General features: G+C 39.8%; 2 protein-coding genes across 4 annotated transcripts; one reads left to right on the forward strand and one right to left on the reverse strand.

Annotated features, from left to right (window-relative positions):
• Window positions 2,345-4,511, forward strand: MIXL1 (Mix paired-like homeobox). Of its 2 annotated transcripts, none has more exons than XM_018059981.1 (2): window positions 2,345-2,752; window positions 4,155-4,511. In XM_018059981.1, exons 1-2 carry the CDS (start codon window positions 2,345-2,347, stop codon window positions 4,482-4,484), a joined length of 738 nt encoding a protein of 245 aa, XP_017915470.1. In that variant the 3' UTR covers window positions 4,485-4,511. The 2 variants fall into 2 exon arrangements, with proteins under 2 accessions (XP_017915470.1, XP_017915471.1); XM_018059982.1 differs by having other exon boundaries at window positions 4,179-4,511.
• LIN9 (lin-9 DREAM MuvB core complex component) lies at window positions 8,431-97,339 on the reverse strand. 2 transcript variants are annotated; one of them, XM_005690531.2, is made up of 15 exons: window positions 97,246-97,339; window positions 90,706-90,738; window positions 89,179-89,273; window positions 87,611-87,715; window positions 77,300-77,433; window positions 75,751-75,876; window positions 66,643-66,800; window positions 45,271-45,404; window positions 43,435-43,554; window positions 42,844-42,945; window positions 39,593-39,673; window positions 18,093-18,218; window positions 10,674-10,853; window positions 10,405-10,502; window positions 8,431-9,909 (listed from the first exon to the last, which is right to left on the reverse strand). In XM_005690531.2, the coding sequence occupies exons 1-15, from the start codon at window positions 97,322-97,324 to the stop codon at window positions 9,804-9,806; spliced, it is 1,677 nt and encodes a 558-aa protein (XP_005690588.1). In that variant the 5' UTR covers window positions 97,325-97,339; the 3' UTR covers window positions 8,431-9,803. The 2 variants fall into 2 exon arrangements, with proteins under 2 accessions (XP_005690588.1, XP_017915715.1); XM_018060226.1 differs by lacking the exon at window positions 39,593-39,673 and having other exon boundaries at window positions 8,492-9,909.

Genomic DNA, 136,696 nt, shown 5'->3' on the forward strand with positions numbered 1-136,696 from the left:
TGTAAAGCAGGCAGGCTTGGGGGAAGGGGGAGGGCCCCTCATAGGTGAGCAGACAGCAGCAGAGGAACGAGGCCTGGGCACTGGACTAGTGGGGATTTTCACATAGGCTAGCGAATTCCGATGACTCGACCTCTGCGGAGAGTTTCTGGGTTGCTGGGCCATCTGGCTGTTAGACCTCAGCTGGCAGCCAGCAGCCAAGCCAAGCTCTGCTTTCCTCTCTTGGCTGGCCTAACGGTGCCAGAGCGAAGCAATGGAGGCAGTGGATCTGGCTCCATCACCTCCACTGCCTGTGCCTGGGAACCCTGCGGGCCCATCGTGCCTGGAAGAGAACACCCTGAGATGGGAGAGGGCCAGGGGCTTCACCTCCCTCTGAGGGAGGCTGGGAAGATCAGCAGGGGGCCCAGGGGTCATGTCTGGAGACTGGCTTAGCACAGTGGCTTTGGAGGCATCTGGGCCTCGTCTAGACTGTGGAGTACTTCTTGATCTGGAAAACTGGGATAGGAATATCGACTTCACAGGTACATATGCAAAGCACAGTCTAGTATAGTGACACTTTATAAGTGGTTTTTGAATTAATGAAAGAATGAAGGGACAGAGTAAAATAAAAGGGTCTGACCTCCCATCCCATACAGCCTATGTCTGAAAACCCCAATGACTCGGCTAAGGAATAAGAAGGAAGGAGGAGGGGGAAGAGAAAGAGGGGTGCTGTGGGGTCGATGGAGGAGCAAGCAGGCTGTGAGAATGGTCAGACTGCCTGCAAGAGCCTCTGGGACTGTGTCCTAGACCACATCTTCCACCCCCACACCCACAGGGAGAGAATCAAGCACAGGGCTCCTATTTGCAGCAGCCCCAATAATCCTTTCTGGGGACTTCCCTGGCAGACCAGTGGTTAAGACTCCATGCTTCCATTGCAGGGGGTGAGGGTTTGATCCCTGGTCGAGAAAGTAAGAAGCTGCGCAGGTGCAACCAAAAATTAAAAAAAAAAAAATCCTTTCTGCTTTGAAACCTGGAAGGTCCGCTCAGGACGAAAATATCCAGCTCTTCCTGAGCTTGTCTCCAAGCATTCTAGGATGGATAGAGACAGCCAGGGGCTGTGGCCTAAAAGATCCTTCTAGCTCAGAGCCCCCTTGGAGCCAATGACAGTACATGGTCCTGGTGAAATCAGGGCTCAGGTTCTGGCAACAGGAAGAGCCGAGTCTCTGAGCCAAGTCTCTCTCTCCTGAAGACTGCACTGTGGTGGAGCTGCTTCTGTTCTGGACTGTGAGTTTCGATAAATCAGTTCAGTGGCATCCACTTCTACAGACCTTCACTGAGAGCCTAGCATGGTGCCTTATACATACATAGCACTAGACATACAAAGCAGACACTCGTCAGACTTGATCAAGAGAAGTGGCTCCTGCTCCCTAAGCCTTTACAACTAGGAGGGGAGGCAGGTACAGGAACCATGACCACAGTACAAATAAGAATAAAATAGGAATCTTAAGTGAGGCCCTGAGGGCAGAGGCAAGAGGGAGTGAAAACTTCAGGGTGCCCCTTTCAACTTCTCCCTTCCAGCTAAGAGAAGCCTTGAGCATTGCAGGGTATCTCCAGAGAGGCCAGATCAGGGGTCAATACCTGAATCTAGAAAGGCACATTCCTAACTCTGCTGTGTCTAGGGTACCCTTATTCCTAGGCCCACTGGGACATTCCAGACAAAAGTTCTCCTCCCCTCCAAGGTGAGTTTACTGCCTCTCTTTGAGGTCCCTTTATCTGCACCCCCTCCTTCTGATTCAGGATTTGTTGCGGAGGTCTGAGGAGGACAGGGGCTGGGCTGTTTGACCAACCTGGTACTGGGTCTAGCACATAGCAGGGGGCGTAAATAAATACCTTTGATGACTACAGACAGGGCAGCGGGCAAGGCTCTCTGCCTGGCCATGGGAGAGATAGGCGGCTGGCCCCTCGCTGCCCTGCGTGCGGGACTTGGCCCTCGAGGAGGGCAGTTCTGCCCCACTCCGCCCACGCACTCGGGCTCCTAGGCACTCCCCTCCGGGACAGACCTGCTCTGGGGGTTGTTGATTGTGGTGGCGGTGGTGGTGGGGCTGGCCCAGCAGATGGACGGGGGAGGGGGCGGAGGGGGCCCAGGCCCAAGTTCACGCCTCCCTCCCTCCATCCCACGGGCAGCGGAAGCGATTATTCCCCACCGGCGTCTGGCGGGGTTGGGGGCGGGCTCGCACCCCAAGAGACACGGGCCTCCCCGCGTCCACCGCTTTGATCGCACCGCCACCCCGGGCCCCCGCCCTCGGCCCCGAGGCCAGTATAACTAAAAGCCGTTCCCCTCCCGGCGGTGCACTGGGGTCGGGCAGCGATGGCCGCAGCCGAGTCCAGCCAGCTCCAGTTCGAGGAGATCGCCGCGCCCCCCGCCTACCTGCCCGCCCACCCCGGCGGGGCGTTCCTGCCGCCCCCGAACCCCGCCGCTGGCCTGCTCCTCACGCGCCCCTCGGGCTCCACTCCGGAGCTCGGCGCCCCGGTAGCCTTCGCCGGCTTTCTCGGGAGGGGTCCCGGGCCCGCCGCGCCGCCCCCCGCCAGCCTGGGCCCGCCTGCTCCCCCTAAAGGCGCAGCCGTCTCGTCGGCATCGCAGCGCCGCAAGCGCACGTCGTTCAGACCCGAGCAGCTGCAGCTGCTGGAGCTCGTCTTCCGCCGGACCATGTACCCCGACATCCACCTGCGTGAGCGCCTGGCCGCGCTCACCTTGCTCCCCGAGTCCAGGATCCAGGTGAGCGGCCGGCGGCGGGCTGGCGAGTTCGCCGGTGCCACCTACTTGACGTTGGGCAAGTTATTTCCCTTGAGGCTCAGTGTTCTAGGCTGTAAAATCAGTGTCTATTGGCTACGGTGATCGTGAGGCTTGAATGAAATAATTCAGGCTCACGCTCAATGACTTCTGTCTCTCATTGCTGAGTATAAGGGCTTCTCCCCCGAGGCTAGCTGGTCTCTTAAAATGGTCAAAAAATAAGTCCTTAGCAGGAAGGTAATAGGGAGTATTTTCACACTTTTTTCCTTATCCAGGAAGGGGCAGATGAGGTGCAGTTGGTGTTTCCCCCTGCTGGCTCACCAAGTTGCCCCCCTGGGCCCCTAGGCCACTTCCTTGTCAGGTGTTGGATTTGGAATGTGGGTTGTAAAGGATGTGTCTTGGGGGGTAAAGCCTGAAGCATATGGAGTTTCATGTCACGGTTTGAAAAGTTTAGTGCAAGGTGTGTTTATTGCCTGAAGTAATTTAGATGAGAATCCTGGAGCTTGGTGGTCATAAGAAGGCTGCCTTTTTTGCCTGGTCTGTGGCACCATGGTCTGTACCTAAGAGCAGTTCTAAGTAGGAACCCTGATTTTCACACTGGGAGAGAGTGGACTTGTTTTTCTGCATCTTTGGTGGAATGCATCTGTCAGTTTCAACAGCTGGCACAGAAGCTTCCTGAGCAGGACAGGTCCTCTGGTATTTGTTGGGGAATAGTGAGCAAAAATTTTATTCACCTAAGTGAATGAATCCGCTGAGAAAAATGTCTCCTTAAATAATTTGACAAGGGAGTACACTTTTGAAAATTGATTCTCCAGATTCTTTTAAGGCCTAGTAGCATTTTTTCCCTGGGAGAAGGCAATGGCAACCCACTCCAGTACTCTTGCCTGGAAAATCCCATGGACAGAGGAGCCTGGTAGGCTGCAGTCCATGGGGTCGCCAAGAGTCAGACACGACTGAGCAACTTCACTTTCACTTTCATGCATTGGAGAAGGAAATGGCAACCCACTCCAGTGTTCTTGCCTGGAGAATCCCAGGGACGGGATCCTGATGGGCTGCCGTCTATGGGCTCACACAGAGTCGGACACGACTGAAGTGACTTAGCAGCAGCATTTTTTCCCCTTAAAATTCTAAGTGCTGCTGTTGCTGTGGCCTCATTTTTTCATTGCAGATGTCCCTATATAAAGTAATAAAGATGTCCCTATATAAAGAACTAGGTATTACTGCAGTTTTACACCTGGGAATGATGAGGTCGAGAAAGCCAGGTGCTCTGATTTTGTGGAGTGTTTTGTGAAAAGCATAAGGTTCCAGAGCAGGGAGCCAGGGCATGTTAACTGGAACTTACAGTGAACTATGAAGGTAAAAGTAGCACGAGGACTCCAACCAGAAGCAGTTTCTTTCTTCCCTATTCCAGGTGTGGTTCCAGAACAGGCGTGCCAAGTCACGTCGTCAGAGTGGGAAACCCTTTCAACCCTCAGCCAGGCCGGAGCTGTTCCTCCACCACTCTGCTTGTGAAACTGAAGCAAAATATTTGAAGGCCCAGCCGCCTCTGGAGGTAGATGTGAACTGCCTGCCCGATCCCAACAAGGTTGGAGGAGGCATCTCTGACCCTAACTCCCAGGGTCAGAACTTTGAAACCTGTTCTCCTCTCTCCGAAGACATTGGTTCAAAGCTGGACTCATGGGAGGAACACATCTTTTCTGCCTTTGGTAACTCTTGAGTCTGGGAGGATTCAGGGTGAGCTCAGAGGAACCATGACTGACAGTCAGGGACGCACATCGGAATACTGTCCTTTCTGGCTTCCATGTTAAGGACTCATCCGTGTTAACCTTGATAATGGTCTTGAGTCATCTCTCACCTGTGAAGCCTCCCCCCCTGTTGCCCATGGTCTGTTCCTTCTTCATAGTACACACCACCTAGGAGTTCTGGCATTTATTTTTACCAACACATCTCCAAATATGCACATTCATTTTGGTCTCCTTATCTGTTCCTTCTTACCAGCCCTGTTGTAATTTCTTTGAATTAGTTTCTCAGAACTCATTATTTTCACAAGAACTCCTCAGTTTGACTCAGTTTCCCCTTGTGCTTGACAGCTGCTGTCTTCATCTGGCTCCTCCAAAGGCTAATAACCTTAAACTTATGTTAACCCAGCTCCTTCAACCCTCCTCCTATCGTCAAGATTTACTCCTTTTAAAATCGGGCCTCACATTTTTACGCGCCTTCATAGTTCCAGTGATTCTGCATCCAGATTATTCAAGAGACCTCTGCCTCTATTTTCTCAACTTTTAAGAAACTACTCTCTAAAAGCTGTAGTAGCTTTCAGTTGCTACCAAATTATAAAGACCTTTTGGTTACTCTTCTAGGCAACTGACATAGATAGCCTATAGGAGAGTTGTGCACATCTTAATTTCACCCATCCACAATATATGCCTGTCTCAAAGCCATTTCTTTCAGTTTTGGAAGCAAATGCATAACCTCTCTTTCAAAACACTCTAGACCTCCCTCTTGCTGAAGGCTATAACTTTCTCTAATCCTGATTTTGTACCTGTTACTTCAGTCACTGCAGCATTACCCTTAGCACTTGTTAACTGTACTTCTGTGCAACTTTAGTTTATTAAATGTTTCCCACAAATGTTTCACTGTTAATTCTATTTAAATGAGTTCTGTTCTTTAGACAGCTTAGTACAGCACTTCACTCCATAACTGCTCAGCACACATTTTGTGGCCATGAAAAACATTTCTGCAAGAAGTTTCTGCAAATTTAGTTTCTAAAGCCAGTCATTGTTATATCCAGAGGCCACTGTATTGCTTAACTTGGTTAAAAGTCTGTCGAGCTTGTTCAAAGTTTAGTAACATGAATCTTTTGGTTCCAGGAGATTTCTTGTTCCCAATTTATATGATAAGGATGTATGCAAATTATTGTTTTCAAGTTATTCTGAGTTATTGTCTTAGTTTGAGGATTTTTAAACTTCTAAAGGCAAAAGGAAACTCTTTGTATATGAGGTAATCACAGGTGAGGTTTTTTTGTAAATTGTATTTTGGAGGCAGCTCATGAGAAACCAGGACTGGGGCCAGGACTCGGGTGTTTCTGTTTTTTTAATGGAATTTTTTAAAATTTGAATGTGCCTTGGCATGGGGCTTCCCAGGTGGCAGTGCAGGAGATAAGACACGTGGGTTAGATTCCTGGGTTGGGAAGATTTCCTGGAGGAGGGCATGGCAACCCACTCCAGTATTCTTGCCTGGAGAATCCCCATGGACAGAGCCTGGTGGGCTTAGAGTCCATAGGGTTGCCAAGAGTCAGACACAACTGAAGTGACTCAGCACACATGACTTGGCATGGATATTAGTTCCCAAACCAGGGATCAAACCTGGGCCATTGGCAGTGAAAGCGAGGGCCCACCAGGAAATTCCCCAGGACTGGACTACCAGGGAATTCCACAGGACTCAGGTCTTGATTACCAAAAGACTGTGAACTACGCTGAAAACCTCAGGGATTACACATGCCCGTTACCCTGATTTTCATAGAGGGGTTGAGTGGCCTGTACTTTTCCGAGTAGCAAATCCACTATTATAGGCAACCAGGATATAGTTCAGGCTTTAGTAGCAGATGACTTCTGAAAACTGTCTGAAATAAAAAATGGGATGATAAACATTAGGTCTTATTTTCAGTACTTGCTTTTTATTATACATCATGCTTGGGGCCTACTATGGGGTTGGCCAGGAGGTCTCACTATCACAGCTTCCTTCACATTTAGACTTGTGACAAGGCCAAATGAGATAATATAAATGCATTCACAACTGAGAGGCATATCATTTAAACTTAACAGTCCATTAAGGATCACATTTAAAGGAAATCTTGTAATAAGAGTATTAATTTTATTATTGTATTTATATTCTCTTTTCCCCAGTGAACAGTTAAAAAAATCTATAAATGTTCAAGTACTGTCACAATTTTTAATATACGATCCTCTAAGAGTGGTCTGTACTGCTCTGAAACTCTTAAGAGACCCTAACTGTTGAATGTATTACAGGCATTATAGGTTTAATCCTTACAACTGCCATGTAAGGTAGGGACTGTTATTATTTTAAAAATTACAAAATTTAAGCAGTGGTTGAAAGTCACATAGCTAATAAATAATGGCCAGGACTCAAATCTAGGACTCAGTCCACCATTTATTCACCACCATATAATGCCTGTTATATTGGCCTGACCTTTTAGTTAGGACTAATGATAATGTGATAGGTTTAAAGGCAACTCCTTAATCAGTATTTGTACATCCAAGTGCGTATGTCTTATCTTTCAAAGCAATCATCATGAAGGACCCTACTTTTATTCCAGGGACACAAATGTTGCTTAGAACTCCTTTGAAACTCTTGTTCATTTATTCCACAAATATTTGGTGCCTATGAAAGGCACTTTAGCAGGGCCTAGAAATAAAATGGTGAGCAAAACCAGCAACAGTTCCCCACCTAATGGACCCAAGAGCCCAGGATGGAGACAGAAGAAATACAAAATTGCAAATGTGACCAAGTGCTGGATGGAGGAGGCCTATGAGGACGTGTTGTGGTCAAAGATTATCTTCCTTTCTGAAGATACCTTCAGACAGGGATGCTGAAGGTGAAATCTGCAGGACCATCAGGAGTTACCAAAGTAAAGGGAGAGGGAGCACAGAGGGCACTGAGTGTGCAAAGACCCTGGAGACTTAAGGAGCAGGGTGGAGAAACGAGGGGAGGCCCAATCAGGCATGGCTGTGTAGGTCTTGAGGAAGAGTTCTGAATTTGTCCTGAGAGACGCAAGACTTTAGCTGGGGATAACCTGACCAGTTCTTCATTTTAAGAGCATCGCTTTGGCTGCTTCTGCGGAGAGCTGAATGGATGCTGGCAGACAAGTTAGGAACTGACTGCTGTGTTCCAGAATAGGGATGAGGGCACTGGGCGGACAGTATTGGTGATAGTGAAGATGGAGAAAGGGCTTGAATTCAAGGAAAAAAAAATTAACAGGCAAGTTTGTTTGTAGATTCTCAATGGTAGCAAGTGAATCTGATTTTTGGAACTAACAGAAATTCAGAACCAAATCTACATAAAGCATGATGTACTTGCTTGCTCGCTCAATCTGGCTTTGATAGTTTTCTTTAGGGTTCCATAAAGGTGTTAAGCAGTGGTAGCATCATTTAAATTAATGCACAGCCAATCCTAAATGTCTACTTTGAATTACATAGATTTCTTCTTCCTTAAAAATAAAATTCAAATATATTCTTAGGCACAGTTCTTGTCATCAACACATGATGGCACTGAAAGATACAGATGCTGCTTAATTACATAAGCACAAAACTAGGTATAATTTAAGTGTGACAAGTCAGCCTTAAATGCAGAAGAAAAAATATAAAAAATGCTTACCTGAGTCTAGACAGAATATATTAAAAATCAACCTTTCTCTAGGTCTATAGTAAGCCAAGTAACTTACATGCTCACAGTGTTTTCCATAGTGATTACTTAGCTATGGGGAAAAAAAAAATCCTAATGGTATTTTAATTCAAAATGATTTAGTAATAAATTTGTACTGTCCCTCCTAAAAATATAGTTTAGTGGAAAAGATAATTTTAAAAAACATTTTAAATAGAAGAAATATTTATCAACTTATATTAATTAAATGAAAATGAAGATCATTAATTTTCATAAATCAATTTATTTAGAATTACAAATATTAAGAATAAAAGATTTATGCATTTCTTAATTAAACGTAACAGTTTAGCTAAATATAAACTCTGCACTAAAGTTCTGCAGTGGCACAATACCAACAAAGAATATGGAAGCATTTTTAAACTATACAAAAATTTCAAATGGAAAATAATCTTCAGTTTTATTATACATTAACATATAAAAAGTCTCATTTTATGAGACATCTAAAAGAATCAAAGCCACTTCTACAGCTATATCTTAAACTCCAAATCTGAAAACAATTTATTATATTTTGACTTTATAATATTCTATATTAAAACAGAGAAAATTCCAAATACACACTTTTTACAAGATTAACATCTTAGGCAGGGTTTTCCTTAAAAAACCGAAAACCAAAAAAGCCCACAACCAAATACAAACCTTTTCTCTCCATTTTCTAGCACTGGCTATTATATTTGTTTTCCTTATAAAATTTTTTTACTTTAAAAATTGTGTAACTGTTGGATTTTAACCAGTAATCTGGTTCAAAAATTGTGCAAATAAACAAAAAAATATGAAAATAGTGTGTTATCAGTCTTTTGAAAATAAATCCCATAACAATAGCACTTTTTGCCCTGAATTGATGGGAAAAGACATGCCAAATCCATTTGCTGAAATTTAGCATCTTGCAGTAATGTTTCTTTCCTGCTCCTTCATTTTCTTTCAACAGACAAACAACAAAGGTTTCTTTTATAAATTATGATAAATTAAAATATTTATTATTATAAAATGATCTATAGAACCATGTCACATTGCAAGTATATATCATATATACTTGTAAAGTCCGTATTTCCCACCTATATTCCAGTGGCTTCCTAAAAGTGAGGACTTCCCACATCTCATGATGTCATCTTTTGAAGACTGAAGTGGTGACCAACTAAATGAACTGGAGGTGTGATTTTCTAGATGGAGTTTCCACACTGCCATGCACAATGCGCAAAAGACCATGTTTCCTCATGTTCTCCACTGCAGTAGTTGTCTGCCTGGGTTGAGCTGAATTCATGCACATTAAAAAAATGGTCAACATATTCTTCCATGAAATCAGGTTATGTTCAGACATTTTCAGTTTAAAAATACTTGCTAATAAACATATATAACATAAGCAGTGCTACTGCAGCTGAGTAATAAAAGAAAAATAAATATAATGCTGGTCAGCAATGCTGGTTCAAGAAGCAGTAGAGTATATTAAAATGCCTTATTTGGAGATTTAAATTTTCCTTGTTTTCCAGCAGATAGGTTATTTGGTGTTGGAAGCCTATATAAAGGAAGAGAACTTCACAAAAACAATGTCCTATGCAGTTGGGATAATTAAATCTTCTATTCAGTCTCTGTTGGTGTTATTTGCTGCAAAGGCATGTAAGTTTCCCATCTGGCTCAGGCCGCTCTGAATATGTGCAACATGAATTTCTACATTATTCTGAAAGCAACTAAAGAAAGAAGAAACATGGTTAACTACTTTATCTCACAAAATTAAGAAAAACAGTTTTTCTAAAAAGAAAAGGCTGAATTTCAGTTAGGAAATAGCTAAGATAACAACCCCACATAAGTAATACATCTTCCCTTTACATTAGCCATAATTCTACTCCAGTAGTAACTGAGAAGCTATGCTTGAGAGAAGCAAAGAAGCCACGGGAGTGCTGGAAAGAGAGGATAGGCAAATCTCTCTTTGGGGAAGACTTACTTCAAAGTTAAACCTCTATGCCAAACCCAAATCTAAATATTATATGTCTTTTGATTCCTTTATATAAAAAAATCCATCTGAAAATTCTGTCAATAGACTGCATATAAAATGAAAGCTCATTTACAATTTACTTAAAGGATAAAAATCATGACTAGTTCATAAATATGTACAATTCTTACAGTACTTATACTGGAAATCACTATGAATTTCATATAAAAATAGAGTACATCTAATGAATTACCTGATATTAGAAGCATCTATTGTACTCTTGATATCATTTAGTGAATCTGTAAGTGATTTAAATTCAAAGGAATTCAAGTCTCCTCCTTCTGCTAGACACTAAAGAAAAAAAAATTTTTTTTCAAAATTTAATTGTACTTCGAATACAGACAAAAACTCTGCTCTAATATACAGTTTAATTTTTTAGCACCAAATTAGCACAGTTTGTTTAGGTGTCAAAATGAAGAAAGTATTCTTAATATTTTCTCCAAAAGGTCCTCTGAAATTTACCTTAATTTGTAACAAAATAGCTGTAAGCCTGGAGATTAAGTCTGTCAGATTTTCATTTTCAACACAGGGCTGTCCTGTTGAAGAATTTGCATGCCGAACTATTTCCTGTGCTTCTTCCTCACACCTTCGTCTCATGTCTGTTGGCTGATCTGCAGGCTGGAGCCCTTGGTCTGGAGCAAGCTGAATACAGATGATTAAAACATAAGATATACATTCATAAGGCCATGATGATTTCTGTGTGTTTGTGCCCTGTTTTCAGATTAGGATTTTTATAAAAGTAGCATTTATATAACAAAAACAATCTCACTCTTACTTCAGAAATTTTTTTTCCCTCTAACAGTATTTATTTTTTGATTTGTTCTATATTTTGGATACCTTTTAATTTTTAGGTACTTCTAAAAAAAGAATAGAACAAAAATTTCTTGATAACCTTTTACCCCGATTCACTAATTGCTTATGTTTTACTGTGTTTGAGTTAACATTTGACCTTTCTTTGTATATAAATTTTTTTTCTCTTAACTATTTGAGAATAAGTTGCAAACACTGTGCCTCTTTACTCCTAAATACTTAATAACCACACAGCAATGATCTGATCACAATCAGGAAGTTTAGCACAGACATAATACCATTTTCTAACAGTCTATATTCAGATTTCATCAACTGTCCCAATACCTAGCTACTTTTCCCCCTGAATACATCTGGTTGTCCTGTCTCTCTAGACTCCTTTACTCTGGAACAGTTCCTCAGTCTTTCATAACCTTGATAGCTTTGAAGAATATCAGCCAAATATTTTGCATAGTATCCCTTAATGTGGGTTTGTCTGTTTCCTCTTGATTAAACTAAGGTAACAGGCCTTTGGCGGGAATACCACAAAAGTGATGTTGCTGTTCTCAGTTCATTGTGACTAGGAGGCGTATGATGTTTATCTGTCCCACTACTGCTTATGTTATCTTTGATCACTCGGTTAAGGAAGCTATGTGCCTACATTAGCACAGAGAGCTTCCTTGATCATTCTTATAGCAGCACACCGCTCCACTATGGGATGCGCCATAAGTTATTCAGCCAATTCCCTATGTATGGGCACTTAGGTTACTTTAATGTTTTGTGACTGTCAGTAACACTGCAATGAATAATCTTGTCTTCTAACACTTAACATTTTTTTAAACTGAAGTATACATAAATATATAATACTCCAAGGGTAGCCACCATCCTGACTTTTATATATATATATTATAACACAATACAGAGCTATATATTATTTATTCTATATATTAGTTTTTGCTGGCTTTTGAGCCTTACATAATATGAAATTATACATGATATATTCTTTTGTGTCTGACTTCATGTGTTCAATATTTGCATGTTCTCATATGAACAAATATGTCCACACATTCATTCTTATTGCTAAGAATTCCATTGTATATTATATGATAATTTACTGATTCATTTTAGTATTGATGTGTATTTGGGTAATTTCTAATTTTTGGCTATAATGCACAGTGATGCTAGGTATGTTCTAGTGTCTATCTTTTGGTAAACACATGTTCATATATCTTTGATATATACACAGAAGTGGAATTGCTTGTTCTTATTTTAAAACCAATATTGTACTTCCTAAGAGCTTTGTGAAAATTAAATTAAATTTATTCCGTTTGGAAATGAGTATCACATATGGCCTCGTGTACGCAATCAGATACAGAAGGAGATCCACTTCTGCATGTTTTATGCCACCTTGGGCTGCTTGGTTTGCACCTCTTGTGGATGGTTGCTAGTCCAGAGGGAGAACTCTATTTGCTAGGAGGACACATATTGCTATGTAGGTAAATGACAATTATCAGGAAAATAAAAATAATAATGGATGGCTAAAGGAATGAGCAAAACATACTCAGAATTTAGTTAAAGGTAATCGCAGTTCATTTCTGATATCAACAAAAATGGCAGATCTTTGGGACTCAATGAAGAGGCTAGTATCATAAAAAGCTGCTTATCTCACATCACAAACAGATGTGGTTGTAAATAACCAATGCTGTGCTTAGTTGCTAGGTCGTGTCTGACTCTGTGAGCCCATGGACTGTAGACCACCAGGCTCCTTTGTCCATGGAGATTCTCTAGGCAAGAATACTGGAGTAGGTTGCCATGCCCTCCTCCAGGGGTGCTTCCCAATCCAGGGATAGAACCTCTCACACTACAGGTGGACTCTTTACTGTCTGAGCCATCAGGGAAGTCCTAGACCCATGCACTTATGGTCAATCTACAACAAAGAGGCATAAATATACAATGGAAAAAAAGTAGTAGTCTCTTCAGTAAATGGTGCTGGGAAAACTGGACAGCTATATGTAAAATAATGAAATAGAACATTCTCTCAGTTCAGTCGCTCAGTCGTGTCCGACTCTTTGCAACCCCATAATAAGCAGCACGCCAGGCCTGCTTGTCCATCACCAACTCCCAGAGTTCACTCAGACTCATGTCCATCGAGTCAGTGATGCCATCCAGCCATCTCATCCTCTGTTGTCCCCTTCTCCTCCTGCCCCCAATCCCTCCCAGCATCCGAGTCTTTTCCAATGAGTTAACTCTTCACATGAGGTGGCCAAAGCACTGGAGTTTCAGCTTCAGCATCAGTCCTTCCAAAGAATACCCAGGACTGATCTCCTTTAGAATGGACTGGTTGGATCTCCTTGCAGTCCAAGGGACTCTCAAGAGTCTTCTCCAACACCACAGTTCAAAAGCATCAATTCTTTGGCACTCAGCTTTCTTCACAGTCCAACTCTCACATCCATACATGACCACTGGAAAAACCATAGCCTTGACTAGACAGACTTTGTTGGTAAAGTAATGTCTCTGCTTTTGAATATGCTATCTAGGTTGGTCATAACTTTCCTTCCAAGGAGTAAGCGTCTTTTAATTTCATGGCTGCAGTCACCATCTGCAGTGATTTTGGAGCCCCCCAAAATAAAGTCTGACACTGTTTCCACTGTTTTCCCATCTATCTGCCATGAAGTGATGGGACCAGATGCCATGATCTTCGTTTTCTGAATGTTGAGCTTTAAGCCAACTTTTTCACTCTCCTCTTTCTCTTTCATCAAGAGGCTTTTTAGTTCCTCTTCACTTTCTGCCATAAGGGTGGTGTCATCTGCGTATCTGAGGTGACTGAAATTTCTCCCGGCATTCCTGATTCCAGCTTGTGCTTCTTCCAGCCCAGCGTTTCTCATGATGTACTCTGCATAGAAGTTAAATAAGCAGGGTGACAATATACAGCCTTGACGTACTCCTTTTCCTATTTGGAACCAGTCTGTTGTTCCATGTCCAGTTCTAACTGTTGCTTCCTGACCTGCATCCAGATTTCTCAGGAGGCAGGTCAGATGGTCTGGTATTCCCATCTCTTTCGGAATTTTCCACAGTTTATTGTGATCCACACATTCAAAGGCTTTGGCATAGTCAATAAAGTAGAAATAGATGTTTTTCTGGAATTCTCTAGCTTTTTAGATGATCCAATGGATGTTGGCAATTTGATCTCTGGTTCCTCTACCTTTTCTAAAACCAGCTTGAACATCTGGAAGTTCACGGTTCACGTATTGCTGAAGCCTGGCTTGGAGAATTTTGAGCATTACTTTGCTAGTGTGTGAGATGAGTGCAGTTGTGCAGTACTTTGAGCATTCTTTGGCATTGCCTTTCTTTGGGATTGTAATGAAAGCTGACCTTTTCCAGTCCTGTGGCCACTGCTGAGTTTTCCAAATTTGCTGGCATATTGAGTGTAGCACTTTCACAGCATCATCTTTTCGGATTTGAAATAGCTCAACTGGAATTCCATCACCTCCACTAGTTTTGTTCATAGTGATGCTTCCTAAGGCCCACTCGACTTCACATTTCAGGATGTCTGGCTCTAGGTGACTGATCACACCATCATGATTATCTTGGTTGTGAAGATCTTTTTTGTACAGTTCTTCTGTATATTCTCGCTACCTCTTCTTAATATCTTCTGCTTCTGTTAGGTCCTTACCATTTCTAGTCAATCTAACTACACGAACCATAGCCTTGTCTAACTCAATGAAACTAAGCCATGCCACATAGTGCCGCCCAAGACGGGCGGGTCATGGTGGAGAGGTCTGACAGAATATGGTCCACTGGAGAAGGGAATGGCAAACCACTTCAGTATTCTTGCCTTGAGAACCCCATGAACAGTATGAAAAGGTAAAATGATAGGATACTGAAAGAGAAACTCCCCAGATCAGTAGGTGCCCAATATGCTACTGGAGATCAGTGGAGAAATAACTCCAGAAAGAATCAAGGGATGGAGCGAAAGCAAAAACAATACCCAGTTGTGGATGTGTCTGGTGATAGAAGCAAGGTCCAATGCTGTAAAGAGCAAAACTGCATAGGAACCTGGAAAGTTAGGTCCATGAATCAAGGCAAATTGGAAGTGGTCAAATAGGAGATGGCAAGAGTGAACGTCAACATTCTAGAAATCAGCAAACTAAAATGGACTGGAATGGGTGAATTTAACTCAGATGACCATTATATCTAATCCTGTGGGCAGGAATCCCTCAGAAGAAATGGAGTAGCCATCATGGTCAACAAAAGAGTCCGAAATGCAGTACTTGGATTCAATCTCAAAAACGACAGAATGATCTCTGTTCATTTCCAAGGCAAATCATTCAATATCACAGTAATCCAAGCCTATGCCTCAACCAGTAACGCTGAAGAAGCTGAAATTGAATGGTTCTATGAAGACCTACAAGACCTTTTAGAACTAACACCCCAAAAGATGTCCTTTCATTATAAGAGACTGGAATGCAAAAGTAGGAAGTCAAGAAACACCTACAGGCAAATTTGGCCTTGGAATATAGAATGAAGCAGGGCAAAGGCTAATAAGAATTTTGCCAAGAGAACACACTGGTCATAGCAAACACCCTCTTCCAACAACACAAGAGAAGACTCTACACATGGACATCATCAGATGGTCAACACCGCAATCAGACTGATTATATTCTTTGTAGCCAAAGATGGAGAAGCTCTACACAGTCAACAAAAACAAGACTGGGAGCTGACTGTGGCTCAGAGCATGAACTCCTTATTGCCAAATTCAGACTTAAATTGAAGTAAGTAGGGAAAACCAGTAGACCATTCAGGTATGACCTAAATCAAATTCCTTATGATTATACCGTGGAAGTGAGGAATAGATTTAAGGGCCTAGATCTGATAGATAGAGTGCCTGATGAACTATGGAATGAGGTTCGTGACATTGTACAGGAGACAGGGATCAAGAACACCCCCATGGAAAAGAAATGCAAAAAAGCAAAATGGCTGTCTCATGAGGCCTTAAAAATAGCTGTGAAAAGAAGAGACGCGAAAAGCAAAGGAGCAAAGGAAAGATATAAGCATCTGAATGCAGAGTTTCAAAGAATAGCAAGGAGAGATAAGAAAGCTTTCCTCAGTGATCAGTGCAAAGAAGTAGAGGAAAACAACAGAATGGGAAAGACTAGAGATCTCTTCAAGAAAATTAGAGATACCAAGGAACATTTCATGCAAAGAACATTCTCTAATACCATATAAAAAATAAATTCAAAATGGATTAAAGACCTAAATGTAAGACCAGATACTAGAACACTCTTTGACATAAATCACAGCAATATTTTTTTGGATCCATCTTCTACAGTAATGAAAGCAAGAGCAAGAAAAAACAAATGGGACCTAATTAAACTTAAAAGCCTTTGCACAGCAAAGGAAACCATAAATAAAAAGGCAACCTACAGAATGAGACAACATGTTTGCAAATGATGTGACTGCAAGGGATTAATTTCTGAAATAAACAATGAGTTTATAAGCCTAATATCAAAAAAACCTAAAGAACCCAATCGAAAAATGGGCAAAAGACCAAAAGAGACATTTCTCCAAAGAAGACATTCAGATGGCCAACAGGTATATGAAACGATGCTCCACACCTCTAGTTATAAGAGAAATGCAATCAAAACTACAAAAAGTTATCATCTCACATCAGTGAGAATGGCCATCATCAAAAAGTCTACAGATAATAAAGGCTAGAGAGGGTACGTAGGAAAGGAACCCTCCTACACTGATGGTAGGAGTGTAAATTGGTATAGCCAGTACAGAGAACAGTATGGAAGTTCCTTAAAAAGTAAAAACAGTTACCATTATGATGTAGTAATCGCACTCTTGGAAAAGATGAAAACTCTAATTAAGAAAGAAACATGCACCCCAAAGTTCATAGCAACACTATTTACAATAGCCAAGACCCAGAAGCAACCTAAATGTCCATCAGTACAAGAATGGATAAAGATGTGGTATAAGGGAAAAAAAAACAAAGCACAGGAATATGTGGTCCATATATACTATAGAATATTGCTCAGCGGGAAGAAAGAATGAAATAATGCCGTTTACAGCAACATGGATGAACCCAGAGATTATCATGCTAAGTGAAGGAAGTCAGACAGAGAAAGGCAAATGTCATTATGATAACACTTACTTGTAGAATCTAAAAACATGGTACCAAAAAAAAGATCAAAGAGTGACACAAATAAAATTTTTTACGAAACCAAAATGGGCTCTGAGACATAGAACAGAGGACATAGAGAGGATTATCAGTGGAAAAGGGATGGGGGAAGGATAAATTAGCAAGGCTGGATTAAAAGATATACACTACCATATATAAAACAGATAAACAAGGTCCTACTGCATAGCATAGGCAACTATATTCAGTAATAATCTATAATGGGAAAGAACGTGAAAAAGAATATATGTCTCTGAATTACTTTGTGTATACCTGAAACACTGTAAATCAACTGGTCTACAAATAATAAATGCTGGAGAAGGTATGGAAGGTAGGAACCCTCCTACACTGATGGTAGGAATGTAAACTGGTAGTCAGTATGGAGAACAGTATGGATGTTCCTTAAAAACTAAAAACAGAGTTACCATTATGATCAAGTAATCCCACTCACAGAAAAGATAAAAACTCTAATTCAAAAGGATACTTTTTGAATGCTAATTCAAAACACTCTACTTCAAAAAAAAAAAAAAAAAAAGAGTGGCTTTACTGGAAATATACAACCTCTAAGAATGCAAATGCTGGAGCATACTAAAGTCATCACAATCATTTCATTCTTCCTTGTAAGAAACTTAAATTTTTGGTGAAACTGGTGAACCACCTTCATACATATAATTTTATGTACATAACAATAATGATAATTCACAAATAATCCTACAATGTATGCGACTGCAGTTCAAGAATCCATAGTTCTAATGTAAAGTTTATTTTTAAAATTTCTATTTATTTTTTTGACTGTGCCTCACAGCCTGTGGGATAGAATTAAGAGTAATTATTTTTCTGGATGTCTCTAAATTATTTTAGAGAGCTATGATCCTTCAAGGTCACACCCCCACAACTTTATACAAACTACCTACCTCATAGCAGTACTGTTGAACTTTATGCAAAACTTTGTTTAGGTCCTTGTTCAGTTGTTCAAGCTCTAAAACAATCGTTGCATATCTCCGTTGAAATTCAATGCCAATGGGCATAGAATATGATTTCTGGGAAGGAAAAAAAGTCAGATTTTGATAAGGTTTTTTTTTAACAATACAATGTCAATGATCTACTAGGATACTGGACTTATTAAAAACAAACAGGTTATTAAAACAGACTATGCTCAATGTTATACTACTTATATGTGATCATCGTATTATTGTTATTTAGGTGATTGTCTTTGTTCTTAGGAGTGTCATGATGTCCGTCATTTACTTTTTAAAAAATGGAGATTGTACAGAGAGAGAGAAAGAGTGTGCGTGTGTACAAGACAGATTAAATGAAGCAAAACTGTTGAACCTATGTATGTTTCTTATAGAAATCCTTCAACTTTTTAGTAACTTTATCATTTTCAAAAATAAAAAGTTGGTAAAAAATTATATGTATTCATTTGAAGTGTTCTAGTTATTTAATTGATTCTCCATTTGGACTCAATTCAGTACAGCATAATGGATAACAGTTATGGGTGCTAGAATCAGATTACATGTTCAAAACCCAACACTATTACATACTAGCTGTGTGACTTTAAGCAAGTTCCTTAATTTCTCTGTGCCCGTTTTCTCATCTGCAAACTGGGGATAAAAGAACTTCTATCTAATGAGATTATGGCACAGATTAAATGAAATAATATATGGTGTAGCATATTGCCTTCCACATAGAAAATATTCAGTAAGTATTAACTGCTATCACCATTGCCATCATTTCGTATCTGCTTCCTACCAGTAAGTGTAAATGGACTTTGATTCCATTTCCTTTCCTGTCTTCATAACACCTCCAGTAAATTACACTATCCGTTCCACTCCAGCTACAAATGCTGCAATGAGACTTCTTTAGTCAAGCCAAACTGAACCACACTTCTGTTTTTCACAGGATTTCCGAGAAAGCAGATCATCACGCACTGGGGAAACAAGTACAATTAAGAAAGAAAAGTGTGCCTAGACCGGTAGGGATAAACTACTTACACTAGTAACCAATCACAGTGTTTTAGTCGTTTGAGCTAACAGAAACCTGGCGATCATCTTGTTCAGCCTTGTCATTTTACAGATGAGAAAACTGAGGCCCAGGAAAGTTAAATATTTTGCTCAACAGCACACACTATTAACAATGTACCAGGTACTGTTCTAAGTGTTTAAGAGAATCTCACAGAATCCTTACAACCATCCCAAGAAGGATACTATAATTATCCCCACATTACATATGGAGGAATCTGAGGTTCATGTACCACAGCCAGTAAGCGGTAAGCATGCAGGATCTGAAGGTGGACTGCATCAGAATTCCTCCACCATGGGATCTGATGCAGTGAAAGAGGAGAAAGGGAAACAACGTCACAGGGAGACAAGGGAAGGGATAAGTCATTTAAAGATTATTTATTTCATAATTAGTTTTTAAACGGAGGTAGACTGACATACAAAATTCTATTCGTTTCAGGTGTACAACACAATGATTCTATATTTGTCTATACTGCAAAACGATCACTACAAGTCTAATTAGCATCTGTCACCATACGTAATTTTCCTTGTGATGAGAACTTTTAAGATCTACTTGGCAACTTTCAAATATGCAATACAGTATTATTAACTATAGCCACCATACTGTATATTACATCCTTATTACAGTTATTTTATAACTGTAAGCTTGTACCTTTTGATCCCCTTTACCCATTTCACCCTACCTGCCCTTCTCCTCCACCAAGCTCTGGCAACCAGCAATCTGCTCTCTGTACTCATGAGCTTGGTTTCTTGTGTTTTTTGTTTTTAGATTTGATATCTAAGTGAGAGCATACATTATTTGTTGGAAAGGTAAGTTCTATAATGGGCTTCGCAGGTGGTGCAGTGATAAGGAATCTGCCTGCCAGTGCAGGAGATGTAAGAGAGGTGGGTTCAATCCCTGGGTGGGGAAGCTCCTCTAGAGGAGGAAATGGCAATCCGCTCCAGTATTCTTGCCTGGAAAATCCCATGGACAGAGGAGCCTGGTGGGCTATAGTTGATGGGAATGCAAAAAGTTGAACACGACTGAGCACACACACACAAGTTCTTATACTGGCCCAGAGTCACACCCAGTACATCCATTGGTGCTTCCTGAATTCCCATTCCTAAGCTTTAGTTTTTGTGGAGTTAAGCCCACTCTACTATCAAAAAAATTAGTATTTCCTATGCAAGGATAAACAGGACATGGTGAGTTTAACTCCATTTCCCTGTTGGGCTGGACTGGGAACACGGTGTTGAGTTTAATTTGGTCAAAATTTTTTTGAGTGTTAAGTGTGTATTGTGGCAGACTCAGAAGTAGTCAAAATTATTAGAGGGTGAGGATATCAAAAGTCTTGAGCCTCAATTTTTGTGTTCAACATATTAATGAGTTATTTAAATAAAGACATACAAGGACTTTATCTACAGTGAAATAACAAATGAATCATTTTCAAAAAGAATCCTAAAATGAAACAGATATCATCCTCTTCAAAATTATCATCTGCTTTTATCTCCAACTTCTCAAATACTGCTGGAGTCCCCTCTTTTGAAACTGCCCTCAAAGTCTTCAGCACTTCTTTCTGAATATCCTAAATGAAGACAAGCATTTCCCTTATGTTTTAAAATGGTCAAATAATAAAGTACTAACACAGAAAATAGAATAATAAATGTACAAGAATGACCAAGTCATTTTGAAAAAGGACAAACAGGGAACTTATACTGGCAGATGGCAGATTAAACTGTGGAACTGGCATGGGTAACAAATCTTCCAATGGAACAGAACAGTGGGCAGTCTTTAATATATGGTAATTCCTATATATATATGTATGCTTGTGTATTTATTCATACATGGGAATTTAGTATACAATAAAGTTGCCCTTTCAAATCAGTGGGGAAAAATAAACTATCATTAAATTGAGACTATGGCTATTTGTTTGGGGGGAATAAATAAAGGAAATCTCTCTGCAGAAGTTCCTAGAAGTGCAACCGCTAAATCAAAGGGCTTGTGCATTGTGCATTTTAAATTTCAATAGATATTGACAAAATGCCCTTCGCAGAAGATGTACTAATTCACTTTTAAGAACGCTTATTTCCCCATAGTCTCACCAATAATTAAAAAAAAATTTTTGGCTGTGTGGTGCTCGGTGGCTTCTCTCATTTTGGAGGCTGGGCTCTAGAATGTGCAGGCTCAGTATCACTGTAATGTTTTGTTACAACTTTTAATTTTTGCCAATTTCACTAAAAAGTAGAATCTTTTTAAACTGTTTCTTTGACCACCTTTTCAAATGTGGCTTCTCAGCTGGTGCTAATGGTAAAGAAGCTGCTTGTCAATACTGGAGATATAAGAGATGTTGGTTTGATCCCTGGGTCGGGAACATCCCCTGGAGGAGGAAATGGCAACCCACTCCAGTATTCTCGCCTGGGAAATCCCATGGACAGAGGAGCCTGGCAGACTACAGTCCACAGGTTCACAAAGAGTCAGACATGACTAAGCAACTGAACACACACACACATACACACACACCCCTTTTCACATATTTAAGAGTCATTTGTATTTTTTTTTCCTATGAACTATCTATTCACATTTATTTCATTAAAAAAATTCTTACCTCAAGATCTTAAAATTACTCTCCTAATCACCTCTTCAAATTCTTTTCTCATTTAGATTGTTATATAAATATTGAGCAGAATTCCCTCTGGTATATAGTAGGGCCTTGTTAGTTATGCATTTTAAATATAGCAGTGTGTATATATCAGTTCCAAATGGAGAAGGCAATGGCACCCCACTCCAGTACTCTTGCCTGGAAAATCCCATGGATGGGGGAGCCTGGTAGGCTGCAGTCCATGGGGTGGCTAAGAGTCAGACACAACTTAGAGACTTCACTTTCACTTTTCACTTTCATGCATTGGAGAAGGAAATGGCAACCCACTCCAGTGTTCTTGCCTGGAGAATCCCAGGGACGGCGGAGCCTGGTGGGCTGCACAGAGTCAGACATGACTGAAGTGACTTAGCAGCAGCAGCAGCAATCACCTCTAGAAGCTTTATAGTTTTGCCTTTCACATTTAGATCTAAAATGGCAGTCATCTGGCTATGTTTGAGATTTATCTCCCTCCCCACACGGATATCCAGTTAATCCAGCACCATTATTTCAAAGACCTTTCTTTCCTCACTGCTCTGCAGGACCACCTTTTCGTAGATCAAGAGTGTGCACACATGCAAATCTATTCCTGGGCTCTCTATCTGTTGCATGGTCTATTTCTCTATGTTGGGCCAGTAGCACACAGTCTTCAGAAACTCCAGCTTTGCAATAAGTCTTGATATACAAGAGTAAATCGTCCTACTTTATTGCAGTTCCATATAAATTTTAGAATCAGCTTGTCAGTTTGAATGCACTTAAGCATACATGTGCACACACATACACACACGCAAAGTTCACTTGAGATTTCATTTATGGATAAATTTGATGAAAATGACTCTATTCAAAAAATAATTTTTGAAATCATGACTATCTCTTTTTATTTAGGTCTTCTTTAATTTCACTCAACATTTAATAGTTTTCTATATAAAATTTTAATATACCTTATATTTATATCAAGGTATGCAGTTTTAAACGGTATTTTTTGAAATTTCATTTTTAACAGCTTATTGCTGATATATAGAAAAACAACTGCTTAAAAAACTGACCTTGAATCTTACAACTTTGCTAAACTCACATATTAATTCTAATAATTTAATTGCATATTCTTTTACATCTTCTAGGTACACAACCACATCAACTGTGAATAAACGTTTCATTTTTTCCTTTCCAATCTTTATAGCTCTTACTTCATTTTCTTGTTTTATTACATTGACTAGGCCCTCTAGTGTACTATTAAATAAAAGCTGTGATTGTAGGCTCCCTTATCTTATTTCCAGTCTTAAAGAGAAAGTTTTTAACACTTCACTAATAAGTATGATACATGCTATAAGTTTTCTTGGTAAATATTCTCTATCAGGTTTTTCATTCTATTCCTAGTTCGATAAGAATGTTTGCTTTTCCACCATGAAGAGACGTTTAATTTTATAAGATGGTTTTTATGCATCCATTGCGATGATCTTGTGGATTTTTTTAACTTTTTTTGCCGGGGGGGGGTGGGGCATGCTGCACAGCTTGTGAGGTCTCTGTTCCCTGACCAGGGATTGAACATGGGTCATAGCAGTGAAAGTCTGGAATCCTAACCACTAGGCAATCAGGGAAATCCCCTTCTTTACTTTCTTACATTGTAAATTACACTTAAAAATTTTTTTTTAAATTAGTAAGTGATTAGCTTTAACAGTCTTACCTGTTAGTCTTTTAAACAAGTATCTAAGGCAGTTTTATAGTTCATTTAAAGGTGAATAACACACACTTTTACAAGCTTGGATACTTTATAAAACACATAAAAGGAAAATTGCATCAGACCTGTCTTTTTTTTTTTTCTCTCGGATTAGGGACCTCATTTTGTTTCTTTTTTTAAATTTTATTTCATTTTACTGTACAATACTGTATTGGTTTGAAAATAGCCTGGTAGTTACATAAAAGATTAAGGAGAGGGTTAACATGACTCAGCAATTCCACTTTTAGATACATATTCATAGAAATGAAAATATACATCTACACAAAATCCATACATGAACATTCATAGTCGTCTTACTCGAAATAGCCAGAGTGGAAACAACTCAAATGTCCCTCTGATGAACAGATAAATAAAATGTGATATATCCATTCAATGGAATATTATTTGGCAATAAGAAGTACTGATACATGTTACAACATGAATGAACCTTCAAAACATTATGCTACTTGAAAGAATACAGTCACAAATGATTACATATCACAAGATTCCATTTACATTAAATGTCCAGAACAGCTGGAGAGAAATTAGATTATTGGTTGCCTAGGTTTGGGGTGGAAACGGATTTGGTGGAAATGAGGAGTAGCTGCTAAAAATATAGGTTTTCTTTTTGGGATAATGAAAACGTTCTAAAATCAACTCTGATGATGCCTGCACAATCTGTGAATTGAACCGTAAACTAAATACCACAAAACTGTCCACTTAAATGGGTGAATTGTATGGTATGTGACTAATATCTCAATACGGCTGTTATTTTAAAAACCTATCCCTTTAAATAAGTTATTATAATTAAGCATGGTTTCCTATCCCTCCTATATAATCAAGTAATGCGCTTTTAGGCTGTCGCATACAGGTTGAGTGTGGCACACAAAATGGACTCTTTTTTTTTTTAAATGTATTCTACTTTCAAATTAATAAGCAGATTTCTGCAGAGATTCATAATTTCAAAAATAAAAAGAGGACTAACAATCATGATAAGACAATGCTGAGAACATCTGTAAAACAACAACCTTCATAGTAGTGATGGAGAAAGGGAAGTACAGAGAAAACAGTATCTAGAGTTTTCCACGGAGAAGGCAATGGCAGCCCACTCCATACTCTTGCCTGGAAAATCCCATGGACGGAGGAGCCTGGTAGGCTGCAGTCCATGGGGTCGCAAAGAGTCTGACACGACTGAGTGACTTCACTTTCACTTTTCACTTTCATGCATTGGAGAAGGAAATGGCAACCCACTCCAGTACTCTTGCCTGGAGAATCCCAGGCACAGGGGAGCCTGGTCTATGGGGCTGCCGTCTGTGGGGTTGCACAGAGTCGGACACAACTGAAGCAACTTAGCAGCAGCAGCAGAGTTTTCCAAAGCCACTAATACACAGTTTTAAAACTGGTTAAAACAGAACTGTCTAGGATAAATCCCCTTTCCTACTCCTGAATTATTATTAATGTCCATGTATGACAAGACAAATTTTCAAAGTGGAAAAGCAATGATCAGAGACTGACTGAGACTACTAGTGTAGTATCTACTTTTATACAGTGTTGAGGCAATTCAAATCTATTTTAGTAAATTCTATACACTAATTAATTTGTATGTGGATGTTCTGTATATGTATTTTAAGAAGGTTTTGATAGTCCAAAATTGAAAAGGTATATTGAAGTTAATAAGCTAGGACAAACCTTCACTGACTTTAACATACTATATAATTAGGTCAAGAAAAGGTAGTTCAAAACTTTAAATCTAAAAGAACTAGACAAAAATTCCTCAGACGTATGACTGAAAACTTTTTCCTTGTTGTATCATAAAAGTGACTAAAGTATTTTAAAGTAATTTCCTCCCTTTGCTTTGCAAATTTCAAGTCTGAACATTTAATTTCATATTTTGACAAGTTTGCTTTTGCTGGGTAAAGTAAGAGTGAGATAAACATTTAAGTGTTCCAAAATTAAAGAAGTCTTTATCAGACCAATGTTCCAATTTTTAATAAATTCCATCAAGAAATAAATTTGTGTCTCCATAAAAAAAAAAATCCAAAAATAATAAATGCTGGAGAGGGTGTGGAGAGAACTTGGGAACACTTCTGTTGGTAGGAATGTAAATTGGTATGGCAGTACGAAGAACAGTATGGAGGTTCCTTAAAAAACTAAACTAAACCATATAATCCTATAATCCCACTCCTGTACACATATTCAGAGAAAAACACAGTCTGAAAGAATACTTGCACCCCAATATTTGGTGCAGCACTGTTTACTATAGCTAAGGCATGACAGCAACCTAAATACCAATGAACAAAAGAATGGAGAAAGAAAATATGGTATATACAATGGAATATCACTCAGCCATTAAAAAGGACAAAATAATGCCATTTGCAGCAACATGGATGGACCCAGAGATGATCATACAGAGAAACAGAAATATTGTATGATATAGCTTATATGAGGAATCTAAAAAAAAATGTTACAAATGAACTTATTTACAAAACAGAAACAGACTCACAGACTTAGAGAATTGAACTTATGGTTACCAGAGGAGAAGGGTGAGGGTAAGGGATAGTTAGGAAGTTTGCTGCTGCTAAGTCACTTCAGCCGTGTCCGACTCTGCAACCCCACAGACGGCAGCCCATCAGGCTCCGCCGTCCCTGGGATTCTCCAGGCAAGAACACTGGAGTGGGTTGCCATTTCCTTCTCCAATGAATGAAAGTGAAAAGGGAAAGTGAAGTGTTAGTCGTGTCCGACTCTTAGCCACCGCATGGACTGCAGCCTGCCAGGCTCCCACATCCATGGGATTTTACAGGCAAGAGTACTGGAGTGGGGTGCCACTGCCTTCTCCGTTTGGGAATGATATATACACACTGCTATATTTAAAATGCATAACTAACAAGGCCCTACTGTATACCAGAGGGTTGGTCATAACTTTTCTTCCAAGGAGTGGAAATCTTGGAAAATCTGCAGTGATTTCGGAGCCCAAGAAAATAAAATCTGTCACTGCTTCCATTGTTTCTCCATCTATTTGCCATGAAGTGATGGGACCAGATGCCATGATCTTAGTTTTCTGAATGTTGACTTTTAAACCAGCTTTTTCACTCTCCTCTTTCACTTTCACCAAGAGGCTCTTTAGTTCCTCTTTACTTTCTGCCATAAGGGTGGTGTCATCTGCATATCTGAGGTTATTGATACTTCTCCTGGCAATCTTGATTCCAGATTGTGCTTCATCCAGTCCAGCATTTCGCATGATGTACTCTGCATAGAAGTTAAATAGGCAGAGTGACAATATATAGCCTTGACAGACTCCTTTCCCAACTTGGAAGCGGCCTGTTGTTTCATGTCTGGTTGTAACTGTTGCTTCTTGACCTGCATACAGATTTCTCAGAAGGTAGGTAAGGTGGTCTGATATTTCCATCTCTTTCAGAATTTTCCAGTTTGTTTTGATCTACACAATCAAAGGCTTTGGCATAGTCAATAAAGCAGATGTTTTCCTGGAATTCTCTTGCTTTTTCTATGACCCAACGGATGTTGGCAATTTGATCTCTGGTTCCTCTGCCTTTTCTATATTTAACTTGAACATCTGGAAGTTGACGGTTCATGTACTATTGAAGCCTGGCTTGGAGAATTTTGAGTATTACTTTCCTAGCATGTGAGATGAATGCAATTGTGGAATAGTCTGAACATTATTTGGCATTGCCCTTCTTTGGGATTGGAATGAAAGCTGACCTTTTCCAGTCCTGTGGGCACTGCTGAATTTTCCAAATTTGCTGGCATACTGAGTGCAGCACTTTCACAGCATCATCTTTTAGGATTTGAAATAGCTCTACTGGAATTCTATCACCTCGACTAGTTTTGTTTGTAGTCATGCTTCCTATGGAGAAGGCAATGGCACCCCACCCCAGTACTCTTGCCTGGAAAATCCCATGGCTGGAGGAGCCTGGTAGGCTGCAGTCCATGGGGTGGCTAAGAGTCGATATGACTGAGCAACTTCATTTTCACTTTTCACTTTCATGCATTGGAGAAGGAAATGGCAACCCATTCCAGTGTTCTTGCCTGGAGAGTCCCAGGGATGGGGGCGGGGGGGGCCTGGTGGGCTGCCGTCTATGGCGTTGCACAGGGTCAGACAGGACTGAAGTGGCTTAGCAGCAGTAGCAGCAATGCTTCCTAAGGCCCACTTGACTTCACATTCCAGGATGTCTGGCTCTAGATGAGTGATTACACCATCGTGCTTATCTGGGTCATGAAGATCTTTTTTGTACAGTTCTCCTGTGTATTCTTGCCACCTCTTCTTAGTATCTTGTGCTTCTGTTAGGTCCATATCATTTCTGTCCTTTATTGTGCCCGTCTTTGCATGAAATGTTCCCTTGGTATCTCTAATTTTCTTGAAGAGGTCTCTAGTCTTCCCCATTCTACTGTTTTCCTCTATTTCTTTGCACTGATCACTGAGGAAGGCTTTTTTATCTCTCCTTGGTATTCTTTGGAACTCTGCATTCAAATAGGTATATCTTTCCTTTTCTCCATAAAATCACTCAGTGAGAAAATCATTCGAGTTTAACATAAACATTAAATTAGTTCAATGTCACTAACCTGATGTATCACAGAAAATTCGGAAAAAATGCATACCAAGAAAATCTGTAATCCATAAAAATGAAAGAACTGTTATACCTCTGAAGGTATTAAAAATAACAGTTCTGGATATATTAAAAATAAAATCTCCTTATAATACTTAGGATTCTTCCTTCTGTAAAGAAGGAATTAAACTAATTGAATAATTTGTATTTGTCCCTGAAATATTCTACAAAATTTCAACTCAGAAGTGATATATGAAAAAGAATAAATAATAGGTTGTTACGATTAATGGATATAATTTGATTTTTACTACCTCTATAAGGCACTGTACTCATATCAATATAATAGAAATGGCAGTCTCTGAAGATAATTTTCACATTTTATTTCCTTTTTAAAACTAATCTCAAATCACGTAAGTAAGTGTTAGTCGCTCAGTCATGTCGGACTCTTGGCAACCCCAGGGACTGTAGCCCACCAGGCTCCTCTGTCCATAAGATTCTCCAGACAAGAAAAATGGAGTGGGTTACCATTCCCTTCTCCAGGGGATCTTCCCGGCCCAGGGATCAAACCTGGGTCTCCTGCATTGCAGGCAGATTCCTTACCACTTGAGCCGTCACATACCATACTATTTCCTTTTTGATGATTCCACTTAAATTGAAGGGTATGGTTTATTAAACAAAGACCAAACAATTACCATGCACAATACATGTTATACACAGCACCTACTGTGAACAGAAATCCATCTCTCTCCACCATTTGTTTTTAATATATTTTTTATACTACTAGTAGTTATCGCTGGCAGTCGGACACGACTGAGCGACTTCACTTTCACTTTTCACTTTCATGCACTAGAGAAGGGAATGGCAACCCACCCCAGTGTTCTTGCCTGGAGAATCCCAGGGACGGCAGAGTCTGGTGGGCTGCGGTCTATGGGTCGCACAGGGTCGGACACGACTAAAGCGACTTAGCAGCAGCAGCAGCAGCAGCAGCAGCAGCAGCAGCAGCAGCAGTTAGCAACTCTTCAAAAAGCAACAGGATTTGCAATAGCATTCCTTTTACTTGCTAAACTGAACAATTTAAATTTCAACTCTTTCGCCAGGCAAGTATGTGATTTATGCTTTTTCTTCTTTGGGGAACAGTTTTATTCTAAAGCAGTCTGATACTTCATACCTTGATCTTATCCTATAGAACTGAATTCCAGGTTTATGCTTAAATGACAGTCCTTGATATGAGAAAAAAACAGTGGCACATTGTCCTCCTGTTGTCTGAAAACATGAGTATACATGTTTTAAATATTTTATTAGCAATGAAAAGAACGTGTTATGTTTACCAGCTGCAATAACTTTATTAAATGTTTGAGATTTTTGCACCATAATAACCAAGCTGGATAGCCCCTAAAATCAACCACTATTCTTATATAAATGCCTGCAGAAGTTTCATATTTTCTTTGGATATCATTAGATTTCCTAGTTCTTTTTTTTTTTTAACCTTTTATCTTATATTGTAGTATAGTTGGTTAACAATATATATAGTTGGTTGTGATAGTTTCATGTGTGAAGGAAAGGTTCAATTATACATATACATGTATCTATTCTTTTGGATTGACATGTATACACTGCTATAATTAAAATGGCTAACCAATAAGGATCCATTGTATAGCACAGTGAACTCTGCTCAATATTATACAACAACCTAAACAGGAAAAGAATCTGAAGTAATGTTTTAAAGCTAATATGAATTCTGACATTTTGCTTCACATTAGTATGTTTTGTGAATCTGCCACTCCATTGGAAATGACTCTCTTCATATTAAGTTTTCTTGTAAATCTACCTAATGGAGGAGCTTCCGGATAGCTAGGTCATTTTAGCTTACATGTTTTACATTCTATTTTCGTAATCTGTCTGTGGAGACCATCATCATCTTCTGTGGCTCAAGACTCCACTTGTTTATTTCTGAATGTTAAACTACCTTTGCATTCCTGGCATAAATCTACTGGCTGGCACGATGTACCTTTTAAACATTCCCATTTGTTAATACTTTGTTTAGGATTCTTTCACCTATATTCGTAAATGATATTGGCTAGCAGTTATTCTCTTTTGTAATATCTTTGTTAGGTTTTAATATCAATTTATTCAAGAATTACAAAAAGGAATTGGAAAATGTTCCTAGTTTTTCTCCTATTCTCGAAAAAAAGTTTTTGCAAGGTGATGGTAATGGTAAATATTTAGTTGAATTCCCTGGTATGGAAGAATTCATCTAGTGGTGTAGGTTCTTTGTGGTCAAGTTTACATTATAGATTCATTTATAAGGCAGTGATGGGACTATTCAGATTTTTTTTCCATATCAGTGTTACAAGTATTTTTCTAAGAATTTGCCTCCTTCATTTCAATTTTCAAAAATATTTACAGGAAGCTGTTTATAAACTGTATTAGTCTGCTTGGCATGCTATAACAGGATACCATGACTGGTGGCTTAAAAAATAGCAATAAATTTTTTTTGTAGTTATGAAGGTTGTAAGTTCAAGATCAAGGTGCTGTCAGGGACGGTTTCTAAACAGAACTTCAGAACTTCATCTGGCTTGCAGAAAGCTGCCTTCTCATGTATCCTCAGATGGCCTTCCTTCTGTGCATACATGGAGAGATCTCTTGGGGTCTCTTCCTCTTCTTGTAAGGACACCAGTCTTACTGATTTGGGCCCTAACCTTATTGCCTCATTTAACCTAAATTATCTCCTTAAAGGCCCTATCTCTAAATACAGTTACACTGTGGCTTAGGGCATCAATTTATGAATTTGAAGCACACAAAATTCAATCCCACAGTATCCTCTCAAGACCTTTTTCATGTCTGCAGGTTTCATAGCGATGTCCCTCTCTTTCTTTTTGCGGCTGCGCTGGACCTTCATTGCTGCATGTGGCTTTTCCTAGCTGGGGCTACTCTGTGTTGCAGTGCCTGGCTTCTCACTGTGCAGGCTTCTCTTGTTGCTGCTCTCGGGCTCCAGAGTGCAGGCTTTGCAGTTGTGGCACACAGGCCAGGGACAGAACTCATGTCTCCTGCCTTGGCAGGCTGATTCCCCACCACTGGACCATCCTCTTTCTTAACAGCAGTAATTTGTATCTTTCCTGATTAGCATTTTCAGGATTATCAATTTTATTAGGTCTTTCAAAGGGCTGAACCTTTACTCTGTAGATCATCTCTATTTTAGATTTGTTTTCTATTTCATTACTTTTCTCTCGGATTTAATTTGTTGTTCTTATTCTAACTTACTGAGATAGATGTAACTCACTAATTTTTTTCAGTCCATCTTCAATTTAAATATGCCTTTTATTCTAAAATAGGCGTGGTTGCATAACAACATTTTGATGTATATAATTTTCAATACTACTAAATTAAAAATATTTTCTGGTCTCTGATAACTCATTCTTTGCTTTATGGTTTATTTAGCACTGTATTCTTTAATTTTCAAGCATGAGTTTTATTCTTGGTATCTTTTAGTTAAGAACTGACTCATTGGAAAAGACCCTGATGTTGGGAAAGACTGAAGGCAGGAGAAGGGGATGACAGAGGATGAGATGATTTGATGGCATCACCAACTCAATGGACATGAGTCTGAGCAAGCTCTGGGAGTTGGTGATGGACAGGGAAGCCTGGTGTGCTGCAGTCCATGGGGTTGCAAAGAGTCAGACACAACTGAGTGACTGAACTAAACGGATCCTTTAGTTATTAACTTCTAAATTTATCTCTACTGTGGTCAGAGAACTCACTTTGGAGAATTTTAATCATTTTGCAATTTGTTGAAATCTGATCTAAGACCTGTATACAACTAATTTTTGTAAATATTCCACGCAGGCTTGAAAATAATAGGTATCCTACAGTTGGCAGGTGTAACTGTCTCCATATGCTAATGAAATCACTTGTTAACTGTGTTTTTCAAGTATAAATTCTGATTTAAAAAATTTAATTAATTAACTAATTTAGTTTTGACTGCTCTGGGTCTTCAATGCTACACAGGCTTTTTCTCTAGTGGTAAAAGAGAAGTGCAGTGCACGGGTCTCTCATTGTGGTGGCTTCTCTTGCTACAGAACATGGGCTCTAGGGCATGCAGGCTTCAGTAGGTGCAGCTCCTGGGCTCTAGAGCAGAGGCTCAGTAGTTGTGGTGCACGGGCTTAGTTGCTCTAAGGCATGTGGGATCTTCTTGGACTAGGGATTGAACTCGTGTCTCCTGCATTGGCAGGTGGATCCTTTACCACTGAGCCATCAGGGAAGCCCTCTAACTGATTTTTGACTATTTGTTTTATTGGTTACTAAGAGGGCTATGGAAACTGTGTTGCTACAACAGTGGATTTGTATTTTTCCTTTGAGTTTTGCCAATTTTTGCTTTATATATTTGGATGCTATGTTATTAAGTACATATAAATTTCAAGTTATTATTTTGAAATTATACCTTTCATCATTAAGAATCACACCTCTTTATATCCAGTAAGATACGGTGAATTAAACTTTTCTTCATTAGAAAGCATATCTCTCTATATCCAGTAATACCAGTAATATCTGTTGCCCTACATTTAATTATCAGATACTAATATAGTTACATGCTTTTCTGTTGTTATTTTAAAATTTGTATTGCTGGGGTTTCCCTGGTGGCTCAATGGTGGATCTGACCCCTAATCTGGGATGATCCCTGCCACTGAGCAACTAGGCCCATGTGCCACAGCTACTGAGCCCATCCACCCTAGAGCCCTGCTCTGCAACAAGAGAAGGCACTGCATGAGAAGCCCATGCACCACAACTAGAGAAAAGTCCGCAAAGCAACAAAGACCCAGCATAGCCACAAATAAATAAATAAACAATTGTAGTGTTTATCATTTCATACATTAGCAATTTTATCCTGGATTCTCTTATATTAAATGTGTCTCTTTCAAGAATCACAGAGTTGGATTTTTTTAAAAGTTGTAGTTGATTTACAACTATTTAAACTGATATGTTAGTTTCAGGTATACAACACAGTGATTCAGTATTTTTTAATAGATTATACTTCATTTAAAGTTATTACAAAATAATGGCTAAATTTCCTTGTGTAGTACAAAGAATTTCTTTGTGTAGTATCCTTGTTGCTTATTTGTTTTATACATAGTAGTTTTTTGTAACTCTAAATCCCTTACCTCCATCTTGCCCATCCCCTTACCTTTTTCCCACTGGTAACCACGAGTTTTTTATATCTGTGAGTCTGTTTCTATTTTGTTATATCCATGTTTATTTTCTAGATTCCACATTTAAGTAATAACACAGAGTAGTATTCATCTTTCTCTAACTTCTTTCACTAAGCATAATACCCTCTAGGCAGATCCATGTTACTGCAAACAGCAGCATTTCTGTTTTTATGGATGAGTAATATCCCACTGTGTGTGTGTGTGAGCATGTATGCACACATGTGTGTATACACATGTACACACATACATACAGATTACATCTTCTTTATCCATTCATCTGTTGATGGGCACTTAAGTTGCTTCCATATCTTGGCTACTGTAAATAATGCTGCTATGAACATTGAAATGCATGTATCTTTTTGAATTAGTATTTCTGTTTTCTTTAAATACATACCCAGGAGAGGAACTGCTGAATTATACGGCAGGAACTGGGTTTTATTTTTCATCCAGTCTGGCAATCTGTGTTTTTTATTTAAGAAATTTAGTCCACTTATACTCAATGCTATTTATCAAAATGTTTAGATTTAAATCTACCATCTTACTATTTTCCTTCTATGTGTCCCACTTGTTTGGTGTCATTGTTTTCTCTCCTTTGTTGCCTTCTCTTGGACTGAGTAAACACTTAATTGTTCCATTCCCTCATGCAGCTCCCCCTGATAAGCTTGGTAGTTATTAATCTTTAACCATTATCTGAATAGGTACCTTAGAGAATAAAATGTACATTCTTCATTTTTCAAAATCTATGTGGAATACACACTCCTTACCCTAACCAACAAACAAATGTTGGACTCTATTTTTAAACCTTTATATTTTAAATGCCGCAAGATACAATTTTATTATTTTATATGGTGACACTTAGACTAATGTACATATTCATTCTTTTTGTTGTTTTTCATTCCTTTTTGAAACTCTAAGTGCCTTAAACAAGCCCCACCCCCCACCCCTGCTTCAACAAAACCTGTATTATTTCCTTTACTTACAGGTATTCTGATAACAAATTCTATAACTTGCCTGCAAATGTCCTTGTATTAACTTTACCCTTACGAAATTTTCACTGGATATAGAAATCTAGGTTGGCAGTAATTTTGTTTCAGCCCTATAAAGATGTCATTCCATTCTCTTATGTCCTCTGTGTTTTCTGTGGAGAAGTGAGCTGTCAAACAAACTGTTACTTTTTTTGAAAGTACTTCCCCATCTCCATCCTACTCTGGGTACTTTAAATACCTCCCACTTTGTGTTTAGCTTTCAGTGATTTTACTATGATATGTTTTAGAGTCATTAGCTTTTTATTTACCTTATGATTTATGGGGGTCTTGAATTTGTAGCCTGTTGAACTTTGAGAGTTCTGAGAAACTCTGTTATTATCTCTCAAAAATTCTCTCCTTTTGTCTCATTTTTCTTTCTCTTTTCCTGCTACCCTATCAGACATGTTAGACTCCTCACTATATCCCTTATTTCTTATTCCTCTCTTCTGTACTTTCTATCCATCTTTCCATGCTTAATTCTGGACATTTTATTCTGATCTGTTCTCAAATACTAGCTCTCTCTCCAGCTGTTCCTAATTTGCTGTGTTATATCTACCAACTGAATTCTTAATTTTGATTACTGTAGTTTATTTCCTGAGTTTTCGTTAGGTCATTTTTGTTGTTGTTCCTAGTTCTCTCCTAAAACTATGTTTTGTCTCATCTCATTAAACAAAATAAGCATTCAAAATCTATGTCTAAAAATAACATTCTACTTAATCTGCCCTCTGTTCATATTTTCTTGTGTTTCTCGTTAGTGTTATCATGTCTCCTACTGTTTCTGGGATTTAAAATTGAGTATTAGATATGTATGTTACTAACTACAGAAATAATTTCAGGTCTAGTATGATATTATATTCCTCTAAGAGGACTACTTACTTCTGGATGGCTGCTTGGGGCCTGTGTGTGTTAAGTTGCTTTACTTGCGTCTGACTCTTTGAGACCCAGTGGACAGTAGCCTGCCAGGCTCCTCTGTCCATGGGATTCTCCAGGCAAGAATACTGGAGTGGGTTGCCATGCCCTCCTCCAGGGGATCTTCCCCACCCAGGGATCAAACCCGCATCTCTTATGGCTCCTGCGTTGGCAAGAGAATTCTTTACCACTAGTACCACCTGGGAAACTCCATAATCAACCTAGTTCAATTTCAGAGATAAAATAATCTGAAGCTGGGCCAATGTAGCCTTTTTGGGGTCCAATTCAGAACATGGAAGGAATTTGCCAATTTCTCTCAACCCTTGCTGGTTCTCTGGACTCTAATTTTTGTCCTCCCCACTCTTGTAAGCCCTCTGAGAACATCACTCGGTTTCTCAGCCATCTTTTCTGAAATTTGCATAAGGCCCTAAGGAAAAAGGAATCCTAACACAGAATCCTCCTTCTGAGTTTAATTCTTTTCCTAGATCCTATCCCTAAAATTCTTAAATATCTTATTAATGCGTCAGTGTCATTGGCTTGTTTTTACATTTTATTCCAGAGGAAGTAGCTGTTCTTAACTATTTGGATTAGGAAGACTAATCCAAATTATCTAGCCTACCATTACCAAAAGCAGAAGCACATTAACTTTTCCCAAGCAGTATGTTCAAATTCTTTACAGGAGTGTCAGTTTCTTTCTCTCCTTTTAACTTGGGTAAAAGCCACATTTACATTCTGTCACTCGGATGAAGATTGGAAATGTGGAAACAGAAATTAAATCAATTCCTTTTAAAGTATAGCATCTCACTTCTGCATTCCTCTATTATATTTGCAACTCTTGGCCTGGAGTCTCTTCAGGATTCCAACATGCAGCCTCTTTTAGCCAAGGTTTTAATTTCATCCAACACGTCAGAAAATGTAAAAAACAAACAAAAAAAACCCTTTCATACATTGTTAAACAATCTGTTTCCATATATTCTATTTACTTTTTTTTCATACTTATTTTATGTGGAAATTGTAAGGAACAAGAAGAAAACACATGTCCAGCCTACCATCTTAAGTTAGGTGTACAATTAAATCTTTAAAATGCTGATACATTTTGACCCTGCCACTTTCTACACAAAAACCAAACCAAACCAAATCAAAATGGTTTAAAGACCTAAATGTAAGCCCTGAAACCATAATACTCATAGGACAGAGGCAGAATACTCTGACAGAAATTGGTAGCAATATTTTCTTGGATCAGTCTCCTAAGGCAAAATAAATAAAAGCAAAAATAAACAAATGGGGCCTAATTAAACTTAAAACTTTTACATAGCTAAGGAAACTATCAACAAAAGAAAACAACTGTGGAATGGAAGGAAATATTTGCAAATGATGAGGCTGACAAGCGTTCATATCCAAAATACATAAATAGCTCATACAACTCTAAGAAACCAAACAAATAATTCAATCCAAAAATGGGCAAAAAACTTGAATAGACACTTCTCCAAAAAGGACATGCAGATGGCTAATAGGCACATGAAAAGATGCTCAACATCAGCAATTATTAGTGAAATGCAAATGAAAACCACAATTAGGTATCACATCACACCAGTCAAAATGGCTATAATCAAAAAGTCTACAGAAAACAAATGTCAGGATGTGGAGAAAGGGAACCCTTGTACACGGCTGGTAATGTAAATTGGTATAGTCACTACTGAGAACAGTATGGAGGTTCCTCAAAAAGCTAAAACTATATAGCATCCAGCAATTTCACTTCTGGGTATATATCCGGAAAAAATGAAAACACTGATTCAAAAGGATACATGCACCCCAATATTCATAGCAGCACAATTTAAAATAGCCAAGACAATGGAAACAACCCAAGTGCCCAGCAACAGATTGGTTTATGAAGACACACACACACACACAAAAGTATTACTTGGTCATAAAAAAGAATGAAATAAAACCATTAGCAGCAATGTGGACAGACCTAGAGTGTGTTATGCTTAGTGAAATAAGTCAGACAGAGGAAGGAAAATACTGCATGATATCACTTATACGTGGAATCTAAAAAGCAATGCAAATAAATGTGTATGCAGAAAGAAATAGACCCACAGATACAGAAAACAAACTAGTGGTTACCAAAGGGGAGGAAAATAGGGAGGGATAAATTAGGGGGATAGGATTAACAGAAATAAACTATTACATACAAAATAGACAGACAACAAGACAATACTGAACAGCACTGGGAATTGCACCCAGCACCTTATAACAGCCTATCACGGAATATAAATCTGACAAAAGCACTGAATCAGTATGCTCTATACCTGAAACTAAGACCATACCATAAATCAACCACACTTCGAAAAACAAAACAAAATGTGCAAGTAAATGCATGGAAGAAGAAATCCCTGTGCTAAGCATAAAACCATATTTGTACCATACACTGCTGCTGCTGCTAAGTCACTTCAGTCGTGTCCGACTGTGTGCGACCCCATAGACGGCAGCCCACCAGGCTCCTCTGTTCGTAGAATTCTCCAGGCAAGAACACTGGAGTGGGTTGCCATTTCCTTCTCCAATGCATGAAAGTGAAAAGTTAAAGTCAAGTCGCTCAGTTGTGTCTGACTCTTTGCGACCCCATGGACTGCAGCCCACTAGGCTCCTCCGTCCACGGGATTTTCCAGGCAAGAGTACTGGAGTGGGGTGCCATTGCCTTCTCTGATACCATATACTAGTTTCACAATATTTGAATTTTTATAATAGAAATGATTTCTAATCATAAATAAAATTATAAAGTCTATCAAGAAAATTAGATTTCTGTAGAGTTCCCATATGCTAAGAAGCCAAGCCCGACATCAAAATAGGCCTTTCTTTAAAAGTAGGTAACATTAATTCGGCTGAGTCAAATCTAATACTTTAAGGTGTGAAACCCAGCTACAGGGAAAAGTCCTAGCTAGTGGTATGAAAGTAAAATAATTTGATTATGCATGAAGATGAAATGGCTTCCCTAGTGGCTCAGACGGTAAAGAATCTTCCTGTAATGCAGGAGACCCAGGTTCGATTCCTGGGTTGGGAAGATCTCCTGGAGAAGGGAATGGCAACCCACCCCAGTATTCTTGCCTAGAGAATTCTATGGACAGAGGAGCCTGGTGAGCTACAGTTCATGGGGTCACAAAGAGCTGGACACAACTGAGGAACTTAAACACTTTTTTCAAGATGGAAAAGATGATATGATCAGAGGAAATGCAGCGGGGGAACACTGAAAAACCATAGAATAAAGGGCAGAAGTAGAACTAATGGAAACCAAGATAAGAATGAGAGTCTAGTAGCAAAGAAGCAAGCTCATTAATATTATTAAGTTTAGGATAAACAACAGCAATATGTTATGCCTAATTTTTTTGGATCTTTGATAGTTGTGTATCTGACAATATTAATTTTATAACATGCCTACATGAGTTAAACTGGGACCAAGAAGCCTGTTTTGGTATCTACTAAATAGCAGCAAAATCTTAGGTCAAAATCCCTTGACATCTTTGGTCTTCAGTTTTCAATTCCATAAAAATGATAGGGTTGAATTGGACAATTCAAAGTCATGTTCAGATTTAAAAAAACGCCTACAAGAAGACTATTCCTCATTCAGTTCTGTATCTACTTGTCCAGCTGTTTACTCACACCTACCTCTCACACCATTCCATGCAAGAGGTGATTAGTATTGACAACTCCCTATTCTTGTACTCATGACAGACACTGGTAATTAGCTAAAGCCCTTTGTCTCCAAGTCTAGTCACTGAGCTCTCCTTTTCTTTCATATTTTCTAGCAATCATTTCTAATCAGTTGGAGATGGTATTTGAGATAAAAACTAAGTCATAACTATGACTTTCAGTATGATTAAAAAACTTTCTTAGTGAATATTTTCTACATCTTAAAAAATTCTGATAATTCTCTCCTATGAATTGACTCTCATATTTTATACTCATTAGATTGATAAAATAGGATATAAGCTTTGTCAAGATAACCTAAAGATACCAGCCTACATATTTCCTGATTTATTTATTCTGAGCCATTTGAATAACCTCTGCTAATATGATTTCCTTAGTTAGAAGCACCAATGCTAGGAATTCTACACTCATGTAAACTGTCTAAGAATCTAATATATATCCATTAATCCTATTCAATGACATAAGGAGGTCTAGGGTAATGAACTGTACTGTATTGCTAATTAAGCATGTGTTCAGTATAATAAAACATAGTGAGAGTAAATCAGGATTTTAAAATAACAGTTACCTCTAGGTTTTCTTTCATAAAATATTTTCAACCCTGAAATATAGAAGCCCCCACCATTTGAAAATGAGACAAGTAAACAAAAAAATATCCTTACCAGTTTTTCTGCTTCTGTGTTCATTTCCCTTAATTTCTTGATATGCTCCTTTTTAATCATGAGAATTTTTGATAGTCTGGTCTACAGACAATGAAAAAGAGATGTTTTGGAATAAAGAGAGGCACTTAAATATACCAGGTAGACATCAAACTTGTAAGTTTCCACTAAGATATTTTAGCAGATGTGTTTCAATATAAATATAGCACAGACACTATTTTACAAATCTGACTGGCTGAGAGGAAGATATTTTAAAATCCACTGTAAGCAGGTACATCAAAACAAGTAAGAAGTCAACCTGAATAAGCTTTCACTGGAACAATGTGTGGACCAATCAGAATAATAACTATAATTAATTGAAGCACAAACAGGTTAAAATCCATGCATTCAGACTGATACTTAAACAAAATTAACCACTGTTGGAGAACACTAGTAACCAAACTCATCAAATGGAAAACAAAGCCAACAAATCAAGCATTTATCCTGCCTTTCCTATACAAACTATGCTATTAGGTAACCAAATAATAGATTTGAGGAAGCTTTTCCTCACAAAATGATTTCAGCTAATACACAAAGAACAAGAATGGCACCATTTTGCAATCCTAATGAATGAATGGATCTAGGCATTGATAATTTGTAGCAGCTAACATTATATTTAAAAAAAGATAAAAAATAGGGGTATCCTATCAGGGCTTCCCAGGTGGAGCTAGTGGTAAAGAAACCGCCTGCCAATGCAGGAGACACAAGAGATGTGTGTTTGATTTCCGGTTTTGGAAGATCCCCTGGAGTAGGAAATGACAACCCACTCCAGTATTCCTGCCTGGAAAATCCCATGGACAGAGGAGCCTGGTGGACTATAGCCCACAGTCGCAAAGAGTTGCACATGGCGGAGCACTACTACTACACATCCTATCAGAATACAAAAGTATGCATAGAAGTAGTCATATAAAAACAACTATACCAATCAAATAAAAAACCCAAATCAAATCAAACCTTTATATTCAATGAGCAATTTACATGAAGTACAAAGACAGAAGAGTATACTGGATATTATTACAAAGACTCAGTCAGCAAAATCCAGACAGTGGGAGACTCCATGGACAAATAATACAGTTTATTCAACAAAGAGGTTAACGGGAGAAAAGAAGAGCCAATATTTAAGAGCCAACTAGACAACTGGAATGCTGACTGGATATGTGATGATATTAAGACATGTTTTTATTAACTTTTTAGATGTAATAATAATATTACAGTTATGTATCTTTAAAAAAAAAAGGGCCCTTACCACTTAAAGATACATAAACAAAATATTTACAGATAAATGATATGATGTTTAATGTCTCAAAAGAAAGAAAAAGGGTAGGAGTATATATGAAATAGAAATGGCCAGGAGTTTTTGATAACTGCTATAGCTAGAAAATGGGTTCAGAGAGATACATTATACAACTGCCTGCTTTCATATGTACTAAATTTTTGATAATTAAAAAAATAAAAATAAAAAAACTGACCTAAGTTGATACAGGTAGAGGGAGGGCCTGGTAAGATATGTCATATACTTGCTCACACTGACCCTTATTAGTTTAGGTCCAGAGCTCTGGACTGGTATCCTGTCTTTAGTTGTTGGGTTTTATGGAAAACTGTGTGATTCTACTGAGTAAGGAACAGTAAAAAATGGATGAAGGCAACATCTTTCTCCCATTTTTAGTTTCTCTTTCAGTTTTGTGTTTCTTGTTAGTTTCTGATAGAAAATCATGCTGTTTCCTTCTCATTCTTTTCAAAACTGAGTCCTCTCTTAGAGAGGGTTGGTCAGTCTTTTTAGATTCCTCAAAATCCCTAACCCCAAGAAAAAAAAATGATTGCGAACTATGAATTATGAAACTAGCAAAAAATGATGTTTATTTTGTCATAAGAAAAAATAGTAACAGACAAAGACAAAAACATATCTTACAGCTTGACAAAAGCAAACCTGAGTTTCATAAAACTTTAGATATTACAAAAGACAAGTACATAAACGGGCTTTTGTTTTTACCTGCTAGAAAGCTTAAAATAATGAAAGCAGTGTTTCATCTAGGCATTACACATAGATTTTGAAGTTAAAATTAAGCACTGCAATCAAAACATCTAAGCAGCAATAAAAATATCAATCCTTTAGAAGTAGTGTATTAGTATTTGGCTTCTGACTCCCTCTGCTGGTGGACCTCTTGCTCCCCACTCCTCTGCCTCTTCACCCTCCCTCCCCATCTCCCTCTATCCCTTGCCCGAATATGACATATCAGCTTTGTTTTTACTCCCAGTATTTAATAAAAGAAAGAATGTCTTTAAAAAACAAGTGTCCTGGTTGTGAAACGATAAGCCTTGGCTCTTTTCATATTTAAAATTTTCATATAAAAAATCTACCTTTGAAAGTTAAAAGGTGTAATTCTGTAGTCCAAGGATAATTAACAACATATAACTAAGGAATAAGAAATGCCATACAAATGACAAGACTTTTCCTCAAAATGACATTAATTGTAAAAGGTAACACTGAATATTTTAATGGCTTATGTTATAAACATTTTTATTTATAAAGACTTTATCTATCCCAAGCCAAACAGCTTTATTTTCAAAAAAGAAAGAGGAGAGGAAAACAAACAAATCAAACATCATTAGACTATGAGTCAAACTAAATAATTTATTCAACCTAATTTTCAAAACAAACAGCTCATTATATTAAGAGTTAGGCTATTCAGGAAAACTGTTGTATATAATAATTGCTATTTGTTTCGCTTTAGCTTCAGATTTCTTTGTGTCTAATCATTAAGTACTTAGCAAATGAATAGCTATTTGTAGTCTCAGAAAAAAACTAAAGTTCCTCCTAACCAGAGAGCTGGCCAACACACCGTAAGTTTTGAGGTGACTGATAATGGCAGCATTACTGAGGTTACTAAATAAAAACCTTTATATTTATACAATTTATTAACAGCTAACCATTCAATTTCATAGAGTGTATGCTAGAACACTTATGCTAGAGTCCTTAACATAGCAAAATAATAAGAACCAAACCCAAGAAAAGCCCAACAAAAATAGACCTCTAAGTCTTTTTTGGCTGTTATAACTTAATTTCAAGCTTTGTTGGAAATAACAGAGCTCTTAAAACACAACGATTTTAAAAAGTGTAAAAATATTTGGTCCTAGGAAAATTTTCAACCTTAATAACACAAAAGATATTGAATTTTTTTTTAACAAATGAGCAAAATATTTAGAGCAATTCTTACCACTTGGATAAGGAACTCTACTGGAAAACCACCTAACGTTTCAGTGTCAGAGCCAGAAATTTTACTTCTCCAAGGTGACTGTCCTAATAAGGGATCATTATCCTATGGGAATAAAAGGGAACCATTTAACTACTGATCTTTCAAAAGGAAGCATTTTAATTTTTAAAAACTTTATTTTATTGAAGTATAGTTGATTTACAATGTTGTGCTAACTTCTATTGTACAGCAAAGTGATTCCTTTCTACATATATGTTACATTTTAAAAATGTTCTATTTCATTATGGTTTATCACAGGATATTGAATATAGTTCTTTGTGCTACACAGTAGGAACTATCATAAAATTTTGAATAAAGAGAAAATTCTATTATAATTAATATTCTATTAGAAATCCTATAAAAAGGAAAATATTTCCAAGCTGAAGCAACTACTTTATTTACTTTATTAGCTTTTTATTTAACATCTGACAACTCCAAATAATTCAGGCACCACCTAAAGTTACTACAATCAATCAATGTGTATTTCGTAAGGACATAGTTTACATTCATAATAATCATTTAAATTACTGGTGATATTTAAAAAATATTACTTACTGTAATCGGTGACTGGAGAGGAGGAGTATAATGTAACCGTGGTGGAGTCATAAAAAATCGAGAAGGCCGCTGTTTTTGTCCAAAGGCAGCAATTGGCATCGTCTCATGAGGCTCATTACTCTTTGGGAAAAGAGAACAGGCCCCAAAACTTGAAGAACTTTACCAATCATTCTAGCTTTATAAAAATTCTATTTTAGCATTAAATGTACACTAGTTTATTATGATTTATCATAAAATATATTAACTACAAAGATCAAAGGGCTAGAACTTAAATCAAGAGTATGAATACTACTTGGCTCCTAAGATGTTGAACCCACAAAAAGAAGAAAGTGGTCTATGAAAGAGAAAAGTGGTCTATGGCCACCCTTGGCTGTCTCTGTGTTAAAGACTATTTGAATATTACCCACTGTAATTAAAGGCAATTCTTATCTCTAAAGGGAGAGATGTTTTGGTGATCTCATAAAGGAAATTACATTAATGCAACAGAAGAGTAATTTTTCTCTTTTGAAATGGAGGTTTAAAGATTTCATCCTTTAATGAAAAAAATAAAGATTGATATACCTTGCTCTATATTTAGCCCAAACTGTCTTTCTCTCCTGCTGCTGCTAAGTCACTTGAGTCGTATCCAACTCTGTGCGATCCCATAGACAGCAGCCCACCAGGCTCCTCTGTCCCTAAGATTCTCTAGGCAAGAATACTGGAGTGGGTTGCCATTTCCTTCTCCAATGCATGAAAGTGAAAAGTGAAAGTGAAGTCACTCAGTCATGCCCGACTTAGCGACCCCATGGACTGCAGCCTACCAGGCTCCTCCATCCATAGGATTTTCCAGGCAAGAGTACTGGAGTGGGGTGCCATTGCCTTCTTCGGTCTTTCTTACTCCTCTCTAAAGTATGTTTGATAAGGAAACTCTTACAATAAGCAGAGTCACAGTTTTTTTTAAAAGTACGAAGCAGAAAAACAGTCTATTTTTATACTAAGGAGATAAAGAAATTTTGATTTTTAAGTTCAGAATCCTTAAAAATCAAGTTTATAACAAAGGAATGAAGAGGCAGGGGAATTAATGTAAACAGTTAAATTTCCATTATACTTAGAGGTAAACAATTTTTTTTCAAAAAATTTTTACTCATTAAAAAAACTATCAGTTATATTTACTCTTTATATTTTAACTTATTAGGAAAGTATATAATCTCCATTACCTTGCTAAATTAAGCATGATCATGAAATAATGGTTCAATAGCTTAATGGACTATATCAGAAGTTCAAAAGATCTGGATTTAAGACTCAACCTGGCAAGAATCCATCTTGAAAGCCTTGAATAAATTACCTAATGTACTTATGTCTCCAGTTTCACCTTACGAAAAGTGGAGGTTATTAACATCCACCTTATATATTCTAAGGATAAAACAGGAACATATAAAAATATATATATTTCAAAGTACAAGATGTTACTTCAACTTTCAAAGTTGTTTTACAAAACAACTTGTTTACATAAACTGGAACAACTTGTTTCAGTTGTTTTATAAAAACAGCTGAAACCAAGTGTTGTGTAGCTATTCCCCAGGCGCAAGTGTTGCGCAGCTATTTAGTCAAGACTGATCAGTTGCGTCACACTATAACTTGGTGTAAGGAAGGCAGAGGGACGCTAGATTCTGGAAAATGTAGAAGAAAATTAGAGTTCTGCTCCAGGAGTTCAGGAGGCAGGGCTAGGAACCCCTAAAGATCTCTTCCTTTGAGACTTGAAATCTTCATTCTATCATAAATACAGCCCCTAAGAAAACTCTACAAAACATATTTTATAGGCATAAACCAAATATGTGTTGGGAAATAAATACTCACAAGAACTTCATAGTCAGGGATAGTATGAGTTCCAAGCCCTGCCCTATCAAATGTTACTCTATAAGTAGCATTAAGAGTATCCACAGCATCTATTTGTCCAGTGAAGAGACCATCATGAACACCACGTAATCGAGCTGAAAAAAGAAACAAAAAGGCATTATGGTACTTAGGACACAAAAAACTCCCACGTACAGAACTGCTCCAAGCATGTACCTCAAAGTGGAGAAAGTACAGTACTGCTGTCTAATAAAGTTTCCAAGAAAGTTATGTATTAATACTTTATTTTAGGTTTAGAAGAACAATTTTAAAACTTTTGAAACAAAACAAAACTATGAATGGTGATCCTTAATTTGATAAATGAATGAAACCATATATCTACCAAACTAGAAGGAAAATACTTTTTAAAAAAGTCAACAAAAGAAACTTGGTCTTTATGCTCATGAATGAAGCACTAGGAATAATCCCAATGAAAAAAAGACAAGGTTGCTAAGCAGAAAAGATTTACTAGTCTTCAGAATGGTATCCTTAGAAAGGGTCGCCTACAAGGTTGACTTCTGGGAGCCTGAACAGTGGGAGAGTGTTCCCACCTGCTGCCATACTAAGAAAGGTGGTTAACTGTGCCCAGATTGTTTGTGCAAACAATGTGGTTACCAGCTTTCCAATTCTTGTATATGCCAGGCAAAAGGTGCCTACATAACCAGACCCCTATAAAAACCTTGAGTAATGAGTTTCCCTGGTAGACAACATTTCATAAATGCGATTACAACTTGCTGCTGAAGGAATTCTCCAAGTCCTGTGTGACACCATAGGGAGGGGACTCTTGGAAGCTTGCACTTGTTTTCCTTTAGACTTTGGCCCCATGTACTTTTCCCTTGGATCATCGAAAAAGCAAGAGAGTTCCAGAAAAACACCTTCTTCTTTACTGACTATACCAAAGCCTTTGACTGTATGGACCACCATAAACTCTGGAAAGTTCTTAAAGAGATGGGAATACCAGACCACCTGACCTGCCTCTTGAGAAACCTGTATGCAGGTCAGGAAGCAATAGTTAGAACTGGACATGGAACAACAGACTGGTTCCAAATAGGGAAAGGAGTATGTCAAGGCTGTATATTGTCACTCTGCTTATTTAACTTATATGCAGAGTACATCATGAGAAACGCCTGGCTGGATGAAGCACAAGCTGGAATCAAGAAATATCAATAACCTCAGATATGCAGATGACACCACCCTTATGGCAGAAAGTGAAGAGGAACTAAAGAGCCTCTTGATGAGAGTGAAAGAGGAGAGTGAAAAGGTTTGCTTAAAGCTCAACATTCAGAAAACGAAGATCATGGCATCCGGTCCCATCACTTCATGACAAATAGGGAAACAGGAGAAACAGTGACAGACTTTATTTTTGGCAGCTCCAAAATCACTGCAGATGGTGACTGCAGCCACCATTAAAAGACACTTGCTCTTTGGAAGAAAAGTTATAACCAACCTAGACAGCATATTAAAAAGCAGAGACATTACTTTGACAACAAAGGTCTGTCTAGTCAAAGCTATGGTTTTTCCAGTAGTCATGTATGGATGTGAGAGTTGGACGATAAAGAAGGCTGAGCGCCAAAGAATTGATGCTTTTGAACTGTGGTGTTGGAGAAGACTCTTGAGAGTCCCTTGGACTGCAAGGAGATCCAACCAGTCCATCCTAGAGGAAATCAATCCTGAATATTCACTGGAAGGACCGATGATGAAGCTGAAACTCCAATACTTTGGCCACCTGATGTGAAGAACTGACTCATTTGAAAAGACCCTGATGCTGGGAAAGATTGAAGGCAGGAGAAGGGGACGACAGAGGATGAGATAGTTGGATGGCATCACCAACTCAATGGACATGGGTTTGAGTAAACTCCGGGAGTTGGTGATGGACAGGGAGGCCTGGTGTGCTGCAGTCCATGGGGTCGCAAAGAGTCGGACACAACTGAGCGAATGAACTGAACTGACTTTCCCCTTTGCTTATTTTGCTTCGTATCTTTTTCTGTGATAAGCCATGGCCATGAATACAACTATTTGCCAAGTACTCTTGAGTTTTTCTGGGGCTTCCCAGGTGGCTCAGTGGTAAAGAATCCACCTGCCAATGCAGGAGATGCAGGTTTGATATCTGGGATAGGAAGATGCCCTGGAGGAAGAAAGGGCAACCCAACTCAGTACTCTTGCCTGGAAAATCCCATGGACAGAGGAGCCTGGTGGGCTACAGTCCATGGGTTGCAAAGAGTCGGGTACAACTGAGTGACTGGTCACATTTGTACACACACTTGAGTCTTTCTAGTGAGTCGCCAAACCAAACCTGGGTGTGGTCTTGGGGATCCCTCACATAGATGAATTCTTGTGCCACTATTATTTAAATTCAGTCTGAAGTAACATCAGGAAAATCCAAGGAAACAACCAGCATGGGTGAAAAAATAAGAATGTTTAAGGTGTTAAACTAGGCAAAATGACACATTTTGCTGTGTGTTGTGCTTAGTTGCTTAGTTGTATCCAACTCTTGGGCTGAATAGCCTGCCAGGCTCCTCTGTCCATGGAGATTCTCTATTTTTATACACAGAAAAAATTATATTATTTTAATAGAACACAAATGTTCACTGCAAAACTGCTTGAGATGATCAACTGATTAAAAACTCACGTGCAGAAGACTGAAAAGAATTAAGGGAAAATTAAACAGGTATATAAAAGATAGGAGCAATAAAGTTGAATAAACAAACAGAGAATTAGAATTTCTAGTTATGGCAGTATGAAGAGGTTGGTGATTCTTCTCTGCAAAAAGACTTGTATAAACCTGTAAAAGATTGTCAAAGACTACCATTTCAAGGTACTGGAAATGGACTAAATGCAGAAAACAATTAAGAAATGAGCACTATTGGAAAATTGCTAGAACTTCAGGTAAGGATTGGTGAACTCAGTGGCCCTTTTGCAAACGGCTATTCACACTCCACCATCACCAACAGCCTGATTGGTGAAATGAGTTTTTCTAGTTTATGGTTGGTCATGGAAACAGTGCTATTTGTTGCCAGAGGGGCAGACTGGTTGTGGACCAGTGAGTAAAAACCTGTGACTGTGTTAGCTAAGCATGGTGAACTCAATGAGGAAAGAATAAGAAAACCCTACAACTCTGGAAGCCTAAGATGCAGTCCTGTCTGAGGTGAGTGGCAGAATAGGCAGGAGTTTAACAGGGAGATCCTGTAAAATAGAGAGCCATAAAAAGACTGAAATAAACTCTCCGTAAATTTTTGCCTAAATGGAAAACTGTGATTTGGTGGGAAAGACCCAAGAGTCTGGTAAAGAGCAAAAACTAAAGGATGACCTGGAAACTGACATCAACTTTGTTTGTGTTACCCAACTCCACACACAGATTAGTCTAAGGCCTATCTGGATTAAGATGTTTGAGTACAACCTCTGCCTAAGTCACTGGCTGACCACTAAGTCTGCCTGAGTTTATTTATTAAAAATAAATAAAAGAGCAAACAAAAACTGAGCAGAGATATTGGTGGTTGCACAGTGAAAGTGTCAGTTGCTCATTCATGTCTGACTCTTTGTGACTCCATGTGTGTCCATGGAATTCTCCAGGTAACAATACTGGAGTGGGTTGCCATCCCTTCTCCAGGGGATCTTCCCGATCCAGGGACTGAACCTGGAATCTCCTGCATTACAGGCAGATTCCTCTACCATCTGAGCTTCCAGGGCAAGTTACTAAAGGAAACACAACAATTCTCAAAAAAAAAAAAAAAAAAAAAAAAGAAAGAAAGAAAGAAAGAAAACAGATTGCTATAATACATTATCTAAAACATCTAGTTTTCAACCAAAAGTTACTAGACATGTAATAAAGTAAAAAAGAGTGATTCTTACCCAGAATAAAAGTATAGTAGGAAGAAACTGGAAGAGATAATATATTAGCAGAGTCTTCAAAAGTAGGTTTCATAAATATGTTCAGAGAATTAAAGACAATGACTCAATAGGAATCTCACAGAAACTGAACAAAAGAATCAAACAGAAACTCTACAGTTAAAAAGAAGATACCAAAAAAAGCATCAGGGAACATTTTAGATAATATATGGTAATAAGTTTGGATTCTGCTCTATTAAAGAGAGATCAAGATAGAGATTATCCAATCAGAAGAACACAGATAACGAAAGACTAAAGAAAAATGAACACAGCCTCAGAGAGCTAGAGAAAGATATCAAGTGCACCAGTGTATTTGTAATGGAAAGGGAAGGAGAGAAAGCAGCAGAAAAACACTATGGCCAAAAATCTCCCATATTTCATTTTAAAATTAAATCCTACTAATCAATGAAACTCAATAAATCTCAAATAGAATAAAGAGCATCAAATCTAGACACAACATAGTGAGATTTCCAAAATCCATAGACAAAGAAAGAATACTGAAAGCTTCAAGAGAAAAATGACTCATCACATGTAGGAAAATAGCAGCACAATGAACAGGTACATTTCTTACTTCTCATTAGAAACGATCAAAGTCAGAAGGCAACAGGGTGACATATTCAGGGTGCTAACAAGAAAAAACTGTCAGTCAAGAATTCTATATCCTGTGAAACTATTTTTCACAAATGCAAGAGAAATGGAAACATTTTCAGATAAACAGAATCTGCTGCTACTAGACAAGATAGGAAGAAATACTAAAACACATCCTTTGTAATAAAAGGAAACAATACCAGACAGTAACTAAAATTCACAGCAAGAAAAGAAAAACACCAGAAATGGTAAATATGTGGGTGCATATAAAAAACAGCGTATACAAAATACAACACTTTTTCTATATTCTTCATTTCATTTTTAAAAAGCTAAGATTATTTAAAGCAATAATTGTAATACTATATTCTCAGATGATCACAGACATAATCTAATGCATTTGGTGATGACAGTAATAAGAAAGTGGGAGAAAATGGAGCTATATCGGAATAAATTTGCAATATTTTATCAGAATGAATTCAGTATTAATTAGATTGTGATATGTTCAAAGTTTATACTGGAAAAAAACACCTTCATATTGTATTTCCCACAGACACACACACACACACACACAATCTTAAAAAACATCTAAAAATAACAAGAGAAATTAAAATTGTATACTAAATTTGTACACTAATACACAAATCCTAACTATAGGATTTGTAACTATACTAAGTAAAACTGGTATACTAAACAGTACTTAACACAAAGGAAGGCAGCACAGGAGGTATAAAGGAACATGCAGGATACGAGACACTGTAAACAAACAGCATGACAGGCATAAACCCAACCATATCAACTACTACTTTAACTGTGAGCAGACTAATCACCGATTAAAAAGCAGAGGGTGAGCCGGGTCAAAAGTTACAAACTTTCAATTATAAAATACCTGGATTTCCCAGGCAAGAATACTGGAGTGGGTTGCCATTCCCTTCTCCAGGGGATCTTCCCCCACCCAGGGGTCGAACTCAGGTCTCCTGCGTTGCAAGCAGATTCTTTACTGTCTGAGCCACCAGGGAAGGAGTATAAAATAAGTTAAGTCTATATAAAATAGATAACCAACAAGGACCTACTGTATAGCAGAGAGAACCATACTCAATATTTGGTAATAACTTATAAAGGAAAAGAATCTAAAAAAGAATATATATCTACACACGGACACATCCACACACACACACACACACACACACACATATAACTGAATCACTCTGCTATACATCTGAAACAACCACTGTAAATCAACTATATTTCCATAAAATTTTTTCAAATTGTAAACATACAAAAAGTCATGTACAAAACGTACAACATGGTGACTATAATTAATACTGAATTTTAAACCTGAAAGTTGTTAAAAAAGTAAATCTTTAAAAAGTTGTAACTTTTTTGAAACTATGCATGGTAATTGTTATTAACTAGAATTATTGTGGTGATCATTTCATAATATATATGCTTCCCTGATGGCTCAGATGGTAATGCATCTGCCTGCAGTGCAGGAGAGCCGGGTTCGATTCCTGGGTGGGGAAGATCCCCTGGAGAAGGAAATGGTAATCCACTCCAGAGCTCTTGCCTGGAAAATCCCATGGATAATTTTATATATTATATAATCATAATATATACAAATACTGAATCATTATATTGTACACCTGAAACTAAGTGTTAGATGTCAATTAAACCTCAATAAAAAATATAATTAGATAAAAATTTCTCAAATTTTTAAAAAGGCAGAGGTTTACAGACTGGCTTCAAGAGAGCAAGACTCAACTATATGCTGTCTATATGTTTCTACATGTGTCTGAGACACACTAAATTTTATTGTTTTTAAATTTTTAAATTAATTAATTAATTTTAATTGGAGGCTAATTACTTTACAATATTGTGGTGGTTTTTGCCATACATTGACATGAATCAGTCACGGGTATGCATGTGTCCCCCCTGCCCCGAACACCCCCTCCCACCTCCCTCCCCATCCCATCCCTCTGGGTTGTCCCAGCGCACCAGCTTTGAGAGCCCTGTTTCATGCATCGATCTATTTCACATATGGTAAATACATGTTTCAGTGCTATTCTCTCAAATCATCTCACCCTCGCCTTCTCCATAAGAGTCCAAAAGTCTGTTCTGTACATCTTTGTCTCTTTTGCTGTCTCATATATAGAATTGTCCTTACATCTTTCTAAATTCCATATATATATGCGCTAATATACTGTATTAGTATTTTTCTTTCTGACTTACTTCACTCTATATAATAGGCACCAGTTTCATCCACCTCATTAGAACTGACTCAAATGGATTCTTTTTAATAGCTGAGTAATATTCCATTGTGTATATGTACCACAACTTCTTATCCATTCGTCTGCTGATGGACATCTAAGTTGCTTCCATGTCCTAGCTATTATAAACAGTGCTGCAATCAACACTGGGGTATGCATAAGACACACTTCAGATTCACAGATACAAACAGGTTAAAAGTGAAAGGATGGAAAAACATTTACCACAGTAACAACAGAATACTGGGATGGCTATATAATAAAAACTGAAGATAAGGCACGAGCTTCCCTGGCGGCTCAGCGGTAAAGAATCCGTTTGCAATGCTGGAGATGTGGGTTTGATCCCTGGGTGGGGAAGATCCCCTGGGTCGGGAAGATCCCCCGGAGAAGAAAATGGCAACCCACTCCATTATTCTTGCCTGAAAAATCCTATGGACAGAAGAGCTGGGTGCGCTACAGTCCACAGAGTTGCAAAACAGTCGGACATACACATACACACACAGAGTCAGACATGACTTAGCCACTAAACAAAACAAAGCGGAAGTGAAGTCGCTCAGTCGTGTCTGACTCTTTGCGACTCCATGGACTGTAGCTGACCAGGCTCCTCCACCCGTGGGATTCTCCAGGCAAGAGTACTGGAGTGGGGTGCCATTTCCTGGTGGCTCAGATGGTAAACAAAACAAAGGTAAGTGATAATACCAGAAACAAAGAGGAACACTTCATAATGACAAGAGAGTCAATGTATCAGGAAAATATGACAAATGTAAATAAAGATGCACCTTAACAAAGCACCAAAATACCTGAAGCAAAATGTGACAAAATAAAGTTAGAGATTTTAATATTCATCTCAGTAACTGATATAACAATAAAACAGAAAATCAGTAAGAATATGGAAGATATGAATAACACTAGCAACCAATTCGACCTAATATATGGAATGCTCAACCCAACAGCAAAATACACAGTCCTTTGAAATACACATGGGACATTCTGCAAGGCAGACCAAATGACGGGCCATAAAACAAGTCTCAACAACTTTAAAAGAAGTAAAACTATACAGAATACTCTCTCCAGCCAAAACAAAAAGAAATTAGAAATTACTGAGTCTTCAAGCAGACTTTGTTATATAAAATAAACTGAGAGAATACTTATAACATGAATACTGTAAGAACTCAAATATATTCTGGACGGAGGACCATCTTATGTTCTGACATATATTGTATACTTAGATACACCAAACTTTAGGGGGAGATTTATAAAACTTTAGAGAAAACTCTCTTTCTACACTTTGAGGTATTTTTGTTTTATTTTGTTTGCTTTTATAAATCAACAAAAAGAAGACATTTCCATAATTTTTATGTGGATGTCATTTATGTCCCTCTACCACAGATCTATGTTTGAAATCAGGTTCCCCTACTATTATAGGAGTATCTATCAGTTCGAGTGATGACTAAATTCTAACCAGTTTTACTTAACTGGTTCAAAGATTTTTAAAAATATTTAAAACTTCTTTATCTCTAAGGCAGCCCTCTCATTAACAGCCATTTCTGTGCTAGATTACTTGTGTTGACAAAGCAAACCTAAAAAACAGAAGCAAAAGAAGTAATGTAAGTTGGTATATTACACATGATAACTCAGGGGTAAAAAACAGACTCTTGGTCAGGAAAGTAAGAAAAAAATATTGTTGTTGTTATCAGCACTTCCTTTATCCTAAGGTTTTGAGAATATTTTACAATAAGAAATTTCAAAAACATCAGGTAGAGTAAATCCCATTAATCCATAAATCATACTAGACAATGTCCATTTACACTTGTTACCCTATCTCAGTTATTAACAGCACCTCTTCCTCTATTCTCAGAAGATGCTTATTTGGGTGATAAATTACATGGCCACTCTACTCCTCTGACTGTTTATAGGGTCAAATACACAATGCAAGAAAAAGAGACTTAGATAACCTACATTACTTTTAGGACAGTTCCAATTCTTAAAATTTCTTAACAAGCCAATCATTTAAAAAATCTCTTCTTAAACCCTGACTTCTCTGACTACACAGAGTTTTAGAACTACTCAGAGCAAAAAGGACAACTGATGAACAACTTCTTAAACTAATACAATGTGGCTAAAGTATGATGTCTAGACATTGCCCCTAAACTTCTCCACTATTCAAATTTTCCATCATTTTGGTGTCTATCATAACCCTTGTGTTCGTAATTGTGTATCTAAGAATCCTCTACAGTCACTTTTTACCTGTTGCCTTCCCACTTACTGCACAATCTCAAATCAGTTACTTTAAAAATTCCTTTTGTTGTCGTTTTTGAGGAAAATTCTGTCTACTACACCTTCTTTACTAAAAATTTTCTTCCCAATAAGGAGTGTGAAATTTTGCTTGATTATATACTTTTTCTTTCTGGGTAACATTTACATACAGTAAAATGAAAATGTAAGCATATAATTCTATAAGTTTTGACAAACGATATCATCCATCCTTATCAAGTCATGAAATATTCTTATCCCAGAAAGTTCCCCCTTCCCAGGCAATCCTTTCTTCAGAAGTGACCACTCTTCTGACGATATTTTTCTACCATAAACTAATTTTGTCTGTTCTACAACTTCACATAAATTGAACCATATAATACACATTTTTTAGTTTTCAGTTTCTTTGTTTAGCATACTGTCTGAAGTTAATCTATACGTCAGTAGTTTCTTTTTATCGTCAATTTATATTTCACTGCAAGAAAATACCATGTAATGTTTATCCATTTGCCTGTTGATGATGTGAATCTGGGTTTTGGCTATAAAATTGGAACAAAGATGCTATGAATATTCTTGTACATTTCCTTCTGTGAATAGCACTTTTCATTTCTCTTACTTAAATAAAATGCAGCAGAACCGGTGGGTCATAGGGCAGGAATAAATTTAATTTTATCAAAAATTGTCATGCTTTTACTTAGCTGTCCATCGGCAGACAAATGGATAAGAAAGCTATGGTACATATACACAATGGAATATTACTTAGCTATTTAAAAGAATGCATTTGAATCAGTTCTAAAGAGGTAGATAAAACTGGAACCTATTATATAGAGTGAAGTAAGTCAGAAAGAAAAACACCATACAATATATTAATGCATATATATGGAATTTAGAAAGAGTAACGATGACCCTATATATGAGACAGCAAAAGAGAAGCAGATGTAAAGAACTTTTGGACTCTGGGAGAGTCTACCATATGTAAAATAGATCACCAGTCCAGGTTCGATGCATGAGACAGGATGCTCAGAGCTGGTGCACTGGGATGACCCAGAGGGACAGGATGGGGAGGGAGGTGGGTTCAGGATTGGAGTCACATGTACACCCATGGCTGATTCATGTCAATGTATGGAAAAAACCACTACAATATTGTAAAGTAATTAGCTTCCAATTAAAATTAATTAATTAATTAATTAGAAATAACTGTCCTGCTTTTCTCCGAAGCGGTACACCATCCTATCAGCAATGAATTACGGTAGATCCACACCTTTGTCAACATTTGATATTATCAGGAGTTTCGATTTTAGCCATTCTGGTGTGTGTAGTGGTATTTCATTATGCTTATAATTTGCACTTCCATGATGATTAACTGATGCTGAGTGTTTTTTCATGTGCTTATTCGCCATTCATATATCTTTCTCTGGGAAGCCTCTACACAAGTATTTTGTCTAGTTTTTTTTTAACTGAATAATTTATATTTCTATCACTAAATAATTGAGTTATTTATGTTTTCTAGATGTAGTCCCTTTTCAGATATAAGATCTGGAAATATTTTTTCCTAGTATATGGCTTGCCTATTTGTTTTCTTGGTGTTGGCTTTTAGTGGGCAGGAAGTTTTAAATTTAAGCTCAATGTAAAAATCACCTTTATTTTTGTCAGATCCAAGAAATCTCTCCCTATTTACAGGTCACGAGATATTTTACTGTCTCTGCTTACTGAAGTTTTATAGTTTTAGCTTTTACATTTAGCCCTTTGGTCCATTTTAAATTAAGCTTTTTGTATAGCATGGGGAAAGGTCAAGGCTCATTTCCATACAGATATCTAGTTGATCAGTCATTATTTATTTGTATAATTATTTTTTTATTCTTTTTTTTTAATTTTTATTTTTACTTTAATACTGTATTGGTTTTGCCATACATTGACATGAATCCACCACGGGTGTACATGCGTTCCCAAACATGAACCCCCCTCCCACCTCCCTCCCCATAACCTCTCTCTGGGTCATCCCTGTGCACCAGCCCCAAGCCTGCTGTATCCTGCGTCGGACACAGACTGGCGATTCGATTCTTACATGATAGTATACATGTTACAATGCCATTCTCCCAAATCATCCCACCCTCTTCCTCTCCCTCTGAGTCCAAAAGAAGTCCGTTATACACATCTGTGTCTTTTTTGCTGTGTTGCATACAGGGTCGTCATTGCCATCTTTCTAAATTCCATATATATGTGTTAGTATACTGTATTGGTGTTTTTCTTTCTGGCTTACTTCACTCTGTATAATCGGCTCCAGTTTCATCCATCTCATCAGAACTGATTCAAATGAATTCTTTTTAACGGCTGAGTAATACTCCATTGTGTATATGTACCACAGCTTTCTTATCCATTCATCTGCTGATGGACATCTAGGTTGTTTCCATGTCCTGTCTATTATAAACAGTGCTGCGATGAACATTGGGGTACATGTGTCTCTTTCAATTCTGATTTCCTCAGTGTGTATGCCCAGCAGTGGGATTGCTGGGTCATAAGGTAGTTCTAGTTGCAATGTTTAAAGGAATCTCCACACTGTTCTCCATAGTGGCTGTACTAGTTTGCATTCCCACCAACAGTGTAGGAGGGCTCCCTTTTCTCCACACCCTCTCCAGCATTTATTGCTTGCAGATTTTTGGATCGCAGCCATTCTGACTGGTGTGAAGTGGTACCTCATTGTGGTTTTGATTTGCATTTCTCTAATAATGAGTGATGTTGAGCATCTTTTCATGTGTTTGTTAGCCATCCGTATGTCTTCTTTGGAGAAATGTCTATTTAGTTCTTTGGCCCATTTTTTGATTGGGTCGTTTATTTTTCTGGAATTGAGCTGCATAAGTTGCTTGCATATTTTTGAGATTAGTTGTTTGTCAGTTGCTTCATTTGCTATTATTTTCTCCCATTCAGAAGGCTGTCTTTTCACCTTGCTTATATTTTCAGCAATCAGAGCAGAAAAAGAAATAAAAGGAATCCAAATTGGAAAAGAAGAAGTAAAACTTTCACTGTTTGCAGATGACATGATCCTCTACATAGAAAACCCTAAAGACTCCACCAGAAAATTACTAGAGCCAATCAATGAATATAGTAAAGCTGCAGGATATAAAATCAACACACAGAAATCCCTTGCATTCCTATACACTAATAATGAGAAAGTAGAAAAAGAAATTAAGGAAACAATTCCATTCACCATTGCAACGAAAAGAATAAAATACTTAGGAATATATCTACCTAAAGAAACTAAAGACCTATATATAGAAAACTATAAAACACTGATGAAAGAAATCAAAGAGGATACTAATAGATGGAGAAATATACCATGTTCATGGATTGGAAGAATCAATATAGTGAAAATGAGTATACTACCCAAAGCAATTTACAAATTCAATGCAATCCCTATTTCACTATTTAATCTGCATTTCCCTGATGATGCATGGTTGTCTAATGTTGATCTATTTTTTGGCACTGCATCTTCTATGTCTTCTTCCTTATTTTTCTGGCACTAATTCGGAAGCAATCATCTCCATCAAGTTGCACTGTTAATTCCTCTGGTGTGGTGTCTATTAGTTCTTGAAAATATATGCATCTCAAACCCCTTCACCCCCAACCTTTCCCCCCTTCACCCCATATAGCTACAATCTCTTTCATGATTTCCTTGACTGGCTCTATCAGACTTTTTCTATAACAGCAATGACATCTTCAATGATAGAATCCTTCCAGATTTTCGTGATGTTTTCTCTATTTGCATTCTCTTTCACAGTGTTGACAATCCTTTCCTTGGAGTACCATGTGTAACGAGCCTTAAAGGTCCTTAAGACTAGAGGCTGAATTATAGACGTTGTATCTGTGTTCAATGCCTTCAGGGCTGAACTCATGGGATTCCGGGTAGCCAGGGGCATTGTTCAATATCAAAGAACTTAAAAAGGCAGTTCCTTACTGGTACGGTACCTCCTGATTTCAGGGACAAAACATCAATGGAACCGATCCAGAAAAAGGGATTTTGTCATCCAGGACTCCTTGCTGTACAACCAAAAGACTGGCAGCTCATGTTTATTTTTCCCTTTCAAGGCTCCGAGGTTAGCAGTTTTATATATAAGGGCAGTCTTGATCATAAACCCAACTGCATTTGCAGTTGTTAGCCTATCTCTTTCTGCTTTAAATCCCAGTGCTTGCTTTTCTTCCTTACTAATGAGGCTTTTTTTTTTAAACCCAGAATAGGACACTTGTTGGCAGTAAAAACCTGTTCAGGCAGATACCCTTTCTCTTCCATTATTTCCTTAAAGGCATTTGGAACCTGTCTGTTGCCTCTTGGTTGGCAGAAGCTGCTTCTCCTATCATCTTGATATTTATTAAACCAAACCTCTTTTTAAAATTATCAAATCATCTTTTGCTGGCGCTAAATTCTTTAGCTTTAGATCTTTCAATCCCTTTTGCTTTGTTGTCCATAGGTCTGTCTTCCTTATATTGATCCTGCACTCACAGAAGAGCTACATTTTCATTATGAGATAAAAAGATATTTCAAAAAATGCATGGTATTTATACCTGCTGGCATAGCTGAAGCTATAGCTTCACAAATTTCCTTTTCTTTTTTTTTTTTACACTGGTCCTTATGTGGATTCATTCATCTTGAAATAGTGGGCAATCATAGCTGAAGACCTCAATCTACAATACATATCAAGCAATTCAACTTTTTCTTGTAATGTCATAACCTTTCTCTGCTTCTTGGGAGCAACTCCAGCATCACTGTGGTACTTCACATGGGCCCTATGAAATTATTCATAGTCTATGGTGTTGCACTAAACATAATGAAAAATATCTGAGAACTATAAGAAATCACTTTTTAAGGCAATCACACGCATTTTGCTGCAGACAAACTGATCACATGGAGATGATCACTATTACACAGCATTTTAAGCAGATGCTTGAAATACCTGAGCTCACTGCAATAGCAACAGAAGGTTACTATGAAATTTTTACAGCAGTGCAGTGTGTACTACAGTTAATTTTGAGAAGTTACAGTTTAATACAGCATCCTTATGTTTGCTTCCATTTATCTCAACGGTAAATGTATAGACTATGTTTGTGGGAGTAATTTTTGATAAACTTTACTGTTGTATTTTATGGGAAGCAAATGATAAAATAGACTATGTCTACATATATCTTCGGCATTCATGACATATTAACTTTTAAAATTTTTTTTCAATATTTCAAGGCTAAGCAATTCATCTGCAAGTTCTTTCACACTGTCAAATTTCCCCCCAAATTGTCAATGTTTATTGAAAAAAAAAAACCACAAATAAATGGATTCACACAATTCAAACATGTCAAATCCATGCTGTTCAATAGTCAACTGTAGTTGAGTGTGACTTAAAAAAAAAAAATTCAGTTTGATAATCTCTACATTTTTAGTGTTCAGTTCATTGAGATTTAATATAATTTAAAAAGAGTGAGATATAAGTCTACCATCTTGCTAGTTATTTTCTACTTCTCTGTACTTTCTTTCCTGTCATCTTCTCACTTAACTGAGAATTTGTTAGTATGTCAATTTAATTTCTTTATTGGCTTTTTAGGTATATCTCTCAACACTTTAAAAAGTAATTCCTTCAACTTGGACAGCCAGACGCAAAAGATGAAACTAAACCACTATGTCACATCATACAGAAAAATCAACTCAAAATGGATTAAAGACTTGAATGCGAGACCTCAAACAATAAAACTCCTAGAGGAAAACACATGTTGTATGCTCTTTGACATTGATCTTAGCAATATCTTTCTGGATATGTCTCCTCAGGCAAGGGAAACAAAAGCAAAATTGAATACATGGGATCATATCAAAATAAAAAGTTTCTGCACAGCAAAGGAAACCATCAACAAAATGAAAAGACAACATACCAAATGGGAGAAAATATCTGCAATTCATATATACATTAATTGGCTAATATCTCAAATATATAAAGAACTCAATAACAAAAAGACAAACAACCCAATTAAAAAATGGGCAGAAAAGCTGAATAGACATTTTTCCAAGGAAGACATATAGCTAGCCAACAGGTACATGAAAAGATATTCATCACTAATTGTTAGGGAAATGCAAATCAAAACCACGACGTGATTAAAAAAAAACACAAAAACCCACCAAACAACCTAATCAATGGGCAAAAGATCTAAATAGACATTTCTCCAATGAAGACACCCAGATGGCCAAAAGGCACATGAAAAGATGCTCAAAATTGTTAATTATTAGAGAAGTGCAAATCAAAACTGGAATGAAGTACCACATCACACTGGTCAGAATGGCCATCATTAAAAAGTCTACAAATAAAAAATGTTGGAGAGGGTGTGGAGAAAAGGGAACTCTTATACACTATTGGTGGGAATGTAAATTGGTGTAGCCACTATGGAAAACAGTCTGTAAGTTCCTTAAAAAACAAAATAGAGTTATCACATGATCCATCAATCCCACTCATGGGTATTTATCCAGGAATGAGAAAAACTCTAATCTGAAAAGATACATGCACCCCAATGTTCATCAGCATTGCAAATAGCAGTATTATTTGCAATAGCCAAGACAGAAACAACTCAAATGCCCAGCAATAGATGACTCGTTTAAGAAGATATGAATCTCTCTCTCTCTCTCTCTCTCTCTCTCTCTATATATATATATATATATATATACACACACACACATATATCTCACACACACACACACAATGGGACATTACTCAACCATAAAAAAAGCATGAAACATTTGCAACAACATGGATGGATGAGAGAATATCAGTAAGCGAAGTAAGTCAGACAAAGACAAATTATATGATATCACTTGTATGTGGAATCGAAAGAATAATACAAATGAATTTATACACCAAACAGAAACAGACTCACAAACATAGAAAACAAACTTACAGTTACCAAAGTGGAAAAGGAGGTGAGAGGGAGGTATAAATTAGGGGTACAGAATTAACAAACTACTATACATAAAACAGACAAGCAACAAGGATTTACTATATAGCAAAGGGAATTATATTCACAAAATTGTTTATTAACTGTACTTCAATTGAAAAAAAAAACCACAACGAGATATCACCTCCCATCTGTTAGAATGGCTATTATCAAAAAGGCAAGAAATAACAGGGTTGGCAAGGATGTGGGGAAAAGGAAACCCTCATACACTGTGTAAACAGATGCAGTCACTATGGAGAAACACTCCCCTCCAAATTCAGATTAGAACTATCACATGATCTATTGATATCTATCCACCATGTATTTATCCAAAGAATACAAAAATACTAATTCAAAAAGATATATGCACCTCTATGTTCATCACAGCTTTATTTAGAATAGCCAAGATATGGAAATAACCTAAGTGTCTATCAACGAATGAATGGAAAAAGATATGCTACACACACAGACACACATACACACTAAATACAGCTTCACTGTAAAAAAAGAATAGTGATTACCATAAATGGTACCACTCAGCCATAAAACAGAGTAGTCATTACCAGAGGGGAAGGAGTGGGATGGGGGGGGGCGCGGTAAAACAGATAAAGAGGATTACCTGTATGGTGAGAGATAAGAACTACATTTTTTGTGGTGAGCATGCTACAGTGTAAGGAGAAGAAAAAATATACACAGGAAACTTATGTTATAAACTAAAGTTACCTCAATAAAAATTAAATTAAAAAAAAGAGAAAGTAATTTCTTTACTAGTTCTCAAAATATAGCCCACTCCAGCAGTATCAACACCTGATACTTGGAAACTTCTTAAAATGCAAATTCTCAGGCTCTACCCCTGACTCTCTTGAATCAAAAACTCTAGGGCAGGGGCCAGCAATCTGTCCTTTATAAAGCTCTCCAGCTAATCTGATATACACTAAGGTTTTTGAACCTTAATATCCTAAGGCTTATAATATGCACTCTTCACTTATTATACTCTAATAATAATTAATACCACATGCCCTCACAACAAATTTAAGAAACTTGAAACACAACAGTTACATATTACGCATGTATTTACCATTTCTGGAGTTCTTACTCTATAGTCAAGGCTCCATTTGGTATCATTTCCCCTCAACCTGAAATTTTCATTTGGCATAACATCTAGTGTTTTCCCATGAGAAGTCAGCAGCTATCTGTATCACTGTTCCTCATATCTATTGTTTTCCTAAGATTGCTTTCAAGATTTGCTCTAACTGTGGGGTTTTGTATACATGTAGGTTGTATGACTTGGGGTTTAGAGTACTAAGGTGTGGCATATGTGTGTGTGTGTCACTCAGTTGTGTCCGACTCTGTGATCCCATGAACAGAAGAGCCTGACGGGCTACAGTATCTTTTCAGGCAGAAATACTGGATCGGGTTGCCATTCCCTTTTCCAGGCGATCTTCCCAACCCAGGGTTGACCTCTTGCATCTCCTGCATTGGCAGGTGGATTCTTTACCACTGAGTAACCCAGAAAGCCCAGAGTATTAAAGACCCGTACTTTTTTTTTTTTAATTAAATTTGAGTAAAGTGGCCAAAATGGCGGAGTAGAAAGATCTTGAGCTCACCTCTTCCCAGTGGCACAACAAAATTATAACTATTACAGAGCAAGTATTGATGAGAAAGACCAGAAGGCAAGCAAAGAAGATCTTCTACAACTAAAGACATAAAGGAACCGTAACCAGACAAGAAGGAGGGACAGGGATGCAGTACAGTTAAGAACTATCCCTCCACAAGGGTGACCCACAAAGGGGAGGATAATCACAACTGCAGAAGTTCTTCCCAAGGAGCAAGGGATCTGAACTCCACAAACTTCCAGTTGTGGCTCTCCAAACTGGAAGTCCTGCACTGGGAAAACAAACCCCACAACGTTTGCCCTTGAAGGCCAGCAGAGCGTACATTCAGAAGAGTCAGAGCGCTGTGGGAAAGAAACTCCATTCTTAAAGGGTGCACACAAAACCTCATACGTTCTGGGACGCAGTGCAAGAGCAGTAATTCAAAAGGAGCCTTGGTTAGACCCACCTGCTGATCTCGGAGAGCCTCCCTGCGAGGCAGGAGCCAAGTGGAGCTCATCCAGGGGAAAAAGACACTTGTGGCAGGCATTTCTGGAAGCTTGTTCAACCATGACACTGGCGCTGGCAAGCGCCATTTTTTAATCCTCACTCTAAGGCAGTAGGCTCAGGCCTGGCCCCGCCCCAGCCTGTCCGCCAGTGCTGGGACACCTCAGGCCAAGCAGCTATCTGGGCGGGAACACAGCCCCGCCCACCAGCTGGCCAGCAGGGAGTCCCTGAGCCCAGAGCCGCTTCAGGACCTGGCCTTATCCACCAGAGGGCCCAGGACCGACCACTGACACCAATGTACCCCTAGGGCCCTCTAGCCAGGGACTTTGGGACTGGTTCCGCTCACCAGTGAGCTGGCACTAGCCCCAAGGCCGAGCCTCACCCACCCGTAGGTGGGAACCAGCTCCACTGTCCCAGTCCTGCAGATGGAGGATCCAGGATCCGGCTCCACCTATCAAGGGGTGGGCACCAGCTAGGGGATCTGATACCCTGTCTCATCTTCCACTGGGTGGACGCCAGCCCCAGGACCACCACAGCCCTAAGGCCTGCTATTTCAGGATGCAGCTCACACACCAGCAGGCTGGCACCAGCCTCAAGACCCACTGAGTCCTGGCGCTGGCCACCAGCAGGCTAATACCAGCTCTGGGACACCTCTGGCCCCTCAGCTAGCTGCGCATGGTGGAAATGCCCCCGTCCCCCAGTGGTGGGACACTAGGCCAGGGAATACCAGGGGCTCTGGTCTGCCAACAGCAGGCTGATAGCTGCTACTAGATGCTCTGGACCCCTCAACCAGTAGCCCCAAGATCCAGATCCCTTGACACAAACTTTGGGATATCCTAGACCACAAACCCACTCCCAGGCAGCCATGCCAGGAACTGGCCCACCCACCAGCACTAGATCTGGGACCCCAGATCTAGATCTGCAACCACTCACCCCAAAACCAGCTCCACCCACCAGTGAGCCAGCATCAGTTCCAGGATTCCCCACCCCTTTCCACAACCAGCCACCTGATGACCTAGCCCACACACAGAAGCCTTCCACAAGGCAGAGCCTAGCAACCAACCAGAAGGAGGGTCAGCCATACCTACCAGACTGCCCATAAATAGTCCACCACAACAGAAGGATCCAGGCAGCCCACATAGGGGGCACCCATAGAGAATACAGCTCTGGTGACCAGAGGGAAGTGAGCTGCTGCTGAGGTCAGGAAATGTTGTGGATGTAGGTTAAACCTTTATGACCTACACTTGACTCTTGTGTGTTTGTCTGTGTGTGTGTGCATGTGTGTGCATGCACATGTGTCCAGTTGTGTCCAACTCTTTGAGACCCCATGGACTGTAGCCCACCAGGCTTCTCTGTCCATGGAATTTTCCAGGTAAGAATACTAGAGTAGGTTGCCATTTCCTCCTCCAGGGGATCGTCCTAACCCAGGGATCCAACCCACATCTCTTGTGTTTCCTGCAATGGCAGGCGGATTCTTTACCAATTGTGCCACCTGGAAAGTTATAGTACTGTATGTCAATTATATCTCAATAAAACTGGAAGAAAAAAAATCAAATCTTTTGTCTTTTTACATGCCATTGTACCTCTCTTTTTTTAAGAACGCTAATTATATGTTTATTTGCTTAATTATTGTCCCACAGGTCTTTGAGTCTCTATGAATGTTTTTTCCACTTTTTTCCTCCATGTTTTCACAATGGATCATTTATACTGATTTATTCTGAAGTTCACTGACTCTTACTTTTTGTTGTTTTCAATATGCTTTTAAGCCCATTTAGAAATTTTCTTTTCAGACACTATACTTGTAACTTTCTATTTGTTTTACATAAGTAATTTCCATTTTTCTACTGTGATATCCCCATTAATTATGATGATATTTACATTTAAGTTCTTGAACATGTTTTATAACATGTATTTTGAAACTAATTCCAATATCTGAGTCACCCTAGCATCTAATTCTGTTGATTGCTTTTGGTCTTAACTATAGAACCTGTTTTCTGCTTCTTCATAGGTTTAGCAATTTTTTATCGTATGCTGATGCCTCCCCTAGACCAAATTGAAACTTTCAAAAGTTTGTTGATTCCTACAAACTTCTTTCATATCTTGATACATCTAGTCCCCCTATTCTGTACTGTAAAAAAGTACCTACTTATTGATCCTCTGTAAAATTTTCTGTTCTTATCAAATAATACCACTAGTCCTTAAAATTTTGGAGCAATTAACTTTTAAGGATTCCCTAATTGGGTCTGAGTCACTCTATTCACGTCAGCATTTCTCTGATTAGTCTACATTGTAGACTTTATATGTGTACTTATTTATATGGGTTTTTTTTTTTTAATGGGGTTTTTAGAACTAACCCATTTTTTCAGGAAAGCTATCTCTTTTTCACTCTATCTCCATCCTCACTCCCAGACTAATTTTGTTAAGGGAGAGATCATATATATCAATCACCTATAACTTCTATACATGGTGGGTTATGACTAAATGCATTCTTCTCTTTGCCAATTGCATTTCATATGCATGATATAGCCTTTTCCCTGTTGTCTACTTTTCCTCTTCACTACCCATTTTTGCAATATAATGAAAAAATGTACCACTTTTATAACCAGGAAAAAATGATATAAATATGTAATTCAAGGCTCCCTTTCCTCCAGAAAATACTCTCTGATTAATCCAATGATTTTTTTCAAACTTTAACTCTAACTACTCACTGAACACCTTGCTATTGCTTGTACTGCATAAATTGTAATTTTAGATTACCAAATTATTAAGGATTAACCTAAACTTGAGATTTTAGTGGCACTTTCCCTCAGTGTTGTAACTGAAGTGACCATATAGAATCACTACCTACAAATTGACAGAATTTACATCTTTACAAAATTTTGAGCAAACTATTCAGTAGGTAGTTTAGTCATTAGAAATGGAGTATTTATAAACCCAAAGATCACAAGAACAATGGTGTTTGTGAACTAACCAGGTAAGACTGGTCAGAAAAGAAAATCAATATAATATAGAAGCAAAAACCAAACAAAATTTTAACAATTTAAACGTTACACTTGATTTTAAATTTCATCTTTGTGGCAGTTTACGTTGTGGAAGACACTGCTTTGAAGATGTACACTTTTATGCAACTACTTTAAAAAACAGACTTCACAGATGAAGAACAGTAACCTCTACAGAATATTGCTACAGAAATATAGTTTAAGCTTTCTAAATGTAAAGGCCATTTGTCTAATAAAGGTTTATCTTGGTGAAAACCCACAAGTCAAAATAGTAATAAGCTTATCTTTACCTACCAGTAACTTTGGTTCCAATAACCAGGGGCAAAGGAATCTCGTCTGGGAGATCTTTGAATTGTGAAACATCTGCAACTTTCCTTTGTTGTAAGAGCCTTATTTTCTGCCGTTTCTGTTTTAATGCTGATCTCTCTTCCTCAAAAAATGCAGAAGAACATCTAGAATAAATTATAAAAATCATATAAAGTGATAACTGTCCTATATAAAAACTTCAAGTCACACCATCCATATCACTAATCCTTTTATTTCTTTCATTGAGTACTGTATTTAAAAACGGGTTCTTAAAAATAATAATTTTCTCTTCAAAGTAAATTACCTTTATGTTGTTTTAAAAATAAGATCTTGCAAGATTGAAAGATATATAAGCGAGTCTAGATTGCTTTTTCCTACAAAGCAGGTGGATCTACTGTTCACCATCCTTTGACAAAACTGCATCTGGATCCCAGGTCCTCTCTTAAGAACAAAGTTCAATTTCAATATTCTATTCAAAAGAACATGATACTTTCCCTGTGACCTAGTGAGCATATCAATACAGGGATTAAAGATGAGACCTGCCGCCATGTAAACTTTTAATCATATTTTCTATCTTTAAGTATGAATACTGAATGTACTCTTATTCTTAGGGCCCATCTTATTTCTATTTTCAAATTCTAGGATGAACCAAAGGTATTTAAACATAGCTTTCATGCCATAAAATATATATCCATAAAACTATCACTACAGTCAAGATAATGAACATATGAAGATATCAATCAGACTGGACAGGAGAGGAATTTAGGGGAGATGGATACATGTATGTGTATGGCTGGGTCCCCTCACTGTTCACCTGAAACTATCACAACATTGTTAGTTGGTTATACCCCAAGACAAAATTAAAAGCTGAAAAAAAAAAAAGAAAAGAAGAATGAGCTCTAAAACCATGAAAAGACATGGAGGAGCCTGAAATGCATCCTACCAAGTAAACAAAGCCAATCTGAAAAGGCTACACTTTGTGTGATCCCAATTTATGACATTGCGGAAAATGCAGGGCTATGAAGACAATGAAAAGATCCATGGTTACAAGCAGTTGGTGACCTGGTAGAACTTGGAGGATTTTTAAGGCAGTGAAAATACTCTGTAAAATACTGATATTATAATGGTGGCTATGTCACTATTTGTCAAAACCCACAGAACGCACACCACCAAGAGTGAACTCTAATGTAAACTGTGGACTTCGGATGAGTATCATGTGTTGATGCAGGTTCATCAACTGTCACAAATGGACCGCTCTGATAGAGGATACTAACAATGAGGGAGGCCACCTGTGTGGGGGGAGGGGCAGTAAATGGAAAATCTCTGTACCTTCCTCTCAATTTTGTTGCAAATCTAAAACTGCTCTTAAAAAGTCTTATTAAAAAAAAAATAAAGGGACAGGAACTGCCGAACAGTTTTTTCAAAGTGGTTATACCATTTTATATTCCCATCAGCAGTGTATGAGTTCAAGTTTTGACACAGATTCACCAACACTTGGCTTGCTTAGTGGTGTAAATTTTTAAACACTGTGGTTTTAATTTGCATTTTCCTAATGATTAATTATGTTTAATATCCTCTTATTGGTTTATATGATATCGCTATATCAGTGATGAATTATCTATTAAAATTTTTTTTTACCAATTTGTTAAATGGGATGTTTGATTCTTTTTATTTTTGGGTTGCACCACGCGTCATACAGAATTTAAGTTCCCCAACCAGGGATCAAACGTGTGCCCTCTGCAGCGAAAAATGTGGATCCCTAACAAGCAGACAACCAGGCAATTTCCCTGTCTGAGCTTTACTACTGAATTTTCAGAGTCCTTCATACCTTCTGGATATAATACATACTTGGCAATCAAATTTTATTTAAATAGCATTTTTGCATAATAAATACATTCACAGGCTTCTAATTTAAAAGGTTCAAAAGGCATTGAAAACTCTAGGGCTTCCCTTGTGATCAAGCAGTTAAGTGTCTGTTTTGCAATACAGGGGACACTAGTTTGACCCTGGTCCAGGAAGATACCACATGCCACAGAGAAACAAGGCCCATGCACTGCAACTACTGAGCCCACACTCTACAGCCCGCGCCCTCAGCAAGAGAAAACTGAGAAGCCTGTAAACTGCAAGGAAGAACAGCCCTCGCTCACTGCAACTAGGGAAAGCCCGTGTAGCAATGAAGACCCAGCACAGCCAAAAATAACTAATTAAATGAGAGTAAAAAGAGAAAACTCCAATATTTTTGTCCCTCGGTTTTCTATCCTGTCTTCCAGATGATGACAATAAATTTTGTACATGCCCTTTATTGATATTAAACTTTAGAAATACACATGCAAGAAATACTTATGTTCCCTTCCTATTTTTATCAAATAGCTACAATATGCTCTGTTGTGTATTCCGCTTTCTTAAAGTATCTTAGCAGTACATAAGAAACTTTCTCTGATTTTAAATCAAATGATTTCAGTTTTCTCCTATATTGAGGTACCCTACTTTAATTAGTCATTCCTCTATTTATGGACACTTAGGTTTTTAAAAATCTTTTGCTTCTATAAATAGCACTGTACATGTCATTTCATCCATGTATAAGTACTCACAGAAGTACTAGGTCAAAGAGTATGGGAATTTGTAAATTTGCAAATATTACCAAACTGCCCTCCACAGAGGTTACATAAATTTACTCTCTCACCACCAGTGGCTTTTTCACCACGCCACTGCCAACCCAATATATTCAAACTTTAGGAACTCTGTTCTGATAGCTAAAAAACAGAATCTTGGCATACTTTGATTTTGTATTTCTCATTATAAGTAAGATTGAACTCTTTTATCTGTTTAGAAGAGCCACTTCCTTCTTCTTTCTTAGGTACTGTTTGTATAAACAGACATTTTTATTACAGGTTATTTGATATTTTTTACTGATTCGTAAAGATGTATGGATGTGAGAGTTGGACTGTGAGGAAGGCTGAGCACCGAAGAATTGATGCTTTTGAACTGTGGTGTTGGAGAATATTCTTGAGAGTCCCTTGGACTGCAAGGAGATCCAACCAGTCCATTCTGAAGGAGATCAGCCCTGGGATTTCTTTGGAAGGAATGATGCTAAAGCTGAAGCTCCAGTACTTTGGCCACCTCATGCGATGAGTTGACTCATTGGAAAAGACTCTGATGCTGGGAGGGATTGGGGGCAGGAGGAGAAGGGGATGACAGAGGATGAGATGGCTGGATGGCATCACTGACTCGATGAACGTGAGTCTGAGTGAACTCCCGGAGATGGTGATGGACAGGGAGGCCTGGCGTGCTGCAATTCATGGGGTCGCAAAGAGTCGGACATGACTGAGCGACTGAACTGAACTGAACTGAAAGATCGAGGGCGGGAGAAGGGAACGACAGAGGATTAGATGGTTGGATGGCATCACTGACTCAATGGACATGAGTTTGAGTAAACTCTGGGAGTTGGTGATGGACAGGGAGACCTGGCGTGCCGCAGTCCATGGGGTTGCAAAGAGTCGGACACGACTGAGAGACTGAACTGAACTGAACTGATTCGTAGTTCTTCACATATTTAGACATTGGTCCTTTGTGGCAAGAAGTATAAATATTTCTGTCATTGTCTTTTGACTTTATGGGGTTTTGGGGGGGTGAGCGATAAGGAATGCTTTTTCTTTGTTTTTTACAAAATCAAATTTATCAATCTTTTCTTTTATGATTCCTAGCTCTGAGGACGATTAAAAAGATCTTCCCCAATTCAAGATTAAGCCAAACTCTTCTACAGGTTCCTCTAGGAGTTTTACTGTTTCATTTAAAAAATCTGAATCTTTGATCCTTTTAAATCTTTCCTGGTGTAAGGTCTGAGGTATGAAATCAACTTGTGTTTTCTTAGATTGCTTCAGAGTGGTCTCAATATCCACTGAATAAATAATTTAATCTCCTTCTCCCCTGTATGCCTGAGATGCAATCAGTGTTATTATGTATTAAAATTCTGTGGACATCTTTGATTCAATAAAGATATTTTAACTTTACTGGCGTATAGCTGATTTACAGTGTTGTGTTAATTTCATGGAATTTCTCTCCTTTTCAATTCATCTTTTTATTCAAGTACCACTATGACATCATTTTGATTATGATCATGTTATATGAACATTAATATGAGATAATACATACTACAAACGTATGTATGATACTACATAATCTCCCCTCATTACTTTTTTCTTCAGTATTTTTCTAGTTCTTCCTGCTTGATTTCTTCTCTCTATGTGAAATTTAGAATGAGTTGGTCTAGTTGTTTTTTTCTTTTAAACGGTTACTGATATTTTTACTGGGACTGATTTTAGAATGCTGAGTATTTTGTACATTTCCTGCTAAGCTCTTTCCTGGCTTCTTTTTTTTTTAGGATATTTCAAAAAAGTATATCATATCAATAATTTGTACTGTACATCAGCTTCCTCAAAAAAAAGAAAAACTATAAACTTTTGCTGATAATAAAGACTTGATTTAAACTGTTAATTTATCTTGATGAAGTAAAGAACTCTAAGATTCAACAATATTATGGTAACCCTATTAACAGAGGATAAATTAACAAGAGAAATAATGACAATCAAACTGCAAAATTATAACTAAACAATAAAATAGTGACTAATACCTCATTCCGACAATAATCAGAAACAGTGTGGCTCAATTTACTCAAACATATAAAGTTACAGCAAAAAGCCCCCAAATGGCCTAATTACCAAAGACCATAAATTACCTGTGTGAAACACGATACACATCACATTTTAATTTGTTCTTATAAACAAGGGAAATACTTAAAACAACAGCAGCAGTGACAGTTTTTAATACAATAGATAAAATAAATGTAAACCAGTTCAATGAAAAGTTCTCCTTGAATTTCATTATTGTCTACAGAAATCACGTAAACTAAATTCCAGGTCTATTTGTTCAAGTCACTTTATATTTCAAGTCTCCCCTAAATTTTCCTACCATTTAAAGTGAAAAACTCTTAAATATGCTTTTACTAGGCTGACAGATCAAACATGAGAACTAATGATACACAGTATAACATTGCACTCAAAAGTAATATGAGATTTTCTGATATATTAAGAAAGGAAGATAACACTAGAAAAGGAAAGGTAGTTTCATATAAAAGGCAATTTGAAAAGTAATTCTCAGGATGTAACATACTGGATATATTCACTTCATTCATTTTTATATAAAGTAAAACATGCATTTGTGGAAAGGATAATAAGTGGATCACTTATTATCTTGAAGTAATAATAAGCGTTTTAAAAAAGGTAATAATAATGTATGTATAATCTCACAACTTCATTAAATGCTTATGAGGGCATCCTTAAATATTTTCTGGGACATAGTGGGGCATCAGTTTCAGTTCAGTTGCTCAGTTTTGTCCGACTCCTTGCAACCCCATGAACCACAGCACGCCAGGCCTCCCTGTCCCTCACCAACTCCCAGAGTTAACCCAAACCCATGTCCATTGAGTTGATGATGCCATCCAATCATCTCATCCTCTGTCGTCCCCTTCTCCTGCCTTCAATCTTTCCCAGCATCAGGGTCTTTTCAAATGAGTCAGCCCTTTGCATCAGGTAGCCAAAGTATTAGTTTCAGCTTCAACATCAGTCCTTCCAACGAACACCCAGGACTGATCTCCTTTAGGATGGACTGGGTGGATCTTCTTGCAGTCCAAGGGACTCTCAAGAGTCTTCTCCAACACCACAGTTCAAAATCATCAATTCTTTGGTGCTCAGCTTTCTTTATAGTTCAACTCTCACATCCATACATGACTACTGGAAAAACCATAGGTTTGACTAGATGGACCTTTCTTGGCAAAGTAACGACTACTTTTTAATATGCTGTCTAGGTTGGTCATAACTTTCCTTCCAAGGAGTAAGCATCTTTTAATTTCACAGCTGTAATCACCATCTGCAGTGATTTTGGAGCCCAAAAAAATAAAGGTAGCCACTTTTTCCACTGTTTCCCCATCTATTTGCCATGAAGTGATGGGACCAGATGCCATGATCTTCGTTTTCTCAATGTTGAGCTTTAAGCCAACTTTTTCACTCTCCTCTTTCACTTTCATCAAGAGGCTCTTTCGTTCTTCACTTTCTGCCATAAGGGTGGTGTCATCTGCGTTTCTGAGGTTACTGATATTTCTCCCTACAATCTTGATTCCAGCTTGTGTTTCTTCCAGCCCAGCATTTCTCATGATGTACTCTGCATATAAGTAAAATAAGCAGGGTGACAATATACAGCCTTGACGTACTCCTCCTATTTGGAACCAGTCTGTTGTTCCATGTCCAGTTCTAACTATTGCTTCTTGACCTGCATACAGGTTTCAGGTGGTCTGGTATTCCCATCTCTTTCGGAATTTTCCACAGTTTATTGTGATCCACACAGTCAGAGGCTTTGGCATAGTCAATAAAGCAGAAATAGATGTTTTTCTGGAACTCTCTCGCTTTTTCCATGATCCAGCGGATGTTGGCAATTTGATCTCTGGTTCCTCTGCCTTTTCTAAATCCAGCTTGAACATCTGGAAGTTTACAGTTCATGTACTATTGAAGCCTGGCTTGGAGAATTTTGAGCATTACTTTGCTAGCGTGTGAGATGAGTGCAATTGTGTGGTAGTTTGAGCATTCTTTGGCATTGCCTTTCTTTGGGACTAAAATGAAAACTGACCTTTTCCAGTCCTGTGGCCACTGCTGAGTTTTCCAAATTTGCTGGCATATTGAGTGCAGCACTTTCACAGCATCATCTTTCAGGATTTGCAATAGCTCAACTGGAATTCCATCACCTCCACTAGCTTTGTTCGTAGTGATGCTTTCTAAGGCCCACTCGACTTCACATTCCAGGATGTCTGGATCTAGGTGAGTGATCACGCCATTGTGATTATCTGGGTCATCAAGATCTTTTTTGTACATTTCTTCTGTGTGTTCTTGCCACCTCTTCTTAATATCTTCTGCTTCTGTTACATCCATACCATTTCTGTCATTTATTGTGCCCATCTTTGTATGAAATGCTCCCTTGGTATCTCTAATTTTCTTGAAGAGATCTCTAGTCTTTCCCATTCTGTTGTTTTCCTCTATTTCTTTGCACTGATCACTGAAGGTTTTCTTATCTCTCCTTGCTATTCTTTGGAACTCTGCATTCAAATGGGTATATCTTTCGTTTTCTCCTTTGCTTTTCGCTTCTCTTCTTTTCACAGCTATTTGTAAGGCCTCCCCAGACAGCCATTTTGCTTTTTTGCATTTTTCTTGGGGATGGTTTTGATCCCTGTCTCCTATACAATGTCACGAACCTCAGTCCATAGTTCATCAGGCACTCTGTCTATCAGATCTAGGCCCTTAAATCTATTTCTCACTTCCACTGTATAATCATAACGGATTTGATTTAGGTCATACCTGAATGGTCTAGTGGTTTTCCCCACTTTCTTTAATTTAAGTCTGAATTTTGCAATAGGAGTTCATGATCTGAGGCACAGTCAGCTCCTGGTCTTGTTTTTGCTGACTGTATATAGTTTCTCCATCTTTGGCTGCAAAGAATATAATCAATCTGACTTCGGTGTTGACCTTCTGGTGATGTCCATGTGTAAAGTCTTCTCTTGTGTTGTTGGAAGAGGGTGTTTGCTATGACCAGCGCATTCTCTTGGCAAAACTCTATTAGTCTTTGCCCTGCTTCATTCTGTACTCCAAGGCTAAATTTGCCTGTTATTCCAGGTGTTTCTTGACTTCCTACTTTTGCACTCCAATCCCTTATAATGAAAAGGACATCTTTTTGAGTGTTAGTTCTAAAAGGTCTTGTAGGTCTTCACAGAACCGTTCAACTTCAGCTTCTTTAGTGTTACTGGTTGGGACATAGATTTGGATTACCATGATACTGAATGGTTTGCCTTGGAAACGAACAGAGATCATTCTGTCGTTTTTGAGATTGCATCCAAGTACTGCATTTCGGACTCTTTCACTGACTATGATGGCTACTCCATTTCTTCTAAGGGATTCCTGCCTGCAGTAATAGATATAATGGTCATCTGAGTTAAATTCACCCATTCCAGTCCATTTTAGTTTGCTGATTCCTAGAATGTCGACATTCACTCTCGCCACCTCCTGTTTGACCACTTCCAATCTGCCTTGATTCATGGACCTAACATTCCAGGTTCCTATGCAATTTTGCTCTTTACAGCGTCGGACCTTGCTTCTATCACCAGTCGCATCCACAACTGGGTGTTGTTTTTGCTTTGGCTCCATCCCTTCATTCAAAGAAGGCAATGGCAACCCAATCCAGCACTCTTGCCTGGAAAATCCCATGGACAGAAGAGCCTGGTAGGCTGTAGTCTATGGGGTCGCAAAGAGTCGGACACGACTGAGCGACTTCACTTTCACTTTTCACTTTCATGCACTGGAGAAGGAAACGGCAACCCACTCCAGTGTTCTTGCCTGGAGAATCCCAAAGACGGGGGATACTGGTGGGCTGCCGTCTCTGGGGTTGCACAGGGTCAGACATGACTGAAGTGACTTAGCAGCAGCATCCCTTCATTCTTTCTGCAGTTATTTCTCCACTGATCTCCAGTAGCATATTGGGTACCTACCGACCTGGGGAGTTCATCTTTTAGTGTCCTATCTTTTTGCCTTTTCATACTATTCAGAACATGGGGTTCTCAAGGCAAGAATACTTAAGTGGTTTGCCATTCCCTTCTCCAGTGGACCACATTCTGTCAGACCTCTCCCCCATGACCCATCTGTCTTGAGTGGCCCCACACGGCATGGCTTAGTTTCATTGAGTTAGACAAGGCTGTGGTCCATGTGATCAGATTGGCCAGGTTTCTGTGATTGTGATTTCAGTCTGTCTGCCCTCTGATGCCCTCTCTCAGCGCCTACCATCTTATTGGGTTTCTCTTAGTGGGGCACAGCTAATATAAAAAAATTATGTTCAAGGGTTGGTTGTGATCTGAAGAAAAATGAAATTGTGTATTTAATTACAAGTTGCTTAAGTATAAAAATCATCTACATTAACACTGGTCAATAGAATATATTTAACATATAACTACTCTGGAAAGTTATGTTTTGGTACTAGTCTTTTAAACAAAAACATTATTTTTACCTCCGTGGTTTCCCCATAAGCCTCCTGATTTTTCCCCATTCCACTCTTGTTAATTTTCTCGTTTTCAAATTAGGAAAAGATTCCTTTAGACACACACAGAAGTCATTGTCACCTTCAAAAAGCGGTCTGTAAAAGAGAAATGGTATTTTAAGTTAATATACAGCTTGAGACATAAAATGCAAAATATGCATTCCAATTTTGAGCATCAATCAATCCCAAGACACCAAACTTTCACTTCTACCCAAAATATATACAAAATGGGCACAAATTCCAAGTGTTAAAATTAAATTAAATCGTTTACATTTATAAAACAAATAATGTGTAAAAGTTACTCAAGAGGTACTATCTGTGCTTGAGATTCTAGGATACACTGATTTTCATTAAATCTCCTATCCTTTGGGAAGCTATTTTAGCACTATCGTATCTGGTGAGGATAAAGAATGTAAACTACAAAGTATCTTTGTCCCAAAGATAATAAATACCATCACCAAGGAGTTTGCTTTGATAGTAGATTAGTTTTAGGAAACTAGGGGACTCTAAAGAGTTAGATTAGTTCTTAGGAAATGCAGAACACAGATTATACTAGGACACCCTGAGAGCTCTCTTAATTAAGATAATGAAAAAATTTGTGGACAAAAATAAGACAATTTTATTGATAAGTTTGAGAAACGAGGAATCAGTCAGTAATGACACATGAATGTCTTGGGCTTAAATATGAATGTTCATGAGATTAACAAGGTTCAGAGTAGGCAACTGGTAATAACAGAGAAAGGAAATAAAGATAAGTAGCCAGCAAAACAAGTACCACTGACAAGCATGGGTTAGATAAGAATAGACTGCAGTGGATGAGAAATCAGAATCTTTCCTCAACGAATTCTGTTGTTGAATAACTGCATTTCACCCAAATCTCTTACTATGTTCTACTTAAACACTTAACATATAACGAAAAAGTGCATGAATATCATCCCCTAAATAGAAAGACTCTTAAAAATCTTCCTGAATCACTTTTACCATTCATAACTGTTTCTCTACTACTGTACTAGCATTTAAAATCTAAAGATTTATATGGAGAAGGAAATGGCAACCCACTCCAGTATTCTTGCCTGGAAAATCCCACGGACAGAGCAGCCTGGTAGGCTACAGTCCAAGGGGTCTCAAAAGAGTCAAGACACGACTGAGCTATTAAAACAACAACAACAAAGGAAAAAAAAAAATCTAAAGATTTATAAAACAAGTCCCATTCACTGCAAAATAATGGTGCTTTCTTTTCAGGGTATCTCCACTGCATAGTCTTTGTAAATTATAATATAGAAATTATACTGTCATTTTGATTTTTCACAAAAACTTATAACAACTTCTTCCCCAAAAGAGAGGAAGCAAGAAAAGCATGAAAAACAGAAACAGATCAAACAAGAATGAAGAATAGGAAAAGAAATTCAGGAAAAAACAGAATCAAAATAGACCTCTAGAAAAAGTTGAGGCTTTTAACATGTGAAAACCTTAAACTTCTGATTCAAATGATATTCATGATATGAGCCATGATACTTACTTATCTATATTTGAGTAGAACCACTCATATATGCACCATTTATGTGCTTTGGGAAGCTTGAGTAAGTTACGTAATCGAAAACCAATCTTCTGTGAGGCCTTCTTATCTGGTGTTGACATTGTTGCTGTAAATTTCTATACAATTAAAAAAAAGAGATTAATTACAGTCCCATTAAGTAAAAGTGAACATCCATAATACTGACTACATTTGTAAAAAGGTAAAGATTATGGTTAAGTACCCAAAAAGATTCAACAATATACAAAATAAATTTATTATTTAACAAATACACATTCTGATTATTTCTTACAAAGTTAAAGCCTCCAGTTTCACAACAAATTTTGACAAGGAGGGTGAAATATTTGACCCCAACCATGTTTGCTCTACAGTACAATTTTAATTTAGGTATGTAGGAAGAAGATACTTAGGAAACTATTTCTGCAGTTCTTGACCTAGAAAAGACCAGTAAGGACTCTGATACAATTGTGAGCGAGATTAAGAGAAAGAACATGCACAAAATATCACTAATTTCTATGAATTTTAAAAATGCTGGCAAAGATGTTTTATATTCATGGATTGGAAGAATACTGTTAAAATGTCCATAATACCCAAAGCAATCTACAGATTCAATGCAATCTCTATTAAAATTTCAATGGCGTTTTTCACAGAAATAGAAAAAGCAATCCAAAAACTGTTATGAAACCACAAAAGAACTCTGAATAGCCAAAGTAATCTTGAGAAAAAAGGACAAAGCCAGAGGCATCACACTCCCTAATCTAATAATATAGATTATAAACTATATTAAAAAGCTATAGTAATCAAAATGTGATAGGACTAGCATAAAAACAGATAGGTTAGGCCAATGGAACAGAACTGAGCCCAGAAATAAATGCATGCAAATATGGTCAATTGATATTTGACAAGGTAACCAAGAATATTTAATTGGGGAAAAAGATGGTCTCTTTGATAAATGGTGTTGGGAATGGTTTTCACAAGGAAAAGAATAAAACTGGCTACCTGTCTTACATCACAAAAATAAACTCAAACAGATTAAAGCCTTAAATGTAAATATAAGGCCTGAAACTATAAAATTTCTAGAAGAAAATACAGGGGAAAATCTTGACATTGGTCTTGGTGATAATTTTTTTGGAGATGACACCAAAAGCAAAGACAACAGAAGCAACAATCAACAAGTAGGACTACATCAAACTAAAAAGCTCCTGTACCACAAAAGAAACAATAAACAAGATGAAAAGGCAGGCTACAGAATGGGAGAAAATATTTCCAAATCATATCTGACAAGAGGTTAATACCCAAAATATATAAGCAACTCGTACAACTCCACGACAAAAAGACAATCTGATTTAACAATGGGCAGAGGAGTTGAATAGACATTTTTCCAAAGACGAAACACAAATGGCAAAAAGGTACATGAAAAGGTGCCCAACATCACTATCAAGGAAACGCCACAGGAAGAATATTACCTCACATCTGTAAGAATCACTATTATCAAAAACGCAAGAAATAACAAGTGTTGGAGAGCATGTGAAAAAAGAGAACCCTGGGTAAACAGCTGGTGGAAATGTAAATTGGTGTGGCCAGAAGGCAAAACAGTATGGAGGTTGCTCAGAAAATTAAAAATAGATGTACCACATAATCCAGCAATTTTAATTCTGGGTGTTTATCCAAAGGAAATGAACTCACTATCTCCAAAAGATACATGCACCCCCAAGTTCACTGGAGAATTATTTACAATAGCCAAGGCATGGAAACAACTGCTGCACACACTGACAAATGAACAAATAAAGAAAATGTGGTATATATGCAGATGGAATATTAGTCAGTCATTAAAAAGAAGGAAATTTTGCCATTTGTGACAATGTGGATAGGCCTTGAGGACATCATGCTAAGTGAAATAAGTCAGAGAAAGATAAACACCATATACTTTTACTTATATGTGTAACTTAAAAAAAAAATCACTCCTCTCCCCTCAAAAAACCCAACTCAACAGAGAACAGACTAGTGGTTGCCAGAGAGGGTAGGGGGACAGATGAAATGGATAAAAAATGGTCAAAGGATACAAACTTCCAGTAATAAAATAAGTACATTATGGGTATATAATGTACAACATGGTGACTATATCATACCATATATCTGAAAGTTGCTAAAAGAATAAATTTTTAAAGTTCTCATCATAAGAAAAAAAATTGTAACTATGGGATGGATATTAACTAGACTAGTCACAATATACACAAACAGTGAAATTATCATATTGTATACCTAAAGGTAATATATCAATTATATTTCACTTTTAAAAAAGCTTAAAAAACATCATCAGAATATCAAAAAAAAACAACACAACCAAGTGAAATTCATGTCAAGAATATAAGGGCCAGTATTAGAAAACTATTAGTGTAATATGCCATTATTAATAAGTGAAATAATGAAAATCATATGATCACTTCCACTGATGCTAAAACACTTGATAAAATCCAGTATCTACTAAAAAAAATCTTAATGGAATAAAAATAGACAAAATGACTGAAAAAAACACAATATGCCAAAAGTTAAGTGATACAGCTAAAGCAGTACCTGAAAGAAAAATTTAATTCGTTGGGTAAATGCTTGTACTAGAATAAAAGAAAAATTTCAAATATGACTTATCCTTCCACCTTAAGAAATTAGAAAAAAAAAAGAACAAAGAAAACTCAAAGCAGGTAGAGGAAGAAAATAATAAATATCAGAGCAAAAATAATAGAAATAAAAAACAAAACCAATAGAAGAAAATTCAATACAATCAAAAATTGTTTGAAGAAAAAAATTAACAAAAATTAATAAGCCTTTAGTTATATTGACCAAGAAAATAAAAATAGATGAAACTTCCTTAACCTTCAAAACATATTTCTCAGGCTTCCCTAGTGGCTCAGTGGTAAAGAATCCACCTTCCAATTCAGGATACATGAGTTCGATTCCTGATCTGGGAAGATCCCACATGCCACAGAGCAAATAAACCCACGTGCCACAACTATTGAGCCTGTGCTTCAGAGCCCAGGAATCGCAACTACTGAGCTCACATGCCACAATTACTGATGTTCATGCACCCTAGAGCCCATGCTCCATAACAAAAGGTACCGCAATGAGAAGCTTGTGCCCAGCAACTAGAGAGTAGCCTCTGCTCTCCACAACTGAAGAAAAGCCCATGCATCAAGGAAGATCTAGCACAGCCAAAAATAAATAACACATTTCTCCCCAAACAAATCCAAAAGTCAGGATCATATTCAACATTAAAATTGTGAACATTTCTCATTAAAGGAAGGAATATGATAAAGATGCTGATTATACTACTTTTGACATTGATTTGATGGTGGAATTAGCCAATTGAAGAAAAGGAATAAAACTGTAAATTTGCAGGTGACATGACCTCCCCAGAAAACTCAAAAAAATCAACTATAAGAATTTAATAAAGCAGGAGATAACAAAGCTGTTATCCAAAATTCTCTATTTTTAAAAGATATTATCTTCTCTATATATAAATGAAAACAGATTAGACAATAAAACAAGAAATATATTGTTTATTACAGCAAAAATGGTGAGAACAAAGTATTAAACACCTAGGAATACACTTAAGAAATGTGCAAGATTGACATGGAAAAGAAATTTAAAGTCTGGAATCAAGATTGCCAGGAGAAATATCAACAACCTATTGGCAGATGACACCAACCTAATGGCAGAAGGCGAAGAGGAACTAAAGAGCCTCTTGATGAAGATGAAAGAGGAGAGTGGAAAAAGTTGGTTTAAAAACCAAATATTCAAAAAACTAAGATCATGGCATCCAGTTCCATCATTTCATGGCAAACAGATAGGGAAAAAATGGAAACATTGGCAGATTTTATTTTCTAAAGCTCCAAAATCACTGTGGATGGTGACTGCAGCCATGAAGTTAAAAGACGCTTGCTCCTTGGAAGAAAAGCTATGACCAACCTAAACAGTGTATTAAAAAGCAGAGATGTTACTTTGCCAACAAAGGTCTGTCTAGGCAAAACTATGGTTTTTCCAGTAGTCATGTATGGATGTAAGAGTTGGACTATAAAGAGCTGAGCGCTGAAAAATTGATGCTTTTGAACTGTGATGTTGGAGGAGACTCTTGAAAATCCCTTGGACTGCAAGGAGATCAAACCAGTCAATCTGAAAGTAAATCAGTACTGAATATTCATTGAAAGGACTGATGCTAAAGCTGAAACTCCAATACTTTGGCCACCTGATGTGAAAAACTGATTCCTTGGAAAATACCCTGATGCTGGGAGAGACTGAAGGCAGGAAGAGGTAAAAGGGGCGACAGAGGATGAGATGGTTGGATGGCATCACTGATTCAATGGACATGAGTTTGAGCAAACTCGGAGATAGTGAAGGACAAGGAAGCCATATGCTGCGGTACATGGAGTTGAACATGACCTAGCAACTAAACAACAACAAAAAAGGGGCAAAAAAAGCTTGAATAAGTGGAACTACAACCAGTTCTTGGATGGGTAGTCCCAATGTTACATGTCATATTCCCCAAATTAATTTATAATGTTATTGCAATATCAATGAAAATCCCAACAGACTCTTTTTCCTAGTCAAGTTGATTCTAAAGTTCATAAGGAAAAATAAATGTGAAAGAATACTCAGGAAAATCTTAAAATAAAATAAGTAATGTTATATCAGAGGCTATAACACAATATAAAGTCACATTAAAATAATCTGATACCAGCACATAGAGAGATATACTAGATGTAAAGAGATAGGTAGTCTAGAAATAAACCCAAATATATACAGAATTTAGCTTGTCATGCAGTAGCATTATAAACCAATGTAAAAAAGATGTATTATTCAGTAAATGTTACCAGGACAACTAAACAGTCTTCTGGAAAAAAAATCTGGTTGCAGTCTTACCTCATCCCTTACTCCAAAATAAATTTGACAGTTGAAAATTTAAACTTTTTTTTTTTAAATGAAATAAGAAATAGGGAATTCTAAAACTATAAATTTTAGACTAGGGAAGGTTTTTCTGATCATATAATCAAAAACTCATTAAAAGGAAACAGGTATATTTGACCTATAGGATTTTTTTCAGTCCTCGTTGGTAAAAAATATAGAAACAAAGCAAAAGACAAACTATTATACAAACTCTGAAAAAAATTATAATATAAATAACCAAAGGACTAATATTCTTAATATATACAAAGTTCTTACAAATTAATCAGAAACGACCAACAATTTAATTTTTAAAAATGGGAGAAGGACTTCCCTGCTGTTACAGTGGATAAGAATCCACCTGCCAATGCAGGGGACACAGATTTGATCCCTGGTCCAGGAAGATTCCAAATGTTGTGGAGCAACTAAGCCCATGAGCTACAGCTACTGAGTCCACACTCTAGAGCCTGAGTTCTGCAACAGCAGAAGCCACTGCAATGAGAAGCCCGCACACTACAACAAAGAGTAGGCCTTGCTTGCTGCAACTAGAGAAAGCCAGTGTGCAGCAACAAAGACCCAACACAGACAAAAAAAAGTAAAGAAATAAATAAATTTTAATAAAAAAAACAGGAGAAAGTTTAGAACAAAGGAAAGAAAGTTTATAAATGTATATGAAAAGTATCTCACCATCACTCATAGATGACATACCAACTAAAACAAAAGAGATGCTGTTAGGAGAATAGCAAAAATCTAGCTGTTTGGTTATATACTGGGTTGACAAGCATTAGATAAAATAGGTACTGTGATATATTATTGGCTGAAAGTATAAGCCAGTACAATTTCTTAGGAGAATAATCTGGCACTACTTTAAAAACTTTAAATGTGCATATCCTGTGATCCAGTAAATCCACATTTTAGGCATCTGTCCTAGAAAACACTTGCAAATTTATAAAAACATGCTTGGGATGTTCACCACAGCATTGTGTGCAACAGTGAAAATTCAGAAACCACTTGAATGCCCATAAATAGAGAACTTATAAATAAATTATGGTATCAGGTTGAATACTACAAAATAGCAAAAAGAAATGAAACACTGAAGCCTGTCTAAATCAGTCAGCATGGCCAGATCTCAAAAACAAACTTTTGATTCCACTGCAGGGGGCCTAGCTTCAATCCCTGGTCAGGGAACTAAGATCTCTACAAGCCACAAGACAAAATGAAAAAAAAAAAAAAAAAAAAACGGACTTTTGAGTGAAAAGGTAAATTACAGAATGATGACTGATACAATATGAAAATACTACTATAAATGTAATTTTTAAACTATATACACAAAAAAATACTATATATTTTCTATGAATACATATAGAAAGGTTTAGAAGTATTAAAGAGGTCTAAAATTGGTTGGTTACAAATGGAAGAGGGAAGCAGATCTGAAGGGTAGATGAAGGTTAAAATTAACTTTTTATTTTTAAACATAAAACTTTACTTTGGAAAGACTAGATTTATAGAAAAGTTGCAAAGACAGTACAGAGTTCCCATATGCCCTTCATCCAGCTTTCCCTAGTGTTAACATCTTATACAAACATGGTTTGTCAAAACTAAGAAATTAACACTGGTATAATACGATTAAACCACAGACTTTATTTGGATTTTTTCAGTTTTTCCATTAACGTCCTTTTTCTGGCCCAGAATCCAATTCAGGATACCACATGGTACTTAGAAAGTTGACTTTTTAATGTAAAAAAAAATTATCATTTAGCATAAATAATAACCAAATTATAATAAAATATTACTATCAGAAAGAGTGCTATTCTTATTTCTATTGAGTTATTGGTGGCTCATTGGACATAAAGCTGTATTGAAGATTCCTCTGTTGAGTATGAAGAAATACAGTCAATTTGTTAGTGGAAATATAAGTTATTACAACTGTTATAAATAGATTATTCAGTAGTATCTTCCAAAGTTTAAGTGTAAATACCCTTGCAGCAATTACACTTCTAAGGGTTTATTCAATAAACGGAAAATGGAGAGTGACTACTACTGCTTTTTCTTTTTTTGAGATGATGAAAATGTCTTAAAATTGGCTGTGGTAACTGTTGCACACGTCTATGCATATATTTAAAGCATACTGAATTGTCTGCTTTCTTAATTACATCTCAATAAAGATACAACAAAAAAAAGAAAGGCTCTGAAGACAGGCTGTCTGCCACTCAGTATCAGCTTTCACTTCCCAGCTTTATGATCTTAAACAAGATAACTTCTCTGTGTCTGCTTTCTCATCTGAAAAATGTGAAATAAGTAACCTAACTCATGAGGAATTTGAAGATTAAATCAAAGTATTACATACGAAGTGCTTAGAACAGGATCTGGAACATACTAAGGACTCAGTAAATTTGGATTTTAGTAATTTTTCAGCTCTGAGGGGTACTCTTTAAACAAAAAGAACACAACAGATTAGAGGCTGTGACTAGGAGGGTAAGAAAATAAGACATATCATATAAATGAAGACTGAATGAACTAGGCATGTAAGACTAAAGAAGAGAAAGCTCAGAGGATATAAAATTTTTTCACATATTTGAATAAGTCTCATATCATATCTGTCCTATGTTATATTTGTTCTGTATTGCTCAGAAGTTGAAAGGTCTTTGTAAACAGTCCCAGAAGGAATGAAATGTGCCTGGGGAGGAGGGCTTTGAATAGACTTGGGGGAGGATGGTTTCACAAGTCACAAAGATCAGAGTTCTCTCTCTGTTTGAAATTTTTCCTAATAAATAGCTGAAGAGAGATTGAAGTGAAGTGAAGTCACTCAGTCGTGTCCGACTCTTTGCAACCCATGGACTGTAGGCCACCAAGCTCCTCCGTCCATGGGCTTCTCCAGGCAAGAATACTGGAGTGGGTTGCCATTTCCTTCTCCAGGGGATCTTCCTGACCCAGGGATCGAACCCAGTTCTCTCATATTGCAGGCAGACGCTTTAACCTCTGCACCACCAAAATTTAACTCCCTATGTTTGGAAATTTTTTAAAAATCTAAATAGAATTAAGGCATCCAAATTATCGTAATAATACAGCTCTTCCAAGGTCAACACAGGGGACTTCCCTGGCAGTCCAGTTGAGGCAGGAGGTAGATGGGACTTCCGCCCAGGGTAAAGCGATAGGAGATTCATTCCCTGTGGACTGAAACTCCAAGATAAGAACAGCAGAACAATTAAGAGAGGAGAAATGGACCCTGCCCAGACCACATATTTCTCATTCTTGAAGTCAGGAGATCTTCCTGACCACGTATGTGCAGAAAGGCTCCTTGGAGGTCAAAGCAGAGTGGTGCTAACTGATACTCTACCCAAATGTGTCTTTGGTAGAATCCATCTTGGTTAAGAGATAAGTGCACACACTCGGGCGAATCCTGAAATATGCCAAATATGGACTCTGAACCAGGCAAATCAAAGTGATTGGCCAAAGGAAGACAAAGGAAGAAAAGCCGATAAGTGATTCAAACTGCTGTGAGGGGATGACTCTCTCTCTGAGTCTGGCCATGTGTCTGTCCACTGTTCTTTTTTATCCTCCTAATAAATACTCGTTTCACTATTTCCCGTCTTTGTTGGAATCCTTTTTCTGCGAAGCTGAATGGCCAGGGCCCTTGTCACTGACCACTGGTCTAGTGGTCGGCATTCAGTGCTCTCACCAGTGCTACCCAGCCTCAATCTCTGGCTGGGAAACCAAAGCCTCACTTCAAGATGCTGCAGGCTCAGGCCACCCAAGATTACACTGGTTAAGACTGAACTTCCAACGCAGGGGTGTGGATTTAATCCCTGGCCGGAGAACTAAGATCCCACATGCCACATGGTGTGGCCAAAAATTTTTTTAAATAAATAAAAAACAAAGTCAATACAAAAATAGTTGTTGACTATTCTTTTTGTTGTTGTTGTTATAAGCATTTTATTTCAAAACTATACATAGTGCATAGTTTTGATAAAAAATAAACTCTTCTTGCCTGGAGAATCCCAGGGACAGGGGAGCCTGATAGGCTGCTGTCTATGGGGTCACACAGAGTCGGACACGGCTGAAGTGACTTAGCAGCAGCAGTAAACTCTTAACAAGGTAAAAAGCAGGAGGAATTCTGATGTATTACAAAGGTTAAAAACCACAGCAATGTCCATAATAATACTAATAAGAACTAGATGGCAGGGTGGAAAAGAAGTTATACCACATTATTTTATTCCCAAGGCCACTGATTATTGCCCCTGCTGTTTATATGGAATTCTCTACGTGATAAAGAAACATTATATTTCTTCCCCAAAATAATAGTTCCTGACAAGTTGTTGACTATTCTTACATTCACTGAACCTGTACCAACATCTACTGAGCCAAGCTATGCATGTTGTGTATTAGTTTAAATTGGTTCAAATTTTTAAGTTGAAATTTAGATGCTTATACACACTTGTCCTTGATGTTAAAAAAAATCATAATTTTTGTTCATTTTATAGATAACGATATATTTTAATATTTGAAATGACCATAAAGGTATGTAAAAGCTCTTTGGATTTTTTTGGTACGGCGTACTGCTGGTAAAACTTCTAATTTATTTGATGCCAAATCTTTGGTTAAGAAAATTACCTCTACTATAATATATCCTACTAGAAAATCTTAGAATGCTTTTGAAAAAAAATGAAGGTAGGGAATAACTTTATCAAAAATTTTAAGTTTCATAGAAGAAAATTACTTTATTTTTAAGTTAATATTTCCTTTTCTAATTTTCATTCATTCCTTTGATTCTTATATGTCTACTATCACTTTTTAAAAAAAAAAGATGTCAAAAATGAAAAAGGAAATACGATTTTTCACTATACATTTTCCTCTTCTGGACAAAGAAAGTTTTCAACATACTTCCCTTAGTGAAAAAGTAAAATGATTTTTCCTCTCTGAATACCATGCAAAATGCCAAGCTGATCCCAATTTGCCAAATTCATTTGTTTAATGTCTACTCTCTCCATGCTTAAAAGGAGTGTACATGGGACTTCCCTGGTGGTCCAGTGGTTAGGATTCTGCACTTCCACTGCAGGAGGCACAGGCTAGATCCTTGGTCAGGGAACTAAGATCCTGCATGTTGTGGGGCAGAGCCCCCTGCCCCCCCAAAACAGAAGAGTGTGCATTTGTAAGACTGAGGATTGGCTTTCTACTCTGGTTTAAAGTTCATCAATAAAATAATGCCCCTTTTCAGGTAACTAAAACAGAGCTGAGCCAAAGTAATGATTTAAAGAAAAGAATTTGTCACTCAAAATGTGATAGAATGAAAAATATAAACTTTATCATGCTGAGTGATTGCTCATTTCCTTTCAATGAAACAAAATTTTAGCACACACATACCTGTGGAACCATTGCTACCCTCTGGTTTCTTTTAGGTGACCTTGTATTTATTTGTCTGTCATCTTCATCAGAAAAGAGCCGACTTCGTTTTGAGTTTCTGAAAGGCTACGATACAAATTTTTTATTTAATGAAATGGCCAAACATATCTCATTTTTGTTCCAAAGCACAATTCTACACTTGGAAAATACAGCTAACTGAATTATCATCAGTACTGAAGAAGGAAGAATGGAAAATACAAAGCATACAAATAATCTTAGATTTTATAAAGTAGAAATATACATATTTATACAACTTGTTTAAAAATGAAAAACCCAGCTGATAATTAAAACTAGAACCCAAGCCTTCATGTAGTATGCTGGTAGTCTTGAAAATTAAGTTCTGGAAATTCCACTTCTCATTATGTTGGTGCTTGGATTAATACCAACCAATTGGGTGTTTCACATGATGTGTCTCCCGTGTAGGACTGGGTTGGGACAAATTTACTAGACTTTGAGAGTACATTTACTCACTTTAGAGAGTAAATCTAAAAGGTATATAATATTATACTAAATCTGCTATGAAAAATTGTTGACAAATTTCCATTTAATAAAAAGAAGAGATAATAACAGATGCTTGGTAAGTGCACATGAACTAAAAACTTTCAAGTATCCAAAATATATTACAAACTTAAGGATCTGTAATATGAAAAAACTTACAGTCCATCCTAGGTTCAGAGCCTTTATTAATAGAGAAGAACACCAGAAATAATATCCCAGTAACACCCACATCCTTTTCAAATCCTTCTTTCATCATTCAAGACAGTTCCTTGCCTATTTTGAACTGAAGCAGGGGCAGTGGGATAGCAACATATGGGAAGCAACCAGCTGAAATGACACTAGAGGTATGGACCCTTGAAATTAAACCCACTGAGAGCCTTAACAACGCATAGCCCTAACAGGAAGTCCCCTCTACCCTGCTTCCCTCCCCTGACCGTGGGTAGGGAGGAAGAAGAAAATGATGATAACAGGATTGATAAGAGTATGGCCAACTGTCCAGGCTACTGAGACAGCTACTGTCTAACCCAGCTCTGTGTTTCATGATTGACCCCTAAAATTTCCTGGGGCTAGGAGAAGAAAGGCCCCCAAAATTGTTAGTTATGCCAATTAGTGCTCATCTCTACTTCCCAACTTAAATGCATTTACCCTTGACCTCCGCAAGATTTCAAATATCTTACCACTTACCTAGAAATCTTTTTGTAGGGTCCGGAGTCACACACATTTTTTTAATTTAAAAAAAATCTACTAAATCATTAAAAATCTATTAAAAGTAAGATTTGGGGTTGTTGAGTTTTTTTGGTTTACCTATTTAAAGCAAGAATTACTTACAAATGCTTAATGATGAGCAGATATCACAGATTATTTATCTAGATATGACCAAATACTATTCAATGACATTTAAAGAAACAAATGGTTGGAACTGGGAAAAAACCTTAGAAAAAGTTTTATAGTGCTATAAGAATGTGTACAGGACAATAATACAGACAATTTAGCTATCATATTCTAAAGAGTAAAAAAAACTAATTCCTTACCATTTCCACAGCAGAGCCTGTATTTCTGCCTTTCCAAACAGGTGTTTTTTGTAAAGAACTGTACTTTTCATTCCATGTGTTAGATAAGCTTCCCTCTGTAATAAATAATTATTATTTATGATATTTAACAATTCAAAGGACTTATACTATAAATATGGCCTTTTAATAACAGCAATATATCTGAAATATTTACCAATATGGAAAAAATATACTGCCCATAATAATTTTAGTTGATTACAAATGAAAAAAATCTCTTCTGTATTTTCTCATCAAACTTTCTAAATAATTTGACAAGCCGATTCTACTTGAAACTATTACATTTTCATATTAAAACGTGTGGGTTATTTCATTTTGGTTTTCAATAATTCCTCTATTCTAATTTGCCAAGAACTGTCTCAGTACAGTCTGACTGAAAGCAGGCAAGGAAAAATGAGAAAAGTTTTAACTTTGAACTTAGAGCATATTTCTAAACATTTTCTGCTTCAACGTGTAAAACCCTTGATATCTAAAAATGACATATGTGGTATTTTTTTTCCTTAATTCTGTGAAACGTCTTCAGAGTTGTATTCAACCAGAAAAAAATCTGATCAACTGATTAAATATATTAAACATGAAAACTGTGAAATTAAAGAAGGTGAGTTTAATTTTTATAAAAATATGTTTATTTAGAGAGAGACAGAGAAAATTGAGATGAGTATACACAGGATAGTTATTTCTATTTCTTTTTAATTACCTGATAGCATTTTCTAATTTTCCTATAAAAATTTTATGCTCCTTGTATATATTTAAAAAGAGACGTGGCTTTAATATTTCGAGAAAAAAATAGTGGAGTCGTTTTTCTGACATATATTTTAATAAGCACAAAAGAGATCAGATGGGGTTGATCCTTCTAGGCAAATAAATGAAGGTAATCCTGGAAGATAACGTGTTCTCAAGCCAGAAGGACTTGATCTGGTAATATCACCCATCCAAGGTACAACATGGTAGCTTTAAAAACTAAAAGTACTAATGAGCCTATGAGAAGATTTAGATTGGTTCCAAATGTACTTACCCAGTAGAATCTTTGCTCAAGAGATAAAATTTCAAAATTATATTAAAAGGACTGGTCTCATCTACTCATACAAAGAAACAGCAAGACCAAGGAACAAGTCTAACTTTTTCTCAAAATAACACTATCACTGTTTTATTTCAAGAGTTGCATTATTACTTAGCTCACAAAGTTCTTTAAAAATAACCACTGGGAAGCCCTCAAAATACAGCTTAGCCCAGTTGTTAATACATTATTTAAATCCAGTAAGAACTGTTCAGAATGTTTAGTTACAAAGTACTTTAATCAATAATTCTAGAGGGAGAAAACCAAGGGCCAAATTCCCATATGAATTTAAAGTTATCATCAGTGAAAACCAGTATTTAAAAGCTATAGTGAATCATAACCTAGAAAGAAAAGACAATACTATAACCAAATTAATTTAATGAATTATATTCTTAGTTTATGCCATATCTAAAGAATCAAGCTCTGATTCTTACCTTTTAAACTGACAAGTGCTTTTGCTGAAGAGCCTGCAATGAAAACAAATCAGTATTACTTCATAATCAGAGTGAGAGAAAAAGAACTTGGTGATCCACTTAGTTTTAGCAATGTTGAAGTCACAGTTGAACATGCAATTAGAAATAACTAATAAACAGTTCAAGCTATTAACCAGAACTCAGACAACATATGGAAGAACTGGAGACATCTGGGAGTTTTGTTTGAAACTATGAGAACTGGTGAACTTTGTAAGATAGAAAAACACAGAAAGAGAGGAAAGAGGAGGAGTAAGGACAGAAGCAATTTTTGATCCTCAACCAAAAGTGTGCTGGTTCTGGAGAAGGAAAAGAAAAAAGGAACCGACATTTATTGAGGCAAAGATCAAAAGTGGTAATAGAGGTTTAGAAAAGAGAAAATGGAAATGGTCCAGGGACTGTCCTAACAGCCTAGAATGGAAGTCTATGAATGCGAGCACGTACGCTTGAAAGACACAGGTCTGACTAGAGCATTCAGAGAAGCCAAGGACTAGCGTGAAGCTGGAGGGATTCACTAACTAAAACAGTGTATAGCAGAATAACCCGGAAGCTCCTCCTGCACGTGGAAACTGAAGGATTAATAAAGGCCTTCAGGGGATTCTGTTGTAGGTAACTCTCAAGCCCATAACGAGAAACACTGGACTAAAGATTCTGGTGTAAATAAAGGATACAGGATATTTGGGTGAGGAGCTATAGGAAAACTGATAGACAAAGAAGCTTTTATGGGAGAGGGAGAGCACTAAACTGAAAATCTCAGAGTTGGATATGTATACTGCAAAGAAGATCAAGTCATTTGAAAATTAATAAAGTATGATCTCTCTCACTTATATGGGACATCTAGGAAAAATAAAAAAGGGACTTCTCTGGCGGACCAGTGGTTAGAACTCTGCACTTTGACTGTTGAGGGCCGGGGTTCAATCCCTGGTCAGGGAACTAAGATCCCGCAATCCACCCTGCATGGCCAAAATGAGTAATAAAAATTTTTTAATTAAAAAAAAAAAAAAAAAAACCCTACCAAACTGACAGATACAGAGAACAAATTGGTGGTTGTCAGAGGCAGGGGTGGAGGATAGGCAAAATAGGTGAAGGGGGTCAAAAGGTACACACTTCCAGTTATAAGATAAACAAGTCCTGGGGATGTAATATACAGCATGGTAACTAAAGTTAACAATACTGTATTATATTTCTGAAAACTGCTAAAAGAGTAGATCTTAAAAGTCTTCATCACAAGAAAAAAATTGTATCTGTGTGGTGATGGGTGTTAACTAAACTTACTGTGGCAACTGTTTTGCAATATATACAAATATCAAATCATCATACTCATACTTAAAACTAATACAATGTTATACGTTAATTATATCACAATAAAAGAAAGTAACAGGGAGGAAAAAACCTTTCTGTGGTCCAAAATAGAAATTATTCATAGAATTATTAGTGAGCAAAATCTCCCTTTTTAAATTTAAAAAAGTGTTTAGAACACCTTTTCTTTTACTATAGTCATTCCTCATTTTAAAATTTATTTTATTTTAGAACCAACTATTTTTCATCTGTTACTGTGACATCCATTTATGCTTAAAAAATATATAATGTAAGACCAGGCAGTAGTGATGTTATTTGAAAGGTTAGCCATTTACTTATATTGTGAAAAGGTAGGTTTCTAAGTGGTTTGTTATAAATGTCTGTTGGTGATTGCAGCCATGAAATTAAAAGACGCTTGCTCCTTTTAAGGAAAGTTATGACCAACCTAGATAGCATATTCAAAAGCAGAGACATTACTCTGCTAACAAAGGTCCGTCTAGTCAAGGCTATGGTTTTTCCGGTGGTCACGTATGGATGTGAGAGTTGGACTGTGAAGAAAGCTGAGTGCTGAAGAATTGATGCTTTTGAACTGTGGTGTTGGAGAAGACTCTTGAGAGTCCCTTGGACTGCAAGGAGATCCAACCAGTCCATCCTAAAGGAGATCAGTCCAGGTGTTCACTGGAAGGACTGAAGCTGAAGCTGAAACTCCAATACTTTGGCCACCTCATGCGAAGAGCTGACTCATTGGAAAAGACCCTGATGCTGGGAGGGGTTGGGGGCAGGAGGAGAAGGGGACGACTGCGATGGCTGGATGGCATCACCAACTCAATGGACATGAGTTTGGGTAAGCTCTGGGAGTTGGTGATGGACAGGGAGGCCTGGTGTACTGGGTTCATGGGGTCGCAAAGAGTCGGACACAACTGAGAGACTGAACTGAACTGAACATCTAAAAAGAGCCAGTCCATTATGATATTACACAAAACACAAAAATAAATAAATAAATAATGATCTCAGGGGATAAAGTAGAAGATAGAAAAACATGAACTAAGTACAAAAATCAGACAGAAGGAGCAATGATTTATTTATAACTCATACAAATGGACAACAGACTTTAAATGCGAAGTAACAGATAAAGTATCATGGTTCTGCCTATGAAACATTTTTATGCATCTCAGGTCTCCAAACTTCAACTCACTTCTCTTCGAGGCAGTACTCGAGAGGCTTATAGAACAGACAACCCACCAATATCAAAGCCACTCTTGCTTTCCACCTATTCCCTTGCCTAGATGTGGAGAATGGCTAAAAGGGCACCTTAACAGCTTCTGCGTGGCAAACTGAAATTTAACCACCAAAGGCAGTAAAGCTGTAAAGGGAAAGGTGGAGGAGAGGGGCCATAAGGTCTTGCTAAGAAGGATCAAACAATACAACACAACTGGGAAGCAACACATATCCACGTAGCTACCAAGAAAAACAGGGTTCATCTGAGAAAAAGCAGTAACCATTCACTCATTCAGAGAGTATGACTGCATCCTGGCCCCTGCTGTAGGCACTGGGGACATGGACAGCATGCAAAACAGACAAAGTCCATGCTCCTGATGCTCCCCTGGGAATTTACATCCTACTGAGGGGAAATAAACACGTACACACATATCAAGGGAAGATAAGCACCACTGGAAAAAAAAAATAAAGATGGGTGGGAGCTGGTGGAGGGAAGACTGTTTCTATAAAAGGTGCTCATGATTAGCTTCTCTGAAAGGTAATATTTGAGCAGAGATCTAAAGGAAGAGATATGAGCTGTAAGGATATCGTTTCTGCTCCATAAAAGCAGGGAGTGCATCTTGCAGATTCTGACCTACTACCTTTAAGCTTCTTCCTTTCTTGAGAGATAGTATAGCACTAGCCTCTGTTCTCAGGAAGCTTATAGTGTAGCAGAAGGAGGCATACCTTAAACAAGAACATAAAATGACAATGACAATGGTGGTAGCCGCTGTAAAGGAAATAAGTAGGGGATCGCAGTGTGGAGAGTAACTAACTTTACATATGGTAGTTACGGAAGGCTTCTCTGAGAAGGTAACTCATGAAAAAGACTAGTGATGAGAGAACAGGAGGTCAAAGCAACAAGTCAGGGTGGTAGAAACAGCAAGTAAAAAAGCCCTGAGGTAGATCACTTAGAATACGAAGGAAGGGTAAGGGGCAATATTATGCTTGGGGACTCATTGGCAGGAGAAGGGTGGTATGAAAAAAGAGCGGAGAAAGAAACCAGCTGTCAAGCATGAAACTGCAAGCATGAAGAAAAACAGAAATGGCACCTTCTCTGGTAGGGCTTCTAACCAAAGGTAGCAAACGCAAAGCTGCAATTGTGACAGCTGCCACTAAGAAATTACACAGTGGTATGAAAACATTTAATAAGAAGATGCATTATTTGTCAGGGAGGACAGAAGCCTAAAATGGGATCTAACGGATAAAGTAGAAGTTAACTGGAAGTGAGGGGAAGGAAGAGTGTTCCATGTAGACAGAATAGCATGCGCAAAGACCCTACAAAAAAGAAAGCCAAGTGATTATATGGATTGAAAAAGGTCCAGTTTAGCTCAAAGGGACAGAATGAGAGGGACAGTAGTTCAAAATAGTGCTGGAGAGATGGGGAATGGCCAGACCACAAAGGGTCTTGTAGTCAGTCGAGTTTTCAGCAATAGGATGACATACGTATATTTCGAAAGGATCTCTGGCTGTGTGTAGGCTGAAGGCGAGGGTTAAGGTGGTGGATTAATGGGAGGCTGAAGTGAATCATGCAGAAGAGATGGTGACAACTTGGATGAGGATGAAGGTAAAAAAAGTAGGGAAAACTGAGAGATATTTAAAAGGTAAAAGTTACAGTATTTAGTAAAAGCTTAAATATGGGGAGTGAGCAAGGTACCTTCAGTCTAGGTTTTGGCTGATGGCAGTGGAGCCATTCATTCAACCAGAACCAGGGAAAGTCTCTCTGTACTGGGGTAGGATGATGAGGTAGATCTTGAACCCATAAAGCCTGAGGGGCCTCTAAGACGATGTGTGAAATGAGCAGGAGCTGTTTAGCACAGAGGCTCACTGGAAAGTTCTGGGCTGAAGACAGCCTCAACTACCTCATTAAGAGTACTTACCTGAACTGGAATGAGGATTAAATGAGCAAATGTATCCAATATGCTTTGCACAGCACCTGATGCATAATTAGGACTAAATAAACGGTAGCTTTTTCATTGATAATGTTATACAGACTATTGGATAACTTATAACTAGCTCCCTTGACCAAATCTGGCAAAGAAACATATTGCTACTTCTAGTATCAAACTGAAATAACTTCTGCTCCAGTCATTAACCATGCCTCTTACCCTACATTCAATTCCATTTAAATTAAGCATATATATATATATATATATACACACACACACACACACACACCTGACTTGTGGCACTGTGTGACAAACCAGGTAAATCAATCCCTGCTTTCAACAAGCTCTGGTCAAGCTAAACAAGACATATACTGGACAAGCTAAGGTGCACGCCACACACACCCTAGTGTACCAGAGATGTTACAAAGTAATATAAATGACTACAGTATACAGTGTAGCTGGAATTTGAACCCTAGTGTGTCATTCTAAATGAAAGTTATCAAGTGGCTGGGACTTCTAAGAGGTGATAAAAGATTATGACAAAGAGAGCAAAGATTTCCAGATGATGAGTGCACTGTGTAGGCCTACCTTTATTTAGGAGCATCCTAAATCACAAAAGCATTCTCCATACAAGAAATAATAATATTCGTTGGTGGTCTATGGTTGTGCCTTGTCCAATACAGTGGTCAATAGCCATATGTAATTATTTAGGCTTAAATTAACAAAAATCAAATGAAATTTAAAAGTCACTGTAGCCATTTCTGAAGAGTTCCAAGAGCCAATACGGCTAGTGGCTACCCTACTGGACGTTGCAAAACAGAACAATCTCCATCGCTGAGAAAGTTCCATTGGAATTCAGCACTGGTCTAGAGCAAATCTGAAACACAAACTCTCTTAATACAACTTTTTACCAGTTTGGCAACTTGAACTTTCAACTTTATAACACATTAAGATGATATGACCACACAAGGAAAACAGAATTGGCTGTTTTCAGCCCTCAATTTAAGGGTCTTGCACAGACAGATTTAACAGTGATTGTTAAATCACTTTTGTTTTCTTTATACTAAAACTCTCATAAATAACACGGATACATAAACTGGATAGTGAGTGTGAATCAGGTCTCTTCTGTGATTAACTAAAATATCTGCCTTTATCCTGTATACTTTATACAACATTGTAAACTACAAAATTAAGTTCTATTGTGCTTAAACTACGAATTAGTGCTTTTACTTACTAAACACAAGTGAATACCAGATGAGTAAACACGGTTAAGGGAGGCAATGCACAGGGTGGGAGTCAGGGAAGAGTACTGCATGTGCCTGGTGTGATGGTCACATCCCTGCATAAAGGTACCCCCAGGATTCCTAAGACACACACGCACAGAAGAAAGTCAGTCGGATGGGGGCTCCCTCAACCTTGTGGACCCTGTCTGTATTACCTCTGGAAAGCTCCACAGCCACCTGTGGTCCCAGGGGAAGGGGCCAGCCCTTTGACACGGAAACGCTTCTCGGGGTGGACACACCGGAGGAAGATAGGAAGGGCAGTGATGATCAGAAGTGCCCGCAGCGGCAGAAACTGTGACAGGACAGGATCAGAGACCCAGGCAAGAAGAAGGGCTGCGACCACCCTCTCCCCAGCCCGAGACCTTCTCGGCCCCCGGACAACGAGTTACATAACCCCGTCAGGCGTCTCTCCGCGCCAGGCGAATGGTGCAGGCGGCGAGGACAGCCCCCGCGGCCGGGGGCCGCTCTTCCCCCACCGCGGCCCGGGGCCCAAGCAGGGCCAGGGGAGCTGCCACTGCCTCTGCCTCGCACGGGCTGGACCCCTGGGCTTTCGGTTTCCGGCCCTGGCGCTCACACACCCCAGAAACCAACACACAGACACCATAACAAAGGCGGCGACGCGGCGGCAACACCGAGGTGGAAGGACTAGGGGACCGCGGCGGGGCTGGCAGTCAGCTCACTTGCTCGGCAGAGGGCACGGCCGCCCGTCCCGGCCGATGCAACCCGGGGGCAAGCGGCAGGCGGGAAGAGTGGGGGTGCTTTGAGGTGCTACTCACTCTCATCAGGCAACTGGTCGAGCTCCGCCATCTTGAACGAGCCGCGCCGCTTTTTCAAAGGCTGCCCGCCGCGGTGCATTGTGGGGCGGAGACTGTCTTTGCGAGGGAGGTTCGAATGCGGAGCTCGCTGCCCGCGGCGCAGCGCGGCGTTGCTCCCGCCGCGGCCGGCTGAGGCGGGCCCGGCTCCGCCCGCTCCTGCCTGGGGAGGGTATACAGCCTAGTGGGGCCGCGTCTCGCCCCTCCACCCCCGCCCCCGGCCGGGCCGGAGGGAGGGGGAGGGAGGCCGCGCGGACAGGCCCATCTCGCGCCGCCCCTGCCCGGGCCCGGCGCCGGAGCGCGGGGGGGCGCGGCGCGAGCTAGTGTGTCCCGCCCGGGCCCTCTCCCGGCCCGCGCGGCCCTCCTCCTCGGGGGCTCGCTCCCGGCGCGCGTTTCGCGTCTCTCGCTGCAGCTGCGGGAACTGCAGGCTGTTTATTCCGAGTGGGGAAAAGGAGGGAAGGTGGGGAGGAGGCCCGGGCCGGTTAAGGAGCGGGGATAGCAGGCATCACCTGTGGGCCTGGCGCGGGGAGAGGCCCCAGGTTCTTGGCCGTCTTCCCCTAGGGGGTTTTACTCGTAAAATTTTCACGGCTCCCCAAGCCCACGTTTCTCCCACGTTTCCATTCCTTCCTTTCTCCGGAGAGCTGGAGGGAGGGCCGGGAAGGAGGGCTCGGACCGCCTCAGCCCCACAGCTTGTCTGCCCCGGACTCGCGGTTCCCCGAGCCCCTCTCTGACTGGGGCCACTCCTTCCAATTGCGTGGAGCTTGGAGGTGAGACCTTGAGAGGTCATGAAGTTAGTCACTTGGGTCGGCAGCCGAAGAACTGTTTTGCTCAGCCCTTTGATCCATTCACAGTAGACCATGTAGTGAGCTGGGAGAGAATTCCAGAACCAGGAAGTGGAGGCTTGGAGAGGATACAGACAAAACCCGACAGTAACACTTCAAGATGAAGTATCCTGATGGAAATGTTATGAGAACACAGAATGAGAAGTCATCCAGTTTTGAAAGAAGCCCAGGGAAAGATTTCACCATTTCAGACTTTAATTGTGCAATAATAAACCACTCTTGCTTTTCAACAATTCATCTAACAATGTTATTGAGCGCCAGTCCTTTCTTTCCAGGGATATGTGGGGGAGGGGCTGGGGTGAGGGAGATAGTTAAGCAATGAGAATACAACATAGGTGAATTCCAGGAACTAAAAAGTTAAAAGGTAGTAGACGGAGGTAGGTGGTAGAGATGAAGACGGCAGAACACAGGCCAGCCTGGGCTAAGGAGCTGAACTTGCTAAGAGCACGGGAGCAATGGATAGGTGGAGTTTTAAAGGGTAGGGCTGGCATGTTTCCATTTGTGTTGTAGAATAAAAATGTGGAAAACTGAGTGTGACAACTTGAGAGTTCTGGAAACCAGTCAGGGGAAAGCCTGCTGGGGCAGGCAGGCAAAGGAGAACAGATGATCAGTACCAACCACCCTAGAGCTTCAGACGGTGGACTTGGGAGCCCCAAGGCCTGGGATTCTGGCTGCTAGTTGTATAATCTCAGGCAAATTTGTTTCTTAACTTAATTCTCTGTGCCTCAGTTTCTCATAATAACAGGGTTGTTTTGAGGATAAATGACTTGATGAACCTAAAGACCTCATAATACTTCCTGGAACACGTTTTGGCTCAAATGTTAGCTATTGCCACTACCACTTTACTTTAGAGAGTATCACTGGATGCCAATTTTGTGCCTTGGGTAACTGGGTGCTGCCGCTTGTTGAGGCAGGAGGAGGTGAATCAGGGTGTAAAAGGAAAGGGGGTGACTAAATTTTACAAGTAATCCTTTCATTGGTAACTTAACCCCTTCTGCGCCATTTAATCACATTCTGATCTACCTTCTTACAAAGAAAAAAAAAACTTATGGCAGGCAAACGAGGTTTTAAGGCAGTTTTCACACATACACATATACATAACAGTTCAGTTAAGTTGCTCAGTCGTGTCCAACTCTTTGCAACCCTGTGAACCGCAGCACGCCAGGCCTCCCTGTCCATCACCAACTCCCAGAGTTTACCCAAACTCATGTCCATTGAGTCAGTGATGCCATGCAACCATCTCACCCTCTGTTGTCCCCTTTTCCTACTGCCTTCACTCTTTCCCAGCATCAGGGTCTTTTCAAATGAATCAGCTATTCGCATCAGGTGGCCAAAGTACTGGAAGTTTCAGCTTCAACATCAGTCCTTCCAATGAACACCCAGGACTGATCTCCTTTAGGATGGATTGGTTGGATGTTCTTGCAGTCCAAGGGACTCTCAAGAGTCTTCTCCAACACCACAGTTCAAAAGCATCAATTCTTCAGCGCTCAGCTTTCTTTATAACTCTCACATCCATACATGACTACCAGAAAAACCATAGCCTTGACTAGACGGACCTTTGTTGGTAAAGTAATGTCTCCGCTTTTTAATATGCTATCTAGGTTGGTCTTCACTTTTCTTCCAAGGAGCAAGCGTCTTTTAATTTCATGGCTGCAGTCACCATCTGCAGTGATTTTGGAGCCCAGAAAAATAAAGTCAGCCACTGTTTCCCCTGTTTCCCCATCTATTTGCCATGAAGTGATGGGATTGGATGCCATAATCTTAAGTTTTCTGAATGTTGAGCTTTAAGCCAACTTTTTCACTCTCTTCTTTCACTTTCACAAGAGGCTCTTTAGTTCTTCTTTCTGCCATAAGGGTGGTATCATCTGCATATCTGAGGTTATTGATATTTCTCCTGGCAATCTTGATTCCAGCTTGTGCTTCATCCAGCCCAGCGTTTCTCATGATGTACTCTGCATATAAGTTAAATAAGCAGGGTGACAATATACACCTTGATGTACTCTTTTTCCACTAGTAATCTGCATTTTATACAAGAACCCTAAATGAGTCTTCTCACACTCCTAAGTCTGAAGCTGTATCTCAGCCTTAGATCTACCACTTACTAGCTTTGTGACTACACACAAGGAATTGAACTATTTATTATTTTCAATGAGATTCTTTACTGGATATTTATGAGGATGTTTATAATCATTGCTTACTTGATCCTTCCAACAATCTGGCGACTTGTTCAAGGACAACATTGACTGGGTGATAGAATTAGGAATCTAGCCCACTCTCAGAGCCTCAGTTTCTCCCTTTATGATGTGAGGATAATACATCCATCATGATGTTGTTAAATTTCCTCCAATTGTGTATTCCAATTTAAAATGACATGATTATATGTCATTGTTTGTTTCTTGTTTATTTAAAACATTTAAAAATTTATTTTTAATTGGAGGATAATTGCTTTATGATGTTATGTTTGTTTTTGCCATACAACAATATGAATCAGCTATAAGTATACATATGTCCCCTCCCTCTTGAACCTCCCTTTCACTCCCGCCCCTCCAGGTTGTCACAGAACACTGGGTTGAGCTGCTTGTGTTACACAGCAACTTCCCACTAGCTATCTGTTTTGCAACATGGTAATGTATATGTTTCAAAGCTATTTGCTGAATTCATCCCACACTTTCCTTCCCTCACTGTGGTAAAGAACCAATCTGCCAACACAAGAGACGTAAGAGATGTGAGTTCGATCCCTGAGTTGGGAAGATCCCCTGGAGGAGGACGTAGCAACCCACTCCACTATTCTTACCTGGAGATCCCATGGAGAGAGGAGCCTGGCGGGTTATAATCCATAGTGTCACAAAGAGTCGGACATGACTGAAGTGACTTAGCATAGCACGTAATCTCCCCCCACCGTGTCCACAAGTCTGTTCTTTGTGTCTGTGTCTCTATTCCTCCCTTGCAAATAGGTTTATCAGCACCATTTTTCTAGATTACATATATATGTGTTAATATAATATTTGTTTTTCTCTTTCTGACTTACTTCATTCTGTCTCTAGATTCATCTACCACACTAGAACTGACTCAAATCCTTTTTTTTTTTTTTTTTAATGGCTGAGCAATATTCAGCTGGGAGTCATTGTTTGGTTGAAGAAAAAAAACCCTAAAATTTCACAAGGACAATAGTCATGAAAATAAGTCATAAGGAAAATAAACATAGCCACATTTTAGGGATATTGTTTGATCATTTCCAGTCCCATGGCTGGAAACTCAAATATTGAGTTATTTTTGTATTAACTTGTGTACTTCAAGGGCTTCCCAGATGGGGCTAGTGGTAAAGAACCCAACTGCCAATTCAGGAGACATGGGTTTGATCCCTGGGTTGGGAAGATCCCCTGGGAGAGGGCATGGCAACCCACTTTAGTATTTTTGCCTGGACAATCCCTGGACAGAGGAGCCTGGTGGGCAACAGTCCATAGGGTAGCAAAGAGTAAGACACGACTGAAGTGACTTAGCACTAATGCACAGGTACTTCGAAGGACACTATCAAGAAAGCAAAAAAAAAAAAAAAACACCAGCCCTCAGAATGGGAGAAATATTTGTAAATCACATGCTTCATAAGGAACTTGTGTTCAAAATATATAAAGAAATCTTACAACTTGATAATAAAAAGATAACCCAACTCAAAGATGGGCAAAGGATCCAAAGAAGATATAAGGCAATAAGCACATGAAAAGATGCTCAATATCATTAGTCAGGGAAATTTAAATCAAAACTACAATGAGAGACTTCCCTGTTGGTCCAGTGGCTAAGACTCTAGGCTCCCAATGCAGGGAGCCCAGGTTCAATCCCTGGTCAGGGAACTATATCCCACATGCCATAGCTAAGACCCTGGTGCCGCCAAATAAATAAATAACAAATATTAAAAAAAAAAAAACCCACAATGAGATACCACTTCACACTCACTGGGGTAGCTATGCTCAACAAGACAGATAATAGCTAGTGTTGACAAAGTCATGGAAGAATTGAAATCTTTGTGTACAGATGCTGGGAATGTAAACTGGTATAGCCAGTATGGAAAATAGTATAGTGGTTCCTCAAAAAAATTGAAGAGCAAAATCATATGCTCTAGTAATTCTACTTCTTCTGAGTGTTGAAAGCCAGGTCTTGAAATATTTGTAGACTTATGTTCATACAACCATTAGTCACAATAATAAAGAGGTGGAAGTAACCAAGGTGTCCATCAATATTGAATGGATAAAAAAAATATGGTAAATGCATACAATGGGATATTATATTATTCCTCAGCCTCAAAAAGGAAGGAAATTCTAACATATGCACAATATGGATGAACTTTGAAGACATCATGCTAAGTAAAATAAGCCAGTCACACGCACACACAAAAGTATTGTATGATTCCTTTTACATGAGCTAATCAGATTCAAAAGGCTTCCCTGGTGGCTCAGACACTAAAGCGTCTGCCTGCAATGTGGGAGACCCGGGTTCGATCCCAGGGTCGGGAAGATCCTCTAGAGAAGGAAATGGCAACCCACTCCAGTACCCCTGCCTGGAAAATCCCATGGACAGAGGAGCCTGATATGCTACAGTCCATGGGATTGCAAAGAGTCAGACATGACTGAGTGACTTCACTCACTCACTCACTCACTCACTCACATTCATAGAAACAGAAGGCAGAATGGTGGTTGCCAGGGACTGGGAGAGGCGGAAATGGGGAGTTACTGTTTAATGGTTATGGAGCTTCAATTTGGAAAGATAAAGTTCTGAGATGGATGGTGGTAATGTTTGTGTAGTGTATGAATATACTTAATGCTACTGAACTGTACACCTAAAAATAGTTAATATGGTAAGTTTTATATTATGTATATTTTACCACTATTAAAATACACATTGTACAAATAGTATACACAATGTGATCTTATTTATAAATACACATGCAGAGACTAAAATCTGAAACAAAAGATATACAATGGTAGCTGTCTCTCAGTGGTAGGATTATGAGTGATTTTTATTCTCTTTATATCTGTATTTATCATTTTTCTACAGTAAGATTTTGTTATTTTCATGATAAAACCAGTTGTTGAAAAAAGTGGTATATAATAGTAATAGTAATAATGGGACATTACCTAGCCATAAAAAGAAATGTACTAATGCATGCTACAACATAGGTGAGCCTTGAAAACATGCTAAGTGAAAAAAGCCAGTCACAAAAGACCACGTATTGTATGATCCCATTCATATGAAATGTCCAGAATAGGCAAATCCATAGTGACAGAAAGCAGATTAATGGTTACGTAAGGCTGGAGTTGGCAAATGTGGGAGACCTGGGTTCAGTCCCGGGGTTGGGAAGATCCCCTGGAGGAGGGCATGGCAACCCATTCCAGTATTCTTGTCTGGAGAATCCCCATGAACAGTGGAGCCTGACGGGCTGCAGTCCATGACTGCAATCCATGGGGTCGCAGAGTCGGACACAACTGAGCGACTAATCACAGCACAGCACAAGGATGGAGTTGAGGAGACAGAGGAGGGATTGGAGGTGGGGGAGAATCCGGAATAACTACCCAAGGATGCAACACTTCCTTTTGGAGTGAAGTAAATGTTCTAAAATTGACTTATTGCAGTGATGGCTGCATACCTCTGTGCATGTACTACAACCCACTGAATTATAAGTTTTAAATAGATAAATTTCATGGTATGTGCAATATCTCTCAATAAAGTTGTTACATAAATCTTATTTTCAGACTCTTTGGGTTTTACCTCAATCTAAAATCTTTGGTAGTCACTGAAAAAAAAAAAAAAAGGTTTATTTATTTATTACTTTCGGCTGTGCTGGGTCTTCGTTGCTGCAAGCAGGCTTTCTCTAGTTGTGACAAGCCCGGGCTACTCTTCATTGTGGTGCCCAGGCTTCTCGTTGCGGTGGCTCCTCTTGTTGCAGAGCACAGGCTTCAGTAGTTTCGGTTCACGGACTCTAGAGCCCTGGCTCAGTAGTTATGACGTTTGGGCTTAGTTGCTCCGAGGCATGTGGGATCTTTCCGGTCCAGGGATCAAACCTGTATCCCCTGCACTGGCTGGCAGATTCTTTACCACCGAAAAGAAAGAAAGTGAAGTCTCTCAGTCGTGTCTGAGTCTTTGTGACCCTATGGACTGTAGCCCACCAGGGTCCTCCATCCATGGAGTACTCTAGGCAAGAGTACTGGAGTGGGTTGCCATTTCCTTCTCTAGGGGAATCTTCCCGACCCAGGGATCGAACCCGGGTCTCCCGCATTTCCGGCAGATGCTTTACTGTCTGAGCCATCAGGAAAATCCCCCCATAATCACTTTTTGTAGAATCCTTTTCTAAGTCACTCAGTGAAGATGCAAAGTCAACTGCCCCCTGCTGAGCAATTTTAAATGATAGATACAAACAAAAGATCGATATCAAATGCTTTCCTGTCCACTCTGTCTTTTCTGCGGAACATTCTACTTCCTATTCCGCAAATTATGCTGGAAAGAGAAGCTGCTTTTTCCTGTTCAACCCAAGTAACTACAGGAAGATGCAAATTGAATTCTTGACAGATCCTATTTCTTTAGAATGACCCTTAAGAGGGTCATCCAATACCAATTTTTCCTGAGACCCAGGTAAAAGTATCATTTAGTTTAAAAACAACAACAGAGGAGGGGATCATTAAACCTATTTCCTAAGGCTTTTCTGTGAACTAAATGAGATCAGTTCTGAAAAACACCTGGCCCATATCCCAACACAGAAACACCATCTCCTGCTACTCTTTCCTATGTCCTGTTTCCCTAACTGTACCAAGAAAAAACTAAATGTTGTGAGTTGTATTTATGAGAAACTACTTCTAAAGACATTATGCTCAGCAAACTTTAGTAGCGTATCCCAGTTTTTTTTTTTTTTAGTGAGGATCTCTTTGTTGTTCATTCTACAAAATGGAGTCAAGCCTAAGGAAAAACATCACTTCCTTGAAGGAATAAGAGCAACTTCTTTCACCAAGTATCTTTCATAACAAACTATGGAAAAAGTTGTACTAGATTATCCCATGAGAGGGAAAGTAGAAAAACATACTCCCCACAGAAATGAACATACTCAATCATTGTCTAGAATTTTCTAAATGAATTGAGGAACATCAACTAGGGGGCGCATGGGATTAGACTACCCAATAAGGAGTGCCACGTCATCAATGCTGCCCAAACCAGAAAGATGGCTTCATGAAGTGGATTTACGGATTTTAGCCCCAAAAGATTGTCCCTTCAGGACATGTATATGTCTATGGGATGTAAGAAAACATTAAGAGTTGGATAATCATTGATTTTGCTTTCATTTCTAAACCCTCAGATTCTAAGCAATTCAAAAGGGTGAAATTATCCAGTAGTTGATCAGCAAATATTTATTAAGCACCTAGTGTGACATGCTTTAGGTAACATTCAATGTGACATAGTGCCTACCCTTACAGATTGTGTGGACTAGTGGAAGACACAGATTCTTCCAGCTATTACAGTCGTGTGATAAATGGTATGAGGTTGAGGACAGGATGCTATAGAAGCATACAGGAGCAGGGAGCAGGAAAGTTTTCATAGGGAAATGGTGTCTGAACTGAGACCTGAAGAATGAGTAGAAGTTAGGGGAAGGAAGTGGAAGAAGAAACTAATAGTATTAATGGCAGAGGGTCACGAACAGAGGCCCAGAAGTGAGAAAGTAAATGACTTTTATTCCAGGATATTTAAGTAGTTCAGGATGGCTGGAGAGTTTAAGATATGGCAAGAGAGCACTTCCCTGGTAGTCCAGTGGCTAAGACTCCACATTCCCAATGCAGAGGGCCTGGGTTTGACCCTTGCTAGCTAGGGGAACTAGATCCCACGTGCCGCAACTAAGACCTGGCACAGTCAAATAAATAAATAAATAAATTTTTTTTAAAAAGTTATGTCAAGAGGAAAACTAGAGAAATAAACATGGGTCACACAAGAGTCAGAGGGAGCTTGAAAAACTTTTCCTGAAGTGACTTTTGCTAGCTATGATAATAGATGCCTTGTAGATCTCCAGCTGTGAGGAATGTAGTTGGTTGGCAGGCCCCCTGCTGCACCCTAAGGTCTGCTCAGCATTTCTGCTGATGCCAGGCTCTCCTCTGGCTGCTGCTCCTAGCCAGTAACTGAGCATGGCAGAGCTGCCGGAGCCAAACCATTCGTACTCAACATGGGCCTCCTATATTGGGCAATCTTGGCCCTGGGGCTCCTGCGTGGCATGGTCTGGATTGGCTGCATACTCATCTAGCTGCCTGCAACATGACGGTGACCCTTGGCAACACTGTGGAACATAATAAATGCTGTTCTGTGACTGCTGGTCTGTATTTGGGGTGCAAGATATACCAGTTTGTCAGCATTGATTAATAGTTGTTTCTTTGGTGGAGTCTTGGGGATTTCAATGATTAGAGCTGGTCATGGAGCTAGAATATGCCTACACTATCAGCTCACTCTAAGTGATCTCCACCGTGAGTCAATTTTAGACTCCTTGGTACACAAGCTAATGGTGGTTTGAGACCTGGAGACAAAGTGCATCCTGTGGGATCCAGCAGTGGGTGAACAAAGAAGCCTGTACCTGAGATCTCCAGCCCCTTCATTGCATAACTTTGCTGGGGACTGGGAATTCCTTAACCACTGGTGGCCCAGTGGTTAAGACTCCACACTTCCAATGCAAGGGACATGGGTTCAATCCCTAGTCAGGGAACAAGGACCCCACATGCTACAGGGCATGGCCAAATAGTAAACAAATAAAAATGAATAGAAAAATTGTCCTGTGCCAAGAGTGAGCACTAATGTAAACTGAGAACTTTGAGAGATAATGGCGTGTCCACGTAGCTTCATGAGTTGTAACAAATGTACCACACTGGTGGGAGATGTGTAAATGGGGAGGCTGTGCATGTGTGGGGGACAGGGGGTGTATAAGAAACCTCTGTACCTTCTGTTCAATTTTGCTACTAAAATTGCTCTTTAAAAATAAAGTCTAAAAACACATAAACAAAAAAACTATGAGTGTAAGCTGTTGGAGTCTTGTGAGTCCTTCCAGCAATCAAACATTGCAAGTGATTAAAGCATAGTTAGCACAGTCTCCCACCTGGCCTGCCCAAGACAGTCCTGGAACTGCATTACAACTGGAGCCTCCTCCTATGGGAAGCTCGTCCCTTCCTTTCATCTCCTTTTACAGGTGTCAGACCTGGAGTCTGCTCTGAGGCTCTCCCCACACCCTCTTGCTCCCTCTCTGCTTTATCTTTCAAAAATGTTTCCCCAAATAAATCTTCTGTATATCTGATTCCCTCCTGACATCTGCTTCTCAGAGCACCTGAACTGGAACTGTATGTATTAGGAAATAGTCTGGAAAAGCAGGTGTTACAATGAACTTTGAACTGGATAACTCATCATCTGGCTGGCAGGGAATATCCCAACCCAGGTGGAATGTGGGACATAATTCTTGGCACATTGGTAACTGAAGATTTCATTTGTGATGTCCTACAAAAATATCCCATGGGAGGGGAACACACCTTCACTGATGCAATGATTCAGGCATTGAAAGAAAAGGGGGAAATGGTGCTAACAAGGACAGTGGATTGGCTGGTTATTACTAAGTTGTACTGATGTCTTGCATAGGAATAATGAAAAAAAAGTTATCCAACACCTAAAAGCTAAGTGGAGAGCCAGAGGGTTCTTGGCTAGCTTATTAAGAGGTCTTTATTGCCTTCATGAAGAAAGAACACAGCAAAAGAGTAAGAGTAGGATTTAATAGCTAGAGTCATTGAGCTCCAGAGACATGTAAATGTTCAGCCAGGACAGGTTATGTCATGCCTATGTCAGAGTCCTAGGTGAGAAAACCTGGAGTCCTTTGACAGGGCTTCCTCTGGCAGCTCAGATGGTAAAGAATGTGCCTGCGATGTGGGAGACCAGGGTTCGATCCATGGGTCTGGAAGATCCCCTGGAGAAGGAAATGGCTAACCACTCCTCTATTCTTGCCTGGATAATTCCATGGACAGAGGAGCCTGGCGGGCTATAGACCATGGGATTGCAAAAGAGTTGGACACAACTGAGTGACTAACACACTTTCTTGGGAAGGAGACTTGTAGGAGGATGTTCCTGAGGATATGGTTGTGCAGACTCTCCTGAACCCTCGGAGGTGTAGAGGAATCCAGCCCTCCTTTTAGAGCTAGTTCTCTTCCCACTCAGGAAGACACTGAAGCATCTTCTCTCTGACAAAACAATAGGGTTCCCCCACCCCAGTCACACTCTCTTGATTGCTAGGCTGATAACCAAGGTTAAATCCCAGCTTAAGACTGAAAAAGGAGAGAGATTACACCAGATGGAGCTTCCAGAATTACCCAGCACATACTGGTAGAAACCAGGAGATTTTGAATTAGACTTTTAAAAAATTATTGACTTAGTTGGCTGCACTGGGTCTTAATTGTGGCATGCAAGATCTTCCAGCGGTGGCATGTGTGATCATTAGCTGTGGCACGTGGGATCTAGTTCCCTGACCAGGGATTGAACCTGGGTCCTTTGCATTGGGAGCATGGAGTCTTAGTCCAGGGGGACCACCAGGGAAGTCCCTAGATTGGATTTTGAAGGTTATTGATCAGAAAGACTATATATATATATATATATATATATATATAATATTAAAATATTTAAAATAAAATTTTAAATAAATAAAATATTTATTTTATTTAAAATAAATATGAAATGGATGAGGAAGGATTCATTGACTTGGGGACTTTCTCTTGGGACGTAGGATTTAATGTCCTGACAAAAATCTCAATGGTTACTACAATATCACAAAGAAGCCTGGAGAAAGCAATAGTCTACACTGAATGAAGTAGAAATACCTGAGTTGCCCTGGCAGACTGTAGAGGAAGGAGAAATGGGCTCAGAGAGGTGGGTGTGCTGCAATGGATACTTCATACAAGCCAGAAGAATCAGCAGAGAACTGTGCTATTTGGGAAAGCCCAGGGGACATGTCAATCAGAATGTGCTAGTGTGGAGAAATTCAGCAGTGGCTCTCCCCTGAAGGCCAGGGGTGACCGTAAGAGAGGCAGTCGCAGGCTGGTCTCCTTAAGAGTGCTGGGAATGATGTGGGGCCTATTGAAAATAACAGCAGCTAGGGACTTCCCTGGTGGTCCAGGGGTTGAGAATCTGCTTTGTAGTGCAAGGGACATGGGTTCAATCCGTGGTTGAAGAACTAAGATTCCACATCTCACAGATCAACTACTGAGCCTACAACTAAGACCTGATATAGCCAAAACTAAATATAAAAGAATTTTTTAAAAATAACAGATGCCAGATGGCAGTGCTTAATCATGGGAAAGCAGTGTGGGTGGGGGATGCTTCTACCACAAAAACTGGCATGGTTGAAGGGACAGCCAAGGGAGTTGACCCACAGAAACATGTGGAAATGGAAATAGTTAATAAGATATGGTGTCTCTAGGGGCAAAATAGGTGGGTAGCCAACAAAACAACTACTTAATATCTACAGTCAAGATAAGGTTGGAGGAGTAGGAACAGGAGGGCAGTCACCCTAATAAAAAGTCTTGATGCCTTGCTCATTTTCCAACCCTGAGCCAAATTACATACAGATCTGGGACCCACTGATGGAAGAGCTGGCCAAGTTCTTAGGCAGAAGCACCCTTGATCCGTATGGCTAGTGAACACCGATGATTCCTAGTTGTTCCTCAAAGAAACCTGTTTATTCAAGTGACAGTACACTGAGGAAAAGCGGATACCTAAACGTTTCAAGGACTATTGAACACACATCTGAGTTTGATAGTCATAGGCCTGAGGTCATCATCACTCCCTTTTAATGTGGACCAGTTTTTCAGTACTTGTAAAATCATTCGTGAACTTTTATATTCATGTGTTCTAAAGTTCAATGAACTGATTCAAATAAAGTTACCCCAACATGTGAAAAGAAAAATCTGTGAGATCATTTTAAACCCAGAAGTTGTCTTGATTACACCACTGGCTGCAGAAATCTTGTTCTCCCTTGGAGAGAACTTAATAGCTCTTAATCTCACAGGCATTGGAATCCAAAGCTATTAATACATTCTTCCTTACAAGCAAAATGCACCTAATTTCACCCCAAATGTCATCAGATTGCAGTGAATTCTCATTAGAAAATTGTCTTTCAACTCTCAGAATGGAAGAAAATATTTGCAAATGAAGCCACCGACAACAAGGGGTTAATCTCCAAAACATACCAATGGATAACGCAGCTCAATATTGAAAAAACAAACAATCCAATAAAAAAATGGATGGAAGATCTAAATAGATATTTCTCCAAAGAAAACATATGGATGGTTAAAAAGCACATGAAAAGATGCTCAACATCACTAATTATTACAGAAATGCAAATCAAAACTACAATGAGGTATCATCTCACACCAATCAGAATGGCCATTGTCAAAACAAAAAAATCTACACAGTAAATGCTGGAGAGGGGATGGAGAAAAGGGAACCCTCCTACACTGTTGGTAGAAATGTAAACTGGTGTAGTTGCTACGGCGGTTCCTTAAAAAACTAAAAATAGAGTTACCATATGACTCAGCAACCCACTCCTGGGAGTATATCCAGAGAAAAAATCACTATCCAAAAGAATAATGCACACCAATATTCATTACAGCACTATTTGCAATAGACAAGATGTAGAAACAACCTGAATGTCAGGCAACAGAGGAATGGATAAAGATGTGGTGCATACTCACAATGGAATATTATTCAGCCATCAAAAAGATGACATCATGTCATTTGCATCAACATGGATGGGCCTACAGATTGCTGTACTGAGTGAAGTAAGTCAGACAGAAGAAGACAATACCATATGATATTGCTTATATGTAGAATCTAAAAAAAAACTATCAGTGAACTTATTTATAAAACAGAAATACAGTTACAGATGTAGAAAATAAACCTCTGGTTACCAGAGGATGTGGCGGAGGGATAAATTGGATGATTGGGTTTGACATATACACACTAATATATGTAAAATAGATAACCTAAATAAATAATAAATAAAGAAGAAGAACCTACTGTATAGTACATGGAACTCTTCTCCATACTTTGTAGTGGCCTATATGGGAAAAGAATCTAAAAAAGAGTGGGTATATATATTTGTATAACTGATTCACTTTGCTGCACAGTAGAAACTAACCCAACATTGTAAATCAGCTATACCTCCAATAAAGTTTTTAAAAAAAGACTTCTCTAGTGGTCCAGTCATTAAGAATCTGCCTTCTGATGCAGGGGACTCAGGTTTGACCCCTGGTCTGGGAACTAAGATCCCACATGCCTCAGGGCAACGAAGCCCACCTGCTACAACTACTAAGCCCACGTGTCACAAACTAGAGAGAAGCTCATGTGCTGCAATGGAAAAGATCCCACGGCTGCAACTAAGACCAGACGCAGTCAAAAATAAATAAAATTTTAAAAGTTAGTTATGTTATGGGGAAACCTGTGCCATGGAAATCACTAATTCAGCTTTTAAAGGCCTCTGTGCTGCCCTTTGTATTTCAATTGCATTATTTTCTTCAAGTTCCCCTTTATGACTAATGGATAACGGCAAGTGCCGGTAAAACAAAATGGAAAGGAAATTTTAGCATCTGATCTCTGCTGTATCAGGAGTTGATTTTCTGTGTTGAATAAGATGACGCTTAAGGCTTGATGCAATAGTCTTTTCACAATGTTTTCATCCAAGACACAATTCATTTTGATTCTAGGTCTAATTTTGTTGTCGTTTTCATGGATAAGAATATACATCACTGCCAGAAATGGAAATCATTGCTCATCAGAATTGTCAATACTTGTTTCAGGCACTGTTAGCACATGTCTATCCTGTCCTAAATATCCTTGCTCTGGCTGCAGCAGAAGGTCCCAGGGCTGAGTCAGACAGCAAGAACCAAGAAAGCACAGTTGGACTTGAAATGTGTCTCCTCTAGGACTTGCAGGTCACAGCTGATTGGCTCAAAAGTAACTCCTACCTGAGATTTGCTTTCTCTCACTTTGCCACAGGTGATTGGTTCAAGAACAGGAAACTGAATCAGTGATTCTGTCTTGTAAGGATTGTGGAATGGGGTCCGAAAGACTGGATTTAGTCACCTGCCAAATGGTTACACAGTAGGGCACAAATGTGTCCTTTTCTTTGCCTGTGTTTTCTTCCCTGTGGCTAGAAAAAGCCAGTCCACAGAAAAGAAAGTGGTGGACTCAAGGTGCAGAGAGAGGTTGAGCCTTAGCAGTACTCCCAACAGAAGTGTCATTGATTTACAATATTGTGTTAGTTTTCCTTTGTTTGTTTTTTAATTCAGCTGCAGCACGCAGGATCTTTTTTTTAGCTGCAGTATGTGAGATCTTTAGTTGCAGCATGTGGGATCGAGTTCCCCGACCAGGCATTGAACCCAAGGCCCCTGCATTGGGAGCTTGGAGCCTTAGCCACTGGACCACCAGGGAAGTACCTTTTGTGTTAGTTTTAGGTGTACAGCATCCTGACTAAGCATTTTTGCAAATTATATTCCATTGTAGTTTATCGTATTTTTAAAATTTTATTTTAGAGTCAGTCCTTTATCAAAAATGAAAGGATCAGATGAGACTGACTACAAAATAAGAATTACATGTGTGTCTGTACATAAAATGTCAGCATAATCTCTGTATTTATTGCATGGCATATATTCATACTTATATACAGACATTCATACCGAATACAGTGCAGGCAAAAGAAATAGAATGGTTAGTTCTACCTGGTGGTCTCAACTATGAAAATACTTCAAACCAGTGAGTTTGCTTGAACTGAACTGAGATAGAAAAGGCCACATGAACATTTAATCGGATGAGATTTACCCTGGAAGGTGAAGATATTGTCATTTTTTAAAATTTGTTGTTGTTGCCATTCTGATTCTTTTATGGTCAAAGAACACACTCTACACTGTTTCAGTCCTTTTAAATGTGAGACTTGTTTTATGCCCAGGATATAGACTATCTTGGTGAATGTTACATTGCACTTGAGAAGAATGTGTATTTTGCAGTCATTAGGTGGCATGTTCTATAAATAACAGTTAGGTCGAGTTGATTGATAATGTTCAAATCTGCACCTATTGATTTTCTCTCTACTTAACCTATCGATTGCCCAGAGAGAATTGTTGAAATTTGAAACTGTCATTGTGGATTTATTTCTCATTTCATTTTTGGTTTCCTCTATTTTGAATTTCATTTACTAAGTATACACATACTTAGGATTCTTATCTTCTTGGACTGTCCTTTTTGTCACCATTGAAAAATGTTTAAAATCTCTGTTAGTACTCCTTCTTCTGGAATTTATTTTGTCTGATATTAGTTTAGATTGCTTATGATTGGTGTTTGCATTTTTTCCATTCATTTATTCTAGAATTGATGCTTTTGAACTGTGGTGTTGGAAAAGACTCTTGAGAGTCCCTTGGATTGCAAGGAGATCCAATCAGTCCATCCTAAAGGAGATCAGTCCTGGGTGTTCATTGGAAGGACTGATGTTGAGGCTGAAACTCCAATACTTTGGCCACCTGTTTCAAAGAGCTGACTCATTGGAAAAGACCCTGATACTGGGAAAGATTGAGGGCAAGAGGAGAAGGGAACAACAGAAGATGAGATGGGTGGATGGCATCACCGACACAATGGACAAAATGAGTTTGGGTAAAGTCCGGAAGTTGGTGATGGACAGGGAGGCCTGGCTTGCATGGGGTGGCAAAGAGTCAGACACAACTGAGCAACTGAACTGAACTGAACTTTGATTATTTTTAGAATATCATTTTTTTTCTTCTCTATTGATTTCTTAGCTATACTTCTATATTATTTCTTTTTTTTAGTGTTCATGCTAGAATTTATAATACAAAATTTAACCACATGTTTTTAAATACTGTTATCCTACTTTACATACAATAACTTTTAATAGTATACCTCCACTTTCCCCTCACGAACTTTATGCTACTGTCTTAATATATTTTATTTTTATATATGTTATAAAGCTCAAAATATATTTTTATTTTCTTTAAGTTATCAATTGTCTTTTAAAGATTTTTTGAAACTATTTGGTATTGATCCATGTACTTTTCATTTCAGCCACTCTTAATTTCTTTGCTCTGACTTTTCTATTTGGTATCATTTTCCTTCAACCCGAGGAACTCTTTTAAAAGCATTTCTTAATAATGCAATTCTGCGGGAAATTACCCTCTCAGCCTTTGCTTATCTGAAAGTATCTCTATTTCATTAGATTGGTAACTTTTTTTCTTTCAGCATTTTAAAGATGGCATTTTGGGGGTGGGTGCTTGCATTGTTTCTAATGAAAACTGTTCGGTCCTCTAGCTGTAACGTATCTTTGTTCTTTTCTACTTTTAAGATCTCTATCGCTTGTTTTCAGCAATTTGATTATAATGTCCTTTGGCATGTTGTCTATTTGAGTTTTTTCCTGCTTCAGTTCATTAAGCTTTTTGGATCTTTAGTGTACTTCTGCATTGCACCCCAAATGTCCATTATTGGGAAAAGACCTAAAGTTGTGTAAAAAATAAGAGTCATAATCTCTATGGCAGAAAGTGAAGAAGAACTAAAGAGCCTCTTGATGAAAGTGAAAGAGAAGAGTGAAAAAGTTGGCTTAAAGCTCAACATTCAGAAAACGAAGATCATGGCATCCAGTCCCATCACTTTATGGCAGATAGATGGGGAAAACAGTGGCTAACTTTATTTTCCTGGGTTCCAAAATCATTGCAGATGGTGATTGCAGCCATGAAATTAAAAGACGCTTACTCCTTGGAAGGAAAGTTATGATCAACCTAGACAGCATATTCAAAAGCAGAGACATTACTTTGCCAACAAAAGTCCATCTAGTCAAGGCTATGGTTTTTCCTGTGGTCACGTATGGATGTGAGAGTTGGACTTTATAGCTTTCTTTATAGAAAGCTGGGTGCCGAAGTACTGATGGTGTTGGAGAAGACTCTTGAGAGTCCCTTGGACTGCAAGGAGATCCAACCAGTCCACCTTAGAGGAGGAGATCAGTCCTGGGTGTTCATTGGAAGGATGGATGTTGAAGCTGAAACTCCAATACTTTGGCCACCTGATGCGAAGAGCTGAGTCATTGGAAAAGACCCTGATGCTGGGAAAGACTGAGGGCAGGAGGAGAAGGGGACGACAGAGGATGAGATGGTTGGATAGCATCATCAACTCGGATGGACATGGATTTGGGTGGACTTTGGGAGTTGGTGATGGACAAGGAGGCCTGGCATGCTGTGGTTCATGGGGTCGCAAAGAGTTGGACACAACTGAGCGACTGAACTGAACTGAACTGAATCTAGACATGATCCTGTTTTGCCACATGTGCATGAGAGAGTATTCAAATCAAATAAAGCTGGTTGACCTTAAAATGATCTCCTCAGTCTTTAAATAAACTTCAAGAAACCTGCATCCCTGTAACTCATTTACTCATTCATTCATTCAGCCAGAGTATCCTCAGTACTGCCCTGATGTCAGGCACTTACCTGCTTAGAGCTGAGAGAACAAAGTTGAATCAGACGGTGCCCACTGTCCTCAAGAATCACAGAACAGGGTGAAAAGCATCACTGCCCAAGGTAGACTGACACTTCAGAAACCCCACTAATGAAGGTTTTTCTGCAAATTCAAAAACATTATTAATAACAAAGAGCTCAGAAGACTGTACATGGACAGACTTAGAAATATATCATTGATTTGAAGGTGGTAAATTTTAAAGAAAAGTAGGATGCAAAATTTACATGTAGTATGGTTACAACCAAAACATTTTATATAGAGAAAAGACTGGAAGGAAATATACCAAAATGTCAATAGTAGGTAACTTTGGTTATTTGGTGATTATTTCATAATTATTGGTCATTATTTTTTTTCTTTTTTCTGGCCCATTTGATTTGAAGCCCTAGACTGTTTTGCATGCCTGTGATAATTGTTATTGTGCATTTATATAATAATTTTTTATTTTATAAAAATTTTATATAATAAGGGTAGCCATTCCCTTCTCCAGGGGATCTTCCTGACCCAGGGATTAAACCCAGGTCTTCTGCACCAAAGGCAGATTCCTTATAGTCTGAGCCACTAGGGAAGTCTTATATAATGACTAGTAGCTCTTATTTCCGGAGAAGGCAATGGCACCCCACTCCAGTACTCTTGCCTGGAGAATCCCAGGGATGGCGGAGCCTGGTGGGCTGCTGTCTATGGGGTCGCACAGAGTTGGACATGACTGAAGTGACTTAGTCGCAGCAGCAGCACATACTAAGTATTCTTAAATAAGAGGTGCTACTGCTGCTGCTAAGTTGCTTCAGTCGTGTCTGACTCTGTGTGACCCCATAGACGGCAGCCCACCAGGCTCCCCCATCCCTGGGATTCTCCAGGCAAGAACACTGGAGTGGGTTGCCATTTCCTTCTCCAATGCATGAGAGTGAAAAGTAAAAGTCAAGTCGCTCAGTCGTGTCTGACTCTGTGCGACCCCATGGACTGCAGCCTACCAGGCTCCTCTGTCCATGGGATTTTCCAGGCAAGAGTACTGGAGTGGGTTGCCATTGCCTTCTCCAACTTAGCATGTACCAGTCATTAATTAGCACTACCTTCATTTTTCTCAGTTAATTCTCACAATCTATTGAGAGAAGCACTACTATTATCTTTATTTTACTGATGTCCCTAGAGTTTAAAAAGCTTTTCATCATCACATGGCTAGCAAGAAGCAGTCAGGCAGCTTACGCTCCTCACTTCAGAGTGACTCTGACAGCTTCAATTTCTTAGTGACACAAGCACCAAGCTTAACAAAGACTCTCTTGCAGTTAAGCTTCTTTGTGGTGCCTGTTTATTAATTAAAAAATGTAAGAACTGCTAACACCGAAAAGAGTGGCAGAAAGATTATATTAGTCACTCAAGCTTTTTCATACATTTTTCTGTTTGAATGAAATCCTTTTTACTTTTTAAATTAAAAACAATTAGTCACACATTCAATTCTACTGCATTGATAATATGCTTGTCTCTGGATCATAATAAGAGGACATATTTAGACTGCAGCAACTGCCAGGCATCTATGACTAAGAATTTAATGACCCACCACAATATCATTAAGTCTCTACACATTTTCCCATGCCCAAATAAATTCTCTATAAATTTCAAGATTCAGTTCATATATTCCATGGTCCCTTCCAGAATCACTCTAGCCACTCTGCTAATTTTCCTTTCCCTCTGCTCCAAGGACACAATAACCCTAACCCAATAATTTGCTTCTTGATCAAACATTGTTCCTAGTTGATTCAAGCAGTATTTATTGTGTGCATCTTATGTGCAGGATAAAATGCTCTCCATTGCTTTTTTTGAGAGAAAATCTTGTACTTTGGCTGCAACTGTTCTTGGATTTATTGTGTCACCTGCATGAGCAAACACAGAGTGGATATCTAATAGGTATTTCTGCATTTGCTTCCTCTCACCTGGTCCTAGAACTGATGCTTTCTCCTACTACCTTAGTCCTTTAATTCCTCGTCCTTTCCCTAGGCCTCTGTGTTTGAAAACTATATTGCCTCTCCATTAATCATCAGCATTTTAAAATTCCCAAATTTATTCAGCACCTCCTCTTAATTTCTTCCTGTATCATTCTAATTCCTCTTCTAAACATAATCTCCTCTTGAATGATATATATGGGTTTTTGTCTATGTTTAGCTCTTAGCTTCTTATTCCCCTATCTTCCTCTGCCTTCCTGTTCTGTTTCATTTGTTCCTTAGATGTTGCTGTTCCCCTGGGGCAAACACACATGCAAGCGCACACACACACTCCCCACTCCTGAGCTTTCCCTCCAATGAGGAATATCTTTCTAAAGTCCTTTATGTTGCTGTTGTTCAGTTGCTAAGTTGTGTCCAACTCTTTGCGACTCCATGAACAGAAGCATGCAGGGCTTCCCTGTCCTTCGCTATCTCCTGAAGTTTGCTCAACCTCGTGTCCGTTGAGTCGGTGATACCATCCAACCACCCCATCCTCTGTCGTCCCCTTCTTCTGCCTTCAATCTTTCCCAGCCTCAGGGTCTTTTCCAGTGAGGTGGCTCTTCACGTCAGGTGGCCTTTATGTAGTGAGTCCTGTATATATTAAGAATTCTTAATTGTATCAGTTAGGATCTTTGCAAGTAACAGACTACCCTCACTAGAGTGACTTTAAACAATAAAGTAGTACTGTCTCAGGTGAGGAGACTGCTGGAGGAGGGCAGCCTCGGGCTGGCGGGTGTGCAATCTGGGGAGATTAGCAGGGCCTGGGCCCTTCTCTCTTCCTGCTCTGCTCTTCTCAGCACATCACCTTGTCCCTGAGAGAGCTCCTCTCGTGGTGATTGATGGTCACGGCACATCTAGGCATCCAGACTCAGAGTACCCAGGGCAAGGCACCCCCTCTTCAACTTCTTTCTTCATTTATCTATTATTTTTGGTTGCACTGAGTCTTCACTGCTGGAAGCAGGCTTTCTCCAGTTGCAATGAGTCGGGGCTGCTCTTTGTTGTGGCGCATGGCTTCTCCTTGCAGTGGCTTCTCTTGTTGCAGAGCACGGGCTCTAGGGTGAGCGGGCTTCAGTAGTTGTGGCTCCTGGGCTCTAGACCACAGGCTCAACAGTTGTGGAGCACGGGCCTATTTGTTCCTCAGTGGGATCCTCCCAAACCAGGGATCAAGCCTGTGTCTCCTGCGTTGGTAGGTGGATTCTTTACCACTGAGCCACCAGGGAAGCCCCTTGCCTGGCATTCTTATTCCACAAATACTACACAGAATATGCACTATCTTTTGGAGCTGATATGTTCAGAGTAGCAAGAAACATTTTACTAGTTAACAGGGGTCTTTACAAAAAAAAGAAGACAGGGCAGAGGAAAGCTAGGTTTGATAGGGACTCAGGAGCTGGGAAGGACAAATGAAGATACACAGGTCACCAGCCACACAGGCAGGAGCTCAGGCAGTAGATTTTGGCTCAGTACAAGTCACTGTTGGAAAAAAAATAAATGAACTGAGTGATGTTATGAAGTAGGAATACTGGAAGTATCCAAGTAGTATATGTTTGACCTACACCCAAGGATGTTGTGGAAAGGATTTTTACATAGGTTAGGAGGCTGGATTAGATCCAGGGTTCTTAAACCTTTTAGGGTCAGGTGCCCCAGGAACCCGAAGGAAGGGAAGGACCTTTGTTTCCCTCTGAAAATTCACATGCCCACTGAACTGATTACTTATGGCTGCATAATACATCACCCCTGAGAACTTAGTGGCTCATTATCTCACAGTTTTTGTGGGTCAGGGATTCAGAAGCAGTTTAGCTGGGAGATTCTGGTTCATGAGGTTAAAGCTGAGAAGTCAACCAGGGGCTGCAGTCATCTAACACAGTGGCTGTCAGCTGAGGGTGACTTTGCCCCTCAGGGGACATTTGACAATGTCTGAAGACATATTTATCACCAAGAGTGTGGTGTGTGTGCTATCAGCATCTAGGGAGTGGAGGTCAGAGACGTTGTTAAATCTCCCTCAGTGCACTAGAGAGCTCAACACACAAAAATGATCCAGCCCCAAATGTCAAGAATGCTGAAGCTGAGAAACCCGGGTCCACAGGCTGGACTGAGTTGGGCGGACTCCCTTCTGAGGTGGCTCACTCATGTGGCTGGTGAGGGCTGCCGGTGTCCTCACAATGTGGTGGCTGGCTTTCCCCAAGTGAACTAAGAGAGACAGCAAGGAGGGCCTGTAGGCAGTGCCTTTATGCCTCGCTTCTGGGAGCAAGTCACCAAACAAGAACACAAGTAGGGGAGAGGAATCAACTTTCATTGTTCGAGGGGAGAATTATCAAAGAATTTGTGGGCATATCTTAGAATCAACACACCCTCATACAACAACATTTTAACCTGTCAAATTTGAGGGTTCACAGATTCCCCGCAGGTTCCCTTGAGCTCCAACAGATAAAAATCTAACAACCCATGATCAGGAAATTGGCAAGGACAGGTAAAAACTGGCAAAACAACAAAACAAGAAAAAAAAAAACCAAAACCCTCAGTATTCTACCCCCTGTTATAGTTTAAGCCACTGTTTTTACATTATGCCTTTTCTTACCTCCTTCTGGGTTTTTAATCCAAAGTCCTTGTAATTTACTGTCTTACATTCTGTTTCATTCTAAATGTTCAGTTCAGTTCAGTTCAGTTCAGTCGCTCAGTCGTGTTCGACTCTGCGACCCCATGAATCGCAGCACGCCATATCACTCAATTTCATTCTAAAGCAGAACAGAAGTACTGAGCCACTGTCATTTGCAGACTGGAGAGTTGAGACTACATTTTAAGAGAAAGATTGGCTGGGATTTCAAGACCTCCCTCACCATGAGGTAAAACAAGTAGGACTAGAACTTCCTTGAGGATCTAGTGGTTAGGACTCTGCCTCCCCTGCAGAGGGTGCCAGTTCAATCCCTGGTCCGGGAACTAAGATCCCACATGCCGCTAGGCTGGGCCAAAAACTAAAAAACAAACAAAGCCCCCCAAAACCAAATAGGACTATCAGTTTTGAAAGTAAAGGCTGGAAGAAGCACAAGCTGGAATCAAGATTGCCGGGAGAAATATCAATAACCTCAGATATGCAGATGACACCACCCTTATGGCAGAAAGTGAAGAGGAACTAAAAAGACTCTTGATGAAAGTGAAAGAGAAGAGTGAAAAAGTTGGCTTAAAGCTCAACATTCAGAAAACGAAGATCATGGCATCTGGTCCCATCACTTCATGGGAAATAGATGGGGAAATAGTGGAAACAGTGTCAGATTTTATTTTTTGGGGGCTCCAAAATCACTGCAGATGGTGGCTGCAGCCATGAAATTAAAAGATGCTTACTCTTTGGAAGAAAAGTTATGACCAACCTAGATAGCATGTTGAAAAGCAGAGACATTACTTTGCCAACAAAGGTCCGTCTAGTCAAGGCTATGGTTTTTCCTGCGGTCATGTATGGATGTGAGAGTTGGACTGTGAAGTAAGCTGAGTGCCGAAGAATTGATGCTTTTGAACTGTGGTGTTGGAGAAGACTCTTGAGAGTCCCTTGGACTGCAAGGAGATCCAACCAGTCCATTCTGAAGGAGATCAACCCTGGGATTTCTTTGGAAGGAATGATGCTAAAGCTGAAGCTCCAGTACTTTGGCCACCTCATGCGAAGAGTTGACTCATTGGAAAAGACTCTGATGCTGGAAAGGATTGGGGGCAGGAGGAGAAGGGGACGACCGAGGATGAGGTGGCTGGATGGCATCACTGACTCGATGGACGTGAGTCTGAGTGAACTCCAGGAGTTGGTGATGGACAGGGAGGCCTGGTGTGCTGCGATTCATGGGGTCGCAAAGAGTCAGACATGACTGAGCGACGGAACTGAACTGAACTGAAAGGTAGCTCTCATAGTCTATCAGAGAGAATGAAGGTTAAGTGATGCATTCAGATCCATTCACTGATTTCCTGATGACTTGTTTAATTTCAGCCCATAAATTTATTTGCTTTCCATTAAATAAAGCAACTTCTAAGACAATCGTTCCAAGAGTGTTCCTTGGAATAGAACAGGATATATTTTTTACTTAGATTTTTAAAAGATTTTCTACAAAATAATTTTTTGGTAATAATTTTCTGCTTTCAGAACAGAGAGGCATATAGTTTTCTGGATATAAAATGACTTTCTCAATCCAGTGCTTTGATAGATGAAAGAGGAAAAGCTCTAATACACTTGGCTATCTGCCCTTGAAATATCTCAGCTGAGTACCTTGGGGCAAATTATCAATGGAGCAAAGGGTTTTAAAAACAGGGTGCAGGTGTTTTTCCTGGCCTGGAAATGCTGCCAGCTTTGCTTCTTGCTGCCTCTTTGATCACCTTTGGAACAGAGAGAGCCTGTGACAAGAACAGTCAGACTCAGGCCCTGCGGTTTCCTCAGAGATCTGATTTTTAATGGGAGGTACTTGGGAAACTGCGTCTGTGGGAGGGGGGTGTCCCTTCACAGGCTTCTTGGGATAGAAGTGGACATCGTTTGTGGCCTGAAGGCACCGTGGAAAATGGACAAGGAGCCCACTCCTCAGGCATCAGATAACACCTGTTAATCTCTTGTCCACAGGAAGTTAAGCCTCTGTGTGTCCCTGTCATGGGGGCTCAACCTCTGGTGGGGCACCATTCATTACCAAGCACAGTAGGGCCTGGCAGATTAACTGGACACATAGCATCCTAAAGGGGGAAGTCCTCACTGTTTCATATACTTCCTGAAATCTGTAGGATGACTGATAGATAAGCTGGCTGAGTTTCATGCCTAAAATAGAGAAATGACAACTACAAAGAGACACCATCAATCTAGTTGAAAACACCTATGGCCTTGAATTTTGTGTAAAAGATAGGTAAAAAAAATATTTATGTTTTTCCTCTTAAACATTACAAAAAAATATGGAGTGAGATTTTTCAATTAATTATTTTCTAGTTTTAAGATAAAATACAGTAGTTTCAATGTATTGATCTTTTTCTGAAGGACTTAGAACCAGGCAAATAAAACATACTATAGCTAAGTGTTGGTTAAATGAATAAGTAAACAATGAAGATGTCATAGACAAACTTAAAAGATACTATGAAGAAGTATCTTTGACCTCTAAAAATTCAACAAGTTACTATTAATATTTATCTGGGTTTTATTTTATTTTATTCTTTCGGCTGGGCCTTGCTGCATATGGAATCTTAACTCCCCAACCACAGATGGAACCAGCATCCACCTGCAGTGGAAGTGCAGAGTCTTGTTGGACCACCAGGGAAATCTCTACGTGGATTTTAAATCAGGCTTCCTGAGCTTCACTTAGGATGTGGGATTTATAATGTGAAGGTAAGTTTTGCTGGGGGCTCCACCCTGGACTTCCCGCTTCTCAGCCCAGAGTCCCCTGTATCAGGACCATCCTCCCAGATATGATCCCCTCTGCAGAAGGCCTTGACCCACCCTTCACCCTTCTACTCTTTGGAGTGCTGAGGAGGGCCACCCAGAACTCCCTGCTTCCCTCTTTCTTGCTGCTATCAAAGGCAAGCACATTGACCCGTTTCCATTTCAAGAGTTTTCCTGCTAATCACTAGGGACCAGGTGGCTGCTAACAGTCAGGACCCATGTGGAGAAGTTCCTGAGGTTCCAGAAGCTTATCACTGTCTTCCCTCCGCTCCACAGCTCCTCACTGCCTTATCTTTAACCAGCCAGCAGAGCTCACCCTCCCCTTGGGGTCCACCTTGACCAAGTGGACCTTTTCCTTGGTAAAACCCAACTTCCCAGTCAGAAAAGATGGTCAGTCCCTGGAAGTGCAGAGAAATGAGTGCCCCTTTGACTCTACCAGTGGGTGATTATAACCCACCCAGAGGCGAAGTCTGGGAAAAGTTTTCTCAGAAACCAAGGCCAGCAGCAGTCTGCAGGTCTGTGTTCTGGAATTGAAGGCATGAGTGTCTTGGAGATAAACAGCCCCACCTAAGGTGCCTGAGGAGGTGGCTTTGGAGGGGGGCTCCAGAAAGTCACCCAGCAGTGCCTGTGCCCCTCTGCCACAGCGCCTTCTGCTTCCAGCTGAGGGCACTCAGGGTCTCTCAAGGGGAAATCTCAGAAAAGACTTCAAGGGGACTTCCCTGGTGGTCCAGTGGTTAAGACTCTATGCTGCCAATGCAGGGTACCCGGCTCTGATCCCTGGTCAGGGAACTAGATCCCACACACCGCAGCTAAAAGATCCTGCAGGGCACCATGAAAGTGCCACCAAGTAAGACCCGGTATAGCCAAATTAACTAATTTAAAAACAAAAAGACCAGTGCTTATCTGTAGTAAAGAGCAGAAATAATGAGAGTGTAACAGGAAAATTGACTTTCCAACTACATTAAAAAAGATTTATTGTTTTTATTGCATGCATGCGTGCTTAGTTGCTTCAGTCGTGTCCAACTCTCTGCAACCACATGGATTGTAGCCCGCCAGGCTTCTCTGCCCGTGGGATTCTCCAAGCAAGAATACTGGAGTGGGTTGCCATACCCTTCTCCAGGGGATCTTCCTGACCCAGGAATTGAATCCATGTCTCTTGGATCTCCTGCATTGCAGGCAGATTCTTTACTGCTGAGCCACTGGGGAAGCTGATTATTTTTATTTTCTGATTGTTAAGGCTTACTGTGGGAAAATGTGAAAAACTTGAACATAAAAAGTACCTATAAGGCTACCACATAGAGACTGCTATTTTTACATTTTGGAGGTTTCTTCTCAATCTTTTTTGTTTTTTTTTTTCTATGCCAGTATATTTTCAATTTTTCTTATAGAATTGCTTCATGAATATCTTTAAATATTTAAAATATAACTTAAAAAATTTAATTTGTTAACTAAATTTTAAATCTAATTTCAACTTTCATGAGATGAATATACGTAGATAGTGGGATAAGCAAGTGAAATGTAAAAACAAGTGTGTTTTAAGGCCTTTCAGCAAGACTTTCAAGTCTTTAAGCAAGTTGAAATGGTTAAAATTGACAGAGCTGGCTGAGAGGAGGGGCATGTTTGGGGCTGGGGGCAGGTGAGAAGAGCTTGGTATTGACTGTTGAGGTACTTTCTGAAGCCACGTGGCCACAAAAGCACACTGTATCAGGCACTGATCTAAGTACTTCACATTCTAACTCATGGAAACTAAAGAAACAAAAATTGTCCCAAGCCTTCACAACAACTGCATGAGTAGGTGCTGTGATCCTCACCTACAGATGAGGAATATGAGGCAAAGAGAGGTTTAGTAACCTGTCCAAGGTCTCACAACTGGGGTAAAGCCAGGACTGAAGCCCAGGCAGTGTATCTGGAGACCATGTTCTCCTGCCCTGGGCTTTGGCTGTGGGTTCATCATGCCAGGCCCCCTCCCCTTCAAGCTACAAGGGTTCAGAACAGTCACACCAACCTCCTTCGTTTGGGCAAACCAGTGCTTTCTTCATTTCAGGCATCAGTGGCCCTGTCCTTCTTGTCCCTCTCATGCAGAAAGTGGGCTCAGGTGCTCCCTTTGACTCACATGCTTGGTTAGTTTCTATGGCTTCTCCCTGCCTCATTCCTCCAAGCAGGAGCCACACCAGCAGACAGCAGACTGGGTCTGGCCTCAGACAGCCATCATACATTTCCCTGTTCATCAGCCCCTTTCCCAGAGAGGCCCTGTAGGTGCTATATGGGGATGTGAGGGAGAGCTCATCAGATGTCAGGGTACCTGGATGAATATGCAGTCCCCAGAAGGAGAGGGCCAGCCCAGCAGAAACATGACAGTTGGGAACTCAGACAGGGACTTTGGGCCCAAGAGCCTGCACTGGGGTCCCTTTGCTGGGGTGGAGAACAGCTGTCCACTTGGTCTGGCTCAAGAAAAGGAGAAGCCTTACGATAAGGCTACAGAGGCCTTGGGAGTCCAAAGGAAGGAAACAGAAAGAGGGAAGTAGAAAGTCAGGAGCTAAAGTCTTCTCTTCCCCTTGAGGTGGGAGCTGAGTGACTTCTCTGGAACTCTGTGGGGCACCTCCCTTCCCTTTGATGACTTCTACTAGCTCTTCACGCAAAGTCCAAGTTGGTCCCCAGCTCCACGTCTGCATAATGACATCTCAGCTCTAGTCCCTCATCACTGAGGGGCCAGAGGTTATTATTTTTATTTAATTGATTGATATTTCAAAATCAACTTCAGTGAGGTATAACTTAATAATGCATCTGTTTAAAGTGTGAAACTCAATGACTTTGACTTTACAATCAAAATATATAACCTTTCCGTCACCCTCAAAGCATTCCATGGGGGAGCAATCATTTCTTTTTTTTTTTCTTTGTACAGATCACTGAACATATTGACCATCAGTTGCTGGCCTTGGGTTAGGCGAAGGGGACTGTCATGTGGTCTACCCATTCAGCAGGATTTGTGTAGCGGCCAGGGCTTCCAAGATGGCTCAGTGAGTAAAGAGTCTGCTTGCAATGCAGGAGACACAGGAGAGGCAGGTTCAATTCCTGGGTTGGGAAGATCCCCTGGAGAAGGAAATGGGAACCAGCTCCAGTATTCTTGCCTGTAAAACCCTATGGACAGAGGGGCCTGGTAGACTATAGTCCAAAGGGTCGGAAAGAGCCGGACATGACTAAGCATGCAGGAGTGCATGGCAGGCAATAAAAGGCGTGTTGAGAACAGTCCTAGCTGTAGGACCTTGGACAAGTCACTTAGCCTCCCTGTGCCTATTTCCCATCAGGAGAGTACGGATAATAATGTCTATCTCTGCTGCTGCTGCTAAGTCACTTCAGTCGTGTCCGACTCTGTGCAACCCCATAGATGGCAGCCCACCAGGCTCCCCCATCCCTGGGATTCTCCAGGCAAGAACACTGGTTGTAAATAGTGTGCAAGAGGGTATTCAGACTGTAGTTCTGATGGAGACTCTGAAATACAATTGATATGAGCAGGAAACAGTCTGAGAAGAGTTTTAAGAATCTTAGAACCCTCAATCAGGTTGGGGATATAAAGGAAGTCAGCATGTAATAGGGGAGCATCTTATAAAAAGCTGTGCTGAGAACCCATCTTTCTCCCCCAGGAAGGGGAAGTGGATGACTTTCTTGGAAGGCTTGTCTGGAAGCCCTCAGCCTGGGGCATGCTGGACTAGAGTCTGTCTTCCACCAGGGAATACAGAACAGATCGAGTGCTTTGCAGGAGAGGTTGGAGAGCGGAGAGCGGAGGTTGGAAAGGGTCACTGTGCTGGGACTGGCCAAGCTTCTAGAGAGTCAGGGTGGGAGTCGGGGGGCACAGGGGTGACCAGAGGGAGTACAGTGAGAGGTCCCCTCGTGGCCTGTCCAGTGGAGCTGCCTGTGTTTTGGGGGGAGCCTGGCAGCAAGAAAACCTGGAGGCAAATGTGTGATTTAAAGACCTGCCCCACGAAACCACAATAGACACACCTGCCAGGCTCAAGGGGCCCAGGAGGCAGTCCCTGAGAGCTGACGAAAGCACCCTAAGAAAGTCAGTGTCACGTAGCTGCCAGAGACAGATCAGCCAGCTGCCTGCGCAGGGGGGATCTGACCCAGCCTCCAGCCTTTGCTTCCCTTCCTTCTCCTCTCTGGGACCCTGAAACTGGCCAGAAGCTCAGACAGGAAGAGGAGTGCCTGACAGAGAACCATTGTGTCCCTTTCCCATCTCAGTCTCCAGCCTGAAGCCCAGTAGAGCCAAAGGAGGGAGAAATGGTAACGTTAAAACCAAGTCTGGAGACTTGATTGTCATCTTGGATTGGGCTGAGTTGAAATGGTTGAATCTTAGAGTCACCATGGGGTGTAAAAGACCATCTGCTTTTATAGAAGGGAAGTCAAGGGCCTGCCTGCAGAGTTTTTTTTCCCAGTGGCAGCAGAAGGGTTCCTTCACTGAACAATTTTAAAAGGGTGGTGGGAGAAAAATACAGTAAGTCCCCTGCATACAAACCTTCAAGTTTCGAAATTTCAGATGTGAACAGTGTTTCATCAACATCAGGCATGGGTGAAATTGCAGCTTGCCCCCATCTTATATTGCTGACGATCCTTCTGCTCTCCTGGCTGCCACCTCCTCTCCCTCCCCCAGTAACTCTTCTTGCCTGTTCACTGGATGCCATTCCCTGTATGCCAACTGTTGTACTGTACTACTGCACCTTTCAGGGTACTATTGCTGTTGTTCAGTTGCTCAGTCGTGTCCGACCCTTTGTGACCCCATGGACTGCAGCACTCTAGGCTTCCCTGTCCATCACCACTTCCCAGAGCTTGCTCAAAACTCCTGTCCATCGAGTCAGTGATGCCATCCAACCATCTCCTCCTCTGTCGTCCCCTTCTCCTCCTGCCTTCAATCTTTCCCAGCATCAGGGGCTTTTCTAATGAGTCGGCTCTTCACATCAGGTGGCCAGCGTATTGGAGCTTCAGCTTCAGCATCTGTCTTTCCAATGAATATTCAGGGTTGATTTCCTTTAGGATTCACTAGTTTAATCTCCTTGATCTCAGAGTACTATACTCTACGATTAAAACTGTTTTATTTTTTGCTTTTTATGTATTATTTTTCACAAAAGTATTATAAACCTATTATACTATAGTGGCTACCCGGTGGCTCAGACAGTAAACAATTTGCCTGCAATGCACGAGAAGTGAAGTGAAGTGAAGTCACTCAGTCGTGTCAGACTCTTTGCGACCCTGTGGACTGTAGCCTGCCAGGCTCCTCTGTCCATCGGATTCTCCAGGCAAGAATACTGAAGTGGGTAGACATTTCCTTCTCCAGGGGATCTTCCCGACCCAGGGATCGAACCCGGGTCTCCCACACTGGAGGCAGACACTTTAACCTCTGAGCCACCAGGGAAGCCCGTAATGCAAGAGACCTGGGTTTAATTCCTAGATCAGGAAGATCCCCTGGAGAAGGGAATGGAAACACATTCCAGTATCCTTGTCTGGAGAATCCCATGGACAGAAGAGCCTGATGAGTTACAGTTCATGGGGTCACAAAGAGTTGGACCCGACTGAGCGACTAAAACATACTACAGTACTATATAACTGATTGTGTTAGTTGGGCACCTAGGCTACCTCTGACTTAACGAACAAATTAAACTTATGAATGCATTCTTGGAACAGAACTCATTTGTATATAGACTTACTGTAAATGGTTTCGATCCACAAGTTGTGCTTGTTCAACATAATATAGATGAGATGTGTTTTGTTTGGCAGGGGTGTTAGGTGTGCTTCCACAGTTGTTGCCATAAATCAGGGCTTTCCAGGAGAAGGGATCCCCTACACCAGGGTTAGTGGGGGCTGGTAACCGAGGCGGCCAGGCTGCAGCTCACCAGGTTCAAGGCAGCTCTCGGTGCCTGTGACCCACTGGCCCTTGTCCCTAGGGAGTCACTAACCCAATGCAGCAAGCTCTCCTCAGACTGGCCCAGACAGCTGGAGCTGTTTCCTGGTGTCCTGGGCACCACAGTGGCTGCCCCGACCCAAGCAGGAATGGAATCACCACCAGTCCAATTGGAATCCAGCACCCACTCAGATGAAGAAGTTCAGCTCCAGACAAGCAGAGCGTGATCATCTTCTGGGCAAGGACCCTGGGGCTCACAGCAAAAAATAAAGCTAGAGAGGAAAAGAAGAGCTTGGCATTCCCATGGGTTGCTGACCGTGACCTCGACAGTGTCAGTGAAGCCTGACTTTGCCTGTGAGATGAGCACCGTGCTGTGCTTAGTTACTCTGTTGTGTCCGACTCTGCAACCCCATGGACTGTAGCCCACCAGGCTCCCCTGTCCATTCTCTAGGTAAGAAGACTGAAGTGGGTTGCCGTGCCCTCCTCCAGGGTAACTTCCCACCCCAGGGATTAAACCCAGATCTCTTGCATTGCAAGCTGAGTCTTTACCATCTGAGCTACCAGGGAAGTCCAAGATGAGCACGAAGTACTGCCATTTAAACTATCCCGGACAACTGTTTTTATTTCTATGATGGTCTGTATCTATCTTCAGGAACACCACAGAATGTCAGAGCAGCTGGTGAGGTGTAGTTTTTCCGCAGCTATGGTTCTGGGAAGGCCTTGCATTCATGGACTGCTGCTGAGAATCTGATGGGTTCTCTGGACCCATTACCCGGAAAAAAGTGTGCCTGGGCCTCACCTTCCTTCCCATCCACTTCCCAGGGACTGACATGCACTCGACCACCATTCTTGACCCCCTTGGTCCTTGCTGGTAGAGCCCACTTCCCTCTAAACAGGCTGAAAACACCAGACATTCTGGGTCTAACTTCCCTCACAGCTGTGTCCCAGCCCTGGCCAGTGAGACCAGGTCTACTAGGAGTAATGGAGAAAAGTCTGTCTTGGTAGTTCTCTGGTGGTACAGCGGATAAGAATTTGCCTGCTAATGCAGGGGACACAGGTTTGATCCTTCGTCCCGGAAGATCCCACCTGCTACGGGGCAACTAAGCCCATGTGCCGCAACCACTGAGCTTGCATGCCTAGAGCCCGTGCTCTGTAACAAGAGAAGCTACCGCAGGGAGAATCCAGCACACCTAAACTAAGAGAGTAGCCCCCACTCACTGAAATGAGAGAAAGCCCGGGAGCAGCAACAAAGACCCAGCACAGAAGTAAATCAATGTATAAAAAAGTCAAAAATCTTTTTAGTAAGAAGAGAAGGATGAGGGGGCGACTCTCTCCTCCTTTGGATGTTGACGCCAGAAGTCCAGCTGCCACTCTGTCACCGTCTAGAGAAACAGAGCTGAATTAAGCAATCCTGCCATTGTCCACTTCTGGACAGTTTAGTTTAGTTCAGTTCAGTTGCTCAGTTGTGTCCGACTCTTTGAGACCCCATGGACCACAGCATGCCAGGCCTCCCGGTCCATCACCAACTCCCGGAGTTCACCCAAACTCATGTCCATTGAGTCGGTGATGCCATCCAACCATCTCATCCTCTGTCATCCCCTTCTCCTCCCACCTTCAATCTTTCCCAGCATCAGGGTCTCTTCAAATGAGTCAGCTTTTTGCATCAGGTGGCCAAAATATTGGAGTTTCAGCTTCAACGTCAGTCCTTCCAATGAACACCCAGGACTTATCTCCTCCTCTAGGATGGACTGGTTGGATCTCCTTGCAGTCCAAGAGACTCTCAAGAGTCTTCAACACCACAGTTCAAAAGCATTAATTCTTCTGTGCTCAGCTTTCTTTATAGTTCAACTCTCACATCCATACACGACCACTGGAAAAACCATAGCCTTGACTAGACGGACCTTTATTGGCAAAGTAATGTCTCTGCTTTTGAATATGCTATCTAGGTTGGTCATAACTTTCCTTCCAAGGAGTAAGCATCTTTTAATTTCATGGCTGCAATCACCATCTGCAGTGATTTGGACCCCTCAAAATAAAGTCAGCCACTGTTTCCCCATCTATTTGCCATGAAGTGATGGGACCAGAGAGATGACATGTATTATTATTGTTGGAACTGCTTTCCTGTTCTTTTTTAAGATTTTTTTAAAAATGTGGATCATTTTTTTAAAGTCTTTATTGAATTTGTTACAATATTGCTTCTGTACTGTTTTAGTTTTTTTTGTTGTTTAAAAGGCATGTGGCATCTTAGCTCCCTGACCAGGGATTGAACCCATGCCCCCTGCATTGGAAGGCAAAGTCTTAACCACTGGACCGCCAGGGAAGTTCCTGCTTTCCTTTTCTAACCGCTGAAAGCAGCTGCTGACTCAATGGATTCCCTGATGACCATCCAGCACGCTCTAAGCATTCACAGACCCAGTGTTGGAAGCTGTGAACTAGAGCCTGGTCTTCTCATTCTAGCAATTGTCTTCTGGGGTCCTCAACTTCCTCAACTATCAGCTCACAGAAAGGCAAAGGCAGGCTACATCACGGGTCTCCAAGCCACACTGGGCTGTCTTAACTCTCTGAGAGAACTTGTATGCAAAGCAGTCTTCATATATGGGGGATGATGTGTAAGAAACATCATGCTGGAAAACACAGGTTCTCAACCTGCTCAATTCCAATCTGTGGTGGGAACTTGGACAGTCTCACCTCTCCCAGACTCAGTTTCCGCATCTGCCACTTCACGCTACCTTAAGGGACTATATGTGTGTGCATGCTAAGTTGCTTGCCACATCTGACTCTTTGTGATGCCATGGACTGTAGCCTGCCAGACTTCTCTGTCCATTAGATTTTCCTGGCAAGAATACTGGAGTGGGTTGCCATGCCCTCCTCCAGAGGACCTTCCTTACCCAGGGATCGAATCCAAGTCTCTTACGTCTCCTGCATTGGCAAGCGGGTTCTTTACTAGCGCCACCTGGGAAGCCCATTCTTGTTTACATCTGTGGTTAATTTCTTCCTGATCACAGTCCTTCCACAGCATCAAAAATACAGCCCATCAACAAGATGCACTGGGAAGGTAAGGCTCTCTTCTTGTGTTTTGACAAAGACAATATCGAGGGGTAGGTGTGCCCTGGATACCGAGGCCCAGCCACCTGCCCGTCGCTGGGGGAGCAGGGCAGGAGCCCACACCAACGTCTGCTTCTCACCCCCATCCATCCTCAGTTTCCTGGCCTGTTCCCACCACGCCGCAGGCTTGACTGCCTGCTGGTTTTTTACACTTTGGGCTCTTGTTGGTTTAGAGAAACAAAATACTTCAAAAATTATATTTCTGGAATGCCTGTAAAGCACGAGCAGACACAGATCATAACAGCTCAAAGCTTTGTTATTGGCTCCAAACCAAAGTCACACACTGGCTTATTCAAATCTAAACAGCCCAGCCTGGTCTCTGGGTGAGCACCACATGGCTAAAATTAGACTGGCCATCTGCTGAGACAGCAGCTGGGCTATTCTGAGCCCTGGGAGGCCTGGCTGGAAGCAGGGCTGGGCCTGGGGGAGCGCTGTTGGCGCATCTGTCCCTTTACAGTTAAGGGGGTGATATGGAGGGGCGGAGAATGAAGGCACACTGAGGGGATGCCAGTGTCACTGAGGTTTCACAAGAGATTGAAAATGTGGGCATAAGGTCACCTTTATAACCCTGGGCTTTTCTTCCTGGTGCCTGGGTGGGGAAGATCCTCTGGAGAAGGGAATAGCAACCCACTCCACTTTCCTGCCTGGAGAATCCCACGGACAGAAGAGCCTGGAGAGTTACAGTCCATGGGATCACAGAGTTAGACACGACTTTGCGACTCACAGTTTCACGTTTCTTTCACTTCCTCCTGACTGTCCAATGGCTCCCAATGAGCATAGGATTTACTCCTTAGTCTTGTTCCTTTGGTCGCACTTCATGGCATGAAAAACTTTCCCACCTGGAATCAAACCCGTGCCTTCCTATAGTGGAAGGGTGGAGTCTTAACCACTGGACCACTAGGGAAGACCATTTCTTTTTTTAAAAAAAACTGGAGCTTCCTGTTTCAACTCACACCCCAGGCAAAGGTATCCGTTAGGATTTCAACAATAATGGCTGAGGTTTACTGAGGGCATATCAAGGTCAGGAGCCATGCCAAGTACTTTATAGGAATTAGCACACACATTCTCAGAGCAACTCAGAGGTTGGTACCAAGAGATTTCAGGCATTCAGAATGGCTAGATTTTCCCTTTTTCTTTGACATTCTCCTTTTAAAATGTATTGATTCATTGCTGCATTGGGTCTTGGCTGCTGTGCACGGCCTTCCTTCTCCAGGTGTGGAGAACAGGGGCTACTCTCTAGTTGCAGTGCCCCGGCTTTTCACGGTGGTGGCTTCTCTTGTTACGGAGCACGGGCTCTTGGTGTGCAAGCTTCAGCAGTTGTGGCTCACGGCTTTAGTTGTCCTGTGGCATGTAGACACTGTCTCCTGCACTGGTGGGTGGAATCTTTACCACTGAGCCACCAGCAAAGCCCTGATTCATCTTTCTGCAGTCAAGAGAAAAAGCCCTGATTGAAAGGACTCAGATGACCCTGGGAAGACAGGGGTTCTCTCCTTTGGGCCCTGAACCTTGCTTCCCCCAAGCTGAACCCACCACCAGTTCTCAGGCAACAGCATCCCTGAGTTCAGGATCTACTGAATTATGTATGGGAGCTTGGGGGTACAAATGTAACCTTATTGACATCTGGCTGTGTTGTGCTTAGTCGCTCAGTCGTGTCTGACTCTTCGTGACCCCATGGACTGTAGCCCACCAGGCTCCTCTGTCCATGGGGATTCTCCAGGCAAGAATACTAGAGTGGGTTGCCATGCACTCCTCCAGGGGATCTTCCCAACCCAGGGATCAAACCCAGGTCTCCCACATTGCAGGTGGATTTTTTACCATCTGAGCCACCAGGGAAGCTCAAGAATACTGGGGTGGGTAGCCGATCCCTTTTCCAGGGGACCTTCCTGACAGAGGAATTGAACTGGGGTCTCCTGAATTGCAAGGGGATTCTTCACCAGCTGAGCTACCAGGGAAGCCCTATATTGACATTTACAGCCCTTCTAACCCATCATCTCAAATCCTAGGCTCAGGCCACTCAGGCCAGTTGTCTACAGCCCCCTACCTGGTTATTTCAGTTGTTTATGCTCGGGTCATAAAACCACAGTTGTGACCTATAGCTGCCTCTTTCTATTTCTGCCGCCCTCAGTCTGAACCTTAGCTGATGTTTTTGACCTGGTGAAGTGCCCAAACCATCATTCCTGAGGGTCAGGTCCTCAACAGCCCCACCACTGTCACGGGCTGCTGACTTCCACTGGCTGCAGCTCCGCCCCCTCCCCCACCCCCACCCAACTATGCCATGGACAAGGGTGATGCTGAGAAGCCCCTGGGCTGCAGGCTGTCCTTTCACCTCCAAGGTCCAGCGCCCAAATCTCCCACTGGGTGATCAGTGACATTAGCCAGTAGAGTAACCCCTTTCTCTGCTTGTGGGGATTGTGGTTTTTAGAGCCCTAAAGTGGCAGCCTTATCTTCCAACTCGGTGGAACCACTGTTGTGGCCCCTAGGGAAGCATGTCTCCCTCAGGCCTTGGACTTCCAAACCAGCAGAGCTCCAGGGGAAGTCACACGTGGCAAGAGTCAGGAGCTATGCCCACTCCAGCCCTTGCTTCTAGGACCACAGGCTGGTATCTGATCTAAAACATATTCTGGGGAACTTCCTTGGCAGTCCAGTGGTTAAAACTATGCTTCTAATGCAGGGGACAAGGGTTTGACCTGATTGGGGAACTAACATCTCACAGGCCCTGTGGGGCAGCCTCACCCTGTTTGGCACACTGGCTCAGCTTTAGGACCCATTCCACCTTCAATGAGGCCACTTCTGGGTGAAGGGACATGTGGCAAAACCAGTTGACTTATGGGCACGAGCCCATTGCTGCAAGATGAGACCCCCTGCCCAGAAAGGCACAGTGGCGGAATAGGGCTATGCCCAAGTGTCCCCATTACCAGCACTGTCCACCAGTCGGCAACCTCTTACCTGAGGAAAATGTTTGCAGGCCATTATCTTTTCATTCTCCAAAATGAGTCTCCAAAAATGTACCTGCTTATAACCTAGATCCTGGCCTGGCTTTGCTCTCCTAAGCCAGAGAAATGCAAATAGGAGCTGCCTGGTGATCTTTCAGGCAGAGGTTACTGGGCAGAAGTGAGGCGGGTGGTGGGATGTTGGTCATCACTGCTCTGGACCCCACAAAACCAGCTATAAGCTCCCAGGAAGCCATAATATGAAAAGCCTTACTTACAACACCGTTCCTTTAAAAAAACAACTCCCAGTATTTGGGGAATTGAAGAGGAAGCGATGCTACTTTGGAAATATGAAATCCTTAAAGTAGCTGGGTGATAAAGAGAGTAATTAAAACCAGCCCAACAGGTCAGAGATAAATCTATCCCTCATATTCAGATCCTCATGGAGAGAAGACACAAGGTGTCTAGAGCAGGTCAAAGGGCTTTCAGCATGAACACTGAACACAGAACACACACTGCATGTGCCAGGGGCCAAGCTGCCACTGGGCTTAACTATGGGGACCCTAAAAGCACAATGTTTTGGGGTTCACCCCGGTGCGAAGCTCCAGTCATCACATCACTATAGCAGCTTCAGAGGCCTGCTCTCACACAGTTGTTCGAGGCGCTGTTCTCAGCCTCCAAAAGAGGGCAGCAAGAGAGAACTGCCAATGCAAAACCTGTTGGTTAACACATTGGAGTGATGGGTGGTGCGTCTGCTTAGAACATTTAAACCACGGGTGTGTGCCATGCTGTGTGGAACAGTGTGGACTGAAACGTGAGCCAAATGCTGTCTCTGGCAGCTGCTGCCGTCCAAGGGCATTTCCAGGCAAAGGCAGGAGAGTGGGCAGCTCCCAGCAGAGGCCCAGGGTTGCACCTTGGCTCACCAGGCACCCTGTGCTTCTGTATGATTTACAATTGTAAACAAACTACACACATTTTAGCTGCTAACTTGAATTTTTGTAAAGTGAAGAAAGAAAAAAAAATATGAATACTGAAACATAACATGGCAGGTTCCCTCTTTTAGCAGAAAAGTATGGAATCAGAATCTCTCTTTAAGAAAGAAATCAGTTCTGATTATAGAAAACCCATTAAGCAATCACTCCAACCTAAAAATACTCTGTTTAATCAGGTACTGTGGTGCAGGGAGGGGTGGAGGCTGGTAATTGCCCTTCTCTGTGCTGATAAAAAATGGTGAAGAGTACAGAATATTTAGGATCTAGGGAGTCTGAGAGCATTACTGAGTGGCTAGCTAACCAGGAGAGGGGCCTAAGGTTGATTTTGCTAAGGATTTTCATCAAAAAGTTAAGGACACCAAACAAAAGATAAAGAAACTGGTCTGCCCATTTCTGAAATCTGACACCCTAACTTGGGTTTGTATGGCCCTCAAATTTTATTAACTGCAGAAAGCCACAAACATGGCTACAATGAACACAGTCACAGTTCATAAACTGCATTTGCTGCTATCATCACTTCGATGAAATTCAACTCAGAGAAAATGTGTTTTTCTTCTTTCCTGTCTGGAATGACGTCTGTTCTTTGTTTCTCTGACCCAGAACACCCGTGTAAGTCTGGGGCTGCGACAACAGCTCATTCTGAGGCCTTCTCTTACTTGTGACTCTACCTTCTGGCCCTCACTTCCCATTCTCCTTCTGTAGAAGGTTTAAAGTGTCATAAGATACCATCCTGGCTTTCAGGGA

Source organism: Capra hircus, chromosome 16 (assembly GCF_001704415.2).
Source record: "Capra hircus breed San Clemente chromosome 16, ASM170441v1, whole genome shotgun sequence".
Taxonomy (NCBI): domain Eukaryota; kingdom Metazoa; phylum Chordata; class Mammalia; order Artiodactyla; family Bovidae; genus Capra; species Capra hircus.

Excerpts from the sequence above, each read along its gene's own strand:
- MIXL1 (XM_018059981.1), top strand. The coding sequence starts at position 2,345 with ATGGCCGCAGCCGAGTCCAGCCAGCTCCAGTTCGAGGAGATCGCCGCG. Across the intron at positions 2,753-4,154 it reads TCCCCGAGTCCAGGATCCAG|CAGTTTCTTTCTTCCCTATT; the intron begins GTGAGCGGCCGG and ends TCCAACCAGAAG.
- LIN9 (XM_005690531.2), bottom strand. The coding sequence starts at position 97,324 with ATGCACCGCGGCGGGCAGCCTTTGAAAAAGCGGCGCGGCTCGTTCAAG. Across the intron at positions 77,434-87,610 it reads GGGTAGCAATGGTTCCACAG|AAATTTACAGCAACAATGTC; the intron begins GTATGTGTGTGC and ends TTAATTGTATAG. Across the intron at positions 9,910-10,404 it reads ATAGATGCTTCTAATATCAG|TTGCTTTCAGAATAATGTAG; the intron begins GTAATTCATTAG and ends TTCTTTCTTTAG.